The sequence below is a fragment of the Hesperophylax consimilis genome, chromosome 21 (assembly GCF_061612785.1).
Source record: "Hesperophylax consimilis isolate HC1 chromosome 21, BYU_Hcon_1.0, whole genome shotgun sequence".
NCBI lineage: Eukaryota > Metazoa > Arthropoda > Insecta > Trichoptera > Limnephilidae > Hesperophylax > Hesperophylax consimilis.
Window position 1 is genome coordinate 17,094,420 of NC_142856.1, and position 144,179 is coordinate 17,238,598.

Here is a 144,179-nt window from a genome sequence, read left to right on the forward strand (position 1 = left end):
GATTTGGCAGTTTGTTAAGTTTGTGGTCATATTAAATTTGTATTCGGGTATTTTATCATCTGGAGTGTCTTCATCATATACATTTTTGAAGAAGTCCGAAAAAAGGTTTACAATATCCTGTGTATTGTTTGCACTGATTCCATTCATTTACATTATTGGCGGGTAGTCTGTGTTTTCATTGTTCATTTTTTTAAGAAATTTCCAAAGGTTTTTGGATTTAAAGACAGTGTCCTCGACAGAGGTTATGTACATTTTGTAACATTGTTTGGAAAGATCTTTAAATTTTTTCCTAGTTTCGCTAAAGATTATATAATCATTTATGGATTTACTTTGTTTGAATTTTTTGTGTTGACTCTTTTTTTGCTGAAGAGAGGCTGTAAGCTCTGATGAAAACCAAACCGGGTAGGTATAGCTTCTTGGTGTGTAAAAAGGTACATAGGATTCAATAGTATTAGAAAAATATAAATAAAGTTTATCTAACGATTCATCGACGCTTTCATCGGATAAAAAAGACCAGTCTGTATTTGAGAAATGGGAGTTAATTGAGTCGAAGTCGGCTCGTTTAAAGTTTAGGACGCTTTGTGAAGGTTTCCTTTCATTATCACATGTCATATTTAATTTAATGTATAGGGGAGGATGATGATTATCTATAGGTAGAAGTGGATCATTTGAGAGTTCAACAGACATTTTAGGATAGTTTGATAAAGCTAAGTCTAATAAGCGATTGTTACTGTTATATATAAAATTATGTTGATGAAAGTTTAGAAAGTTTACCATGTCCAAAATTTCACGTGCACGATCGTTTTCACTTTCGTTCATGATGAGACCACAGTTATTTGCTTTCCATATTAAGTTTGGTAAGTTATAATCCCCAAGAATAACAATTTTCGAGTGAGGATATTTTGATGAAATTGTTTCGATGTCTTGACAGTGGTTTCTATATGACTGAGGGTCAGAAAGTGGTGGTAGATAGGCCGTTCCAAATATAATTTTCTCGAGAGGAGTCGTTATTTGCACAAAAATATGTTCGATGTTATTGTGTTTCGTGGTTAATTTTCTTGCTGACAACTTCTGTTTTATTGCAATTAAAACTCCTCCACCTCTTGACTTGGAACTTGATCTGACGTTTCTGTCGCAACGAAATACTTTGTAGTTAGTAAGACCGAGTTCAGTCGATTTGATTTCCGAGTTTAGCCAGGTTTCCGTAAGTATAATGATGTCATGATGATGAGAAGTGTGACAATATCATAGTAACATCTCCGGCATCTAGCTCAGAATCATAGTTTAATATATTGCTGTTTTATAATTACCTCTTCAGCCGTATACTCTGCTTTCTCACCAATTCGGGTTGCTTGGGTGTGGACTAGGGAGGTGAATTTAATTAAGAACATGTAATAGTTATAAGTCTCGATTTTAATTAGGTTTTTCAAATCTTAATACTAAATCTAAATTATGCTTATGTCTACTTACATCTAAATCTTAACTAATTGTCATATGGATCGGATATAACTAACTTCGTAGAATCTTCTGCGTTCCGCGGGGGCGTTTCCAGGCGCGGTGTCGTCCGAATGCAACAATGGGGTTGTGGCGGTGGGCAGTGGGTGGCGCGCAGTGTTTATTATTTTGGTTTATCACTATTTAATGTTCACAAGATACATCGGCACTTTGCAGCACTATCCGTTGAACTGTTAGTTTTGCAATGTTTGGTTGACACTTTGAATCGCAACAGCACTTTACAATACGTTCGTTTATTATCCTCTTTTAGTAATGTCTATTTCACTTTTTAGTTTAACCGGCGATATCGATTGTCCACTTTGTACAACTCACTTTCTTTGTTTTCTTAGGGACCTCTTCCTAACTAGCTCGTCTCTCTCCTGTCTCCCTATATACTGTCCTCTTTCCTCTCGTAGGACCTGTCGCCCTACACCGCGTCGCCCTACCCCGCACCACTCACTTCTTTCTTTAAAACCCCCGTCTGTCAACACTTGTCTTTGGGCGCACACTGCGGGACACTCTCAGTTTATAACTCATATTTGTTTTCATATTTGTGACGAAATTTGATTCGTCACAGAAGGTAGAGCTGCTTGTAGGTCATCGAGTTTTGATCGCAGTCCGCGGATGTTTTGATAATAGATTTTTATGGTTCTGGTTCGGTTAGGTGGGATTTCTTGAATATTTTTGTAACTTCCTAGTTTTTTGGTCGATTTGGCACGATTTGGGGGGTGGAGTTAATTTTTTTTATGTTGACATCTTCACCATTTTCTTTCCTTTTTTCCAGCTGAACCCTCAGATCGCTCAGAAATTTTTGTTGCGCCGGTGTTGAGTCGGGGTAAATTCTGACATTGTTCTTGAGAAGACTTCGTTTGCTTAGAATATTTCTGGATTGTGTTGAATTTTGTAGTTCTATTTTTATTGGTCTAGGCTTGTCATTTAATTATTTTCCAACCCTATAAAATTTAGAAATATTTTCATTTGCTGAATTGTCGATTACACCGATTATACTGGTGACAGCTGCCTGGTCATCCGAGATCCTGCCAGCTTCTGTCGCTTTAATGCTTTCGGGCACATTGCAAATAATAATATTTTTAGATCGCACTTGTTGTTCATTCGTTTCCGAAATTGCCTCGCAAATATTAAAGTTGTTTTGCGAAGGATTTGCTCTAATATCCTTGTATGCAGTTCACCTTCTAAATTAGCAGTTTTGGATGCTACAGCTGAAGACATGGTACTTATGGCACTTAAAATTTCACATGCAATTGGGGAAATTTTAGAGATTTGATCCTTGTTAAATTTGTTGGCCGGATCAAAAAGTACTTTATTTAAGGCATTGACAGCTATTTCTGCTTTGGAGATGAAATTTTGCACATCCATTGTGAAACGTTTAAAAATTCACTGTTCACTGCTTATCACTGTTGGGAGTCGATGATTTATTTTTGCTTTTGTTGACACAGTACACAAGTTCTTCCAATGCTAAATACTGCTATGTTAGTAAATAAGTGCTGCTTGTTAATATTCGATAATATTTATGTGTAATAATTCACTGTAATTAGTTTAAATGTTTAATTTTGACAGTAGTAGATCAAAATATGTTTGTACTGTCAAAAGAGTATTGTTGTAGTTACATAAAGATTCTTCGATTCGACATCTTTAGTAAAAATAATATACCACAATTGAATATTAGCAAAAGAATAATATCTGTTGGAGGACTAACCGTGCCACTAGTACGAACCACAACAGCACAGCATCACTATATATTCAAGGGTGTAAAATTATTTAATAAATTACCCCTTGATATACGATCGGAAGAAAACTACGAAAAATATTAAAAAAAAAAATTAAACTACTCTTGTACCACCTCACAACTTTACTTATTGTTTAGAAATATGTTTTTGCCTTTTCAATTCTTTGAATCATTTATTAACTAACCTATATTTTTATTACTTTTATTGTTATTTTTTGTTAAATAACTAATATTTTTTGTTTAATTTTAAAAAATGTAAAAATATTTTGCTGTCCTCTCCTAAACACAAGCAGCTGCTTTATTAGGAGAGTGATTGAAATATTGATGTTTATATTGTAACCTTGTTTATATGTTTCAATAAAAAAAAAATTAAAAAATGTAGTGGTTGTATATAATAAAGTGATGTAAACAAAATTATTTGGGTTTGAAATAAAGTTTAATAAGATTACATTATTTTATCTATTTCCGTTGTATATCAATGCATATGTAAGCAATAAAATGTAAACATTATATTTATTTATTTATTGGACAATTTGTATAGCGCCGCTTTTGTGAGATATCACCTTAAGGGAGCTATATTATAACTTGTCATAACTCGCGGAGCGGGTTTTTAACTGCTTGTAAAATATATTATGATAAATCTACACTATATCTATCAATCTATACTAACAGACCGAACGATTAGTCATAATAGACCGAATATAGTTTTACATACCAAAATTAAAAAAATAACTTATAGCATTGATGTCGCTATTCCAGATTACTGTAATATTCAAAAAGCTGTTTCTGAAAAATAAGAAAATACACAGATTTATAAAATGAGATTTAAAGAATTTGGCTTTCTCAAACTATAAAAATATTACCATTTGTTATTTCGGCTAGTGGCATTATACCTAGCTCTCTCATTCAAAATTTAGGCGTATTAGATCTGTCAAAGAATTTATAAATTATAGTCATCTTAAATACATGTAGGATTACGAAAGATTTTTTAAATATTTATGTTGAGGGATCAGTAGGATTTATAGGTCCAGTTCGGAGTTCTACCGACCCAAACCCTCTGATATGAAAATATCTGGAGTCGTTGAATTATTTTCTCATTTCATCTCTGGTGGGTTGACGTGTTGTGCTTGTATTGTTTTGTATTTTTTATGCTTATATAATGCACTTGCATAATGCGGATTGACTAGATGATAATTTATGAAAAAGTTTGTGGAAGGGTTTTTTTTTCTTGTGGGTAAGATTTAACCCGGACATAAAGTAGGAAAAATAAATAAAATAATATCATTATTTGTATAACAGTCCTGATGATGTTACAGAGGTACGAAACCGGTAAACAGTGAAAAAATATATCAATAAAATGACTTAAAACCAAGTGTTTTTTTTTTCATTTATTTAAAATGTCAAGTCACAACGTGTTTGCTTCTTTTGAGAAAGTATTTTTGTTGACAACACATTTTTTAAATTTTTTTTTATTTAAGGAAAAAGTACATATAAGTAATAAGGTTTACAATTTACAATGACAATATTTAATACTATTCTTCCCGAAAATTATTAGCTTGCGGTTGGAAGAGCAGTGTACATTATATTATTGTAGTGTAGATATTACATTATGTATTTTACGCAGAATCAAGAGAAGTAGGAAAAAATAATATTGCAAGTAAAAAGCTATAATATACATATAAACATAAAGCTATAATATACATATAAACATAAAGCTATAATATACATATAAACATAAAGCTATAATATACATATAAACATAAAGCTATAATATACATATAAACATGATGTAATTAGTTTCTGGAATATATACCAATATTATTATTATTATTTGTATTAATATGTACTATATTTGGAGAAGAAGTTGCTTCTCAAGTAAAATATTTATTATTCTTTTAACTTTATATTTAACTTTAAAATATTTTTGCATAGTGCTCAAAGCTTGGCTTTTGTCGTTTATGAGTCTAATTTCCTCAGGGAGTTGATTGAAAAAGGTTCTTTCTTGGTTTGTATAGTAATTTTGTCCAAAGGAAGTATTTAATTTTGGACATGGAAAAATGTATTTAAGTCGAGTACGGTTTACAGTTAGAAATTGGTACATTTTTTTTTCTTTTATGATTTGAATTAATAAATTTTTAATGTACAAATCATTTTAAGGTAATTTTTTATCCTATTTTACGGGTATATTTTTGATTTGAGGGGGGGCAGTACCCTTAATTCAGTCATACATTATTTCTCTCTTCTACTATTTATAACCATGCTACTGCCAAGAAACCTGGGGAAAGCTTATGGTTTTCCCATTCCTCCATGAAATTTAAACGCTTTAACGATACAGCCTGATGAATATTAACACAACCAAAAGCTGTGTCCAGAAAGCCATTTAAAGCAAGCTTATTCGCCAATATTGAATGTCGATTTACCCGGAAGTGCTCAACTTTTAAGGCTTTGATGTTGAAGTTATTCACTTAACGCCATCTAGGCGTTTGATTAGAAGCTAATGAAATAAAATTTCCATTATTTAAGATCAAATAATGGATTATAAACATTAAACTAATGAATTCTCTCGCCATTTGCTTTGCGAAATCATTATAATACTATAGGCCAAGTTGTGAAATGTTCAACGAGTTTCGAAATTTCATTTCCTCTTGTAGAAGTTAGTTTTGTCTCAGTGGGGAATCAAAAATATTCGCTTCAAAGGGTTTGCTGGAATTATAATACAATATTATATTAAAATCATTTTCATGATATCATCCCTGTCCCGGAGGAAAATAGTTAATTCTAACTTATATTTTCTGAGACACTAAGGACGGGTTGTTTCGGAGAATTTGAACTATTCATCAAATTTCAACGTTCATTTTCAAGTTCTGTGAAAGATTTTTTCAAGTTCTGTTTTATTTCAGTTTTGTCGAGCAACTGGCCTACAATGATATAGTAACAGAACTTGAATAGGACTTTCACAGAACCCGAAAATGAACGTTGAAATTTGATGAATTGTTCAAATTCTCCGAAACAACCCGTCCTAAGGCGATATTTAGAATTACGAGTAGATTTAAATATGGAACAAAAATCACGTGTCATCCACTAATCTATATAAATTAAAATATAAATATTGGTTTGTTCAAAATCTGAAATCTTCGAAAGATATTCAGCGATTGCTTTGAAATTTTGACACAACTTTGCATCCGAAAACGCGTGTGTTTTTATACGTTTATATTATATATATGTCACCTGTGACAGGTCAAATCAAGTTTTTTTTCTTTAATAGCGCCATCTGTTTAACGTAAAAGCAAAACGCACTATTTATTCTCTACTATAATATTAGTAATATTTACTTGATTTTTATAGCGCCGTTTTTATGCAAAATCACCTCAAGAGCGCTCTGCACAGACAGATTGAGCTACAGCAACGCGTGGCGGTGTACAGCTAGTCTTAAATAGACATTTTACTTGTTATTTAATGACACACAATTGCTAGAGTGTCATCACTTGTAACTGTTGATTTTACCTCAATAATTTAAACACAATAATTTAATGTTGATGAATTAAAATCTATGTTTGGAATAAGTTTTGGTCCGTTCTTATGTCGTTGGTTTTCAGCTATTGTTTTTTTATTAAATAACTTCACTTCTTTGTAATCAATAATCAATAAACATATTGTAAAAGCTCGTGTGTTTAAAAAACAACACTCTTTTTTATAATTTTCCATAAAATTTATTTTCCTGACTTTATAATGAAATTCATAACTTTACAACACTTTTTACAGATCTGTTGAATTGTCATCATTTTTATTACTTAAAAACCTTAGGGGGGCTACATGAACTTCACCTAGCCTGCGCAAATAACAGCGAACGGTTTAGCAAGAAATTGGTGTCAAAAAATCTGAATTGAATACAAACATAAACTTTTATAATATATCTTAGAGTACTTTCGTGAAAAAAATAACAATATTGTTGACGTCAGCCCAACGCATTGGAAAAATACTTGTATATACTTTTGTGTCTACATTTGCAAACACATCTGTCATTATTTTAAGTTCTTCAAAACACAACAAATTCAAAGAAAATGTCGTTGAAATGAAGATATTAAAAAATTCTAAATTGTAACAACAACAGTCAGCCTACACTACCGCACATCCGGTCTTAGGTTAACCGGAAGTAAAGGAAGTACACCTCGGCTACATAAACAATGTTAACAACATCGTTAGCGATTAGTGCCGCGCTGCGCCGCTAATGGCGCTAGTTTGCCGAAAGCTAGAACCTCCCGGACTTCCGTTTCCGCCGAACTCACACCTCTCAAATACCACCTCGCCTTCCCGCCACTTCCGACCGCTTCCGGCTCCTGCGCCGTAAGATATTATGGCGGGAAATTGACTTATCTCAAAGCATTGGGTTTGCCAATTAATCGAATATGTTGGGAGAGCGGAAGGTGTAAGGCAGCAGGAAGATGGGGGCGCTGATGAAGTGATGTGGATGGATAAAGGAATCAGGGACGTCCTGGCCCACTTACCAGATACCAATTGGGTCAGCGTTATCTAAATCAATAAAGATTGTAATCAGAGACGTGCATTCCATATAGGCGAACAAGCTTTCCTACACTACTGTAGTATTTGGTTATTAAAAGGTTCGGGTAAGTTCGGGTTTTACCGAACTTAACCGAACGCGACCTTCCGTCACCTGTTATGTTGTCGTGTTCGCGAAGAGAGCGGGATTCTTTCGCTAGACGGCCCTTGGGCAACATCTTACTTGCATTGTTATAGTATTATATTCCGAATAAACCAGCTTCCGTTTACTAAGTACTTACGTGTATTCAGTGTTTATACCAGATCCTTTCCTCATAGAATACTGGAGATAAAGGGCCCATTATTCTACTCATTAGAAGATATCATACAACAACGATACGTTACAACTACCGTAGGTATTCACACAATTGTTTTATTATATTATATTGAAGTGAAACTTCTTTAGGCGCGTAATGAATTTTCTGGGACGGAGTAAAACCGAGTCAGGATCGACACGAAAATGCGGGTACCCCCACCACCGCTCACCGTTCACTGTCCCTCTCTCACCATATGCGCTTGTTGAGGTGGGGGAGCCGCTCACGAACGTTCTCTCCCGACACGGGACAACAATCGATGCAGTTTTTGCACGATTCATTAAGGATTTAAGTGCTCATGTATATATCTCGCACTTTAGTTACCATAACCCAATTATCACGACATTAGGAAATGATATTCATGAAATTGACAATGAAAATGGCACATGATTGGTAAATTGTCATTGTAATTTCTTTGTAATTTTTAATTGTAATATTGTTATTTATGTAATATTGTATACTTGTGAATAAATTGAAAATTTTTGGAACTATACATTAATCGAACGTCATTCATCTATAAGAAAATATTAGAAAAAGCAAATCCATGCTTCGTCGTTGAATTATTTAACCTCTAATTTTCAAACTAACCTAAGAGAGAAAATAGAGATGATGAAATGAAAATAGAGAGAGAGGAATACTAGAAGTTTCACTTCTGTCTTGCGTAGGCTTGACACACCCACTTTTTATATATTTATATTATATTTTTGTTTTATTAATGCTCAAGACTCTGAACTTACACGGAAAAAACTTGCTGATATAAAATATTGTTAATTTATTAAAAATCTGGTCAAATCGTTTATTTTCCTGTAAAAACGGTACTAGGGGCCTATAGGAATGATTTGACAAATTTTATAACAAACTGTCAGTAGAGTACGAACATGATATAAGTCAGAACACGGGTTCTTCAAAATAATAATATTTTCGCATCTCGGCCATTATATTACCTGCGTTGAACATGTGTTCAGCTATACTCTGAATGACTAATATTGTGTTAGGAAATGGCCATGCAGTCACATTTTGATTTTTAAAAAAGCCGTTCTCATTTTCCTCCGTGTATACAGAACAAATGAGAGCAAATACGTAATAATAAGGGGAGACTGGTGGGTGATTTTAATAAGAAAAACGATAAATGCCTTTGAAGGTAGAATGATTTGCTTAATTGAAGAAGACATGGTAAAGAGTCTCCACTTCACCTTACTCGCAGAACGAACTATCTAGTACTCAGATTTTAAACAAATGAGCTGCAATCAGGTCGCAGCTCTGACCAATTCTCATTCTCGAGATACAGGAAATAAATCTTTTAGTTTTTTTTTTGGCCTTGTAGCTTGGTATATGATTTTTTAGAATTTTTCGTATCAGTCCAATTTTCGAACGAGACATTTTGGATTTAAGAACAAAAAAGACGTTGGAGATTATAAAATCTGAATGAATAGAACCAGAAACTGTTCCAATTTTAGTTAGACAATCGGCTTTCTCGTTACCCTCGATTCCTAGATGGCCAGGCACCCAAACCTATATTGTATCAAACTTTGATTAGTTTAGAGAATTGAGGAAGTTTTTAATATTATAAATCACGCAGTCTTCTGGACAACAAACGACATTTGAGGACATTTTTAATACTGCACTTAGAGAGTCAGTGCACAGTAAGGCTTGACAAATATTGAGAAGCAAGATTTGAATTGAACACTGCAGAAAATATGGAAATTTCTTTAGTCATTTAGTCATTTCATATAAATATAAGCTAGCATAAAATAAGAATTAAAATTTATCAAATTGTTGCAAGAAAGCAATCTACACTTTCAAAAATAGGCGCTAAGTCGAATAGCAGCGCCGTGCGCCCCTACCGACTGCCCTTCTACAACGTGTCAAAAGCAGGAACTAAGTGTGCAAAATGACGCACTGTCATATTGAAATGTTGACTGTATTATACACAAAAGCACATTTCTGCGTAATGCCCATAGACTCGTTTGTGTAAGTGTCTTTACATTTCTATACAAACCACAAATGTATCAGTCAATGTCATCTTTGTTTTTTTCGTGAAATTGTGCGGCTAACAAAAATATTAAATATTTATATACCTATCCAGTCTTGTAATATTCATAAATGAAGCGGTTGTTTGAATATAATTAAGGTATAATTAGGTAAGTCATTCTAACCAACATCAGCTAAAGAAAGCAGCAGTCGATATCTAGTTTTTTATATCAATTGATTCGCTGTTTTTCCTACTGTCTAACCTTATTAAAAAGTCTGTGCACGCCACTGATCGTGATCAATGCACGTACCTCAAAACTTCAGATGGAAATTATAGATACATCAATATGGTATTAATTTGTCAAAAAAATGTTGTTACAGACAGACTTTCACTTACTGAGGTTTCGCTCGTAAAATCGCGTTAGCTCTTACACCATAACCTTGGAACTGGGATTCACATACTCTTTGACCAGAACACATCTAGATCTAGACAGTCAGGGTATGCTTTGATGGACTTTTTGTCGACCGAACGCAAGTTTAGAGCTGTGACTATATTCTTTGTTTGTAAATGAAAGTTTTCCTTTGTCCTTCGTGAATTATTATTTTTCCTTATAGTTTCGCATAATTCATGTTTGATATATAATCAACGTCCTCTTTTTTAATGGACCGTGCCGTTATCCCGAAATAAAATAGAGATTAGGAAAGGTCAGAAAGTTTAAGAACGATTCTGTTCATCGTGCGCTATTTTTATGCCATTGCTGTAATATTTGAAAACTAATTTCTTTGGAAGTTTACGAACTAATATTGTTTGTAATCGTGATGGAGAGTGACATCTATGAACATTTTCTTCGTCCTTCTAATGTTTCCTAGCTAGCAGAGAACTTTGGATTGCGTCTTGGCTACAGTAAACTTAAAACACTTAAATTGAGGAATTGAATTATCTTGTTGAAGAAATTAATTGATGGAATAATTATTGTTTGTATTAGAAAAGTAACGTAATAAGTATAATATTATTTAAGCTCAACTGAAATTCATCCAAAGAAAAGATTATCAGTTATTTATAAATTATTATTCGAATGTTTAGCAACATCTACCGTTGAAACAGAACATTAAAATGAAAGGCTTGTGAAAAGTTTACTTTGCGTGGAAAGTTGTACAATATTGCCACATTCATTGATGTTTTTTTCTCCGGTCGTGAATTTATGTTTTCGTCCATACCTCTTATACCGTGGCGTGTATCTTGTAGATAACATCTGTAAAAATATCTCGTCAAATGAAGATCTTTCCTCATCCATGGTTACTATCAAATAAAGCTGAAAATGGAATGAAAGACGACCTACAAAATAAATATATTAAACTCCCTTAAAGAACTGATAAAATAAGTCTGCTATGTTACGTACAATACAACCAAACTAACTCATTATCCAGGTTCAAAGAACAGTAATTTTCCTCTTATTTTGAATGTCAAGTGTCATGCAAGTTTTCATCAGAATTCTGCTTTGGAGTGAGAAAAAGGAATGGGGTGATTTTTCGAATATCGTGTAGATAGTGACCTTCATCCTGTTTTGAAGGTTAAGTGTGCAAAATTTCATCAATCGCGGAATAAAACTGTAGATTTCTACAATAATTAATCTTTCCATATACAAACTTTTGTACATTTATGTACAGATAGACAGATTATATTATTTTATTAATCTGTGAATATTTAATTCAATGAATAAGAAATAAATTAAAAAATTTGTTTTAATTGAACATTTCAACCACTCCATTACACCACTTATTCATTCATTTAAGACGAGAAACGTAAGCTTTCACCTGAGAATACCAACTCACCGTTAGCATTCATTTCTCAATCTGTTCTCTCGAAGACTTTATTTGATTCCTACACCATCTACATAATAGGTACACCATACCTCGAACATCCAACAACTATAACTAGGCGATGCTACTTAACTGTCAGCGGCTGTGCGGGTAAACTGTATACGTGATGGTGGATAGCGGAACGTTGCTTGCCCAGTTGTAGTTTTAAAACCGGTTGTCAGTTATAAACGGGCCTTAGAAAACGACTCACGTGTTGCGTTTTAAAATATTATGCACGAGTTCTGTAAAATAACGTGAAGTTTCAAATAGAATATACGTCAAGTGTACAGTTTGTTATAGATTATAGTTATTTTAATGTGATTTGAAATTATTTGTGATTCGGAGAGGTTATTGTTCCTTTCGATGAAAATTATTTTCACTCCTTCATTCTGTTTTAAAACTTCGCACGTTTATTGAACAAAATTTTAAGTGACCCAAAATAATTATTCGTACAAAAAATTGTGTTATTATCATAAACCAATGGTGTTCAAAGTTCATTTTGTAACAGTTAAGAAAAAAATAACGACAAGGAATGAATGAAAAACCCATTTCACTGATTTTAATAAATAGCTAATACATATAATTTCTGGCGGTATGCATAGAAGGTGTAACATCACACAACTCTGTCTGGGCACTATTCATATCTATAAGTTGTTTCATACAATACAAATCTGTAGTTTCGGCTTTAGACGTCTCATTTTTATTGTTCTTCAAAAGTACTATCCTGTAAAACTGAAATGAAGCAGTTTGTCAACAGGGTGTTCAATTGCAATATAAGTATACATAATACTATTACAAATTATAAATATACAGATTATTATAAATATATATTATTATTGATACACATATTCTAAAACAATTCTAAATTGATTGATAACATGCGTAGCGTAGAGTATCTCTACTAAGAATCCATGTTTTCCGCATACATCTGATTCTATTTGGTAATTCGCAATTTTTTTATATTACTTGGTACCGTTTTGTATATGTCGGGCACATTACATTGTTATATTTTGGTACAAGCATGCCTTCGTTCTCTGTAAACCTAGAATGATGTTCATTTTCCAATATCCTCGTATATTCAGAGTAAGATGCTATGCTGAATCAATATTTTGTACCATAATAAGGCAAGATTTGTTCAGATACAACCATGATTCTCTATGAAAAAATGAACTAGTAATTTAACCATAGAATTTTATACTGATTGTACGTAATTTAATTTAATTTACCCGACACAAGTATTTGACTTTCTCGGTTGTGCCTAATATTTTTGGTTGTGCCTAATATTTTTATCTTCCTGAATTCCCTTGCTGGATAATACTATCCTTTCTCTCAATCTAACTGACTCAAGTAATTGATTAGACTCTGCCACACGTAGATTTGGTTGTCTGTGCGGAGGTCTGGAGCTCCGAAGTGTACGTGTGACAGAGCCTACTGTCACAAAAATTACATAAATATTTGCAAAACGTCAACAACAAAAACAATTTTTTTAGTTTAGTTACTTACTAGCCATGAGTGCGTACAAGTTTTTACTTAATCGTGGGTAAATACGGATGGTGCCAAGGCCATGGGGAACATTTTCGCATGTAGATACATATTTATTAAATGTTTTCGATTCTTGGCCGGAGATTTGCCAACAACATTCTTAAATTTTTCTATGGTGACAGTTTCCTCGTGCATAAACCTGTTATAAGTACGTATTGCCTAATCCTAGTTTTAAAAATCATTTTGGTTACAAGAAATATTGCAAATTTATGTGATGCAACTTAGTATCAAACTTTCCTTTTGCGTTTCAATCTGCAAAATATGCTAAATTCGTAGGAGTTCTACTTTCGCGTAATTTCATGTTGTTATTCTTATGTGTTTAGCAAAATTTTGAGTAATACGTGGTGATGCCTCGTTTGTCCTCAAAATGAAATGAGGAATTTGTATGCGGTGACGTGACAGCGATTGTTAGAAAACAATTAAATTTACGTGAAGCGATTTGCTTTGAAAAGACCTTGGTATTAGCTAAATAGTACGAACTAACTCGTACTAAGAAACATCTAAAACTTTTTCAACATTTCATAACAACTGGAACAGAATTCAAATTGATTACCAAAAGCATCAACCAGATGATTAAAACTATGTAACTATTTACATTTAAATTACCTCCACAGAGGAGGCATTGAGGAAAATATTTTTCCACAGGTCATCTTAGGGATACGATGTGGAGGTATTTTTAAGGAAAAGATGGAGAGGAAGTACTGTGAAAAGGATGTTAGGGGTGGGTAGCAACGAAGGGGTCAGTGTGTCCAGGATTGACGGATGTATGACTCCATCTGCAGTTGGTGGTCAGACGCATCCGCCAACAAGACCTGGAGAAACCTCACCCTATGAACCCGGGCACCCCTTCTATGTCACCAAACGTAGCGAACAGCTTGTGGTTACCTAAGGCAGAGTTGTTGTTTATCCAGTGAATGGTTCCCGGGGCGGGTATCTTTAAATTGGAATGGGAATAGGTACTTTGTTTGTACTACTCGTACTAGCATGTCAATGAAAAAATGCACTTCTACGAACTAGTATTATAAATAATTGAACCGTGATTGATTCGTGAGACCTAAAACGGGTTCTCGGGTATAAAAACGTTTTTTTTCGCAAGAGAACGATTGTATTTACGACACGTTTTTGTGCTAAAAGGCTGTGGGATGATCTGCTGGCTGTCGTGTTTCCTCCCTCCCATAACAAGGGTTTTTCAAGATCCACCCGATCCACCCAGATTTTAAATCATGAGACACGCCTCTTAATATATGCCATATGAGAACAGGTCGGTTTTACGACTCGTTAATAATAATAATAACATACCATTTATGTATATCTCAGTTTTGTGTTAGGTATTGCACATCAAGTAAACGCATTCTCAACGCTTGTCGGCATAAAAACGATTTTTTCCGCAGGAGAATGGTTGTTTTTGCGACACGTTCTTGTGCTAAAAGGCTGTTGGATGATCTGCTGGCTTTTGTGTTTCCTCCCTCCCAAAACAAGGGTTTTTCAAGCTCATCCGCTCCACCCAGATTTTAAATCACGAGACACGCTTCTTAATATCTTCCATTTGGGAATATGTCGGTTTTACGACTCGTTAATAATAATAAAAATAACATCAAATTTTATAGACGCAGTTTTGTGTTATTTCAATAATAAAATAATGAATACTTAAAAGTAATGTTTGTATTCAATTTTCTCAAGATTTCTCTTACAGTGCGCCTAACATGATCAAGTAATATATATAAATATATATTACTTGATTTGTATATTTATGCTTTGTATAAAGCGATGAAAAGAGAACAAAAAATGAAAATGACAGTGCTGTTATACCATAGGACAATATTAACAAACATGACGTAAAAATGTACTGAACGCACAAAGCAATGATAATAGAACACATAATTAAGAAGAACAAAGCTATTATAGCACAGGAGAGTTTTATATAATTTAATTTATAGTCTTTCCTGGACCATTAAAACTGCTACCATCTTGAAAAGGACACGGTACGAACAATAAAAATACAGACAGACGAATGCAAAACGGTCATGTTAAAACAGGACTTCGATACTCCCGGTTAATTATCTAGTTCATACAGTATAAAAATAACAACAAAATATTTCATAATCTTCTCGATAGGTGGTAGAAAAAAAGCCTTCAAAATGTCAGTAATTAAACTAACAAGAACTTTAATCAACACTCTTGTGGCAGACAGTGGTCCCAGTGGAAGAAGTGGAGTATTATTAAATCGTAGATGGAAGTCCAGTGCTCCACCTTCAAGCTCTGTGATCCTGAGCCAGGATTTGGGGGATGAAGACGGACATGATGCTGTGTGGAACAGTGCCATCCCTTACGAGAGAGTGCCTGGACCCAATCCAGCACCCTTGTTGGGGAATACCTGGAGATTTATACCGTTTATTGGTAAGTTTATTAAATGATTTTATTTCCACATACTTTAACCGTAATGTTTTCAATGGAATCTTTTTCAATCCGTGTAAAATGTGTATATTGTATTAACATGTTCACGATTATATGGCTTTAAAAAAATCTTTCAAATGTGGCACAGCGTATCTAAAAAATAAATAAATATAGCTTTCTATAAATAGCAACATGTTTCCGAACGCCTACCCGCATATTTACCTATAATTTTTAGTTGAGTTTGACATCGTCTTGCTTTATTCTTAACAATATGTGAGTAATGATTAGTCTGTTTTACAGTTACGTAAATGTAAATAGCAACGATAGATATTATTTTTACGACTTCATCATAGACATTCAATTCAATGTCTATGGACTACATAGTCAATTTACTGAAGACAAAACAAACTTATTCATTAATTCCCAATAGGCTTAGAAATAATTTTGATAATTAATTCCCTAGTCCAAAGACTACATAGGCTTAGATTTTTTTTCATCAATTCCCCAGTCCAAATACTACATAGGCTTAGAAATAAACTTTTTCATTAATTCCTCAGTCCAAATACTACATAGGCTTAGAAATAAACTTCTTCATTAATTCCTCAGTCCAAAGACTACATAGGCTTAGAAATATTTTTTTTATCATTAATTCCTCAGTCCAAATACTACATAGGCTTAGAAATAAACTGTTTCATTAATTCCCCAGTCCAAAGACTACATAGACTTAGAAAAGAACTTTTTCATTAATTCCACGCGACTCTAAAGACTACATAGGCTTAGAAATAAATTCAGTTTTGTTGATATTTTCAACATTTTGTTACGATAATAGTTTCATATATAATGTGTTTCTTACTTTTCATGTTCATTTTTAGATATACCTTTCTTATTCTCCTCCATTATTTGATTTACATTATTCACGTTGATTTACAATTATTTTATGTTATTTTTAATTATTTTATATTATTTTATGTTATACTAGCTGACCTGTACCCGGCGTTAAATATAATTTTACGACTTGATTATAAAACATCGACTTTTCTCTACTTTCTGTAAATATAATATGCATGTATTATGTATTTAAACCTTCCGGAAGAAATTCTCTAAATAATAGTCATAATTTTATTAAAATCCGTTCCGTAGTTTAGAAGAACTACGCGCACAAACAGACAGACACGGATAGCTACTTTATGTTATACTATTTAGAGATTAGAGATTGTTTGCTGTAGTGCCAATGTGAATAAATTGAATTGCAAATTCCATTATAGAATTAAACTGCTATTCATTCTGGGACTTAAACTATTATTAATTTTTTCATCATAATAATTATAGTAAATTTTAATACACTCTTGTAATTTATTAAGACTTGTTTTATGTAAAAACAAAACGGAAGAAAATATATAAATATCTGGCATTGAAAACTATTCAATAATTTATATTTATACAAATATATAATGATACGGCTATGATCATTTTTAAACATATAGAGCCGGGACTACGTCCGTTCAGGTCTTTTCTGAAAAGAAGGCTTTACGTCATTTTAAATACGAGCACAGGCAAATAATATGTTTGGACCCTTTCCGGAGGTTCTTTGGCTGTTGATTCTAAAAAGGGATTAAAAAGTTTTGAATGAAGACAAAAAGGATATTATCCTGTTTACTGTAGAAGCCTTTTTTAAAAAACCTCACTTCAGAAAGATTTTTCAACAAATATATATAAATAATAATTAACATATTTTCGTGCCGGTCGGTGTCAAAAACTCGAACTAAAACTAGAGAAAATCATTTACCAGTTTGGTGTCAGTTTTCCAAACGTAAATAAACTACGTCAGTAAAAATGCACGATGCCAAAACATATGTTTTACTGCCCGGTTATAATTTTAGTGATGATATTGTATTATAAGTGAGTAAAATATACAATATATATACTCAATAGATAGAGAAAATATAAAGTTCAAGAAGATATGACAATGTATGTAGCTTCGTAAAGGGAATTAGATCAATTTTCAACTTTGAAACGAAATATTCGTTTTTATGAAAAAAAAGGGAAAATTTTTCGTTTATGCACACGTTTAAACTACTGAAATATATTTTCCAAAAATTGAATGTGTTTGGCGAGTATTTTTTTTTAAACATTCCTACTAGTTTCGGATGTTGTGATAAGCTCATTAAAATATTTCTGTTTATGATACTTACAATTCATAGTGGAATTCCATTACAATGATATATGTAAACAATTTTATACTTTTTTTTTGAAAAAACTAAATAAGTGGAAAAACGTTTAAAATTATTTTAATTTATCATTAATTCAAATAGTTATATAACTATAGACACTGATATACTGTACAATACAAATTATATGAAATGTTATAATCGTTGAGGAATTTATATAATTACATTTACTATGTTATAATCTGTCACTAAAAATATATTTTTATAAAACTTCACAATACAACCATTAATATGTTTGAATGTCAATATGTTTAATATGTTACTGGAAAATAACTTTTAATAATAAATTTTAATAATTTATATGTTATTGGAAAACCCTGTATTTCGGTTAAACCAATACGTTTCTTGATTTCATTGTATTCTCGCGACGAGTACCTATCGTGTAACATAACTTCTTATGGAACAATATTCAACAACATTCTTCAACAATCGAAATCACACTTTCAATCGTCGATTAGTATTCTAAACGTTGAACGCTCTTAAATCAATAACACAATATACCACACCACACATTTCAATGTGCTAATTAACATAACGTAGGTCCTTTTATAAAATTAAACTGTCACAAGGACAACTGAATATATGCTACTCATGATTTATTTGAAGTTTTTTTAGGTTAGGTTTAATAATTTTTTGGACATGAAAACCGTTCAGCTCACTAAGTATCTCACCATCGCGTCATTTTTTTGCGTATTTTATTATAACGCTTTTTTGGACTAATTTTCAGCATTTTTTAATTAAATATGTCACTTTTATACGCCACTTTTAAAGAAAATGTTGAAAATCTGATCTGAGTATTATTTTCTCAATTACTGTACAGTTGAGGATTGTTGTAAACGGAAGTGGCGCAATCTGTTATTTTCAAAAAGAACGATTGAAATTTTAAATTTCGACAGCAGGTTTTTACCTGCTAGTGTTAATATAATTGCACTGTGATCATAAGGTATTTAGCGAATATTAAATGGAAATTAACACGTCGAAATAAGTTTTAAAAAAATTGTTGTTTAACTTAAAATAGTACATAATATGAACATTGGTTACATTTTTACTAATTTAAAACATTCATCATATAATAAACCAATAAATTTACAAAGAAAGTACAGTATTTAAGATTGCTAATTATACTTCAAGCATAATTTGTAGGATTCAACCAAGTGCTGGTATAGATTACGCTTAATTTTATTCATGGTGTCAGTCAATATATCAATAGTACTCCCAAACTTGTTGCCTAGATATGTAACCTATTGGTTAGTGAGTGTGTCTGATAGTTGGTTGTGTGTGCATTGCAGAATAATGTTATATTTTGTCTTGTGTTCCTAGTCGATACGTAAAATTTAATAGTGGCGACGAGGTCTGACATACTAATACTAATTTATTAAGAATCACTTCCAACTATTGGTAATCCGATGAGAACGGGATTAGAGGCCGTTTCAGGATAAACTTTTTGTAACTTCCCAAGGTATCGGAACACGTGCACTTGCATTAGACTTGATAATATATATAATGATAAAATGCGAAAATGTTAGGATTTTTATGAACACGTGATCCGACATGGTGATAAAACATTCGTATTTTAATGATAGTTTATCAGGAAACATAGCTCCATGAATACTCGCGAAATCACTGTGTGGCGTCATAATAAAATAATTAACTTTGTTTACACCACTATTTAATAAAAAAATCAACATGTTTAAAAACCAATGGTTTCTTAGTCAGAATACCAAGTACTGTTTTTTTGGAAGCAGTGAAAAAATATAAAGCTCAATACGTAGTTAGTTTAGGTTAGGTTAGGTTGGATTGGATTGAATTGGTTGGGTTTTGGTTGAGTTGAGATTGGTTGGGTTGGGTTAAGCTAGGTTAAATTCGATTTGGTTAGGTTAGGTTAGATTAGATCGGATTTCGTTGGCTTGTGTTGGGTTGGGTTAGTTTGGTTACGTTAGGTTAGGGGTGGACATTATTTGCTAATCTTACTAATCTAATTTTACTTGCTGATATTTCAGAGCTGGCCAAAATCTCAATATTATTCTGACCATTTAATTGATGGCCATTCTTTCAAAATAATAATAATTAATAAAGAAAATGCACTCTACAAAACAAGGTATTTTGAGCGAGTTCAAACAAAGATAATAGTATCGTGATTTCAGGAAAACCTTTGATATATGATACTAAAAAGGAAAAATATGCGAACCCAAAGTTTCCAGAATGAAAATGTTTAAATTTTTTCGTTAATATCTCAACAAAATAATAATTCGTTTACAGGAAGCTACGAGATCCAGCATATAGACAAGATCTGTATGGACCTGTACGGACAGTATGGACCCGTTGTGAAGATGGGAGAACTAATTGGCAGGCCTGACATGCTGTTTATCTTCGATCCTGACGACATCGAGAAGGTCTTTCGGAGTGAGGATCTACTTCCACACAGGTCACAAGATTTTAGCTAAAAGCTAGAAAGGCGTATGCCTTTCTAGCCGAACATCCGTTTCGGTCATAATAATTATTGGCTACATCATCACGACGCGAGAAGGAACGAAGTATATTTGTATCTTTATATTAACTGCATTCATTTGCGGCAAAGGGTCAAAGGAATATATGACTCGATTTGTAACCGATAATAAATTTGTTTTGCTTTTTTTATAAATGAGCAAGTTATTCATTGCATGAATAATATTATGATAACCTTAATTATTATTTAGGTACGTTATTATAGCCTTCTGGTAACTATATTCCGTGCAGTTAATCATATCTACTATTTCTGCGAATATATTGCCATGCAATCTAGGTATAAGCGAATATCTAAATGAGTCAATTCTGACATTGTTGTTGTACTAACTTTTTTATTTCGAGTAGCTCTAGTTGGTATGATGAAGGTGATTAGGCCCAGTAAATCGGGGCTGTCTATAATTCCATTAAGAATTTTAAAAATAAAAGGATTTATTAGGATTTACGATTTATCGTTATTGATTTTTCGGGTATTATACCGTGCTGCGCTTCCTCTTTAGTATCCACCATCAGGGCAAATGTGTAGATTGTAGTGAAACGTATATTTATTTGTGTATAAGTGATACCGTATTGCTTGTTTTAAAATTACTAAATGTGGTTTTAGGCGCTTAGTTTTGAAATAACTATATTTAGGATTGATAATATGGAGGTCAATGGCATGGCGAGCTGTAAAATCCTTGGTTTCGCGGGCCGGCGTGGTTTGCAGGTTACATTTATTATTAATCTGTGGTGCTCAATCAAGGTTTTTTGCATTTTAAATATCAAATAAAAAGATGGATTCTGTTTGCGAACTTTCTTTTTTATGTTAATTGACTAACAAGGAATAACAACATCCGCAGTGTAACCTATAGTAATTATGCTACTATAATATGTATTTATAAATTAATTTAATTATTTATTCATACCCAATTGGAATTTGGCGGTGAGTAAAATATCGGTATGCAAAAAAAAGGAACATTAAAATTTCAAGAGAAAACAAACAAACAGAATAATAATATTGCCATTTTTTTCTTCTTCCCGAATATTCTAAACAAATCTTTTAAAAATAAAAATGTATAATTTATATTCGGTTTATCATAATATTACAAGTAATATTGTTTTTAACGTTTGATGTTCTGATAGCTAAAAATCAGTGGCGGCTCGTGACTTTTGTGCTAATATTATAAAAAATTGCATTTCTGATGTTGTTATAGCTGAAAACGATTTTTTTATTTTTTTTTTTAAATCGATTTTTTGTATGAAGATTTTCAGGAAATTTCAGTATAGCCGTGCGCCGCACGGAATTCCTGAAAATCTTCATACAAAAAATCAATTTTTCGAAAAAAAAATAAAAATATTTTCAGCTACAACAACATCAATTAAGCCATTTTTTAAATATTAGCACTCTAATAACCCAAAAGCCACGAGCCGCCACTGCTAAAAAGTAAATTTATTATTAATTTATGGTAATTAACAATGGAAATGTGTTTTTAGGCCATCCATGCCGTCCTTGAATTACTACAAGCACGTCCTGAGGAAAGATTTCTTCGGCGATAATGGAGGAGTTATTGCAGTGTAAGTACATGAACACAATGAAACAATCACCTCAAAATACAAATGAATTACCTCTTACTGTTTGTAATACCTCAATTGGATAATGATAATAAGCGTGATATGTTTTCCCCGGCTGTATCTGGAGCGACTAGATGGAACTAAGTTTTTCTGTAATTGCTGAAAGATTTTTATGAGGCGTCACTTTTCCTGCACGTTGATCAGGAATTGTGCTCAAGATATGTGGTTTATTAACCATCTAACAGAACTTTGTAAACTGTTTCCAGACACGGAGAGAATTGGAGTACATTTCGTTCAAAGGTACAGCAAGCCATGCTGCAGCCAAGAACAGCCAAACTCTATGTGGGAGCCATTGAAGAAGCTGCAATCGCCTTAGTTGAAAGGTAAATGTTCTAAAACTCCTAAACATTGATCACAAGTGAGGTGAATACAATTTTTAACCGAATCGCAAGAATACATTGCTATGTTTTTTTTTAATAATATCACTTTTACGTGCGTTATATTGTGTTGGTGAACAGAGTACATATGCTCTCATAATACTTACATTTATATTCAATTAGTCAAAGATAAGAAATGAATAAATCGCAACAGGTAATAACAAATATTTATTTTATGTTTCAGAGCCCGCAGCATCAAAGACGCAAACCAAGAGATGCCTGAAGACTTCATAAATGAATTAAATAAATGGTCATTAGAATGTAAGCATTCCTCAGACTTCCGTAAACGAGGTGTATATTGTACGGTTACGAGTCGAATACAATAAATTCCATACTAGCACAACTAGGATACTAGTGAATAATAGATTTCGCGTAATGTTAAAAACTCCGACTTGATAGCAGTGGCTGCAGGCGCTACGCTCGCGCTCATGCGCTCTGGCGGATTAAAAAGGTATTATCAAATACGGCTACCATGTTTGCAGGATTTACTGGACACGGAACACACAAACAAATTTACAGACAGACGAAATGCAAAGTGTTCGTTTAGCGGTCAATAATAATTAAATATATTAAAAAAACTCTTCTTTCAATATAAATTTTAATTACTTCAACATCTACCTCAAACACAAGAATGATTTGCCTAATGTAGCTTGCAAAAGATTAAACTTGGTCCTATTACGTCACAATGGTTGGTCAAGGATCTAACTGACATTTTTTTAAATCACATTTCAATGCAAAACCAATTTCTTTTGCTTATTTCTACAAACAAAGTAATTTTCAGAGCCGTCTGTGTTGTATTTCCATTGATATGACGATGTTCAAACATCAATCATATGGAGTTTGCTTTTTTTTTTAAATGTGTATTACAGATTTGATTTGAGATTTTATCTAAGTCTCTAGGCGTAGATTGGTGACTTTTGTAGTGCGTTTCAGAGAGCAAATACACGTGATGCATAAATCGCGGGTACTAACCATGCAATCTCATAAAAGATACCTATAAGATATAAGGGAAAGTTAGAAGTATCAATACCGAGGTTGATTATATAGCACAACATTTTATAAACAGTAACTGTCTAAGTAACAGTAACAGTTTACGAACAGTAACTGTCGTAATTCGAGTCAGACGTGTCGGACTGTGCTCTGCATCGGAACTATCTGATATGGCGACCAGATCATCCCAAGCTTGGGAAACAATTACCACGGCCCTAAAGGACCTCACGGAACAAATAGGAGGACTTAAAAGTCATATAAAGGAGCTCAACATCAAAATTGGTGAGCAATCCAATATTATTGTCACTCAAAATTCTACCTTCGCCAATCTAACGGCGAAGATAGTAGCACTAGAGGCGGCATACCGTACGGAGGGGCGCGCAACCAGCGATCCGGGTGCCCCACCCGCCCCGCCCGCCCTACCTACGGACAATATCCCGACACCATCGAAAATTCCGGAGGTTGTCGAAATATTTCACAACGGTGAAGATAAACCTGAAGAAACGGAAAAACCGAAGAAAAACAGAAAACCGAGAAAGAGGAAAGTGGTGCCTGCTGCGCAACATCAAGAAGAACCAAACCGTCCTTCTCTCGACCCGGAAGACCAAGGAGACTGGAAAACACAAGCCCGCAAACCTCGGAAACGCACGCGACCAATAACGGGTACTAGGAAAGACACCTCTTTACGCGCCGTCGAACGTAAATTCTACATTCACGCTTGGCGTTTTAGCCCGAACACTGAAATCGCGCATATAAATACCTTTCTTAGGTCTATAGAAGCAAACATAGATTTTGACATTGTCAAATTGAATGCGAAAGGGAACTACAGTTCCTTTAAAATTGGCGTTCCTCAAGACAAAGAAGACACATTCTTAAACGCAGCAAATTGGCCGGCAGGAATTTCAATTTCAAAATATAAATTCCTAGGAAAAAGCGTGCCGACTTAATGGCGATACTAGAATTAAAATATCAAAATGTTCGTGGCCTAAACACGAAAATAGATGAATTTTCAAGAAACGTTATCTCACAAAATTCAGAAGTAATTGCTTTGACAGAAACATGGTTGCAAACCTCTGTTTTTGACAAGGAACTGTTTACCGATCAGTATACAGTACATCGGCGGGATCGAGACGGGCAGCGAGGGGGAGGGGTACTTCTTGCTGTCCGCAAACCACTTGCATCGATGCGCGTAAAGGAACTAGAAACAGACGGCGAGCATCTATGGGTAAAGGTAGTTAAATCTAACTTTACCGTAGTCATATGTGTTACGTATTTTTATTGCTCAGACGATACTGAAATTAGACGCAACTTCTATGAGCATCTAGATACTAAATCCAATTTATTATTGAATAAAAATATTATTATACTGGGTGATTTTAACCTACATAATAAACCTGAGGACGTGTTAAACGACTTTAAATATTTTTGTGGTTCAAATGGATTAACTCAGCACAGTGAAGTATTAAACAGTTATGGCAATATCCTGGACCTCGTCCTAAGTAACTTGTCCCTGTGTGAAGTGACTAGAAGCGAAGAGCCGCTAGTCAAGGAAGACCATCATCATCCAACACTGGCCGTCGCGGCGCGTCTAACGCGAGCCGCACCATCACATAGCAACGGCCACAAACATCACCGCGCCCGCGCCCGCCCCGCCTCGTCTACACACAATATCAACTGCTACTCGCAATATAACTTTAAACGTGCTAATATAGAACTGTGTCAAAACATTCTGTCACATTTTGACTGGAAATTTCTTAAAAGTATACATTCTGTTGATGTTGCGGTAGAGTATTTTTATAATGTTTTAACAAGTGTTTTTGATTTATGTGTTCCAATTAAGAAGTCAATAAATGTGAGTGCAACCTACCCGGTATGGTTCACAAAATCAATTATTGACAAAATAAAAATCAAGGAAGCGCATCGCAGAAAATATAGAGTACACAAAAAGCAATCAGACTACTTATTGTTTTCTGCGATGCGATCCGAGCTCAAAAAAGATATTGTCATAACTAAACGACAATATTTAAACAGAATTCAGGACGGGATTAAAGACAATGTCAAATGCTTCTGGGATTTTATAAAATCACAGAAAGCTAACTCCAGGTCACATAACGGCCTGAATAGTGGAGACAAATTTATAACGGACTCAGAATCTATCTGTCAGAAATTTGCAGACTACTTTCAATCTGTGTATGATAGTGAAACCCCTAATCTTAGTACAGATTTTACGCGAACAGAGGTCCCATGGAACGTAGGTAACATTTCCCTAAGATTAACGAGCCCGACAGAGGTAGAAGCTTATATCCGTAAACTGAAGACTGACAAGGCTACAGGGCCGGATGGAATCCCTTCCAGTACTATCATTAGCATAGCGCCAATGATAAGTGAAGCTCTTTGTCATATATTTAATACCAGTATTTTGACTTCTACTTTCCCCCAGATATGGAAACTGACCCGAGTCAGTCCCATTTTCAAGGCTGGTGACAAGACAGACGTCAAAAACTACAGACCGGTAGCCGTATTATCAGTGCTACCAAAACTATTTGAAAAAATGATTTGTGACAAATTAAGTCTCCAGATTATGCCATTCATTGGAGAAAATCAACACGGTTTCCTTCCAAAGAAATCAACAGTCACAAATCTGCTTACTTTCTCGAGATTGGTAGCCACCGGTTTAGACTCAAGGCACCAAACAGATGTAGTTTACACCGACTTTGCCAAAGCATTTGACCGTGTTAACCATGATATCTTACTGAGGAAAATGTTTAAACTAGGCTTCGACCTACCAACACTAAACTTTTTCTCATCATATTTAAAATCCAGAAAACAATTTGTTTCGGTAAATGGACATAATTCAAAAAAATTCTCAGCGAAATCTGGAATTCCTCAAGGGTCTAACCTCGGACCGCTGTTGTTTCTAATACTAATAAATGACATCCAAAACTATGTTAAGAATAGTAAATGTCTACTGTTTGCAGATGACCTTAAAATTCTAATGGAAATAAGCTCCCAACAAGACTGTCTTAAAATGCAAGCTGATCTGGATGCACTATCTGAATGGTCGTTGATAAACAAATTAGATTTCAATACAAAAAAATGTGTCACTATGTCTTACACTCGCTCTTTAAACACTATACTTTACGATTATAAGATAAAGGGCGAAACACTATCACGTGTAAATTCCGTAAAGGATCTCGGTGTCGTCTTTGATCCCGAACTGAAATTCTCTGGCCATATATCGCAGCTCACTCAGTCTTGCTACAAACTTCTTGGGTTCGTCATTAGGACATGCAAGCAGTTCAATAACCAAGATGCTATGTTAGCATTGTTCGATGGCATACTGAGAAGCAAGCTGGAGTATGCGAGCGATGTTTGGGCACCGTACCACCAGAAGTACATTGAAATGATAGAGCAAATCCAGAAGAAATTCCTCAGGTATGTCTATATGCGGACGCATGGAACCTATCCCAGGTTCATGCACCATATCGACTTACTTGAGGAAACCAATTCTGTGAGTCTGGAAACTAGGCGGAAAGCAAGCCTAGCCACTATATCTTTCAAAATTTGGAACAATTTTATTGATAGCCCATTCCTCTTGGGATGCTATGATTTATATGTACCAGACCACTACAGCCGAAGTCGATACCATGACTTATTTAGAGTACCAAAAGGCAAAACCGACGTCCTGGCAAAGCATAGCATGACGAGGGGAATGGTGCTGTTGAACGAACTAGCAAAGAATTTGGATGTAAATGACTGTTCTTTAAACGACCTAAAACAATTATTGAAGAGTCACTTACCCAAATGCTGATATTTTGTAAAATTATACTGTTTGTAAAATTGTACTGTAACTGGAACGAATGTTCTGTTGTACAATAAAAAAAAAAAAAAAAAAAAAAAAAAAAAAAAAAAAAAAAATGTTCCCCTAACATGAGTTGGAATTTTATCCGGTCACGTGGCAATACATATTTGACTTCCTCGTGTTTAATTGATTCCAGAGAAATTGAATCAACAAATTTGGGCACCTCTTGCCGGAGACTCTCAGCATATAAGTTGGAACATATTTGGTTATAAACCGATTTAAAATAGCGAATTTGTCTGACTCTAGTTTGGGACAATGGACGATTTGAGTCCGATAATTTTACATGATTCTAACTAACATCACTTTGAAACTTGTGCAATCGCCAATTTGTTTGTATCTCACAGTTGATCTTTATTACGAGGTGCAGTGCAGCTTGTTATTTTGGTTGGAGTTTAGAGTTCTAACTTCCTCATAGGTGTCAAAGTTTGCGAAGACTAATTTCTATAATTTATTTAACAATTTACAATGTTGAGGTGTAAATTATTTAAGTTTACCATATTTTAAAGGAAAATATTTAAATAGGACGTGGCCCTATCTTGAAATCGCGATATGGAAAATATTAAGGTAGTTAGACATTACGTAATGAATTATTATGCCATATCTTGTTGCATATTTCTTTATTGTTCTATCTGCACTCTAAAACGGTAAGGATATGTTCAATTTAAATATTTTCCTATTAATATGATTCCCAGTTTACTATACCATATTCCCACAGTTTAAACATAATAATAAATTCCATCCAACTAAATGTAGTCTATCTACTCTTTGGATATTTCCTTTCCATTGTATAAGTTTTGATAATAAAATTATTCTAGCAATAGCCAGTGTAGCCCTAGACACTAGATTGGGATGCCTGGACAAGGACTCTCCGGCGGACACGCAGGAGCTCATAGACGCCGTGGTTACCTTCTTCCAGAACGTGGGAGTCCTGGAGCTGAAGGTGCCTTTTTGGAAGATATTCAGCACACCGACCTGGAGGAAATATGTGAAAGCCCTGGACACTATCAAAAGGTAGTTTAATTAAATTTTTAAACTGCAGAAACTGATATCAAATCGATGACTTATCGTTGTACGTACAGCTACAAATAGACTAAACATGCTATGTAATATTGGCAGAAGAAATTATTAAATAACTACAAAAAGAGTAGTTTAAGTCAAATGTAGGTCATTCACTATCCAAACGTTGAAGAGGACACACGTGAATAATTGGCGCTAGAAAACAACCCTTTAAAATGGACACCATTGCTGACGAAGCCGCTTCAGTGGTGGCACTATAATTGCTCGGCAACTAAACTTAAGCTGTTTTGACGTTCAATGGGTTTTCCAACGGTCTATCCGGAGGTGTGGATCAGGGTTTCGATGCTGCACATCCGAAAGAAACGATTTGTTTATTGTATTATAAGATTTTTCAAGAGCTGTAATCTTTCTGGCGCCGAGTGTATTATCTTATTAATGGTCTCTTTTCTCGATGAAGAGTAGGTACAAGTTCGGTAAAGGTGGCAATTTTAAATTTTATTGAGTATAAAATAAAAGTTTTGTGTAATATTTCAGGGTTACGGTTCACCACATTGAAGCCGCCATGAAGAGGGACGAGGTGTTAGGGAAGGACAGTGCTAGAGAACGCTCGCTGCTACAGAGACTTCTGGCTGCCAATACCAACGACCCGAAGATAGCCATCGTCATGGCGGTGGACATGTTTCTCGTGGGAATCGATACGGTACAACTATCTTAATCCGACTGTGATTATTTTTTGTTATTATGCCGTGTTGCGTTTCCCCCTTCTTTAGCCAACCTTTCGGACAGCGTTAGTGTCCATTAACGGGCAGATGTATAGATTGTAATTAAATTTGTATTTATGTATGTAGACGTGATACTTGGAGCAGATGGATGAGTTTCTGTATTTAGGAAGTATGTTTACAAGAGATGGGAAGGCTGACAGAGATATTGAAAGAAGGGTAAATGCAGGTAACTCCATTAATGGAGAACTGAACGCAGTTGGCGCTAACAAAAAATTGTCCAAAGAAGCGAAGTTAGCAGTCCACAATGGAGTGCTGGTACCTACCCTGATGTATGGAAGTGAGGCATGGATCTGGCAGAGAAAAGATGAAAGTAGATTGAATGCTGTTGAAATGAGATCCCTGAGGCGTATATGTGGTAAAACCATGTATGATCGTGTGAGAAATGTGGAGATCCGCAAAGAGTGAAAGTGTAAGTAAGTGTAATGAGTAAGATTAAGAAAGGGACATTTAGATGGTTGGGGCATGTAGAGCGAGTGAGCGAAAAAAGGAGTGTAAAGAGGATATACGATGCAAATGGGAATGGTTGCAGAAGTCGGGAACACCCGAGGAAGACATACCACGATCAAACGAACAGATACTCGAGTGGGGCCATGTCAAGAGTCAGAATAATAGAAGAGTATTATGAGATGTATGATGTATGAATGTGAATGAGGCAAGGAGTGTGTGCCAAGATTGAGTTGTTTGCGGTCCGTCCTCTCTGCCTACCCCTGCGGGGAAACGGCGTGATGGTTAGTTAGTTAGACGTGATATCGTGTTGGGCGCTGTAATCCACTTAGGGCCGGTATATCAGTATAATATGAATTTAATAATATTTAAAATGGTTTTCGGCGCTTAGTTTTGGTGTAGCAGTCAAGTATCCGATACCAGGAACTATTAAGCTTAACCCCATCGTCCTATTAATATTAATGTGATTTTTATGTTTTTTAATTGCCTATGTAATTAGGCATTCTCGATGCGTTTTGGGTCTTCCCAGGACTTCGGGAGCAAATCCAGAGGAATGGCAAGTTTAAATTAATGCTCAGCAATTGACGTTTTGTACGAATGGCCAAGTTTGCTCGCCCGGAAATTTTTCTGCGGTCCTTCTGTAGATTTTCCTTCTTAATTCTTCTCTTACGATATTTCACCATAGTTTAAATCGTACCCCTTGTTCCACCAATGTTCTTGCTAGTTCCTCCATAATAAAAATATGGTTAATTTTATTTATTTATTTATTCAAACGCCATAAAATGGCTTTTACAATACAGTGATAATCGAATTACAAGCGTACAGTGGTAAACAGGATAATAATAGCAATAAATTAAAGAATAATTAATGTGTACACAAAAACACCATTGCAAGTGATGCAGTTATTAATATAAGTGCAGTAAGACAAATAATTCATAATTCAAAATAAATATATACCAGTGTAACAATAGTTGATCTAATTTATACTAGGTTTGTATAAGACCTGTCATAATTGGAAGTATGAGGTGTCTATGATAATAGTCAGTAGTGAGTTTATTGTTACCCAAAAAATGTATTGTACTTGGAATAGCTGATTAGGCATCGCAACTTGACATTAACAATTCAGGGCTGTCAGCGATTCAATGATACTTATTTTCAAGTCACTATTAAATTTATTCGGGACAATAATAACAGCCTAAAATTTCCGAGGTAGTGTAGGGTAGTAAGTAGTGCGAGGAGTTCACTTATCATTTGTCCAAAATAAGCCAGGGAATGCGTAGAATCTCTGTTATTTTTTTGACATCTATCAACACGTAATATAATCAATGATCACGCAAATATAAGAATGACATTCAAAGGAAATATATAAATTTTCATTGTAACTCATTGTAAACTTGTTTATAAAGTAATTTACCCATGTGATATTATTAGATGATTTCCAATAATAAAATTATACAACAAACGTAATAAATGTTCCTTTAGAGATAAAATTATACAACAAACGTAATAAATGTTCCGTTAGAGATAAAATTATACAACAAACGTAATAAATGTTCCTTTAGAGATAAAATTATACAACAAACGTAATAAATGTTCCTTTAGAGATAAAATTATACAACAAACGTAATAAATGTTCCTTTAGAGATAAAATTATACAACAAACGTAATAAATGTTCCTTTAGAGATAAAATTATACAACAAACGTAATAAATGTTCCTTTAGAGATAAAATTATACAACAAACGTAATAAATGTTCCGTTAGAGATAAAATTATACAATAAACGTAATAAATGTTCCGCTAGAGATAAAATTTTGTTTCGCTTCATTACAGACGTCAACAGCTGTGGCATCAATTCTGTATCAGTTGTCCCAACATCCAGAAATCCAAGAGAAGCTTTACAAAGAGGTATTGTCGGTGTTACCGAATAAAGACACGCCACTCACATCGGCTAAGCTGGACAGCATGCATTACCTCAAAGCTTGCATCAAAGAAACTCTACGGTATTTAAAAATAACTACAGCAATCCTTTTTCCATTTGAACAGCTAAAAGACAGGCATATTAAACTTAATCATCGAAGAAGATAGTATCAACAACTCTCAATGAACATTTAAAAGAGATATATCTCTCTTACGATATACAGAAAATCAGTTCCTTCCATTATCTCATTTTACTTCTTTTTGGAGTGATTTCAAAGTTATATAAGGCCTAGATGGTGTCTTGGATAAATCTATCTTATTTTATTAATATTTGACATCTCAGTTGCGATCGTTTCCTTTTTCATTTCGTGTGTGTTTGTTTATCTCTCATATTTTAAATAAGAGTTGGTGATATTATTTTTTTCAATAAGTTAATCCCAATAAATGAAATTAAACTTAATCCATGTACGAAATATTGACAACTTTTTAAATATTTTCCTTATTTGTAGAAAATATCCCGTGGTCATTGGAAATGGAAGGTGTCTTACCAAGGATACTGTTGTTCATGGCTACCAAATTCCTAAAGGAGTGAGTATAAAATGTTTGCTATTTATATTAGCACAGAAATTTTTCTTCGTAAATGAAGAAAATTAACATTCTCTGTTGCCACTTCAACTTTAAAAATTACGTTCGAAATATTTTTTCCAGACCCAGGTAATATTCCAGCATTACGTGGCGAGCAACCTGGACAAATACTTCCAGAACAGTGCAGAATTCCTTCCAGAAAGATGGTTGAAGGCTGCAAATTGTCCAAATAGTAAAAATTCAACACTAGGAGCGCAGGAAAACGAAGGGACCAAAAGCAAAGATTTCAATCAACACCATGCATTTGCTTCCCTACCTTTTGGATACGGGAAACGCATGTGTTTAGGAAAAAGATTTGCAGATTTAGAAATACAAACTGTTATTTGCAAGGTAAATAATTCCAAATATAAACTACAGCTATTCTCCTTCAACGGAAGCAATCTTCCGAACAGGCCTTCCATTGATATGCTTGGTATAACTATAAGTGACCAGCTCAGGTACGGGGGCTCCATCGAAGCCAGAGTAAAGTTGGCCTCTCAGAAGCTGGGCGTACTGTACAGGGCCCGCAGATACTTTAATAATACACAACTGCTGACCCTGTACAAATCGCAAGTGCGCCCTACTGTCGAATTTGGCAGCCATCTCTGGTCCGGAGCCCCTAAATACCTGAAAAAAACCCTAGACTCTGTGCAAAAACGGGCGGTCCGTTTGATAGATTCCCCAATCTTAACAGACGGACTGCAATCTTTAGAGCACAGGCGTCAGGTAGGTATGCTGTCCTTGTTCTATCGGTATTACAATGGAAGATGCTCTGAGGAACTAGCGTCATTGATCCCTTCGGCACCGGTGCGTAGTCGGGATACACGCCAAACGCGCGCCCAACATTTGCACACAGTTGACACTTGTCACATGAGAACGAGTCGCTTCTACGATTCGTTCTGCCGGCCTCTGTGTTTCCTCCCTCCTACAACATGGGACTCTTCAAGACCCATGTTCACTCCTTCCTCTCCACAAAACGACCCTCCACACAGCATCCCCAAAGATGACATAGGCCCTGAGGGAAATTATTTTCTTCAGGGCCTCCTGTGTGGAGTTAATATTAAAAAAAACATATTACTTATATGGTGTGGTAGCGCTCTATCCCCCATCTATGTAGAAGGTTCCCGTTTTTTACCTGAAGGGCGAGATTTTGAAGATATAATGGCTGGAAGTTTCGCCCTCTTGAATTTCTAGAACAGTTCAGAACATTCAAGAGTATTCGAGAGCATTCCACAATATTCCAGGAATATTCTGAATGCTGTGGAACGTTAGGGAATAGTCTGGAACTTTCAGAAACATCGGAAAATCCCAGATCCTAATGAACTAAAAACGGAATTACAGGCCGTTTCCTGATAAACATTTAGTAAATTCATAAGACAATACAATTTTATAATCTAAACAGTACACAAAGTCACTATCCGCGTCTGTATGTTTGTGCGCTTAGTTCTTCTCTTCGGATTTATATATGTAATACGTGGATATTATATTGATTGAAAGTAGAGAAAAGTCGAGCAACGCCGAGTGTATGTCAGCTAGTTCATTTAATAATTTTACATTTATCCTGATGAAGAAACCTTTGGTTTAGAAGCATGTCGATCCTTTTTGATAAAATAGCGGTGTAAACAAAGTTATTAGTTTTATTTAATTATTGATTGCATGTTTACCTTTTCAGATGATCCAGGCATATAAAATAGAATATCACTATGGGAAACTGGACTACTACATACATCCAATGTATACTCCCAATGGTCCATTAAAATTCAAACTTATAGACCGAGAATAATAGAAATACCAAAACAAGAGTTTTTATAAACCAAGCATCCCTTGTACAATTCTTCTGACCAATAACAGAATGTATCTATTTTTTTCAACTACCTAGGTAGTTGATGTACTTTTGTTTACCTTATTAGATTGGACCATGTACAGTAAATACGACTAACAATAAATGTAGATAAAAATATGAATTTTTGTAAGCTTTCAAGGATTTTTGGACGTAATATGAAATATATAATATAATGGTAAAATGTTTTTTTTTATTTTATTTTATTCCTCGTATTGTCTCTCTCTCTCTGGTTTCAATCCTGGGATTGGTTTGCAGCAATTTCATCTAATCTCCTCTTCCATTCTTCCCTGTCTTGTGCGGCTCTTTTGACTTCTGCATATGATGAGCAGCGCACGTCCACCAGCAGGTCCTCCAGGTACTCTCGTCCCCTAGAGTTGGTCCCCTCGGTCATACCCTCCATTATGACATGCAAGAGGCCTTCTTGTCGTATAACATGGCCAATCCATCTTGCACGCCTTTCGGACAAGGTCCTGAGCAGGTGCCTTCCTCCTTCGATTCTTTGGAGAACCTCCTCATTTGTAATATGGTCTCTCCAGGAAATTCCTAACAGTCTTCTATAGGATCACATCTCAAAAGCCTCTAGTCTGTTGCTTTAAATCTAAGCTTTAATCCTGTAATTTCAATTGAAAAAGTAATACCAAGTTCTCAAAAACTCAAATGACTACACTGCATTTTTTTTAATGTCTAGTATAAAACTTTATAAACATCTAAAAAATTTTCTAATAGCATTTAGGCATAACTCACAAAAAGCTGCAAGGCTTTTAGTTTCTTTAACATCCCTCATATCTTGAATCCTTTGAAATATAGATTTATTTAGGTTCCCGACAAATTGGTATTCGGAAGTCTAAAATCTCCCCAGTCTCTCGTGGGGTAGCCATGTATTTCAAAATTAAAATTTACATTCATAAACGTGTATTTTGGGAGCACCTTATTTTTGAGCTTAAATATAATATTTATAATATCTTTATTTAAGAAAGTTGCAACATAAATAAGAATACATGTTAATAAATAGATAAAGATTGATGTTTCTCATAACCTGCCTCACTAGACTAGCGGCTAGCCTGTGTTAAGGCAGTCATTTTAAAAGTTAATTTAAATACGTATGAGTATACCTACACTTATATTATAATACAATTGCTCAATATTTTTGTTGTATCAATAGTTTCGAATGTAAAGTCCCTATTATTACTTTTTATCCAAATTATAATGTTCTTTTTGAAATTTGTTTGAGTATGATATTTATTTATGTTCTCTGTAAGAGTATTGTACAATCTTGTTGCAATGTACCTAAAATTTGTTTGATCAAAATTAGTATGCGTAGAAATTTGGAGTAAATCTTGGTTATTGTTCCACGTACAACGAGTATTTAAACTTTTTGTATTTATTTTCGTATGTTTGTATATAAGTGCGTGAGGATTGTTTTTGCGGGTATCTGCAAAACGTCAAACATACATTCTAAGGTATTGTAAATAATACGCTGTCTCACACTTAACATACCTAGTTGTTGAATTTGAGAACGGCTACCACTAAAAACCCTGCAGGACCAACGGGTTTGAGGAGGCATATACTTGGGTGGAAGAAACACCACACAACCTTAAGCAGGAGTGAAGGAATTTACTGTAGATGCCTTAAACTATTTGGATGGTATTGTCTGTATCATGTTTCAATGAGAGTTGTTAATATTATCCTCATAGTTAATAATATTACGATAAGGTTTAAAAGTTTCAATAAGATGATAATCTTCTATCTATACATCTGTAGATATAAATAAGAATTTATCTGGGTAGGTCATTACTTCTTTTAATACAAATCTATAGTTTTATGCCGATATTGATGAAATATAGCACGCTTAACCTTAAAAATAAGAGGAAGGCCACTGTCTACACGGAATTACGAAAACTTACAAGACAAGGTTTTATGCAAAGAACAAAGGGTAGTAAATTATTATGAGCGATAATTACTAGCCTGAAACACAATAAAAATTGAAAAAATTTTCGGAGAAAAATAAATGGTAGTTGAATGAAATACTAGTATTAATTGAATTGTTTGGCGGTTTAAAATAAGCCGATGTAGCACAGTGGTTCCGTTCACCTGACCGGCAATCAGAAAGTGCGGGTTCGATTCCCGTCGGCGGCATTTATTTTTTCTCGGAAGATTTTTTCAATTTGTATTTGTGTTTCAGGCTAGTAGTTATTGCTCATAAGAATATTCATTCTCTAAACTTCTAAACTTTGGAAAATTCAACAGGTGTCCCATTTAAAATAATATCTGAGGCACTCTCCAGGTTGCAAATATATTCTGGTATGAACATTCTTACCTTTCCAAAGATGGCATTCAATTAAAAATTTGCGAATTAATTGAGAATAACATTGGTAATTCTTAAATTTACATTAAAAAATATATGTTTATTTTTAAACTAAAAATAAACTAAACTCCTTCTCTTTCTTTAGGCTAAAGAAGGAGTTAGCGCAACACGGCATAATACCCCAAAAACAAATAACAAAAATACTTTTGGCCGTGAAAATCTTAAATCATATTTCACAATTGGGGTGTTTTGCGAGGATGAAGGTAGCGGGAGGGGAAGGAGTTTAAATTGGGGAAGTACCTGGATATTCAGATCTGGTCACCAAACACGGCCAAAGCCATTTCAAGCAACATTTCAATTTTGAATTGTGGTCTGACGCCAGGGCGATACTGATACATTGAGACTATCTTCTACTCTGGAACGTGCCGCAAGTACACTATATATTATTTTTAAATTGTTAAATAACACAAAAAAATCAAATTAAATTTACTTGTCTAATCCAAACAAAAAATAATATAAACGAATAAACAAGCAAATAGAAGAAAATGATGTAAATATTGTATTGATGTAAAAGTGATTATTCAAATTATTCATAAAACTCTGATTTACATAATTTACACCGAACTCTGTCAGTGAGGTCAATAACACTTTATTGTAATAATTATCCGATTTATATAAAATATAGGCATCTACATAATTTTAGCGGAATGTATGACCTTCTAAATATTTTAACGTATTAAAGAACGGAATACTTATTTTTATGGATATTTTCGTTATTTTTAGTGAAATTCGCGATGTTTTAATGGCATCCCCAATCGGGGTATGTTGCGTGAAGGTAGTGGGGAGGGGAAGGAGATGCGAAAGATGAAGGTGGAAAAATACCTGGCTACTCAGATCTGGTCACCTAACACGTCGAAAGCCGTTTCAAGCAATGTTTGAATTGTGAATGGTGATCCTTAAACCGGGGCGATACTGAGAGTATCTTCCACGCTGGAACGTGCCGCAAATATACTGTGTATTTTTTTAATCAGTATTTTTTTGAAATAGTCATTAAAATTTACTTGCGCACGCTGGGATATGAATCTGCGACCTCCAGCTTGCTAGTCGAGAGCCTTACCCCTCTACGAATTTTACGTTGTTCTCATTAAAGTGGTAAAATTCGCGGTTTTGCGCAAAAATTAAAAATTTCACTTTCAAAATTCGCATAATCGCAAATCAAAATTTTTTAAGTCGACATACGAGTATGTTAACTGGTAAAAATATTAAAAAATGAAAATCATTATTATGTTCGGTTGAATAACTGGTTGTTATTTTTTACATAGACAGAAATAAAACATGTACCGTTAAGAAAGGCTTATTTATTCACTAATTTGAATTATTCCAACAATATTTTTTTTAATAATTTGGTTCCGTTACACTATAACATACCGTAAACAATTGTATGTCCACTACTGAGAGTGGCACAATACTATTGAACGCATTTTGACCTATAATTAAAAGTGGAAATACAGGGTTTTCCAATAAGAGGTGTTATTTTGATATTCAATCGTAAAAGATCAATGGTTTCGTTGCTTTTGTGGCACGTAGCGCCGTCTTGTTGAAAACAAACGTTGTCCAGATCAATACCATCCAATTTCGGCCATAAAGCATCATTTATCATCTCTCGATAGCGCAATCCTTTCACCGTAACTGTTGCTCCAGCTTCATTTTCTAAAAAGTAAGGTGCGATGACTCCGCCGGACCATAAACCGCACCAAACAGTAACACGTTGAGGATAGAGAGGCTTTTCAACAATAACTCTTGGGTTTTCCGTGCCCCAGATGCGAAAATTTTGCTTGTTGACGAAGCCACCGAGGTGGAAATGGGCCTCATCACTCAAGATGATTTGCATTTGATTCACTCAAGTGAATTTTAATAATTTCAATGCGTTGTTGAAGCGTGTATCGTTCCATTTTTATTAATAACGTAGTTTCTACTTGTCAAATGTTAAAAAATGACAGCTTCAAAAGTAACATCTACCGAAATAGCCGGCTATTCAAAATAACACCTCTTATTGGAAAACCATGTAGATAGGTAATATTTTTTAAACGGGTTACCAATAACATTATTTATTGTTTTTGTGTTTAATTCGTAGAACTCCATTTAATTTTTTATAAATTTAATTTAGATTAAATTTGATAATATTATTATTAAGTTCTGCAAGTGTTTTAGTTTTTTATTATTGTGACAGCTGTTTCGGCTTACAAGGCCATTTTCAAACTGTGGTTAGTCCACATTGAGACGACGTTTTTATACTATTTCAAATGTAAATTTTGAAGGTGCATACATTGATTTATTACTGGTTACACCGATGACATGATCTATTGTTGGTTAAACCAATCTATGTTTTCCCCTCAGTAAATGGTAATGGGTTCTTAATTATTTACTAATGACTTTATTGCTATGAATTATTTGGGTGCATTATACTGCTTGGGTTTTGTGAAAATACAGAGAAGTGGTGAGTAAATTATTTTCCGTACTTTATTAATTAGTGTTAAATTTGGGTCATTCGTTCGTTTATTGATTTCTAATTGTTCAAGTAAATTTAATCTAATGCCCTTTTTTTCTATATGCAATGGTTTAGGACCCTTGTTGTTAAGTGGGGTATGATTATTCACCAAGAGATGTTCTGCGAATTTTGGGGATGTGTTTTTATTATTATAACATCGTATATGTTCGTTGAATCTAGTTGAATACTAAAACACATCCTCAAAATTCGCAGAACATCTCTTGGTGAATAATCATACCCCACTTAACAACAAGGGTCCTAAACCATTGCATATAGAAAAAAAGGGCATTAGATTAAATTTACTTGAACAATTAGAAATCAATAAACGAACGAATGACCCAAATTTAACACTAATTAATAAAGTACGGAAAATAATTTACTCACCACTTCTCAGTATTTTCACAAAACCCAAGCAGTATAATGCACCCAAATAATTCATAGCAATAAAGTCATTAGTAAATAATTAAGAACCCATTACCATTTACTGAGGGGAAAACATAGATTGGTTTAACCAACAATAGATCATGTCATCGGTGTAACCAGTAATAAATCAATGTATGCACCTTCAAAATTTACATTTGAAATAGTATAAAAACGTCGTCTCAATGTGGACTAACCACAGTTTGAAAATGGCCTTGTAAGCCGAAACAGCTTTTTTTTTTTTTTTTTATTATTTATTGAGTTAGTTTATACATTTGAATATAAACTAATATAAACAAGATCATATTTCATTTTGTAATTTTACATATTTTTACAATAAATATAACATTTCTTTTTAAATACATTCATTCTTCCTTCATTCTTCAGACTTTCAGGCATTTCATCATACATTTTTAGTCCTTTGTACATTAGGCAGTTCTGTGATTTTGTTTTTTTCATATGTGGCAATCTAATCCTATTTACATTTCTGGTTTCGTAATTATGAACATCTCTATTAAAAACAATTTCATCCTTAAAATATTTTGGCATTTGGTTGTTCATGATTTTATGTACAAAAATTAACACATTAAATAATAGTCTCTTTTTTATAGAAATCCAATTTAGCTGTTCTCTCATTTGATCTATGCTTGCGTATTTTCCTTTTCCTAGTATACATCTCATAGCTCTATTCTGTATAACATCTAGCTTGTTCAAGTTTCCTTCATTGGCCAAATACAACATAGTAGAGCAATAATCTAAATGTGGAGCAACTATAGTTTTATAAATCAGCTCTGTAGTGTTTCCATTTAGTTTATTTCTTAATCTTCTAAGAAAATTGACTTTTTTAGATACCTTCTTTAGCACATATTCAAAATTTGCTGCGAAAGTTAGTTTTGAATCTAGTATCACACCCAGGTACTTAATTTCATTTACTTTTTCAATTTTTTCGCCATTAATTGTCAATTTTAACTCTGTGTTATGCGTTTTGTTGCCTATTTCCATATATTTTGTTTTGTTGACATTCAGTTTTAATTTGTTTAATTTCAGCCATTTCGCTATATTTTGTAGGTCTTCATTTAATTTATTGATTGCATCTATGTATTCTTCACATGAAATATAGATTAATGTATCGTCTGCAAATAATCTAATTTTGCAATGTTTTATGGTTTTAATTATATCATTAATGTAAATAATGAATAGAATTGGACCTAATACCGACCCTTGTGGAACACCGAGGTTGTTTTCTATCGGTTCTGATTCTGAGCTTTCCACTTTTGTTACCTGTTTTCTTTCATGGAGATATTCTTTGAAAAGATTTAGAGCTACTTCAGAAAGACCTATATCTTCTAATTTTTCCAAAAGTTTTTTCCTTTCTATCGTTTCAAATGCTCTTTTAAAATCTAAAAATGTTGCAATGGTGATTTTTTTATTATCTGTTTCTTTCTTCCATGTATTAATCACAATGTTTATTGCAGCTTCACAAGAGTTATTATTACGGAATCCTGATTGTTCGTCACATAATATATGATGTTTTTCCAAATACTCAACGAGTTGTTTCTTTATTACAATTTCTAGTACCTGTTCGTATTTTGGTAACATATTTATAGGTCTAAATTCTTCACATTTTCTGGTATTAACAACTTTCGGAATCGGGATCACAATAGATGTTTTCCATGTGTTTGGAAATTTTCCACTTCTTAACGATTCATTTATTATGTTCAGTAGATGAGGTCCTATCACTGGCATTGCATCCCTTAAAACTGTAAAGCTTATTCCATCTGGACTCTCTTTTGATTTGGTGCTGTTTAGAATCTGTAAAAGATATGTTTCATCAATCTCTTTAAACACAAGTTTTTCTCGGTTTAGGGGAACATTTCTCACGCGGTTGTCTTCCTTCAGTATTGGTATACTCTGATGTAATTCCGTTATGCTGTTTACAAAATATTTGTTGAAGCAGTTTTGTATGCTACCCTGTATCTGATGTGGAAATTCAATGTCATGTTTCATCCCTTTATCTTCAGTTTGCATTAATCCTTTTATGGTTTTCCACATTTTTTTAGTGTCTCCTTTTTCACAGATAATTTTATTTTTGAAGTAATCGTTCTTACAAACTTTCAGTTGTTTTGAGTATTTATTTCTTGCATTTTTGAATGCTTTCCAGTCTTGTGAGTTTCTTGAGATTTTTGCAATTTTGTACAGTCTATCTCTTTCATATTGTATTGATTGTAGTTCTATGTTATACCATTTATTTGTTCCTCTTATTTTAGTAGTTTGGATTGGTATTAACTGATCGATTACTTCTTGAAGGTTATTTATTAATGATTTAGCCTTTTCATTAAATTCCATTTGATGAAGTTCATTCATATCACCCAGAAGTTCAATTAACCTTTCACTGTTATATTTTTTATAATTTCTGTATTTTATTACTTTGCTGGTTTTCGTATTAGTTCTTTTTGTGTTATCTGTAATGTGGATAAGGTTATGGTCGGTTATTTTTGGCTCATCTAGAACTTTTACATTCAAATCTAATCTGTTGGATATGACAAGGTCAATTAACGTCCTGGATTTATCCGTTATTCGTGTCTCACTTTTAACAAGTTGTTTCATTCCCGATGCTTGGATAATTTTTTTAAGTCTTTTAGTATATGTATCATTCAAATTTTTGAAATTTATATTAAAGTCACCAGTTAGGATATTATCTTCTTCCTCTTCTAGGTTTTGGGTGCACCAGTTCTCTATAAATGATAAAAAGTCTTTTGTACTTGCATTTGGAGAATGGTAAATTACTCCGTATACTCCTTTCTTATATCCAGAAGTTATCCTGATCGCTAGTATCCAGCAGTTCTTTTCGTATTTTGTGTTAGAAATAACTTCAAATATTATGTCTTTTTTGATAATTATTATTGCTCCCCCTGTGTGTCTACTGTAGGAATCACAGCGTATTGTTGAATATCCTTGAAAAGTAACTTCGCTGTCTTCAATATCGCATGTTATGTGAGTCTCGCTTAACATTACAAGTGCAGGATCATTTCGTTCAATCAGTATCTGGATTTCTTCATTATGTGCTATCAGACTCTGAATATTTAAGTATATAATTCCTTGCAGTTGGTTGCTTTTTATAAAAAATTTACCTGTCGCTGTCACAATAATAAAAAACTAAAACACTTGCAGAACTTAATAATAATATTATCAAATTTAATCTAAATTAAATTTATAAAAAAACCAATAACATTGACTAAATATATTCTATAAAGTTAAAAATAATCATAAATATTATTTACCTAAACTGATTCTATGGTTTCTTTGAACCGCAAACATGGTCGTAACCATATTGTTTTATTTTTATTAAAAATTAATTATATTTACTAAATGTATTGGAACCTTTGAGGTTATTCAGATAAATGTAATATTTAATCCATGCAGAAGAAGATAGTATCAATAAATGTAAACCAAAGTGAAATGAAACAAAAATACATAAATAATAAAAAGGTAACGGTCACATCGCAAAACTCACCACTATGACTCATATAAAAATGACGTAAAATAATCAGGTCACATGTCACAGGCCGAGCGACAACCATTTATTTATGCATGTCTGCCTGACAGATCCGACCACACTTACAGAAATTCCGTGTTGTCGTGCTCGCGCCGGACAGCGTATTTCCTTTTCCGTGTTCCATAGGAGACAGTAGTAAAGTTTATAAAGAGAATTAACGTAACAAACCCGTGCGTGTTTCAAGTCAGTACTACCGTACTGCCTCCTGTCGAACAGGAAGGAACGGAAAGGAAATACGCGGCTGGACATGGCCGCACGTGAATAAATACCAGTATTTTCTCCAATTATAATTATTAATAAAAAAATTGAATAGCGACAAAATCACTATCGTGAGTGGTTTATTTATGTCACCATCACTTTAGTCAATTTCAATAAACATAATTGGAGAAAAGACTGGTATTCACGGGCGGACATGTCCGGCCGAGCATGACAACACCGGTAGCGTACCCGGTGGCGTGTCTGTACGTGTGGTCGGATTTGCCGGCAGACTTGCAACAGAAATGCTTGTCGTCCGGCCTGTAAGTTACACAGGCTGTAACGTCATGCTCGGCAGGACATGTCCGTCCGTGAATACTAGGCTATAGAGTGGAGTTTAATTTGAGTACAATGTCACCTACGTTAATTAAGTTATTTACGAGTATGTATTTCACATCACATAGCAATCATTTCTGAACCAGTTGGTTCATGCGACTACAGAAACAGTGGTGTTATTTTGGTATCTAGAATCTTCAGTATATTTAAATTACACATTATATTAGTATTTTCATAGTTAATTTATATCATCGTTTTTCCATTTTGAACTTCAGTTCTCCGTCTGGGGCATACATGAAGGTAACTGCGTAGTCTAAGGGCTTGTGGTTGTACTCAAGTCTGTATGAGCGGACCAACTGAAAACAAGAAAAAAAAACTCAATTTAAAATAAAGAAAAACATGAATCGAATCAGTAAGGGTCTGGGTGTGGGTTTAGGCGGTTACTCAGTTTAAACGTCCCAATGACGGGTGAGCATGGCCTCGGCGAGCATGATGCTCGTCATGCTCGGACTACTCGCAACGGACACGCTCGCCCATCAGTGGGTCGCTTCAGTGACCAATTATTTTTATTTATTTGAAATATATATATATATATTTTTAATAAAAACAACCAAAAAGGCACCGCAGATCAAATTTTTTTACATAGTTTTTAATCCAAATAAAGTCGGTAAAAACCTCTTCCATAACCTGCCTCACAACGCTGCCTAATCGGGTGGCGAAATGGTTCCCCTGACTTCACTCTGCACAGACAGGGGCGCTCTTGTGAGGTGTCACAAAAAATAATTGAAAATATATCTGTCGCATATCTGTTAGTTCACATTTAAATTTAATAACCTGCGTTTTTTATAATTTCACGAGCAAAACATTCACATTTTATAAATTAGTTGCAAGCATCAGGATTAGCTAAAATTGGAGGTTATTGGCGCGTTAGGTTAGGTTAGGTTAGGTTAGGTTAGGTTAGGTTAGGCACTAAAGATATAAACTGATAAAAGTACGGCGAAGGCGCGTTCGTGTGCCCCAAATAAGTTCAATGTGTCATAACCTTACCATTTAATCAATTTCTTCTAGTTTAAATTCCTCGTGTAAATTAGTATCAGCAGTTTTATTCAATCGGTATTAATCACTATTCTAGGAATTATATGTTCAATAACTTACGAAGATATTAAGTTAGGTAACTTCGAGTGCCATCTTAGGTACGGGAAGGATAATCTCACCTTAGCCAGAAGAATCTGTATTTCCAGGTCCGCGAATCTCCTCCCCAGGCACATTCTGGCCCCGTGTCCGTAGGGCAGGGAGGCGTAAGGGTGGATACTACCCTCGGCTCCTCGCAGCCAGCGCTCTGGTTTGAAGGTCTGGCTATCAGTCACCCAGTCCTCCATGTTGCCTGTTATTAAAGTGGGGAATACCACTTGTGTCTGTAATGGATGCAACGATATTCTGGTCAGAATGGTTACATAGTGTAGTAATATATAAAGATAGGACACGACCACCTTTCAAGGGCCTGATAAAGAATTCTGGATTTTTACTTGTTGGGGGGGATTTGAAAGGGGGAATTATACAGGAATCAGACTATGGACGTGGCTCCATACTTTGCTGAAGTATTCTGCTGACGTCAGAAGCCTGCTGGCTACCGCGTCATCCCTTCCGAGGCGTAGAGAAATGACACATGGCAATTACCTAGAGTGTATTTTATTACTAAAGTCATCTATCTATTTATCTACCGAATTACATGAGTTAAAATTATGCCTTCCATAGTAAAAATCCCCATCCCACCTCTACAGGAGATTACTTTTTCTTCCGTTGAAATCTTCTATTGTGTCATGGAAATTAGTACAAACTCCATAGCCCTTTGTTGAAGTCGGCCTCATATGACAAACAGCCGGTCTTCACCCAGTGAATAATTCTGTAAATCATCATTTAGTAGAAATTGACTTCTTGAGGTCAATGAATTGTTACGCGTAAATGTAGCAATAGTGCATATGTACCGACACTCGGTTACTGACCTCCTCACTTACATAATAAAATAGAATGATGTGTTTCGATAGAAGTTGAAAGGCATCGTGGAAACTTCTGATATTTTGGAGAGAGTTGAAATGCTCTTTTTGGTTTAAATTGTTATCGTCAGCCATACCACAGGCATGGCAGGCAAAAAAACAAAGACACTTATAGTTTTAGGGTTTACTTACTCCCTTTGGTATATGATATCCGCAGATGATCATGTCTTCTTGGAGGGTCCTTCCATTTCCAATAACCGTTGAGTAAACCCTGAAAAATATAAAAATTAAACTTTCCATATTCCTTTCCAAAGAGCCAACCTAACTTTCTCTCAACCTCTTGTGCTAATGTGTTGACTATATGATATCCACTGTAGTGGCAAGATTCCGGACGTATTTAGCGGTAGCCCCCAAAGCTTTACAAATTTTCTCAAACCTTTCGTTTTTACTTAATTCCATTGGACCCAAACTATTTATTGTCTCTAGTTTTGTTGTTTAGAAAGGGGGCCAGTTATTTCGGAAAAAATCACACATGACAAAGTCAAAGATGGTGTAATAATATAGTGAAAAAGGCTCACCTGAAAACCTCCTTGACAAAAGCCTTCAAGTAGTTGAGTTGGTCCAAGTGCGCGGGGGTGATCGGTGTGTTGGGATCTGGAAGAACCGTCAAAAGTTCTTTGTAGATCTTCTCCTGCTCCTCGGACCTCGTAGCCAGTTGGTAAAGGATGGAGCATACTGCCATTGAGATCTATATTAAAAAAAGTATAAAGTCACAGCTTCTCGAATGAAGGAATGTAAAAGCAAACCTGTATAGATGACCCAGATGATAACCACATTTGGTAGGAGAGGGTAACAGAAGAAAAAAAGATAGCCATTTTTGGCTTAACACAGAAACACTTGAGCAACCAGTGGGTGCAAAAATTATAACTAGAAATCTTTTGCTTATTAGCCAGTTTTTACATAGAATTTTAACATTTCATCAATTTTTTTTTATATTTAATCAAATTTTAAAGTTAATTCAAGTTCTGTAAGAGTTTTTTTACTATTCCGTTACGAGGTTATTGTTACACATTACTTGGATAATATCAGAACATGAATAGATCTTGAAGATTTATTTATTTATTTATTGTATCTCAGTATACATAAATCAAGTTTTTCTCATAAAATCAACCTCACTATGGCTAAGCTTGTATCGAGGTTAACAATTTACATTCGAGTGAAGCAAACATTGAGTAATCACAAATATAAAGTAATACTGCATACAAACAAAAAATATTTTAAAAGAAAGAAAAAATGTGTATTAAATGAGTTATCAGATAAGTAATTTGTCATTATATTGTAACAATATTTGAACCATAACTACTTATTAATCATTATTCACAAGAAGAAACAAAGTAGATATTAAAGAAAACAGGGTGACATTTTTATAATTTTTAGAATTTGACCTAAAAATAAAGTAAAAAGCTGACCACAAGAAGCAAAAGTTTATATCTAAACTTATAACCATATTTAACGCACCGTTTAAACACCAGATTATAGGTAAAACAGCTCTCATCGCTAATACAGACCGAAACTCAATTCAGATTTTGTGGGTCTGAATTTGGTCCAGATTTGTTTTTTTGGGCTGTTAAATAATACTTTGTTTAAGATTTTTGCGAGCTTATCTCTTGAAAAATGTCTTACCGTATCGATGCCAACCAATATGAGATCCAACGCCATGATAGTTGCAACTTTTGGATCCTTCTCACTCTTCAAAACCCTCTCCAAGAGCGACAGGTCCAAATCTGAAGAAGACTCTTTGTTTTTCAGATTCTCCAAAGCCATGTCAATATATTTGGAGCAAATTCTGGAAAAGAAAAAAATATTTTAACAATAATTAATATTATTAACAACACTCAGTCAAATCTAATTCATATAGGGGGTATCTTCGCGTGCCCAAAGGATTTTATCCAACGATTCCTTAACCGATATTTGGAGTAAAAAAATGATGTTGTTTTGCTATCCGATGATAATTTCATCGAAAAACAAAAAAAAATTTTTCTACTTATGTAGCCACTGATCATCAGGCTACATATCGCAACGTATCACGTGATACGCGCTCTCTCGTCTGTAAGATGCTGCTGGAACGGGACGGAGTGCATATCACGTGACCCGCTAGCCTACCTACTCAACTACCTAGTGGCGACGTGTGATACATTTATTCTTCATTTTTACTCTAAAAAAATATCATCGAACAGCAAAATGACATCTTTTTTACTCTGACATCTGACCACCAGAAATCGCTGGCTAAAATCCTTCGGGTACGTGCTGATACACCCTGCATATCAGAAATCTGTTTGTAGGAAGTAACAAATCTCTTACGGTGAGCTCAGGCATCCCATTTGTATAGCATTCAACGTATTTATTTATTTATTTATTTATTTATTTGGAAAAGTTGACAGCAAATCTTTAATTATATAATGATACAATAATAATATTATTAATTATGCCAATTATGAACTTTCCACTGATGAATAGTTAATGGTGTTACAATGGTGTACAATGGCATAGAGATGTTCTCTTAAATTAATTTCTTGTTTAGTTAGAAAATATTAAAAATATTAAAATAAAGGAGGGTGGGGGGGAGGAGGGGGAAATATAGGATAAGGATTAAGAGGCAAAGGACGGGAATATATAGGGATTGAACTTCTAGTTTGAGTTTTGTTGATTATTGAGTTTTTGTTTTATGTCGCGTAAAGTCGAGTTAAATATGTCAATATGGTAATAATTTAAGTTAAAAGAGTGTGTGGATCTGTAGATAAATGAGTTTTGTTTGGAATTCGTCTTACAATGAGGGAGATTAAAAGTAAGCGACTGTCTGCTGTTGCGATTGGGAACATGGAATAATAGGCGTTGAAGAAGATCAGGACTATCGATTAAATTGTGTGTAATTTTGAATAACATTACCGAATCTGCTATATTTCTTCGAAAAGTTAACGTCTGTATATTGAAGAACTTTGCAGAGTCTTCATTACTGATATGAGATCGAAAAGAGCGGAAATTAAGGTACCTTAAAAATCTATTTTGAACACTTTCAATTCTATTTTTATGTATTGCATAGCCTGGGTTCCACACTTGTGATGCGTATTCAAGGATACTACGAACGTATGAGAAATACAGTGTTTTGAAAGTAGCAATATCTTTGAATTGTTTACAGGAACGGATTATGAAACCCAGCATAGAAGATGCGTTAGTGACTACGTGGTCAATATGTTTATTGAAATTCAGTTTACTATCAAGTATAACCCCAAGGTCCTTAATTTCTGATTTGGTAGATAAAGGTTGATGATTAATTGAGTATTCGTGTATAAATATGTTTTTGTTTCTAGTAAAGCGTACGATGAAGCATTTGGATATATTTAATTCAAGACAATGGGCATTAACATACGCGTTTAAACGTTGTAAATCCTTTTGCAGCTTGTGACAGTCTTCGATTGATTTTATAGGTGAGAAGATTTTCATGTCATCTGCATATAGGATGGTCTGCGAGTGTAAAAAGCAGTGACCAATATCATTGATATAGATATTAAATAGTAACGGTCCTAACAGGCTGCCTTGAGGAACTCCCGATGTTACAGCAACAGAGTCGGATTTAAATCCAGCAACCACTACTATTTGACTACGGTTGGAGATATAAGAAGAGAGCCAACGATAAAGATTGCCGTGAATACCAATCTTTAAAAGCTTGTTCAACAAGGTTGAGTGATCGACCTTGTCAAACGCCTTACTATAGTCGGTATAGACAGTGTCCACTTGTATTCTGTTATCCAAATTATCCTGCAGGTACTCTGTGAAGGTTAAAAGATTTGTGATTATAAGCTATTAGCTTTGAAATATCCACTAAGAGCGGAATACTTAAGACAAGGTGTCATTATATTATTGTTCTGCATTTATCAATTTATTACTCAATTAGAAAAAAGAACTTTGAACGCATTGAAATCAGCTCATCATTTACAAAACGAATTGTAATGAATGAAAGGGAATACGAAAATAACAAATCGATATTTTAGGTACGGACGAATAAAAGACAAAATGATAATAATTACAAGGTTTAAATAAATAATTTTATTAATATTAACTGAATATCCTTTTTTGGTGAATTGAAAATTGCTGGGTTTTAAAAAACTCATTTGATTTATGCCAATGAAGAAATTCATGTTGTGGACGTTTCGAGTCGGTTTTGTCCATGTGACAGGGTTGAAAAAAACTCACTCCGTAAAGAAGTTCTTGTTTTTGACATAGGTACCTCCAGTAACGTGATAGTTAAATAAAGCAGAACTGCAAAAAACCCACTCGATGAAGAAATTGATGTGTCTCCGGTAATGCAAATGCTTATATTAACAGGGTTGCCAAAACTCACTTCGTGAAGAAGTGTCTCCGTTTATACTAATGCTTATATTAACAGGGTTGCCAAAACTCACTCGATGAAGAAGTTCATGTTGTTGACGTATCGGGTCCACAAGGGCGTGGTGACGTACCGCCAGAAGGGCGCCTTCAGCTCGAGCGTGGCCACATTGCGCAGGGCGTACTTGGCCGCGTCGATGATTTTCTGCGGCTCCGAGTCCGCGGGCAACTCCGGGTCCAGACAGCCGAGCCTTACGTCCAAGGCGACTCGGCCGATACCTGCAAGCAAAGAAAAAAATTACATTAAGACTCAGTAGTAAGCATTAAAAAAGAAGAAGAAGATGGTTTGAAAATGCGATATGTAAATAGGAATATTAAAGGAAGTGCGCCTATATTGAAATTATTTAATGATGCGTGACTTATTCAAAATACAGCAAAAAATCTATCGACAAAGGTCGTAAGCAATATTTAAAGAAACACTGATTTTTTCACACATAATAAACCATATATTTATGTTTTCATAATTTTCCGAGCATACTTCGAGATTTTTTTCTGCCTAAAGAATTTCATATCATGACTTTTCAGATCGGCAAACACATAGAGATAAATAATATAAATTAAGAGTTTAAAAACAAAGTATTTATTCGAAGTAAAGTGGGTTGCCAAATTAATAAGGACACCTATAAAAAATGTGTTTTTCTCACGTTGTGTTCATAAAACAAAGAAGTTTATGATTTTAGATGCAGTTATCATTATTTATTAAAAACGACATTGAATTTGGAAAAATTGAAACCGTATTTTTATTTATTATAGCATTTAGCCGCAATAACCGCTGCAATAATGGACAGTTTTGCATTAATCTGTAGATAAGGAGAGTGATGTCACACGCGGATGAGGGTTTCGATGAGCTGCAGCTTCGTTATGTTTACCTCCTTGGCAATCTCCCTCTTGGTGAGCTCCCACAGGTTTTCAATGGGGTTCATGTCAGGGGAATTCTATGGCTAAGGTAAAACCTGCACAAACCTGAAGAGACAATGTAAACATAAAAATCACGAAATATTGGTTCTTTCCCTTTTAATTTGGCAACCCTCTGTATGTTATATATGGTGACTGGATAAATCATCGCAATGATAATTCATCACAACTTTCAAAAGTTATATAAATTCATGGAAAGTGATGAAACAAAAACTTTATTAACTGGGTTAAGTAGGTTAGGTTAGGTTAGGTAAAACAATTTCATCGTTTCTAATGACTTTATATCACTTTTTAAAAGTGTGTTGAATTGTCACTGTGTTTAATTATCATGGAACCGTTGTATGCATGTATATATGAAATTGGGAACGCTGGGTCTTAAATTCTATTGCTTTTTTCACCAATGTTTTAATATTTATTACTTCTCATTTGGTACGTGAATTTTATCATGAAAATCATGAAAAATCAGTATTTTTGGAGGTTCAAATTTTATCTTAAAAATTTATATTTTAAAAACTCTTACAGCTTATTACTAGATTTACTTCTATGCCTCACTTATTGGTTCTGTCCACGTGACGCCCGCACAAAGTTCTGAGCCAGGAGAACTAGCAAGTAACTTAATAAATATTTAAACATTGAAGGGAAGTCCCGTACACTCTGTTTTTGATAGTTGGGGGCAGCTCAGTTAGTTGTGCGGGCTTCGTGTGGACGGAACCATTGATTAAAAAGGGGTAATTCAGTCAAGTTAGGTATTTTAACTTTAAATTCAAAATACATTTTTTCATTCAACAGTCACAGCTTGCGTTTCTCTTAATCATATTTAGTAACTAGGTTTGAAGATCAAGTTATCTACTTCGCAACCATTATCTTTACATTACCCTTCCGGTGCCTGTAGCAATCCCAATGATGTAGTTAAATACATTTAAAAAGTCCACTGTCTGAGAAATTTTCATCTCATTTCAACGGATTGTGAATTATCGCCAATTTAAATGGATTGTTGGCTGGATGATTCTGTTGTTCTCCAATCCGCAGAACCCAAGGTTGCGTGGTTACTCTCGGTGTGTAAAATCAGAAATCGAATATTTTAAATTTTTATTTTAACAAACTCACGTTACAATAATTTTATGAACAAAAGTAGATCGCGTACGTGAGAGGGGATTCAGGGCTAAACTGGCGGCTGAGACCACTGGAGAGAGAATGAAATATTTGACACGCGAGGTATCGCACGCTAGTTTACAATGTTACAAGTCACGCATAAATGTAGGGAAAAGTAGACGTTGTTATTATTTTCGAGAGATGTAAACTTATAACCGCTTAATAAAGAGGCCCCACGTGATGTAGGTATCCCCAGTTTACTAATGGAAACAATGTTTTATTGAAAATATATGATTAGATTATATATTAAATTAGGATAAAAAGCAACGTTCACATGATTTATTCAAGGATGCCCTTGTTAATCATTGTAGGTGTTATTTATAAATTATTCAAAAACCATTTAATTTAACGATAATTATTATTGTTGTATAATAAATGGCTATGTTGTTTAGGCGTCATGATGCTAATGTTTTGTTTTCATTCGAGGTTGATGTAAAACTTGTAGAATTAATAGTAAATTAGCGCCAACATTTTTCTTTCAAATCTTTGCATATCATACTCCTAAATATTTTATGTTCAATTTTATATTTTCACTTTTCGTTAGAAATTACTGAAAATACTTATTATGACGTAGGTACCTACTTACTAACGTAAATACGATATAATGATGTGCCTTCATGCACGTCCATAGCCAATGGTATTTGGTAAATATATTAAATTTAATTAACTTGCTAATAAATTTGTAATGACACTATCCTTGGACCTTGGAATCTTTGTGCTTTTTTCTTACATTAGCTACACACAGGAGGCCCTGAGGAAAAAAATACTTCAGGGCCTACGTCATCTTTGGGGAGCTGTGTAGAGGGTTTTTTTTAGTAGAAAAATTTCTGGGATGGCAAATGGTATGAACGGTCAGTGGCTGAGTTGGCATCGCATTTGGGTCCCACCTAGGCGTCGTACGTTCTCCGCTTACTGTGGTGGTAGTAGAAAATTTTCAAATATCGTCAGTGTATTTGTAACCCGGAAATTTTTGTATGAAGTATGAATTCATCCCTTCCGCTTCGGAGAGAGTCCGGCTGGAGAGGTCAAATGGAATCTCTTAACCAGTCTCTCCCGATTCTACCCGCCAATCATTAGGTGGGCAAATGCATCCGCCGCCAAGACCTACCCAACGAACTCGGCCACCCCTGCTAAGTCACCAAAAGTGGCGAACCAATCGGGGTGTTGGTTATTCAATAAATGATTACTGGGGTACCGGTGTCCATACCTGACTCCCAAATTCAAAATAGCAATATAACAGAAAATCACGACCTATCTTAGCTGAAGTGGGTACAAGTAAGTATAAGTATAAGTACACGCCTATTTTGTAAACTCCACTAAGTGGGTGTAGGCATAGGGGCAATAATGAATTACCTTTACATCGAAGAAGAAGAAAATACAAATAAAACTAAATGAAACATGAAACAGAACAAGACACAGAAAATAAATAAAAAAAACGGTCACAACTAGGAATCGAACACAGTATATATTGTCTTACCGGGACAAAGTTTAACCACCTGACCATTGGGACCTAGTTATTAAATGTCATATTTGTCGATCTCATATTTCAAATTAAGAATTAGCAATATCACTTTGCAAAAAAAATCCCTAATTATATTCTATTAATAATATATAAAATAACCTAACCCAACCACATATTGAGTCTGATATTTTTCACTGCTGACGGATGTTTTTTCTTGCTAACGCAATGGAAAACATTTAATTTCTTCTCGTTTAAAAACTGTTTGTAAAAAAAACTTCGATTGCACTCATTTTTAATAAAGACTGGATTTGGTCGGGTTAAAATCGTTTTCAAGGCAATACTATGTCAGTCATTTCTTTTCCGATCAACTCCTGTCGTTAATGAAGGTTGTTGGAGAAGATTCCTCCATCTGTACAAAATATAAGTAATTACTGAAATATGGTTCTGGTGATTTAAAACGTCAGGTTTTCACCCAGGCAGTTCGATCGTCTGCAAGCCAAGTCATTCATCATTGTACAAGCAATAAAATTTGATTAATTTTATCTTTTACAATATTTGAACAAATTTCGAGTGTAACATATTACTGATTTAATACTTACACTCCAAAGACCATTTGTGAATCTCGTTGTCGAAATCTGCCGGCATCTCGTTCTTGTCGTCCTTCATCTCTTGCATCCTTTGAATGAAGTCCAGGGTCACCTGCTCTATGGGCTCGATGTACTTCCTCACCGTCTGGATCTGCAGGCAAGGCTTCTGCACCTTGGTCCTGAAGGCTCTCCATGGCTCTCCGTGACTGGAAACAATAGAAGATAATTGTTATTAGTTAATGGTTATCATTTTTATTGCGTGATACCAAAAATTCAATCTAACGAAGAATCCTCCTACTGATATGGTCGGTGTAATATGAAGGCTTCATCGAAGCCAGAATTGAATTAGCCTCTCAGAAACTGGGCGTATTGTTCAGAATCATCAGATGTCATAACAGCACACAACTGCTGACCCCATATGGATCTCAAACTCTGATATGGAGCCCCAAAACACCTGAAACACCACTTGACTGCAGGGGGGTCCATTTGAAAGCTTCCCTTTCGTTTATTTGGTGCCCTGGCACGACGTCAATTAGGAACACTCTCCTCGTTCTGCGATACAGAACTAGTTGGAACTTAGGTTAGAATTTGGCAAACGAGAGCGGATCTTTTCTGCGATGTGTTTTCAACAGCTTTACTGTGGAATTATTTGCTGACTTATTTTTTCTCTTTCCTATCATCGGCCTCTGTACCATAATCTCTGGTTTAAAATTAAGCCGATTAACACATCTCCTCCACAACCTGTCCAAAGTGTTCAATGACGTGTGTTCCTCACCACAAAAATCTTCTACGCCCTACTCCCCTTTGGCCTTCCACTCCTATATTATTGGCTAATATCTGTACGTACTTTTTGCTTCTTAGCATGTGTTCAAGAAATGCCGTTCATCTTCTCTTTACAATTTCCTGCTCCGTGACCCGTACGGTCTATGCTAATTTTAATGTAAAATATAATCGTATGCATTATTATTTTACAGATTTAAATAAAATTTATTACAAATGACTACATAATTCGCACATGTTCAGGAAACTAGTTATGGGTAGATTCATCGATCTCATGGGTATCAAATATTAATTTGGTATTTGTTTCGTGGAAGAAGCATTATTTCACTTTGAATATATTTTTAAGAATAATTAAAATAAAATTACGTTGTTTATTTACACTACTTTATTAAATTCAATATCTACAAGTTTCTAGAACAATGTTATCTTCATTAAGTAAACTAAAGTTAAATATAGATAAACCTAGATGAAAATTCGGAGAGGTTGTAGAGGGCGGGAGAGGTTATAAAACCCAATTCGACAGAAGAATTGATGAAGGATGGAGGGGGTAGGAGCTAGGGGAGTTAAAATAAGAATTATTTTGGCCTTGGAAACATAGTTAAGAGGAAGCTACAAGCCGAAAATGTATATATTTTGGTATACTTTATATTGTAGTTAATAAGCATTAAAATCGCTTGACAAACGGAGTCTAGAAACGTTCGATTTTAAGCACAAAACTGGTTTTTATTTATTTTGTAAATAATTTTATAAGAAAGCAAAAAAGTTAATAAAGTGAAACTGTCACTGATAATCTTAGCTATAATACTCTATTTTTTAAAAGTTATTTCATTTACGCCTTCATACATTTATAAAGAAAAAAAATTTAGTAGCTTACATTTATATTTTTTAATTAAGTAATTATTTTTATTTGTATTCTATTCTAGCGAAACGATAGCAAAACCTTCAATTTATCTAAAGCATATTTTTTTGTATTCATAATGTACCCCAATTCGTGATAAAGATAAAACAAAATAGTGATTTAGCATTAAGCTTCGCCTTGTGGTAAATATTCAAAATAGGATAGTATACATTTTTTTTCTGATAATTGTACCGTGTTATTGTGAATTTTAAAAAATCAAGCTTATATCCATATAGAATGGGAAAAAGTTATTTTTTCACAGTTTCACAGTTTCAGTGCCGGCAACCCGGGCGTTTATTTAATTTCATGGTTGTTTACATTGTTTTCTTTTCTTTTAATTTTAATTTACTTATTAACCTTTTTGGAATATGTCTCTTCTGATTGTGACATTTTAAATTGATTTACTCTAGGATGCCAAATGAAATTAACGTCATTTTTGTTTTATTGAGTTTTAGTTTCCAATGTACATTTGTTACTTAAAATTTGTTTACTTATGTATTTAAGTCAGTTTTATGATTGCTAGTTAATGACACGGTTGTGTCAAATTTGTGTGTAGAAATTAGTTAATGCCCAAGAAATACAAAAAATTGACTAAGCTATAAAAATAGAAATTTTACTCTCAGATGCGTTTTGTACCGTGGTTAAAATTGATGGACACAAGTTTCGCGACAAGATTAACAGGTATAAACATCTTGGATCCTGTTATTAACGAATCGGTAAGTGGACCTGTCTGAACTACATAATTAGGGAATACGAGTGACGATTTAATGGACGTATTATACCAGCATGAAACCAATACGCAGAATCCATTCCTCTTTTAAAACTAAAATAATTAAATCAGAAGGTTTAAATAAATAACTCCTTGAATACACACCGAAATCAAACTCGTGACCTCAAAATCATCTACCTTCTCTTCACCTCTCGACTTGGAGGTCACCTTACATCATCCTTATCCACCAAAATAAACGAATTAGATACAATGGACGCATCAAGTAAACATTCTAAATACGACATAATAACATTTCAATACAAACTAAAAAACACTCATTGATAAAGAAGACACAAGGCGGGCCCATCCTCCTTTATTAACATTGTTATATCTCTAAATAGTATAAAATAAAGTCGCTATCCGTGTCTGTCTATTTGTGCGCTTAGTTCTTCTAAACTACGCAATGGATTTTGATAAGGTTTTCATTATCATTTAGAGATTTTTTTCTTGAAGGTTTGTATGTTTAATATATGTAATTATTTAATTTAGTAGAGAAAAGTCGATGTTTTGTAATCAAGTCGTAAAAAAAATATTTTCGGGCGCTTACATTGCAAACGCTGGCTAAACCTTATGAGATACATCAAAATAATGTACTACCGAATTGTATATCTTGAACAGGCCTACAGAAAAGTTCACGACGGTATATGTCTTTCTCCTAAAGATAACCCCCAGCAAAGCCGGGTCATCTAGTTATATATAAACTAGCTGAACACCCCGGTGCCTCCCGGACTAAACGCAAAGTTTTTTGAAATCAGATGTAGATATTGAACGTCAAGCCCGCAAAATTTAATCCCAAAATATAAAAATTCCGCTTTAAGAGAATTCGGGTGTTATTTTAAAATCTCATATAAACAGTAACCTTTCTCTTATTTTGAAGGTAAAGTGTGCAAAATTTCATCAATCTCGGTATAAAACTGTAGATTTGCATAAAAAACAAAGCCGCATCGCCACAGTCAGCGGGACCCTATTTTATATATATAGGAAGACAGATAATATGTAGCTGAAAACACCAGCGTTGCCCGGACTTAATGCAGAGTTTTTGTAAATCCGACGGAGAAAATAATTTTCCTCTTATTTTGAATTGTTTGTGAAAAATTCTGTCAAAAGTATAAAAATACTGCTTTAAGTGGTGAGAAAAGGAGATGAGGTTAGTTTTTTCCAAATATCACGTAGACAGTGACCATTCTCTTGTTTTGAAGGTAAAGTGTGCAAAATTTCATCAACTTCGGATATAAACTACAGATTTGTATAAAAATCAAATTAACACCCAACGCCACATATCCATTTCTTTAGAGATGTAAAAGATTATAGAAAGATGTTTATAATGTTATTTGAAATAAATAATGAAGATAACATTTTAGTCGCCGGTGACTGTGTTGCAACTAAAAACATTAAAAATCGTTAAATATTCGATGGTCAGGCTTGTGGTGTCAAATGTGAAATGTGTTTTTTGCGTTGGAATAAAAAAGAATAAGATAATATCACCAGAGGCAAAAAATTCGTTCATGTTTTACAGCAAATAGTCTCAGGAATCAATAAACTGTATGTATAAGCAACAAGAATAATGTGACTGACATTTTCATCGCAACCTCTAGCGGCTTCTCGTGCCTCAATCCCCGGAAAGAAAAGTTAAATTTTTCACATCTTATATAACTACATCTACTCCGTTTTGTATCCAACAACTTTGTGATGATAATTTCCAGCGCCGGCATCTGCACAAAATAATAGGTAGAAAGTGATTTATAATACTTACGCAATATTATTGTAAACTAGCTCAAACCCGCGAAAACAACCCAATTCCAATTTTGTAAAATATAATAATTTTCTATATTATATATAATTTTCTATATTGTATATAATTTTCTGATAATGATTATGTTATGGTTAGGTACCTACTTTACTTTCCTTGAATTGTTCACACAATCAGTTCCATTTTTGAAAATGACATTTGAATTCAATGCAAATCCGAGTTGTAGAGTTCATTGGATCGGAATTACAGACACACAAATACACAACCGACTTTTTACACAACCGAAATATTTATATTGAGGGATCAGTAGGATATTATACATAATTAATACAAAAACGACAAGTCCATGTGGCCCATGGACTTGTCGTTTTTGTATTAATTATGCTTATATAATGCACTTGCATAATGTGGATTGACTAGATGATCATTTGTTGAAAAGTGTGTGGAAGGGTTTATTTTTTCGAGTGGGGAAGATTTAACCCGGACATAAAGTCGGAAAAAAAATTGTATTACGTATTGTACTAACTAGAGTATAAAAATTTACAGAGAACATGTATTGTGTACAACTGCCTGATTGACATAATTTTAATTTCACTAAACGCCAACATGACGCCAACGGGACCGTTGTTGGCGTCATGTATCTTTTATCAGGAGATTTTTCAATGTGGATGAGTGTTTCAGGCTAATAATTATTGCTTATAAAATAATTGTTACCCTTTGTGCTATGCATAAAAAATCTTGTCTTAAAAATTAGTTTACCAAAAAAATAATAATTAATATTTGTATTACGTATTGTACTAACCAGAGTATCGCATTCGTGGTAGCCTGGGTGTCACTGACATAAACAGTAAGCTAGAGGAACGACAGTTAAGATGGTATGGGCACATAAGACGGAGACCACCAGACCACACAGTGAAGCAGGCAATGTCTATAGAGCTTCAAAGACAGTCATCCAGAGGTAGACCAAAGAACTCCTGGATGACCCAATGCTCCAAAATCCTACAAAGAAACGGCCTAGATGAAAGCGACACTCAGAACCGAAGAAGCTATAACCTGAGAACGAGAAGAGCCGACCCCAACAGCCTACCTAGGCAATGAGTTGGGATAGTGCTAGGAAGAAGAAGAAGAATTGTACTAACCAGAGTATAAAAAATCTTTATTCGATTCATGAAAACCAACCTGTTGTATTCTGTCTCATTGATCGTCAAACGATGGATTCTTTTTAGATCCTAAATAAATCAGGGTCAATGCATACAACAGGAAAATATTGAATTAACTCTTTGTGTTTTCATTTCCGATTGTAAAAATCATGGGATCTATGCGTCATTCTCTTGTTTTATTTTCCTCAAAAATTAGCTTTACTTCAAATTGGTATTGTTTATCCTCACCCTTATATTTATTAACAATTCCACAGCCCGACAGAAGATAATATGTCACATGAATAATGAAAAAGTCAATAAATAAAATTGCAAGCAAAATAAATATCAATAAAATGAAAGATTGCGGCGACTGCTGTAAACACCGAGGTATCGAAGCTGCAAACATACTCGCATTTAAAAGCCAATTCCCGCACCAATACCAAAGAGTTCAAATTGTTTCAATACGAAATTTATATATTTATTTATTTATTTATTGATGCTCTATTGGGCTTTAAATACATAACAATTACAAATTTCATTTTTAACAACAGTATAAAACAAACAATGGAAAATCAAATAAAATATAATGATTTCTCATACATTATTTACATTTAAAAAGTGGTGGACTAATTTGGCTTTACATGTATTGAAGTTTAAATTAAATATGTCAGCGACATCACTTAGTTCATTGCCCAACCTATGTATTCTTTCTAAGACAGAATTCGGAGCGAAGTTATTGTTGTAGAATAAAATATTCCGTCTAGTATATTTTGGAGGTATATGTAAAGATAGCAAATTTATAGTAATAATAATAAAATGTTGATAAAAAATTCTTTTAAATATAATTTTGATCTCTGGTGAGTTGACGTGTTGTTCTTGTATTGTTTTGTATTTATTTTACTTATATAATGCACTTGCATAATGTTGATGGACTAGATGATCATTAGTGGAAAAGTGTGTGGAAGAGTTTAGTTTTTCCTATGGAAAAGATTTAACACGGACATAAAATCAGATGGTATATTCGTATGATTTGTTGCATTGACAGATGTACAAACACTAAAAAAGCGCAGACCCTTGAAAAATCACGGGATATTATAAATTGCAGGACTTGTGAAGTTGAAAGTATTTTTTTAAATATTTACCTCAGTATGCTGTAAGACCTCTATAAGGTATATCAATTTTATTTATGACAACTTATAAAATGATAATTAATTTACCTTTGAAATGAACACCTTTAGCTAATCTAGTTAATTAGTACAAACAATGCTGTGTTTATAAAGGAAAAAGAGATGGTCTTTGAAAAATCATGAAATCTGACTGTAGGTACTTGCTAAGATTAACCTTAAGAAATGTAAAGAAAATAGATAGACATTTCAAACATAGAATTAAAATAATTTTCTGATAAAAAAAATCATATACCCATGGAAAAAGCGATAAAGTACCTACTTTACCGTTAGTAAGAATTTTTCACACTATCAGTTTAAATTTTGAAATTGACACGTAAATTCAAAGCACATCCGAGTTTGTTGAACCTGAGTTACAAAGACGGACAGATAAATAACCAAAAATGACACTCAGACAATGATTTCAAAGCTCGGTAAGCTTAGTTCTCCATCATTGAACATCATGTTTACTTAAAATAATAGAGGGAACCGGAATAATCAGGTTGTGCGTAAGAAAATAAGAAATATATTTGCGAAATAACAACTATATTATTTGCAATATTTCAAAGTATTTAAAAAACGGCTTTATTTTTTAATTAAATTTTCGCTCCCATTTTAGTTTCAAATCATGCTACAAGTAACTTTTACCTGTAAACGGATATCGCCATGGCCAACTGACCAACTCGAATAACTGCACGAAAAAAACAGTAGGTATCTTTATAAATAAGGTCACTTTCCCGCCACTGCACGAATGTTTCAACTTTACAAACCAAAACACATTCATTACCAATCGCCGTTGTCGAAATACTGTAGATAAAATTGGAAAACGAGCAATATTTTTCACATTCATCGCTATTATTTTGTACAAGTAGTTTATTTAGAATGCAATGGTAAAAAACAATCCATTCTTTTTTTGGAAAAGTCAGTTTTTTAATAATTACTTTCTTACTTGAAAAATATACGCACAGAAGTGACAAATCTAAACATATTTAACTTTATATATTATCATGACTCACAATTATGTTGAACTACAACTACAATAAATTATATGAATATGCTCAAATTGTTCGACAGAAGAATTTTCACTAACTTGGTATTTCTATATAAAATTCTAAATGATTTAGTTGATAGTCCGGTATTGCTAGAATTGATAAGCTTTCGGATTCCACAACGTAATACTAGAAGTCAGGATTTATTTCAGTGCAGAAATTCTGGGACTCACTACCATATGTATTCCTCTTTTCCCAGAATGCTAATGGAGGGAACAATTATACCAAGTCAGTGGACATCTTCAATTTATGTTTAAACAAATATAAAATGTTGTTAATGAAGCATTTCAGTTATGTACAATAAATAATGTATATTTCTTAATATTCTCGCGTTAATAAATAAATAAATAAATTATCAAAAAATCATATATTTTCTGCATGACCTGTCTATCCTATTATTATTCTAATTACAAAGCTTACAAATGCGGGTTAAAAAATGTTTTAAAGAAAATAGTATTATATTACAATGCTATTTTTTTAGCAAAGATGAACTATTTTGTCAATCAATATAATATAGGTTTGCTTAGGTTTTTTTAAGTTTGGCTAAGTCACTAAATGTAGCCTTGACACGTATCCTTAAAATACTATGCATAGATTAGGTAACTAACGAAGAGGTTCTTCAGCGAATACATTAATAAATGCCATGGAAAGATAGGGTAACTAACGAAGAAGTTCTTCAGCAAATAGATTAAAAAAATACCATGGACAGATGGGTTAACTAACGAAGAGGTTCTTTAGTGAATATATTAAAAAAATACCATGGACAGATAGGGTAACTAACGAAGAGGTTCTTCAGTGAATAGATTAAAAAAATACCATGTACAGATAGGGTAACTAACGAAGAGGTTCTTCAGTCAATAGATTAAAAAAATACCATGGACAGATAGGGTACCTAACGAAGAGGTTCTTCAGTGAATAGATTAAAAAAATACCATGGACAGATAGGGTAACTAACGAAGAGGTTCTTCAGTGAATAGATTAAAAAATACCATGGATAGATAGGGTAATTAACGAAGAGAAGATTGATGAAAAACTTATTTATGCACGGAGAAAACTTGCGGGTATAAAAGATTGCAAATTTATTAAGAATATCTTCAAATTATTTGTAATCCGGTTAAAATCTGGCTTACAAGCCTTTAACGAATGAATTGATAGGTTTCCTAATAAACTTTCAGTAAAACACAAATGTGCTATCGCGATGTCTAAACTTGTGTTCATAAAAACTCTAATATTTTCGCATTTCGTCAATGTATATTATCAGTACAAATGTAGGTGCATGTACACATGTTCAAATATATTAGGAACGTACTAAAAGTTAGGAAACGACCTGCTATCACGTTTTTAACCGGATTTAAATGGAACATGATCTTGAAAGTCTTGTGACTGGTAAGATTTGCAGTCGATATGGTGATTGATGTGATGATTTTCAACCTCTGATAGGAGAGGCGCCGGAGGAAGAAGAATAAAACTGATTCTTTATTATGTATCAGTAAAAAAAAAATCGTGGACCCATAAAAAAACATTATTTTTTGGATTCTATTGGGATAGTACCAATTGAAAGAGTGATTGATGTAGGTTGTTATTATTTACAGTTAGTGATAAGAAAAGAGACAATAAAGAGGTGAATGAATTAAAATTATTTCCCAATACTTTCACTAACGCGATTGTGCTACAAGAATGTACCAGCTCACTCACTACCTGTTACTCTTAGTGTCTGTTCAACCAACCAGTAGCCGGTTTGTAAAACGTTACGGTGGGATTCATTAGCCAGTCAGTGCTTAAAATAACTGGCTTACCGAACTCTATATAGTTCGTTGTTTCCAGAATTGACCACAAGTAGGTATTTTAAACGGTTATATTTAGATACATGGACTCCCAGATTCCTACCCACCCCTCGTACTTTTTTCCTTCCCAAAACTTCTTTTCCATAAAAAGACTTTTCACACAGTATCCCCAACGATGAAATTGGCTCTGAGTGGAGCTAAAAAAAATAAGGAAGAGATTAATCAATTTAAATACATGGATTAATCTATCGAAATAGATGGCTTATCTTTTAATGATCAGCTATATGTGTAAGTTTGTTGATGGAGCTTTCAGAACATCTGAGTCGAAGGCTTGGAATAGTCCAACAGAATTCAAGTCTTAACTAAAAACTTACATAAAAAATATACCATTCCTGAGAGTAGCACTCTTGTATTGCCTATAATACATCCTAATCACACTTTTCTTATTGGATTTACATTATTAGAAATCTGTCTTATACCGAGGGTCGCATCATATTTCGAAAAGTGAATTCTGATCAAAACCTTGTACTGTAGTACCACCCAGCACAAAATTTGCTTTTCCTTTCATAAATACTCTCATTAAAGAACATAAATATATATTATTAAAATAAATACCGGAAAGTCCAATTATGTCGAATTTTCCAATTATGTCTTGTGCGTGTGAACCGTATCTAAATTTCTTTAATAAACAATAAATAGTGTTAATCTCAAGTGATCTACCAGGTAAGTATGGTACTGTATATATATTAGAATAATAACATATGTACATTCTAGCATCACGTTCATCAATCAAATGCATTGTACATATGGCTTTATATTAGTGATCGACGAAACTATGGAAGCAATCTGTTAGACATAAATTGATAATAGTTTGACTAGTCTATAGCTAGTTATAACATAGATCATTGTAGAAATGTATTATATATTTTTACAGCGCCCTTGGGGTAATTTTGCACAAAAACGGAGCTATACAAATCATCCAAATATTATTTGTTACAATGATTTTAACTAAACAGTCGTAAAATTTCGGAGCGAACGAAATCTTGGATTTGCTGTGATTTATTTGCTGTTTTTTTTAGCGTAGCCGGAAGAAGAATCACCAGTCGTTTAAAAATTGGCAATATTGTTTTTCGGCCATTGCCCGTTGCATTTCTCTGCCCACTTGCATCAGTATGAGAGAGTGGTCATTTTTCATATGAATGTAACATGACTCGCACGCTTGGCAGCATCGTTACAGAATTTCTTGCGACTTTCCGATAAAAGAGAAATGGATTACTTAATCTCTTAAAAAATCTTGAAAATTTTTGTCTACAATACTATTAATATAGACACCTATAAAAACGTCGTCGAAGTTAGAGATTTTCAATTATTGTGATTTGTGATCCAAAAAATAGATTCAAAACATTACAACCCTCAGTGAACTCCATAATAACGTACCTTATTGTGGAAAATACACTACTGTATTTTTAACTGTTAATTTGGAGTGTGTATCTCGCGATGCGCTTTCTTGAACCCATGTGTGATGAAACCCACGTGCGTGTGAAACACATGCGATAAAAAAAACAATATATATATATTTTTTTTTTTTTATTGAAAAAAAATGTCATCGGATAACAAAATGACGCCCACATTTTTACTCCAAATATATTTAATACTCAGGAATCGCTTGTAAAAGTCCTTTAAATACGCGCTTACACCCTGGATAAACACCTATGAAACAAACCGTGGAATAAAAAATGTTTTCACTATAATTCCTTTGCAAATTACAAAGAGCAAGTAAAGCCATGGAGCTACAATTAGATGCGCTACTGCGTCGAAAACTTGTTCCACTATTAGAACGCGATAAGCGGTGCCCGTAGACCGGATTCATTCGTTTTAGTTAGAGCGTTGGCAGATTTGGAGGTCAGTTGGAGTTAAAAATGCGGAACCTATTTTTTTGCTTCGTGTCTCATCTAAATATAATACATCAATGGGTAAAACGCAAAATAAATTCTGAAAACCACTTTTAGTTTAGTGTTAAAATAGTTAGCAACAATTATTGACTTTGCACACTGCTGTGCCCAAATAGATAAAATCAGTAGTTTTATACGATATAATTTCGTCAAACGGCAACACAAAGAAGGAAAAAAACAGGTATGTTCTGAACGGAACGGAAGAATTCTGTAACAATCCATTTTTTCGGCATGCACTTGTTCTCGATTACAGACCTCCATCGTATACAAACTCCAACGAAGCAGATATTCTCGTCAGCATTGTAGGAATATATTATTTCAGTGTGATTCACCATCACCTACCAAAACCTCAATAAATGGCCATCAAATTTAATTCTTGACCTACAAAATAATTTTATTATCACATAACTCCAACCGGTCAAGAGAAGATAGTGAAATCCGGAGGTATGCAAATTATTACTTATTTTATGACTTTTTATAATTTATACGTACTATTTCATAATATTTTAGGTAAATATCTGGGGCACGCCTCGTCAAACGAAAGAAAAGACACACAAATTAGTTAATAGAATAATTCGTTTCAATTTAATTACACTAAATCGCTATTTTAGTCTGCGGAGAAGCACTTTAAGAATCTTAACGACGTAAGTGATCCAATTGTGTAAAAACAATATACGGCGCGCGGCCCAGCGTATTGGATGTACCCATGGTTGAATTTGCCCTGGCAGGCCTAGAAAATTGATCTTTCCGTGGGGTTTATTTTATTTATTTCTGATGAACGTATTACTAAAATCTCAAATTTTTCTAGAGGGATTCCTCGGGAAGTATCTAATTCATGGTTTAAAAAAATAAAATCTGGTGCTTACTGCTAATTTTATAGTTGAAAAACGTTTTATAAAATTTTAAAACCGTTTTATAAAATATTTGAATGGTAAAGTCTCGTTTTTATTAATCTCAAATATACATATCATGTTGAAGGAGTTAAATATCTTGTCATTTAAACAAATTATTTACTTTAATACCATATTTTTAATCTACAAGATAATCAATGGTCATACGTCTAGTGAATTCCTGAGAAAAATTGATAAATTGCAGAACAAACACACACATGAGACAAGGAAAAGAAATGAATTGAGACTCCCCTTCAGGAAAAAAACACAGAGTCAAAAGTCATTGATGTACGGAGCGTTGAAGGTATTTGGAGAGCTACCAGAAGAAATAAAATCAGAAGAAAACATAAAAACATTTAAAATTAAATTAAGAAAATATGTGATTGATTCATTTTAAATGTGTAACCATAATTATATGTATATAAGGATTGTATTAGGACATAGATAACTATGTACCTACTTAAAATACCACAATAAACAATAAACAATATCTTACATTTTTAGTGATTCCTCGAGAAACATTTTTGGATTTCAGTAATACGTTCATCGGAATTAATTAAAACGTGAGCATCGACCAAACCCCCGTCGTTAGAGTGTTATATCGCCTTAAATAATATTTGACAAATTTATTGTGTTCACTACTCTTCCATTTTGATATCGACGTGACACGACAGTAGGTTTTTAGGAAACATATATTTTAATATAACGCAAATTAAGAACCTAAGCTCATTTTGTAAAATAGGTTCGTATTTTGGGTTTAGTAAAAAAAATATATAAAACTAGCCTAAAACCTATTATTTCTTTACTACTTTTTTGTATAAGTTTTTTTTTTAATACGCGTGTTTTGGATCAGGTAAGCATATGGATATTTACTATATTTGTATAATAATTAAAATAAAATAACTTTGTTTGAATACCACTGTATTGTATATATTTGTAACCAACCGGTTTCAGTTCCAAATATGTTTTATTAACCCTGATGAAGGTTCGGGTTGAACTGGTTTTAATTATTATAATTATGTATACCAACAAAGTGTTTGGTACAAGTGAAAAATTACTATATATTTGTATTAATATTTTTTTAATTCTATTAAAATGTCAAAAGAGATAAATATTCCTTGTAGATTCCATCAAAAAGGACGGACTGTGCGAAAATATTAAATAATTAGCAGGTTTAGATAATTTCGGAAAAACATCATACGTTTCTGTAAAACTTTCTCAAATAATAACTTGATTAGCAAGATAGAAGTTGGTCAAGCATGAATTTTTTTCAAGTGCAAAACACACAGCAACTATATTTCTTGAAATTTCAATGATCACTTAGCACCTCTTGATTTTTTGTCTAAAATTTACACAATTATTTTACAGCAATAGAACTGATATTCTCTTTTCTATTCAAACAAACACACCTAAAATTAGTATTTTACTTTGTTTAATTTTGGTAAATCAAAGGAATTTAGATCTTAAATCCCACAAAACTAAGAAGTAAGCATAATTTTTCGTGAACGGAATGATTTTTTTTTGATGCCTGAATTTTAGCTGTTCAAATAATCTCTATTTTTATACGTAATTATTTCAAAACTGGTTATAATAATAACGTAAAGTATAGTCATTTTAAATACATGTAGGATAACGAAAGATTTTTTAAATATTTATGTTGAGGGATCAGTAGGATTTATAGGCCCTGTTAGAAGTTCTACGGAGCCGAACCCTCTGATATGAAAATATCTGGAGTCGGTGAATTATTTTCCCATTTGATCTCTGGTGAGTTGACGTGTTGTTCTTGTATTGTTTTGTATGTATTTAGCTTATATAATGCACTTGCATAATGTTGATTGACTAGATGATCATTTGTGGAAAAGTGTGTGGAAGGGTTTAGTTTTTCCTATAGGGAAGATTTAATACGGACATAAAACCGGAAGTATTTGTAATATACGTGTTTGTAAATTTTACTTTAGCATTGCATTTTCACGTATTAAATGTAAATGTTGCCATCATAAATAACTACCCAAACTATACTTCAGAGTGGAAGATACTCTCAGTATCGCTCTGGTGTAAGACCACCATTAAGAATTGAAACATTTTACTTGAAAAGGCTTTGGTCGTGTTTGGTGACCAGGTCTAAATAACCAGGTACTTCCCCACCTTTCTCTTTCCCATCTCCTTCCCGTCCCCACAACCGTCAGCCTCACAACATACCCTTATTGGGGATGCCATAGTCTCACTGGATGGCTGGGAGCAATTGGGAGTGTTGTGTGGTTTCACATAAAACAAAAACAAATGAAAAAAATCTTTTAAAAATATATAAATTCTACGTTTATTCAATCGTCAAAGAGATAATTTAATTTGGTCATTCAACGCATTAATCGGGTGAGAACAAAAATTATGAATATTTTAAAGGTTCTTTTCTCAGCACTGAAATGTACTTCTACTTTTTATAAAAGAATAAAAAATAATTACATAATATTTCTTCAATAATCGCAAATTCTTGGCCACATTTTAATTTAATGAAAGTAAATTACTTTGCTTAGACAAACATTAAATCAAAATAATCGACTGTTTCAAATCCAGTGGTTTCTTCGTTGGGATAAACATATAAACGAAAATTAATAAGTATGAGAAGGCAAAAGCACATATAGACCAAATATTAGTTATTATTATACAAAACAAATATCATATTATAAAATGGGTAATTATTGTATTAACTCATATATCAAAAACATTTATAAATTAACACAACAGAATGAAAACTTTGTATAAATAAAATGTTTAATATCGTTGAAGAAGAAGTTAATACTAATAATTATCGTACCGGGACAGGTATCTTAACCAACGTGACCATTGGGACCTATTTATTAAACGTCATATTTGTCGATCTCATACTTCAAATTCCAGAATAAACAATATCATCTTGCAACTGATTTTTCCCATATTTTTGGCATCTACCTTTTTAATGGAAACAATGTTTCTAAAGGAATTGGTTTGTAACACAGACATATGAATATATAGACTAGAAATTAAAGGTGAGGGGTAAAATCAACTGTTGAAGAACGAAGGGGGTAAAGCTGACTATGATTCGTCAATAAATCAATCTGACAGTATATAGGCATATCGCATTATAATATCACCATTTAGTTCTTAAAAGTAAAATCTGCTTTTGAATGAATAGACATTTTTAAATGGGAGCGCAAATTACTCGCCACGTTATGAACAAATTTGCGAAGTCCAAATTCGGCAAAAAAAAAATTCTTCTATTTTCAGAGTCGAATATTTTGTTTACGTATTTAGTTAAGACATTTTTATAAGTGTTCATAATTTACTTCCCAGTAACAACGATGCGCACACTAGAGAATCGCTACATTCGACCAATGTTGGCTCGATGTGATAGTATATGTTTCTACAACTGATTCATATTATACGACGTGAATAAGCTTAAAATGATGCTTACATATGGAATGTAATACCACAATTGGGTTTATTCTCTTTTTCACATATATTTTTACAAGTTTTCATATCACAAGCCACTATTTTGCCGTGTTATTTCATAAAATGCCTCGACCATAGCTCGACGCTAGTTCGAACAAGAATGATGACGTCACATTCTCATGATTCACGGGAAGCCATACGCGAGCCCAGTCGGCTCCAATGGAACCGGTATGGGGAGTGGGGAATAATACGCTTTTAATCACTTAGGGCAGGTCTACTAATATTCATATGTCCATGGTTTGTAACCTAGATAGTGTCTTGGATAAACATATCCGATTTTATTATTATTGTACAAAACACAGAAAAATTAAAAGATGATAGTACAACCGGGTTCGATTCCTAGTTGTGACCGTTAACTTTTTATTTTTTCTTTATTTTATACTGTTTCATGTTTCCTTTAGATTTATTAGTATTATCTTCTTCTTCAATGATATATTAAGTTGATGCGTATAACCTTCAAAATAAGTTAAAAAGAAAGGTTGTTCCTAAAAATGTCTGTCAGACAAACATGCTTTTTTGAAAAAAAAACAGCGCCTTCTGTTGGACGTAAACGCAACAAGCTCTATTCTTTTTTCTAACTCTGCACAGACAGAGTGGGCCAAGGCATCAAGTGGCGGGGTACAGATAGTAATATAATATTTAATAATTTATTTAAGAATAGACTCTTCTACCTAGGCGCATGAACATTTTATGATGATAACATAATAGAAAATGGAATAAAATAATATAATAACAATAACTAGCAAATAAAAACCCGCTGCCGCGGCTTGAAAACAACGACGGTTCTTTTAAAAAATAATAGAGGGCGCCACTTCCGCTTACAAAAATCTTTAACTATACAGCCATTAGCAGAATAATACTATCAGATAGTAAAACTAAAAATAATAATAGCAACAACAAAATTACATAATTATAATGATAAAAATGAATTCTTATAAGTATGCTGAATTATGTTTATTAACTCAACGCGGGAGGTGTGAGGGAAATAATTTATTTCAAGGTCTATGACATCTTTGGGAATGCTATGTGGAGGGTCTTTTTGAGAAAAATATAGGTCTTGAAGAGACTAGGAGGGGGGGGGGGAACAAAATGTGAATTGGACGATAGTGTAAAAATAAAATAATATTGTTTACTAAATGCTGCCCGTTTGAGAAACATTCAAAGTATTAGTTCTTCTAATATCTTTGGAAACATTGAATTATCATCTCCGCGTAAATAACTCAAAGTGATATCCAATTACGAATCAGCGACCTTCACAACTAACAGACGAATGTAATGAGTTCATATGCAAAAAAAAAAAACAAATGCAAATTTTTAGTTTGTCACTAATAAATTTATCATTGTGTGAACACAACCTTTTCGGTATGATGTCATCCTGCCAGAATCTAAAAATGCCGACATTTCAGTGGGAAGTCAATAGCTCTTTACAATTTCATAATAAAATGTACCTACGTGTGTAACAATATCTACGCCATATGAACAGAAAGGTCAACATCTATCTGTATCTCTTGAAGGTCGCTGATTCGATCTCAGCGATAAATTTGTATGGATTTTTTGTACAGTTTTTGGGCTGTTGTTTCTTGTTATTTTTCCCCCTAGTTAAATTTATGATGCCAAGTGATTTTATAAAACATGAAAAAAACGTATTTACAATGCAAACTGCGCGTTAGAACCGCTCTTTTTAATGTGAATACAACACAAGATTCCCAAGTGCTCCCAACTGTTCGAATCCACTGGGACTATGGCGTCCCCAATTAGGGTATGTTGTGATGCGGAAGAGAATAAGAAAGTGAGGGGAAAAGGGAATAAAATGAGGTAGGGGAAGGTTAGGAAGTACCTAGCTTTTAAGAGCTGCTCTTTCGCCAGAGTTATTTTAAGGTAGTTGATTTGTTGTACAACTTTTTGACCAAGTTTGGAATATTTTTAATGTTAATTTTTTTTTTAAATCACTGGTGAATGTCTTCATAATGTGTCGAAACTTATACCCGACTAAAAAAATTAACCGTTTGGTTGCCGATATATACGATATGCTCAGATCGAGTTAAATTGGTTTTATGGGTTATATATGTGATGTTTATTCACCAATTGCTGGCTTATACTACGAGTTTCCGGACACCGTGCATATTAATTATTTATAAAATAACAGAATTAATAAGCAAATAAAAATAAATAAAATTTACCAAACGGCACTCCGCGGAGGTCGTCACAGACTACAAGGTTTATAGATATTTACATGCAATGGTGTTAACCTCCAGAGTTCAGGTTTAAATAACTGATTAACAAGAAGCAAAGATTATAAAATGTTACATAACCGTCGTTGAGAAATCAGTAAATTTATTGCATCGTAAACCACGTTACCTACAGAAATCAATATGCCGTTGATAGATTGTCAACCACCTCTGGCACTGTCATACTGACAGTACCTACAGTGAAACGTTAAACTGCTGCAACTACGTGCTACCAGAAATTATATGAATAACAATGACCCATTGTTATGAACAGTAGACGATGGTGGTACAGATCACAACCGGAACGTTTTTAGACAGAACTACATTCCTGCCATTAATGTCATCACGGGTTCCCAACCAGACTACCGCGATGTAAATTTTTGTCGGTCCCAAAAACAACTGTTGCGAAATTTTAAAATAATGATCATTTTCATGTTTTACATGATGAAATCCTGGTGGTAGGACAAATTGGTTTTGCAAGATTCGTACTTGTCTGTTAATGAAGCGGTTTGATAGTCAAAGTAGGTCACACTCTTACGTGAAAACATCTTTAAAATCGATGCCAAGTGTAGGGATGTAACCGTCCCCAAAAAAACGACGTTTTCTCTTATGATAATTTTAAACTTCAATAACTCGAGTAAATACAAACGTAAGAAGGGTGAAAGTTTGGTCTCATTTTATGCTCTCATTTTTGTGGCAGTCGAACATCGTGAATTGCACATGCGCAAAGTTTTTCGACTTTTTGGATTCGACACGTGTCCATAAACGGGATCATATCCCAGAAACGGATTATTCGATCAAAGTTGATCAAGTGATATTTGAAAGAAAATGGTGTAATACAATATATGAGATGAGTTATAAAATTATTATAACTCATATTGTATCTTGGCTCAAAGTATGCATGTATATAAATTTGAAAAAGTTTTCGCTACAATTTTTTAAAATGTCAAAATATGTAAGGGCTATGTACGACTAGATTTACAAAATTGTGCAGCAAACCATAGAGCACAAAATTCAGAAGAGAATGATACCAAAAACGCCGTGCCCGGACCCAAATCTATTCAATTCAATTCAATTAGTTTATTCCTTTAAAAACATTACAAAATTACATTTTAATTCGTTTATAAGTACATTTGTAAAATGGTATTACATAATAAGTAAGCGGTGTATCAACTATACCAGCATCAATAGAGCTTGCCTTTTAAAGGCAGCTTCACCAATGCTAAATATGTCGATATCCGAATTAATTCTGTTCAACAGCAAGACTGCTCCCCCCACCGGCATGACCATTGGCAAGTTAGTCCTGCAGGTCGGGAGATAAAACAGTCTATGTTGTCGATAACGGAGATAAACATCAGGAACATAGAGACTAATACTCTCCATGATAGTCGGATTACCTTCGCATACCTTCGGAAATTCTTTGAACCAATAAATGATTTGGAAAAACCAACCACGCAAGGAAAAACTTGTATATATTCGATATTTGCAAGAGGTATCAAGCAGGCTGTAAAATAGCAAACTTTGAACGTGTGTAAAAATACGCTAGCTCTTTTCGAGCTTTCTGAATGCGGCTTTCATCAAGTCAATATTGCTAAATTGGCTAAATCTCAGGTAGGTAGTAGATATGTGCATTTAGAGTCTCGTCGGTACAGATTTGCCAAACCGAGTGCGGTGTACCGAGAGCCCACCGATCCACATGTTTGTATTGAGGTTTGCAAAGAGTGCAATCGGGTCGGGGAGCGAGAGGGAGCATTGCGGTGTACTTCCCGTATACAGCTAGCGGTACTCGATTTCAGTGGGCGCTCGATATTTATCTCGACACCGCCGGCACCACATAACGAAATTCTAAATAACATTTTTACCAATGAAATTAATTTTAATTCAAAATAATTTGTTATTTAGACACATTATTTAATTAAAAATTTCTACTTTTTATAAATTTTAAATTAAATATCCCTGTCGAAGACTTAAAATACAATTTCTTATTAAATACTCAAAAAATACATACATTAGAAGATAGACGTAAAATAAACGATTTGACTTTCTTATTCAAAATACTTAACTCTAAATTCGACTGTTGTGAACTCCTGCAACTTATAAACGTACATACACCCACAGTAATAACACGACAGAATACAATATTCTACAGCAACACACATAAGCGTAACTACACTGCCCACTCTCCGATACAACGACTTCACACCATGGGAAATCATTACTTGGGCGATTTTGACATATTCAATACCAACTTGGCAAGTTTTGTGGATCATTTAAAACATTTATTTCAACAATACTCCTAAACACATCATGTAAACCTACAAATAGCTGTAATTTTCTGTTTTTGTTTCTTGTGTTTGTATGACTTGTTGCATAGCTTTTATCAAATGTAATTTTATTCTTATTTTTTGTGTTTCAAAGTATCTGTCAAATTAAAATTATACTACCAACCATGTAAAAGCCCTCTGGGCGTTAAATAAATAAAAATAAAAAATAAATAAATAAAATAACAATAATTCTATAATCTCGTCGTCACTTGGTGACTGACTTGATTCACAATCGTTTGTTATTGTTTACATGCTTACGCGCCATTTGAAGCAAATTTGTTCGGTTATGGAACAAAATTTTCTAAAATTATATAATAACAGCTACTATACGTATAGTCGATTTGTTCGCTTTTCGGAACAGCTCATATGGCCACATAGATATCTTTATGTCTCCCTTACTGTCATAGTTATAAATATGAACTAAATGGTGTTAGAACTAAAAAATACCAAGCTTTACATTCAAATATGGTAGATATCCACAGAATAATTAAAATTATCACTACTATGAAACCAAAGGTTCCGACCGCAATTTGAGAAAAGTTTATGAAACTTTGTGAATTTTTAATGAATTATTTTTTTATATGAAATGACAATGACATTCAGCGTAACGGCGGTAAATGTGAAAACAGAAATCTGCAATACCGACAGTTTTCTAAAGCTACAAGCTACATAGAGCTTATCTACCGTATGCAGAAATCATGCAAGATACATCGCGCAACATTTCTCGCTTCTTTACAATATTAGGTTTTTGTCGATTCCTACCAACCTGTGTAAATTTTCGTGTAAGGTTTTAAGTCATTGTGGCGATAGACATTATCAAGTAATTTGTCGTTATTGGTGGCCACATTGTACATATAACGTGAGAGTCTCTTGTGTCATTTGGGTATACGTGATTTTTACAATGCCGCTAAATATTGATATAAATATATTTGAACAAATAGATAATTTTTTAAATAGACACCCAGGAAAATCCTCCATTGTTTTTAATAATGTAACTTACCTAAGCGTTTTTTAAAATAAATCTACGCCTCATGCAAGCCACAACATAATAGGTTCTTGTCAATATACGTTTTGACAAAGTTGACAAATTAATTAATTAATTAATTAATTGGTCAACTCATTAATTTTGAGGCATGAAGGTTCTTTTATTTTGACGACTAATACACATAGCAGTACAGCATTGCATGTCCCCGTATAAAAATCCGATTGCGTGAACAAATGTCGATAAAAAGGGAACTTTCAATTTCCGGACCTTCCTTAACTGGTTTGACGTGTTGATGATACTATTCGACTCATATTTACACTCGACAGACGTAGTGTTACTGACCTATTTTTTAATATCTTGAGAAAGTCATTTTGATGAACCAAGAACCTTCTGGTAGCATGTTTGCAGTCAGAGTTGATTATCAAGATCGTGGTAAGAAGTAAGAGTGTTTGTAAATTGTAAGTACGAGTACTAGAGACTTGTCACGAGTGGTCAGAGGCTCTTGATTCAACGGCCATTATTTCTGCAGTCAAGACTGGAACTAAGTACGAGAACTGGTATTGATAAGTACACCTTCGATATTCACCTTACTCAATACATTTCAACATCAGAGTCAAGTATTCTGAAAGTGGTATTAGGTAGTCACATAAGTGACGAAACGACGTAATTGAACATTTGGATTTATCTACCCAATATTTGACTACAAGAGTTCTGGAAATAAGTTGTAATGTGTAATCCCATTTAGTTGTAGATTTTCTCACGAAAAATTAAACACTATACTTATTACGATGTAAAATTACGTCCACAGATAATTCGATTTCAATCATCACATTTTCACGCAGAGTGTCAAATTTCCGGCACCTTTTGGTCTTAAAATAAAAAAAGAGCATCAACCTTGTAAATCTTCTTAGGATGCGTAGAAAGAGGCTGTAACTGTCTTTTACTAGTGGAAAGAGGATGTCAACACCCTCGTCAAATGAAATAATGACTTTAAAGACCAATATTTGACAGGGCATATCAACGCCAACCAAAAAACAAGAAATAAAATAATGAAAATAAGTATATGAACACCTCGTAAAGTATCACAAATCATAATTTTGGAAGCGAGAGAGAGAGAGAGAGAGAATTTCACAATCTTTTATTTGTAAATGACTGATCGGCTTCCAAGTAACATCGACGGGGTACTTTAGTAGCCATCAATTACGAGAGACTTCAATATATCCCAGGTTCCGACTGGAAGCTCCATACAACATCCTCAGACTGATGACGACAGAATTCTCCGTCCAGCAACGAATTCTGTCACTCTGAGCCCTTCCTCAGGACCTCCGGGGCAACACACCAAACACGCGTTCTAAATGAACCGGCGCAACAATTCCAGCACCTTTTGGGGCCTTCGCCAGGACCTCCGGGGAAACACACCAAATACGCTTTCTGAATGAACCGGTACAACAATTCCACTCCGCTCCTCAAGAGCAGAAAATGCGAATTCTAGCGACCATTGACATGTGGTGGACCAGCTAGCAAAACTCGACACGAAAAACACAAAAATGTGTTAGAAATGCAAGTATTGATTATTTAGTACCTACCCATAATAAATAATCAATAAATCAATATTTATACGTTACAATAAGACAAACGCATACTTATTGGAATTAAAGAGAAAGAAACAAGTATTTCCCTCAGAAGACCTAGTTTTGTGTTAGAATAAAGTCTTTTACTGATATTTCAAGTGTACCTACCTACAATTATAATCTTAATTGGACTAACTAAAAAAAATGTTATGGTGCCATAGAAATGACCAAAATTCGTCTACATTTAGTATGCTGTTTCCAAAAATGTATCCATTTGCCCATATTTTTAACCTAGAAATCAGCACCCAGCATAGACATGTGAATCACATGTCTATGGCACCCAGCCATAGAAGAATGTTGGCACCATTTAGGTATAAGTCAATGTTCTAACTTTATACATTATTTCTTGTTCTAAAATAATAAAATCAGTTATGGTCAATGTGCCTTGAACAGTGAACACATTAACAATATCTCTAAATAGTATGAAATAAAGTCTCTCTCTGCGTCTGTCTGTTTGTGTGCTTAGTCCTTCTAAACTACCAAACGGATTTTAATAGGGTTTTCTCTATCATTTAGAGAATTTCTTTCTTAAGGTTTATACATATAAAACATGCATTTTATATGTATAAAAAGTCAATGTTCATCCTAGAATTCGCAACCTAACTCCAAATCATTCACAACCCCGAGCAACCCCGGACACACGTCAACTAGTTGTTAATAAAATAATACTGCAGCACTAAAATGACGACGTGAAACTAATGAAGATTTATATACGAGATTATATGAACATAAAATTCAATCACGCTTTGTTTGAAATTCATGCGAGGTATATTACCTACAATTAGCTTCGATGTTTAAACTGAAGAACATTATTTTCGTAGATAGATCTATAATTACATGAATGACGTTCAACCTACGTATTTGACCTTTATTTCAAAGGTAGAAACTTGGCGTGTGAATTGGAAATAGTGGAACAGGGAGTGGAACAATCAAACTGAATACCTGTTGAAGTAATTTGAATTTAACAGAAATTTCAGATCTCGTAGTTTTTGCTGCTGTCAATACAGATTCAGTGTTACAGTTCAGACAGCATAGCCTGATGGAGCAACACTTGGCATTTATCGTTTTCCTGCATAATATATTATCCTCTTTATAAATTATAGAGATTTACTACATTGACCCAAAAATATGTTAAAATGTTCAAATTGTCAAAACTGTGAAGAAAAATGTCGTAAAAACCGATAAAAATATGCATAAAATGTAGAATTACTTCAGAATATTATTATTTCCATTCACACATAATAAATATTGTAATTATCTGCCATGAAACTGTAAATGAATTTATAACGAATAGAAAAAATAAAATTATTTGTTGTAATCAATTAAGTCATTTTCTCATGCCAATGGTCATTAAAAAAACGATGCAAGACTTTAATAATTACATCAATAAATCACAATATTAAAATGGAAAACATTTACATTTACCACATTTTTTTGAAAATAATTCAGTTATGTTCAAATGAGCGAAACTTTCAGAGCAAAAAAACTTTGCAAGAAATCATTTTGGAAAACTGTTGAAGTAATTTATAGAATGAAAACAGGGGATATTTTGGATACATATTAATTTAGTGATAATCCTTGATAAAATTGTTTACTTAATGTTCAAGAAATTAAATACGTAGGTAAAACTAATACGGTAGGTTCATCATTATGTGCAAAAATCGTTGCGTTTTCAGTGTTTTTTCTATGAAATATTTTAAATAGAATTCAATTAAACCTGAAAACTTTACCGCGGTGTATCAAAGAGGGGCGCATGTCCCACCGGGGCACAATTTGGGGCTGAAAATGGTCGCATACGTCGGTCGCTTACGGTAATATTAATGAAGAGCTGTAGTGCCGCGAAGCTACGCGCTGCGTACGAGGGCCATCGATCCAGCTCGTCGGCGCTACGTCGTCGGTCGGCCGACAGTATGCGTGGCACTATTTCCAGCCTGAATCTTTCGGGGGACAATGTGCAAATCAATTTTTTACAACTTTGTTTTAAATGGCATTTGACGATTTTTTTACATTTAAACTTTGCAAACTGTAAATGTCAACAGAATGCGTTTTGGTGTAACCGATGGATGAATTTATAATACAAAAATGAAACCGATGGATGAATTTATACTAAAGCACATTTCCCACGCTCAGTCACCCCCACCAAACTCTGTTACTTTCGATGTGACACCAAAGGCTATCTACCACCATAACCACCGATGGGTGTCAGTGGCTGTGAAGAAAATTAGGCGGGTTGGAAAACACGGGTTTGTTTTTATAACTTATTTCTTTTTTTTTTTAAAAAAGAAAGACAAACATTCCTATGTTACGAATAACCTGACAATATTTGAAAATATCCTACTTCCACAGAAGTAAGCAGAAAATGTTACTTTTGTTGTGATGGAGGACTTAGCCAGCCGATGAATTGAACACACTACGTCTGGGTGGGACCCAAATGCGATATCAACACAGCCACCGACCGGTCTAATAATATATATTAGATTAGATTCTCCACTTGCTCCACATACAGCTACAAATAGAGGTGCTGCCATCTGCCAGCTGATGAAAGAACATAATGTCTTATAACTTATAATACCTACTTACCGATGCGTACAACACAACTGTATCACCATTACAATAGATGTACACAAATAAAATAAATATTAAATAAAGAAATTTCGAAATGCAAATTCAAGTTCGTTAAATATTATTAAAATGACCTTCTTTCACAAAGATCAGACAAACAAACAATAATGACTAAGGTGTTCTACATCATAAAAATACAATAACCTCGGTATTTATCAAATAAAAATATTATAAATAGACTCAATATTGGCAAAACACCAAAAATGACAAATATTTCTTCTTCCGAAATACAAAAATGATTTTTAATAAATACTAGCCAGAAGTCGAGTGGAATATAATTCACTTATTTGGTCCCCTTTTGTATAAAGTTCACTCTAATATTATAGAAAGAGTTTTAGCATAAATTTCTTAGGTACGTAAATTTTAAGCTCAGAATTCCAATTGAATACATTAATTATGTTAGTTTGTTGAATCAATTGCATCTATAACACTGTCTGACAGGATAATTATGTCAGACCTGGTTTTGTCACACAGAGTCATTAACAACTTAATTGACAGTCCTGCAATCGTTGCCACTATTAAATAGCATGTTGATGTGGTGTTAAAAAAATCAAATAATTATGTAATTTAATCATTTCCTATTTTCGAGACGGTTATTTCGTTGCGGAATTCCATTTGAATACGGGTTTAAAACATATATATCATTCTGTTCCACTTATTTATTTGGAACCGGACGTGTAACAGTTTAAAACCAGTTCAAAAAAGTGGAACAAATCTATTAAGTTTTTGTTCCTTTTTCAAAAAAATAATTAATGTGAAACCCCAGAAACGTCCCAACTGTTCCCAACCGTCTGGAGCCAGTGAGACTATGTCATCACCTATTGGGGTGTATTGTCAGGCTCGAGGTTGTGGGTTGGGGGAGGAGATGGGGAAGAGGATGGTGGGGAAGTACCTTGCTATTTAGATCTGGTCGTTGATCTGTGCCGCAAATATGCCATGTTGGTACCAAGCATCGTTATGCCTTGCGACGGTACGACATACCATATATTATTTTAAATAAGTAAATTGTGAAATTATGAGAAATAATTTGTAAAAATTTACTCGCGCATGCCGGGATTTGAATCCGCAACCTCTGACTTGCTAGTTGAGAGCATTACCCCTCAACCACGGAGGCCGTCAAATTGTATTGTTAGGATTTATATATCACCTTCATTTAAATTCCATGGGAACTAGTTATGTTCGATGAAATTAGACCTTGGCGTATTTTATTGCCGCTCGAACTCAGCACATTCTTCTTCTTTCGTATGGTGGGGGGGTCAGAGGGGGACATCTAGGTCTGCGAGCCAGTCTAGGGCATCAGGCGTCGCCATGTGGACCTCATCAATCCCGCAGGGGAATGAATGGAGCGGGCTATCCATTCCCCTTGGCCGGGAGACCTATCGGTCTTCGCCCCCTTAAATAAGCCCCTCAGCACAAATTTAAGTTTACTGGAAATAAATCAATTTGTGTATGCCACAATTCATGTAGAAGTGATACCGTGTTGCGGGCTTTAATCCTCTTAGCGTCAATATTTCGTCAAATTATTGTGCTTTTCGGCGTTTAGTTTTGGTGTAACCGTCACCAAAGAATTATTAAGCTTTGCCCGTCGTCTCTATTATATTAAATTTGTTTTTGTGGATTTCAATTCCCTTCGCAATTAAGCCTGCTCGATGCGTGTTGGGTCTTTCCAGCACTTCAGGAACAATTCAAAGTAACACTCGATTTCAATGAAGTGCTCGGCTATTGCCGATTTATCAGGATGGCCGAGTTTACTCGCTTGAAAGTGTTCCGAGATCCTTTCGGAGATGGTCCATTCTGGGATGTGGAAAAGAATATATAGGAGAGATAGGACATATCTAGGTAGGTGTTATCTTTTTTCATACATCAGATAAAAACAATACCCCAGATATTCGCCACGCAATCACAACGTGTACCAATTAAATTACAAAAAAAATGTTATTTTCCATGACCTCTTCACCATTAGCATGATATAAAATTATACCGTATTTATGCCTTCTGCACTACCTTGGAATAAATTTTTTTCAAATATAATTTTAATTAGTATCTACTACTCAGAACAGAAATCTTCTAGTGAGGCGGGTTACTTTCATGTTTGTAATTTTGATCATGTTATTGCAATAAACGCCCGGGTTGCCGGCAATTCAAAAAAAAAAAAAAACAAATTTCATTTCGTTTTTAAAATTACATATTATTTTTGTATGTGTATAAATAAAAATTTCAACGTAATTGGAAGAAAACTCATAAACATTGGAATTAGGTGACTTGGATACGTAATAAGAATGCTAGAAAACTGATTAAACTTCCGCATTGAATACTAAGTACCTAATCCATGGGTAAGACTCAGTAAATTTGCGAGGAGAGGCTGTGCTGCAGTAGGTAGAGGCTGCCAAACTAGCTTTGTACAGGAAAGTCTTTAGTCAAAACTCGTAATAAAAAATAAACAACATTATCCCCCAGAAATAAACATTAAAACCTGCAAAACGTCCTCTAAGACCCCTCATTCTGAATTTCTACCGATATGTAACTTACTTCTCTTGAACACTTGTTTTTGAGGTCTTAAATTATAAGTGAATTTTTTTTAAATTTTAATTTAATTTAATATTTTTTTAAGGTTACCTTTCAATTTAATATTAATGAAGAAGAAGATACAAATATGAGACAGTGTGTAACCTTCTCAAACCGTCATAAAAATCCGCCCGTTCAAATTTTGTTTAAAAACTCTCCAATCCCAAACGTCCCAATTATTGGGAGTAACATTTGATGGGAAACTTAAATTGTTACTAAATGCGAACAAAATTTAAGTATCATCAGATCATTAACTGGCATTTGGTGGGGTGCTTACCCAACTTGCATTAAGTTGCTTTACAATCCACGTATTCGAAGCCATCTGGAATATGCCTTCCCAATGTTTAGTACTACATCAAAAAATGTTATCAGTAAGTTAGACAAAATTCAATATTAATCTTTGCGAATAATAATCGGAGCAATGGAATCGTCACCCAACAATTCCCTTCACGTAGAATGTTCTTATCCCCATCTTTGTTTAAAATATTTGCTGAAAAATGTGTTATTAAATTCTAAATATCATCAGATTATCCCTAGATTGTCATTATTCAACGACTCAATGCAATCATGTACTTCAAAAGAGCTCGATCTGAACCTCTTCCTGCCATTTATAAAAAAAATTCTTTCTCTCTCAGATCTTCAAACTATCCAATACAATCTTCTTCCCTTATACAATTTAAAATATAGTCACGTCACCATTGATAATTTAGTCTATGCATGTCAGCCGTAACAATTTTAGAAGGGATTGGCATCCTTAAAATCCATTTCGATCTCTCGGCCCGTACTGACAATAATATGTTCAATAAAATTATTTCATCTAAATGGCCCAACTCTTTTCTTTTATTTACTGATGGATCCAAATCTCCAGACTCTCCTAACTGTGGTAAAGGTTTTAACGTTTACCACAATAACTCTAATGACAGAATATTTCATTCAATTTCAAACCAATTTTCAATATTTCAGCCGAGTGCATTGCAATAATTGAAGCTCTCAAATATATAATCAAAAATAATTTTTAACATTCTCTTCTTTTCTCTGATTCTCTCAGTACCCTCCAAAAACTTAAATCCTGCCCTATTCTTCATCCTGATGATCACTTTGGTTATTTTTTGGTCGTCCCTCTCTAAACAAATATCCTCTCATCTATCAAGCCTTATCTAAAATTGCCTCCCCTCCATTCAACATATCATCTCTTCTTATTCTGAATTCGATCACAACCATCTTATTATGTGTAGATTTGCCAATTTAAACTAAATTAATATTAAATTCACCTTCCCTATCTCAATTTCAAAATGATGGCCTAGAATACCCTTAAAGAGAGAAAGTCAGAAATATTTGAAATAATATATCTACTAATAAATCTAAATAAAACATAAACGAAAACGAGATACAGAAAATAAAAAAAAGGTTTTTTACATTATACCTATAAAAAAAATAAAACAAATCTAAAAACTCCCTCTAAACTTCCAAATTACATAAATATCTCAGATTCAAACCATCTTCTTATATTTGAAAACTTTCTATGGAACCTTGATAACTTGCGTAACCTTACTAATAAACATGTCTAAAATTTTAAACAACATGTATGGTAAATGATTGTGTAAAATTAATAAAAACTAAATTATTAGTAAGAGCGTTGGTAAATAGATAATTTCAAGAAAAATAATAATATATAATAATTTATAAATAACGCATAACTGAAGTATTCGGTTCCTTAGCTTAGTTCCTGAGCCTAGCTATGAATATGCTTTATATCGACCTGAAAAGACATAATAGCTATGCACATTTTATATTAACATAAAATAAAACGCACTTTCCACTATATTAAAAATGAATTACTTTGGATTGAAACATTAAGAAGATTAATATACTAGTTAATATAATAGTTTTTGTGTCATTTTTCTTATCATTTTTTGATTGCTATATTCAGGTGTTTATTTTTTATTGTAATATAAGGAATATAGATAGTAAATATTTTACAATGTTACATTTTAGATCATCATTGGTTATGTATACCTTGGTGACCGGATAAATCATCACATCTTTAAATAGTTATATAAAGTCATGGAAAGTGATGAAACAAAAACTTTATTAACTGGTTTAAGTAGGTTAGGTTAGGTTAAAAAAAATTCCTCGTTTCTAATGACTTTATATCACTTTTTAAAAATGTGTTGAATTGTCACTGTGTTGAGTTATCATGGAACCGTATACCTTATCATGAAAGTGGAGTTCTTGTGTCTGATATAGTTTGTAGGTACCTCCTAAAATCTTATTTAATTTATGTTGTTTAATTTTTTTGTAGTCTGTAAAGAAGTATTATAACAATAATAATAAACATGTAACTGCTTTCAAATAAATAGTAGGGCACTATGAATTTAGTATCTAGTATTCGAAGCGGTACATTAAGGACGAGTTGTTTCACAGAATTTTAACAATTCTTCTAATTTCAAAGTAAAAGTTCTGTGAAGGTTCTATCCAAGTTCTGTTATTATTTCAGTTTTGTGAAGTAACTGGCCAATAATGATATATTAATAGAACATGAATAAAACCTTCTCAGAACTTGAAAATCAACTTTAAATTTGATGAAATGTTTAAATGCTGTGAAACAACCCGTCCTAAGTCGAAGCACTAAGAAGTAATTCAAAATTACGTGTTTCGCTTTGAAAATTTGATGATTCAAATATTTGAGACGCTTTATTTAAATACTGCGAGTAGAATACAACTTGGCCTTTGAAACCATAGAGCATTTCAAATCTCCTACTTGCGAACCAATTTTCGATTATGATTTTATTGTATAATGTGGAAAAAAAATCTTTTGACAGTGATCGCTACATATTTAAATATTTGTGCCTGAACTTTGCAAAATAAATTAAAACAATTTTTGAAAATGGTTTTTTCTTGCCTAAATTAAAATAGAAGGCTGGTAAGCGGGAATTGAAAACTTATCGCCATCTAGATAATGAGTGTTATTATTAGCTGTCCGATTCCAAATGTTACACGACGTGGTGCATCGCCTTATGGCATTCAATTTTTTGTGAAAGTTTGCCAGTTGTTACTTTAAAAATTTTGCAGAATTTTAATTTATGATCAACGTACATGAAATAATTGGTTTTCTTTTATACGACAATGATTTGTAACGTAATGACTCTTTACTTTCGAAAAGATAATGTATTCGTTTGACCCAGAAACGCGATAACTTCACTATAATTACACTTAATAATATGTTTTTATTACAGTAGGCTCGTATACGATCTATAATACTGTGGTCACTGAAAAAAATATTATTATTATCATTTTGGTAGAATATTTTTTACATTTCAGAGTTATCCAGTAATGTTGGCCTCACTGGGTGACTTACCGTGCTGAGTCCTTCATTTTATAATATAATAATATAATATACATAATACATTTAAATAGAAAATAATACATTTAAAATATAATCTTGTGTGTTTGTGAGTGATGTGTGTTTTATATTGGTTTTGTGTGTTACGTGTAGGTTTTTTTTATTTTATGTTATGAGATTTTGGTAATATTGTATTTTTTGTTCTTTGATCCATTTTGTAATTTTGTGTCTGAATTTATTTTTGTATTCCTCAATTTTATTTTCAAGTGTTAGACTGTTGAATGCTTTTATAGCATGGTATTGATAGTGTATTTGTCCAAAGCTTGTATTTAGTGTCGGAGTTTTTTGTTTTCTTTGTACGCTTGTCTAACTGGTCTCTAAGCGATATTTTGTGTATGTTGAAATTTGTTTTTTTTTTGTCAAAAATGTAGTTTAGTAGTGTTTGAACGTATAATTGGCGTATATCTAGTACTTCAGAGCTGTTGAATATTTGGTCTGTATCAGTCGTTCTATGTTTTTTTAGTATTACCTTTAAGATCGTTTTCTGTTCGATTTCTACGTAATTGATAGTCGAGTTTGTTGCTCCTCCCCAAGCAAAAATTCCATATTCTATTATTGATTGGAAAAGTGCAAAATATATTGTTTTCAATTATTTTATTTCATATGTGTTTTATTTGTTCTGTTTTTTTCTAGAGGAAGGCAATCGCAGATGTTGGTGTTTAAACATTCGTGTATTTTTATATATTTATGTGTTTGGACCTATTGCAATGTGTGAATATTTTTTACAAGATTTTTCATTTGAAACTGTTGAAGACGAAGCAATACTTCGATTGTGAATAGAAATATCTCAACATGACAATATGAAGAGATTCTTCCACTGTGTAACAAGGCGACAATATATAAATAAATTAACAATAGCTTAAATACATCTTTATTGTTGGTTAGTTTTTTCCATCGCTTTTAATAACTTCATTTCTCTTTTCAAGGTGTGTTGAATAGCCATTGTGTGAAGTTATCATAGTAGCAATAATACCCTTCCCAAACCTTGAAGTTGAACTATAGAAGTCGATAAAAACCATATCATTATTTACATCCATCCAAAACCTGTTTACCTCCGCATAAGATCTCCTAGTGACAATGACGAGGACAAAAAAAATATTTCTTACAACATATCTTCTTAAATGTCAAAATTATATTACAGTAATTAATGGAAATAAAATTTACAAATCAATGTAAAAAAGTTTGTACTAAACCAATAAAAGTTTTTCTAGATTTATGTTTTTTTACTTCGGTATAGCATTTCGTAATAATTGTGAAACACGATACATTATAAAGGATACAAGAACTAGAACGTCCATTTCCATTATGTTGTACTAAATCTACACATCCACATTCAGAAGTAATTTGTCACACAATTAAATACTCGGGTGTTTGGGTATATGAATTTCTTATTCAAAGTCACGGCACATTCGTTTTCTTCGTCTTCAATGGCAGACTTTAAAGATTACTTAAAACAACGTGCCATTAACATTGGCTGCTTCTACTGTTGGGTTGTCGTCAACTACTGACACAGTTACAAAGTTTTTAATAATTAGTAGTTGGTTGTAATCAAGGTTAAAGTTACTTAAAACAATGTACCATTAACATTGGCTGTTCTACGGTTGTGTTGTCGTCAAGTACTGACACAGATGCAAAAGTTTGTAGTAATAAGTAGTTGGTTGTCATCAAGGTAAAAGTTACTTAAAACAATGTGCCATTAACATTGGCTGCTTCTACTGTTGGGTTGTCGTCAACTACTGACACATATGCAAAGTTTTTTGTAATTAGTTGTTGGTTGTAATGAAGGTAAAAATTACTTAAAACAATGTGCTATTAACATTGGCTGTTCTACAGTTGGGTTGTCGTCAACTACTGACACAGACGCAAAGTTTTTAGTAATTAGTAGTTAATATTAATCAAGGTAAAAGTTAATGTGCCATTAACATTGGCTGCTTCTAATGTTGGATTGTCGTCAACTACTAACTGACACAGTTTCAAAGTTGTTGTTTTTTCCGTTCCAACAAGCAACAGAGCGGCTTATCAAGAACTATTCTCATATCTCGGTCCTAAAATATATTACAAAATCCCTTCACAGATGAAACTGTGGGAATTGTCATCTTTCGGTCCAAAAATAACAAAATTGTTATTAGATCTAGGTAGGACTGATCCGACATATTACTAAAACATGTAATCTGATAATTATTTATCACGAACATCTAGTTGTATCTTCACTTTTACATACTTATTTTCTCTCAAATTTTAAATTTTATCCAACTTTTTATTTTTTTTATATTCGCCATTAGTGTATTACCTACTAAATTTGTTTGTCATATTATTATTCAACAAAAGAGTGTTACTATTGTATAATTGTGTTACTATTAGGTATTTTGTAATGTTACTGTTTTATAATTGTAATTGTGTCCACGTATGATAATTTGAAACCTGTTAATTTGACTGTCCTAAAACGGGAAACCTTCCTAGTTGAAGAGTCAAAAGCTTCCTTAAATAAAAATTAATAAATAAAAAAACAAAATAGTAGTTGGTTGTAATGAAGGTAAAAAATACTTAAAACAATCTGCCATTAGCATTGGCTGCTTCTACAGTTGGGTTGTCGTCAACTACTGACATAGTTGCAATGTTGTTAGTGATTAGTATCTGGTTGTAACGAAGGTAAAACTTAAACAATCTTGCTAAATTGGTTTTAGAAAATACGTGAGTGGTTTAAATTTTTAAAAAATGTTATAGAAAACAGTGTTTAAATTCTGACAGTTGGTATTCAAACATACTTATTTCGGTTGTCTGTGCGTGATTATTTGTCACGGTGAATTCTGTTACAATTTTTTTTTAATTAAAGTGAAATTTTCAAAATTTGAACTGTTTAAAGTAGGTTCGCAACTACAATAAATATTCCAACAAAAATCTATTTTAACTGTCTTTTTCATCATTGGAATTATACTGTAATAAAAATGGGAAAATTTGTATAACGCTGTTTTTGTGAAAAAATCACCTCAAAGGCGCGGTAAACAGATCTAATATATGCCTATGAAATACTTTTTTACGTGTTTTTTGGTTTCACTGACTAGTAAAAGTTGTTCAAAATGTAAATTGGTTGACCTATTGATAAAGTAGTGGTCATAAAATATTTGAAAAAAAAACTTATGCCACCTCAGTTGACATAAAAACTTTCGACTCCCATGACCCAGAAAGACCAATTAAACTATTTATTTCTTTAAGAAATGTTTTTTTCTTTTTAAATTTAACAAGTTCAACCAAATTAAGATAAAATAATTTATTGTCTTACGGAGAGGTAAACCTAATCTCCATTGCGAAAATTTCACCTCCTCTCGGAAATGTTTCAAGATTAACATCGTCTTAAACTTAAACAATATTGTAATTCAAGCAGATTAAAAGAAGTATGAATTAATCTCTTTGCTCGTAAAGTTTTACGGTTGTCTCATAAATCTCATAACTTGATTTTTCTAAATTGTAAAATATGGGCGTATTATAATTATTTTTGTTCGATGCATAAGTAAATCCTTGTTCCAAAAACCTGTACGCATAAGTTACAAGAGTAAAAAAGCAGTTAGCCATCAAAAGTATGTGAAAGTTGGTATTCATTTTCAGATTAAAATTTTGTAACTCTTTAAAAAAAACTTTATGCCATTTACTGGTTTACACGACCCGAGGTAAGGTTTGTTTCTTATCCTCTCGATGATGTTTTTTTAAATTTTGCGTGACCTGTTTTGCTATCCGGTTGCGCCGTCACGGGGAATACTGTAATAGAATAGCTTTTGTGTGTGCAAAATCATATCCATGGCCTATATATAGTCACGGTAATGACTGCAAGAGAATAGCTTTTGTTTGTGCAAAATCATATACATTGCCTATACCCTTTCAGTCATGGTGACGACTGCAATAGAATAGCTTTTTTGGTAAATTCATATACATGGCCTATACCATTTCAGTCACGGTGACGACTGCAATAGAATAGCTTTTTGGGGAAAAAATATATACAAAACCTATACCATTTAAGTCGCGGTGTCGACAGCAACAGAATAGCTTTTTGGGCAAAATCACATAAGAACCTATACCATTTTCAGGCACGGTGACAATACACGGTGTAATTGAATGGCTTTTGTTTGTGCAAAATCATATACAAAGCATGTACCATTTCAGTCACGGTGATGACTGTAATACATCAAGTTTTTTTTGCGTAAAATCATTTACATAGCCTGTATACCATTTCAGGCATAGTGACCGCTACCATAATAATAAGCTTTTGTGTGATGCAAACCTAACCAAACCAAACCTAACCTGACTGTAATTTACCTAACCTAACCTACAGGCTGCATTAGATTAGACTTTGCTATCATTGTGTATCTTCCGTTATCATCAATCAAATAAATTCTGTGAACTGAAATGGTCTAGGCTTTGTGAATGATATTGCACAAACAAAGGCTGCTCTATTACAGTGGTCAGTCGTCACCTTCACTGAAATGGTATAGGCTTTATACAAACGCTACCCAGTTTCACACATTATTTGATTTCTAGATAATTTCTAGGTAATTTTGGTATTTCCTTACATTTTATAGGAATTAAACAATTTATTTCGTCTTTTTATTGATTTTAACACTAGCTTATCTAAAAAAAAAGTTTTTTTGATCAAATGAAACATACCTATTGATTCTTGTATATTTTGGAACGGCTTTCGCTGTGTTTGGTGACAAGGTTTGAATATCCAGGTACTTCATCATCTTCTCGTATATACCTCAATAGGGGATACCAGTCTCACTGGATCAAGAGCGGTTGAAACTTTAGTGTTACTCACATTAAAAATCAAAGTAACGGAAATTAATTTAAAATACTTCCTATGATCTAGAAATTACAGGTACATATACAATTTGTGCAAAACTTTATAGTGCTGTAATATTTTTACAGATATTCTGTCGTGAAATTAAAATTCACGTATTCAATTTTCGGACAGTAATACTCGTAGTGTTCATTAGTTGTTATCACGTAATAAAACAGGCAAAATAAAATATAATTTGCCATAAAAATACCACCTTTCTAAGCATAAGTAATATTACGTAGCTACTTCTATTGGTATAACGAATTGATTTTATTTTATACATTCATTCTTTGTATTCATTACTTTCACAATCTTAAGTGTTCGTTGCACCCAGACTGCAATGCAAGTATCATTCAATGCACTAAGCATGTAACAACTTGTGACCTCATTTCGATGTATCAAAATTTGATTAGCCCAATAATATTTTACTACAAACCGTCCATTAAAAGTGTTGCTTAAAACCGTGCAAAAAAAATGACCTGATAAATTGTTTTTTTAATTATATTGCTTCATGACATTAGAGATGAAATGTGTGAAACATATTAACTGTGAGAAAAAACCTGTGGGTATTTGGCTCAATACGTTTATTACAGTTGACAATATTTATAAAGTATGACGATTGTATACAAAAACTGAAGTTTTAAAAATAGGTATTCAGTGGTGGGATGAAGAAATGATTTTTTTGTTTTTTTTTAATGCCAGCTCACAGTTCGAAAATTTCTAGATTTGTTTTCAATTTAATTTACAATCGTTATGTAAAAGCCCAAAAGTGTTAATAAATAAATGTATGTTTCTTTTAAATACTCGTAGAATCGCAATACACGTAAAAATATAGTTTTGTCATCCTGAGGTGATTTTCTAACGAAAACGGCGCTATACAAATAATCCAATCATTTTAAAGTGTGGTTTGGTAGGTAGGTACTTTTCCGTTATCGCCAGCGGACAAGATTTTAGGGTTAGGTTTTAAAATGAGCTAAATTAAATTGCTTTCTTAATTTGATGATATGTATTAAGAGGAAGCTACAGGCCAAAAATGTGTATATTCTTGATATTCCTTATATTTTAGGTAATAGGCATTGACAGAGTCTAGAAACGTTCAATTTCACACACAAAATTGGTTTTAATTTAAAGCAAAAAAGTTAATAAAGTGAAACTGTCACAGATAATATTAGCTATAATGCTTTATTTTTTTAAAGTTTTTTCCTTTACGCGTTCATACATTTCTATTTAAAAGGAATATTTTTTAGTAGTTTACATTTATCTTTTTTATTGATTAATTTATTATTTTATTTGTATTCTACTCAAGTGAAACTATAGGAAAACCTTCAATTTATCTAAAGCATATTTTTGGTATTTATAATGTACACCAACTCGTTATAAAGATTAATTAAAATAGTGATTTTGCATTAAGCTTCGCCTTAATAGATTGTTCTTAGTGTAATCCTAACCTAAGCTAAAAAATATGTGTTGGGCGATAGCCCGCAAGTACCGTTTTTTATTCATGACCTACATTTACGCCATTAAAATGTTGCCTTTGTGAAATTTGAGCATCATAAAATTTTATTCTATTTTTGTGTTAGCACATAATTTTTTTAATATTTTGATATCTCATTGAGACCCATTACGATAAAAATAACCGATAAAAATGAAATATGATTTATTTATTATATACGTAGGGTTTATACCTATTTTTACTACGCTTCTTTCACTAGGGAAAGTGTCGAGACAGTCGAGTTTGCAAATATTTTATTTTAACAATAAGTGACTCCATTAATGGATGACTAAACGCAGTTGGCGCTAACAAAAACTGTCCAAAGAAGTGAATCTAGCAGTCCACAATGGAGTACTGGCACCTACCCTGATGTATGGAAGTGAGGCATGGAACTGGCAGAAAAAGGATGAAAGCAGACTGAATGCTGTAGAAATGAGATCCCTGAGGCGTAGGTTTGGTAAAACAATGTATTATCGTGTGAGAAATGTGGAGATCCGCAACGAGTGCCAGGCTGATGTGAGCATAATGAAAGGGACGCTTAGATGGTTTGGACATGTGGAGCAAATGATCGAAGAGTGTAAGTAGAATATATGACGCAAATGTGAATGGTAGCATAAGTCGGGGACGCCCGAGGAAGACATGGCACGATCAAGTGAATCAGATACTAGTGTCAATAATGTTAAGAGTCAGAATAATAGAAGAGTATTTATGAGAAGATGTATGAATGATAATGAAGCAAGGAGTGTGTGCCAAGACAAGTTATTTGGCAGTCCGTCCTCCCTGCCTACCCCTGCGGGGAAACGGCGTGATGGTTAGGTAGACAGTAAGTTAGTTAGTTAACAACAAGTGCCTACATTTAAGGTTAATTTCGATAAGTACATTTTTTTGATGCAAAAATATTTGATAGATTTATCTAATACAGTTTGGTATTGGCATTGGTATTTTGTGACAATAATAGAAAACTAATTAGAGTATTTCATATCATTGCAGAAGAAGATAATATTAATAAATCTAAATGAAACAGACAATACACAGAAATATAAAGATAACGGACCCAACTAGGAATCGAACCCAGGATCTCTTGTTTTACTGGGACAGGCATCTTAAACCACGCGACCACAGGGACCTATTTATTAAACGTCATATTTTTCGATATCATATTTCAAAACAGAATTAACAATATCGTCTTGCAACTAATTTTGGCATGTAACTTTTTTTAATGATTACAAAATTTCTAATGTAATTGTTTTGTAACCTATATAGTGTCTCGGATAAACAAATCTGATTTTTATTAATATGTGGATACCTATTGATTTTGTTTAAGGCGATGCCATACGTAGTAATGCAAAATCATGTGTTTTTGGTTTGAAAATTTAGTCGCCTAGAAATGTTTCAGATGCTTTAATTAAATACTGCGAGTAGAATACATCTTGGCCTTTGAAATAATCGAGTATTTTTTAGATAAGTCTTTTTATAAGCCTAGAAAAAAATAATGTAAAGGCCTATGAAAACTGCTTTAAAGTTCAAAATCTCCTACTTACGAACCCATTTTCGGTTATGATTTTATTGTATAATGTGGCAAATTAAGTTATTTATAAAATATTCGAAAAATTTTTAAATATTTATGCCTGAACATCCACAAAATAAAATAAAAGGCATTTTGGCCATGTTTTTTTCTTACATAAATCAAAACGGGCGGATGGTGTTAAGCGGGAACTTAAACCTTATCACCATCTACGTAAAGGTTGTTATTGATAGCGGCTCAACTTTTTAACTTTTTCGCCTAACAACTTTTTCTTTTAACTTATTTTGAAGGTTATAACCCATCAATGTAATATATCATATATAAAATCATGTGATAAACTACTATTAGAAATAAATGATAATAAGACAAAAAATATCAGTGTGTTTTAAAATTAGGTAAACATAAATCTAATTGATGCCCTAATCTAGTGTAATAACGTTTTATAAACAAAATACTGTAATATTTTCATATTTGATTAGCCACAATCATGTTTTCTTTTCCAATGAAAACACTCGTGACCGTGGAAAATATCGCGTGACTGAATTCATAAAATTGCGCATCTCCTCTTGAAGGTGCCAATCTAATCATGATTATAAAACATGCAGAACGCAGCACAAATTAGAAAGAATCAGAAGAAACTATTTCGACCACCAGACTTTTTTTACGTTGGCAAATCGTAGAAGACAGGGTAAATCGTACCGAATATTGGTACTGGACGAATGAACTGTATTTTTAACTAGAAAGAATTAATTGATCGTGTTTATTTATCACAAGGAAAATTAAGAATAGGGAAAAGGAGGCCTTGTGAATCGTGTTTGTTTCATTTATAAGTTCTGGTGCTTTCTGGAAGGTTCCGTGAGCACCATTAATAGTTCGTAGTTGTACATATAATAAGCACAGTTGTTTACACAACACGAACTGTTTTGCAATCACCAAACGACACTGTTTAATATATTTAACTTGGGGATGGTAATTTACACTATTTTTACACGAGGGCAAAATATTATGCAACTTTCAATAATGGCGATTATTCGAACAAAAATCAAAATAACACTTGTTTTGGGCTTCTCTTTTCAAATCTTTGTTCTTCTAAGACAAGACTTTTACGAAAGGAACAAAACAAGGGAAAAGGCATTTAACACGAATATGGAATAAACACAAAACAGTTTCAATATTAAACACATTGTTAAAATTGTCTGGGCATACATTTATAAAAATATTATTAATGCTTTTTTTAGGGATAAAGGATTTTTGTATATTTGACTACCACACAAGAATCTGAATTGGCTGGATTATGACGTCCCGAAACGGCGTAATGTTGTGAAGCTAAAATAAGTGGGAAAAGCAGAGAGACGTGAAAGAGGAAAACTAGAAAGAAATTACTATTCATATCTGATCTCTAAAAGCGGGACTGTTTATTTTTTAATGCCTACTTTTTCTACATTATATTTATCTACTTTTAAGCCAACAACGTCGCAAACATTATGTCCATGTACTATTTAAATATATGCCAAATAGTAAATCATTTCAATCGTTCACATTTCCTAATGGCCTAAGCATTAGATTGTGAACCGGGAGATTGTAGTTTAGATTCCCACAATTATTGTTCTGATGTAAAATATTATTGTTAATTTTACATCAGTCAAGTACCACAATTTATGTTAAAATTAATAAAGTGAATATTTTTTCACCACTGACTGGTACCTCCGTGTTTAGTAGTTCTTAGCACCGACGTATTCACTTCAAAGCATAAAAATTCAACATGCATACCTCCGTCTCGCAAGACTGCACGATGAGTCTATGAAGGTATGTGAGGTACTTACTTACTGGTAAGAAATATGATAATAGAATGCTAATCAATCGGTTGACAATTACCACAGAGTTAGCGAGGATCAGTGTGGAGGTCGCTCAATGCTCGAAGTATTAATTAATTTACTCGTATTTGAGATTTTTAACTCCATACTTCAGGGCCTGTGTCTTGTGTTGGGAAAGCAGTATGGAGCATCTTTCTGTCGAATTCAAGGATTGTACGTGGGCCTTAGAACCTACGGTAACAAAGTGTCGAATACAAGAACTAGGTTTTCGTAACATTATTATATGGTAAAACGTGTTCATGCGTGCTATCCATATTCATGCTATCCAAACTGTTGAACACAAAAAAAAAACTTGCTAGTGGTAGAAACGTTCTGATGTGGTAACTGTGGTAAAACGATATCATGCGTGCCCTTTATTATAGCCAAACTGTAGAACACAAAAACTTGCTAGTGGTAGAAACGTTCTCATGCGGTCAATGTGGTAAAACGATATCATGCGTGCCCTTTATTATAGCCAAACTGTTGAACACAGAATAACTTGGTAGTGGTAGAAACGTTTTCATGCGGTAAATGTGGTAAAACGTTATCATGCGTGCCCTTTATGCTAGCCAAACTCTTGAACTCAAAAACATGGTCGTGGTAGAAATGTTCTCATTATGTAAATGTGGTAAAACGTTATCAGGCGTTCCCTTTATACTAGCAAAACTGTTGAACACAAAAAATGGTAATGGTAGAAACGTTCTCATTAGATAAATGTGTTAAAACGTTCTTAGGCGTGCCGTGTATGCTATCCAAACTGTTGAACGCAAAAAACTAGGTAGTTGTAGAAACGTTTTCTTGAAGTAAATGTTGTTAAACGTTCTCATGTGTGTCGAATATAATGCACTGGCTGTGCACCAGTGACAATAGGCATAAGATGATGGCAATAAATAAAATATTTCAAAAAGTTTGCACTATATTATTTTTTTTTTTAACCAAAAAAAAAGTCTTTTCCTGTTAAATCTTAAAAACCGTTTTTAAATTTCACCATAATTTTCGTTTCTGATGTCGAGTAACATGTTGTATACTGAGTAAGTAGGTACTGTGTTGGATTACATATTCTCTGCTATTATATACGTATAATAGGGTTTGCATAGTTTTAATGCACTCACACTTCAGTGATTTCATTTGTACTGCATTTTGAATTTGTTTTATTTGTTTATAAATAAACTCATAAATAAAATTAATATACTCACACTCCAACAACTCCAGCCAATTCTCCGAAGAAATCCTTCCGGACGATGCTCTTGTATTCGACGAGACACGGCATGGAAGGCCTGAAAGGGGTGGGACCCTCCCTCCTGTAAATTTTTTCAATCTCATCTGCATCGTACAAGAATAGCAAATCTGGCCGTCCAACCAAACCCCCCATCTTTACTATCTCTCCGTATTCATCATACAGAATTTGTGATACTTTTCCCAAGTCTGAGATCTGGTACTGTCCAATATAAGGAATCAATCTCCAAGTATTGCCGAGGATTGGTAAAGGTTTCGGACCGGGCACTTCAGAATATGGCTTCGAAGTTTGAAATTCCTCAGCCGTATAAGGGCAAGTAGAAGCACTTTCCACTTCATCTATGGTTGTCGTGGAACGTTTTCTCACTTGCAAGTTATCACTTTTCACCGCACTCACTTTATCTATTGAATACGCGCGCTTTTGCAAAAGAAAATTAGAATTTTTCAAATTATTATTCGCACGTTCGAAATTGTTTCCCGCGCGCCGTTCTTTTGTGTGAGAAATTTGTTGACAGTTGTTGTTGAATTGGCTGTCGATTAGGGTTGTTTTTTGTTCGTTTTTAACCGTTTTTTGTTGGTGATTTGTGTGAATGTGTTTTATTGTAGATATTGTGGCGACATTGTTGTGTTTGAATGCATCCGTTTGGACGGCTTTGAGGGCCGAACGCAGTGCAGACATGTTTGCTGCTAGCTCTATAGAAATAGACTGATCGTACGGCGGTAAAAGAAGGTGCTCACTTTGCACGATTATTATCACTGATTAAAAGCAGAGGCGTATTCAATAAAACATTGGCCTTTTTTATACTGGTGACCAATACCCATTAGAGTAAATTAAATGTTAAATAATTTGTAATGTTGGTAACATTATCTTACTGTTAATACTCGTAAGAATGTTACTAATCGGGCTGGAAAAAACATTTGCTGCTACCAAATCACGATTCGATCCTAAGATGTTACGCCAGCGTTACCGAAATATTTAGTGAGTTATAATTGATAAATTTCAAGCTTAGAAAAATAAAAAATAAAAATTATAATTAGCGACCGGTTTCGACACGTTCGTGTCATTAACTAGCTATTTTAAAACTAAATTTTTGAGTGCAGAAATATGGGGTTTTATTTAGTTTGATTCTTTGGTGGGAGGGGATTTGAGGGAGGGGGATTCGCTCAACATGCCCAAACCAAGCGTCCCTTTCTTAGTCTTACTCATTAGTTCGTTACGCTGAAGTACATGAAAAATTTGAATTTTTGAATTTCTACATGATGGTAGAAGTAAGAAAATATAAATAACTTTTTTCGAAATTCCAATGTTTATTTTTCCACTCAAGAATATTTATTTTTCCTTACAAACAATTCAACTTTTACTTAAAAAATAAAAAGTCGTTGGAACTATGAAAAAAGTTATTTCTAATTTTAACTTGTAGATTATAATTTTATCATGTAGAATCATAATAATCGGTAAAGAGGGTGTTAAGGGACGTACTTTAACCACTGATTCCTTACATTATTTGCGTAAAAAATTTTAATGATATTTTGGTGTCTGATGACTTTTTATGTTTTTTTTTTTCAAAAAAAATTCAAAAACATTATAAAAAAAAATTCCCACATGTCATCACTGATCACTCTGTTTATATGTTTCTGTTGAAATAAAAAACAGTAAAAATTTCACCGGAGACCAAACTATCATTTACATTTTTTACTCCAAATAATGTCAGGAATCACTGGTTTGAGTGAGTAAAGTACGTCTCTTAACACCCTGTATTATAAAATAATTTTAAACAAAACGTGTTCATTATAAGCATTTATTATTTTTGCGTGAAAAATGTTTCACGGTATTTCAAAATATTTTGCCATTATTTTACATTTTTTATATATTAACAATATTTTACCACATTCGACACGTTATCAAAGATTTTACTGTGTTTTCATCATTTTATTTTGTCAATTTGGACAATACTTTGCCCATTTGGACATTACTGTCCAGTTTATTTATTGGACAATTTGTATAGCGCCGCTTTTGTGAGATATCACCTCAGGGGCGCTTTACATTTGATGCAGGTATTACAAAAAATATAAATATTACAAAAATTGAAGATGAAAATTGAAAATGCATGTATCCATAACATAACATATATATGTTTCTCCGCCTTTTTAACACGAGCATTTGCTCTAAAAAAAGGTGTATCACGATGTACTGTAATGTATTAAGAAGAAAACAAACTTAATGTAATGTAATAACATGTAATTGTAAATTTAATATTAAATAGAGAAAAAAAAATCAAATACCTCATTTTACCATATTTAACCAAATCTTACTCTCCCTGAGAACCGTATTTTATTATATTTTAACAACTCTTATCATACTTTCCAACATTTTGCCATTTATTAGCATATTTTCCTATTTTAAAATTTTCTTAACCAAATTTTTATCATTTCCTACTATGTTGTATCATAATATTTTCCCACATTTTACTTTATTTTACCACAATGTCATCACATTTTTTCGAATTCACCATATCTTACAAAGACACGATCCGGTTCTGGTTTTGTAAAATTGTGAATCGAGTATCGTAACCCCATTCGCTGAGTTAATTGAGACCGTACGCACGCCACAACCGCATTCGCATCCACGGCACAAGTATTAGAGAAATCAGCAGGTAAATTAATGGAACTCCTCGAAAAACTTATCTCAACATTATATGTGAGGTTTTAAACTGAACCATCGTGTAATTTCCTTTTACTGTGTTAGTCAATCACGATTATTTTTTCAATGAAATCCGACACCGCCATAACTACAATTACCTGAGATTAGTTTATAAAGTTTGGCTAAATTAAAGTTTTCATGTTGTAAATAATTTTAACTTAACAACGACAATTGCGATGGAGTTTAAAAGATTGTAATAAATAGTATATGTTTTATGGGATGTGTCGGATTGCACAAACTTCCCCGCATTCCGGAATAAATTCTTTATTATTATTGTGGTGGATTAGTTCGTGTGTTTCTGTAGACGGGAAGGCTGATAAGGAAATTAGGGGTATTTTTTATGTGAACATCGCAGTTCAAGAGTTCCAACTGGCCGAAGCCAGTGGGACTAAGGCAACCCTCATTGGGCTATTTTGTGAGGCTGAAAGGTGTGGGTAGGGGAAGAGATTGGGAAAAGGTTGGTTGAAAAGCGCCTTTCTCTTCAAATCTGTTCACCAAAAACAGCTAGTGCCATCTGAAGAAACGTTTTGATCTTTTCACCAGGACGAAACTGACAATTTCTACTCAAGGAATGCGAGTGCAGGAGTGCAAGGAGTGCAGAAAAATTAATGATTTACTGATAATGATACAATCATTATACAGCGGGTATTATAAGTACGTTTATGAATGAATAAGGCAGAAACAACAAAAAAGAAGAAGGTAATGTAATTCACAAACATTTGTAAACCAAATTACACGTAAACCGTAACAACAATTCACAAAAAAAAAAATATATATATTCAATAATTTTATAATAGCCCCTTTGTAAGTAATCTTTAAGTACCTGAATACGTCTGTCTCGACACAGGTGTACCCTAGTGAGACAGATGTAGAAAAATTTATGTAATACAAATTTATATTGATGAATAAATAAAAAAATAATAAAATACCCGCTTCTGTGGGTTTTTTCGCTGCTAGGCCCTGCAGACGGTTTGTTTGAAGGGCTTCGCCCAATTTATTAAAGTTCTCTAATAGTACCTATAGTTTTGCCCCTTTACATATACAACAACAATTAATAGAATGTGTGCAAAAATTTACTTAACGCCTATTAATTTTTCCTATTCAAATAAAAATCATTTGGGAATGCTAAAGTTCTAACTGCCAAACTTACATTAACTAAATAGAAATCTACTGCCAGTCAGATCTCTAGAAATTAAGGAGCGCCACCGAAAATATGTATCTTCTAATATATAAAATAAAGTCGCTATCTGCGTCTGTCTGTTTGTGCGCTTAGTTCTTCTAAGCTACGTAACAGCTTTTGATAGCGTGTTCTCTATCATTTAGAGAATATCATCTAAAAGGTTTTATATACAGGGTGTATCGGCACGTACCCGACAAACTTTAACCAGCTATTCCTTAGCACATTTGGAGTAAAAAATGTTATAGGCACTTTGCTGTCCGGTAACATTTTTTTCTAATAAAAATTTTACTATTCATATTTTCTCCACATGTCACCAATGTTTTATCCTTCGTCAAAGTTTGAAAACCCGTCTGGCAATATTTTGTTCGAGTTTCGTTGAATAATGTACGTACGTACCTACGTTGGCGCGCTTTTACAATCACAACGAAATGGCACGGCACCATTCGTCTCATTTTTAACTATTATTATTTAGTGAGTACGAAAGAGCGAGGACACTTTTTGACACACTTGCTAATAACAGCTGTTGAACACGAGAAGCAATGCAAATGACAGTGACGGAGTGTGGATTTTTTATTTATTTTTTGTTTTTAATGGAAAAAAAATGTTACCGGACAGCAAAGCGCCTATAACATTTTTTACTCCAAATGTGCTGAGGAATATATAATACTTGCCGATACACCCTGTATATACAGGGTGTCCGGAAACTCGTAGTACAAGCGGGAAACTGGTGAATCTACATCACATTTGGAGTCGATTTTGTAGTATATTTTTTTTTTTTGAGCTTTCGTTATCGAGTAAATCGAGTTTGAAGTTGATTTTTTTTTTAATATTTTTTTTTTTTTTAATCAAATTCTTATAAATTATTACTGAAGATCAAAGTACCCAACTAATTAAAACTATTTGAAAGTAAAACAAATGAAGAAACTCGGATTTGAAGCATTATTTTGAAATCACCCTTCATTTAACCCGGTGTAATCATAAAATATTTCTGCTCTGCAGGGTTAAAACATCTGTTATTCAACCCTTAACACCAGAAAAAACTTTAACCCTAAAATAGCCGAAAAATATTTTTTTTTGGTTTTTTTTTTTTTTTTTTGAAAATGCTCAAATCAAAAAACTTTATGTTTTTTTGGGTTCCCCATGTGGTGTAGATTCTCCAGTTTCCCGCTTGTACTACGAGTTTCCGGACACCGTGTATATACATATATATATATATTTATCCCCTCTCGTACTATGTTGATCTCGCGCGACGGTACGCCAGGTATATGTTGATCCGTTTGCATTTGTTGATCCAGCCCGGATATGTTGATCCATTACCCAAGCTGGCATACATATGTAAATCCCTACAGATCAACTTGTGTCATCGAGATTTAGCTGTAAGCCACGCCCATTTTTCAGTCGCATATACATTTTACACGATTTATTTTGTTGATCTATATATTTCTGACAAACTTGACGGCTTGCATGCGTTGTAACTTAACCGCCAATTTCGCGCGCGTTGTCGTACTTTTTAGATCCTGTTAGTACATCCATATTCTATGAAAATGACTTTATACTTACAGAGGATAGACTGCCTCACGAGTACTTACATTGAAATGGAACTTTCGCAAACGTCAAATCCATGCTAAAAAAATCTTTTGAACTTGATTAAACAAAAATTGTAAATTTAATACATCATTTACTACGTTTCGTGACTTAGCAGGGGTGCCCGGGTTCATGGGGTGAGGTTTGTCTGGGTCATTTTATAAAAAAAATTTTGAACTTTGATTGAATAAAATTTTATTTTAATGTATCTTTTACCATCTCTCCCGACGTAAGTTTCTTGTAATGATTAAGTTGAAACAAAGCGTAATATCCATAATATGTGCCTATTAAAATTGCGGCGATTAGATTGGTGAGAATTAAATTTTACAAATTTTAAATTATGATTGCTAAAAAATCTATTCTAATTTGTTTATTACTAAACATGGCTAAAGTCATTTCAAGCTACGATTCCAACCAACGATGTTTTAGTATATGTTCGTCAATCAACAGGAGCCATAATGTCTGTACATCAGAGCCCTCGAGAACTATTACAATTATGTGTACCGCCGCCCCGGGAACCATTTATTAGATAACCAACACCCCTACCATAGGTCACCGCCAACGTTTAGCGAGATTGTTGTTTATTTCTTATATTTTTTACACATATCAGATCCACACAGGAGGCCCTGAGGAAAATCGTAACCCTCAGGGCCTATGTCATCTTTGTGAATGCTGTGTTGGGGGAATTTTGAAGGAAAGGAAGGAGAGTGAGTTCTGGGAAGTAAATAGGTTTGATGGGTGGGTAGTAATCTGGGGTTCAGTGTGTTTGAGTGATATACATAAGAATCCAACTCTCCTACTGCGTTGCAAGGCTATGCGTTGAAAGAGGACTAATCGATCCGGCCCACCACGCAGTTATTAGGCAGGCGCATCCGCCGCCAAGCCCCTCACATACCTCACCCCATAAACTCGGGCACACCTGATAAGTCACCAAACATATCAAACAACTTGGGGAGACCTATGGCAGAAGTGTAGGTTATCCAATAAATGGTTCCCGGGGCGGCGGTACACATACCCTCCTCCCAAATTGTAATAAACGTCTACTTTCAAATGTAAAACATAATTTAAAACGTACCTAAATGACGGCCTCCGTTATCGAGGGGTAAGGCTATCGACTAGCAATCCGAAGGTCGCGGGCTCAAATAAATTTTACTAAAATTAATATGTACTATTTTACAATTAGTGTTTGGCAACCAGATCTCGAAAAGCCAGGTACTCTCCCAACTTCCTCCTCGTCATCTCCTTCGAGGTTCACAATATCTTCAGTCTCACAACAACCCCAATTGAGGATGCCATAGTCTCACTGGCTCCAGACGGGAGCAGTTGGGACTCTGGTGTAGTATTCAAAACTACAAATCTACAGCTAATTTCGAGAAGTTAATTAAAGTGTTTTTAGCACGGCAAAATGGCAAAATTGCAATATTATTGTAACAATAGCAATATTATTATTGTAGACTAATATTAGACATTAATACATCAATGAATAACATTCATTTTACATGACCACCCAATGAGAAGCTGATTTTTTTCACAGTTTGTGTAGAACCGAACACGCGAGTTATACTAATACCAGCTAGAGGAGAGCGTAAAACACTTCAATATTTTTTTATTTAAATATTGATAATTCCTCGATGCTTCATATTAATGTTTCATAAAAAAATACAAATCAAATCACACCACATCCAGACAAAGAAGCCGATATGTTTTTATACACTAAAAACGTTTATTTGGATATTCTAACTAATTTCGTTAAAAAAATAATACTGTATTGTGAATTCGATCAGACCTAAACTTCGTTGTTAAGATAATGCACCTGCGTGGCCGCCTTAGAGTAATAATATTACTCTATATTATTATTACTCTAAGGTGGCCGCCGGCCGGGATATAACAACACCCTGATTAGAATACATTTAATTGTTTTGTCTTTGATTTAATAAATATTTTTAACCGCTTCTGTGCCAAGAGCGAGTTAACTCGCATTCTTGGCCTGCTGTGCACAGCTACACTTCTACCTACTGGCATTTAAAAGGTTAATAAATTAAAAACGGCTATGGAATTACACGTTATGCCACCGCGATACTATTGATTACTTAACACGACTAAATATTTCAAAACGACTTATTAACGATTCCAGAATGTATTTTATTTATTACTGTTTTAAAAATTTATATGTTTCTTTAGACAATTAAACTACGTTTTATTACTTATCCACTGGAGCGATTTCTGCCATATTTTAGACCGGTCGGTGGCCGAGTTGACATCAGTTTTTTATAGCCCAGCTACACTACTCGCGAAGTTGATCGAAGTTGACCGAATACGATAGTGTGGGCACGAACTTCGCTTCGCTTCGGGCAACTTCGCTTCGCTTCGCCCGACTTCCGATTGTTGTACGAATTTTAATACGATACGAATTTTAATACGATTCTTTAAAAAAAACAGAGGGCGCCACTTCCGTCTACAACAATCAAAAGTCTTGTTCAGGCATTGAGATACTAATAACCATTTATTCTAATAATACAAAGTAGTGGAGTTAATGCTTAATTGTAATGAGGTTATTTTTAACAATTAATTGATTGATTTATTGGAAAAATTTTATAGCGCCGCTTTTATGAGATATCACCTCAGAGGCGAGTTACAGTTGATGCAGGACAAAAAATATAAATATTACAAAAATAAAGTGAAGTTAAGTTAAGTAAAATGAAGAACAGGAACAGGTGACACGAAGATAGAAAATGGAGACTCTGCAGCAAGAATCCTAGGTGGTGAAGAAACTGGACCAGCTGCTGCAGCGAGAGAGTACAACAGTCCACAACAGTCTACAAGCGTCCACCAACAGTGCTAGCACGAGGTTCGTCATCCGTCCAGGTATGTGTCTGCTGCTAATAAAGAGCTGACACAGTATCCTCACATAGATAACAGACCTTGGCAGCACCACTGTGACGTTTGTCAAGTCCATCATATCTAGTCTCTATTAATAAGAATAATTTGGATGATTTATATAGTGCCGTTTATGTGCAAAATCTTCTAGTCACTTCTTAGCTATTCATACCACTTACTGCATCTTCTCGACCCTTTAGGTTCGTCTTGTCTCTTCTTGTTTCTTTTGGTCTTTAACTAACCTTTAAACTAGATAATCTCTGTGCTTAATTCTAATAAATTATCCTTTTCTAATAAACTGTCCTTAATTCTAATAAATTGTCCTTAATCTGTGAAAAAGCTTTGCTTCCCTAACGACGGTGTCCATCACCACAAATTGCGTAACCTTCCTGCATCCTGATCGGAAGGGGTTACTTTAGTTTGGTTTCAACGTTCCCAGTATTTTCCGTTTATTAGAGAGCCTTGGGTTGCGTTGTTGCGTTGCTTTGTTTAGCTGCTGACTGACATGTACATTGTACATATCCTAGCTCTCCAATTTTATTAGAGTTTCCGCTTCGTCAGTAAAATCAATTCTGTGCCTGTTGTATAGCCGCCGAAGGAAATAAGCTAGAAAATGTAAAAGTTGTGTTGTTCTGTGAATTACAGCCATTGTAAATACATAAGAGTTATATCATTGTGACGTTTTCGAATCGGAAACTCAGATAATCAAAATGTTTCCATCAGGTCCATCACTAGACGTGCCTTGTGTCCATGTGAGTGATGGTATGTCTATGTCTGGGTATGATGGTCGAAGTCGAAATGATTTTTGAATTTCAAAGGGAGAAAAGGAGTTCTTCGGAAAAGGTAAGAAATGTGGGGGTTTTGAGGATGATTTTATGAGATCATGCAATTTGTTCAGTGGCCATCTATGAGCGATGTATTTAATATGGTTGATGTGAAGAAACTTAGATTGTCTGGAATGGTTTGTGTTTATGAATTATTATACGATGATTAGTGGATTTCCAATGTTTTCATAAAGTATTAAGCTGCATTATCAGTATTTTTAAGTAATGGTTTTACTTGGCTTGCCTGGGCTCCTACCAGATAGCAACTTGACGGACGTAAATCTCTCACTTTGCGAACATGAAATATCCGGTAAATCAATTACATTTTAAGCTTCGCTTAAGATACGTATGTCAAGTTGTTTTTTGATAGGAGCCATGGCAAGGAAAATAAGCCGAGCGAAACCATTACTAAAAATACTGATGAATGGACTCTATCTATACTGAGTGTGGTTATTTTTATTTGCTCCTTTTTCATTTCAACAGTTTTTATAACTATCATTGTTTAACCAAAATATTTGGAAATTTAACATTATTTATATATTAAAAAAAAATTTATAAAATGAAGTACGGAATTTTTCGAATCTGGAAAGTTTTTATGAAATCTGGGGAGTTTTGTTGAAAAAACTGGGGAGATTTATTTTTTGGCATACCATCACTGGTCCATGTGTCTATGATTTCAGATTTCATCTATGGACTTGTCCATGTTGTTTTGACGTTTCTCGATCAATCTTCGTAAATAAACCACTCGCTCGATCTTACTGAAACGTCTTTTCTGTCATCTGCTCTCTGTTATTTTCCTTATTATTATCAGCTCCTTTGCTGTCAAAATGGTCAAAATAGCTCTTCAAGTCAAAGCCGACATGGAGTTTGTTGAGAAGTTTTATACGTGTCATCCAGACTTCCAATGGTTTTTGAAGATAAAATGTAGCAATTGCGGAGAGGTTTCCGAGAAGTGGCAGGTTCTGACAGAATCTGAAAAGGTGGCAGCTAAGAATAACAGATCAGAAACCAATTTTCAGGTCAAATGCAAACTGTGTTCTAGAGAAAATACGATGGATATTATTGAAGGATCCAATGGTATGTATCATACAAAAAAACTTATTATCATGGATGAATGGTGAATGTTTTTCCATATCATATATAATAGTTTGTAAATTACGTTTTTCTCACGTCACACGGTTTGGTTGTTTTTTTACATAGTTATTTATTTTAGAATATTCTTAAGTTATATATTTTTAACATGCCAATTTATTAGTTTACTTTATTTAGTTCATTAAATACAACCATCAAACCCGTGTATATTTTTAATTAATTATTTAGATCAAAGGGAAGTGTGTTTTATCATGTCGTATTTCTACATTCAATTACAGTAAAACTCGCTTAAGAAGTTCCCACTTAAGAAGTTTTCACGCTTAAGATGTTTTGATTTTTGGTCCCTTGAAAATTCCATACAAAAAACACTATTTTTTCCCACATAAGAAGTTTTAGAGCTAAAACTGCTTCCCGCTTAAGAGGTTTTAGAAACCCGGCGGTAAAATCAACACAAACGAAATATTGTGTCGCAAAATATCTAAAATGAACCTTTTTCCAAGTCATAAATTGAAAGACGTTAACTGAAACCCATACCTAGTACCTGAGACCATAAAACCCTTTGTCGGCCGCCGGGCCGTAAGCCGTAACCTACCGTAACCAATAAATAAACCAATTACCCCGTCTGCTAATCCCCTAACTAGGTAAAATAGCAATGGAACGAATAAACAATGCGGAATTATGTAACAAATATGCAAGCGTCTTTAAGGCCGAAATAACATGAAAGATTATATTAAACTCAACCTTAATGACAACGTGGGCTAGATCTACATTTGCATACATTTGACGCCTCCTTCAATAATCTTCCCTTTGATAATGAACATAGAGATGTTTCGTAATATTATTGTATAAAATTTTTATTCCATCGAATCTATTGGATCACGGTTAATACGGAATATTTCACCTTTAAATACATAACAACATGATTATATGGCGGGGGAGATGGTAAAATATGCATTATAATTACGTTTTTTTCATTCAAACATCAAAAATTGCCGTGCATCATGTTTCATCTGACATTTGTCGTAAATTAAGTTTGAAGGTTAGGAAATACATATGTATGCATAAATTTAAAATGTAGATTGAAACGCATGATAACTAGAAGATGTATATATATATATATATTTTTTTTGACCGCTAGGATCATATGAGCTTGTTTTCACGACAATTTAACGTAGGTAGACATAGGAATGACGTATGCCCCGGACTCGAGTTATTAAATGGCTAAAATTGAATCCCACTTAAGAAGTTTTCCCACTTAAGAAGTTTTTTTTCCCCGGTCCCTTGGAAAACTTCTTAAGAGAGTTTCACTGTATACAAAGACTGATTTCCGAAGAATTAATACATAACTGCAGTGCCCCAGCAACAATCATTTGCATTTATTGAAGGATAAATTGAAGAGGTCCACTGAAGAATCCACATTATTACCCTCCAATTGTATTCTATGCAACGAGGATTAGTCTGTAGGTATAAGTCACAAAATTTCTGCATTGAAAATAGCCCGACTTCTACTAATCTGGTGGCATCTTATAAATAATACTTTAAAATAACCAAATTGAAAGTATAAAATTGATAAAAACGTGTACCCATTTTGGCGAAAATACCCATAGTTGTTTATTGAATTGATTTGAAACAAAGTGTTATTTTAAAAATTTGGGCATTTTTAGAAGTATGGAATTCTTAACTGAATAATTTAGCTAACTGAATTACGTAAATATTTAGATGCTCTTTATAAGGTGTGTATTAAACATAAAATTTTTAAATTAAACAGAGAAATCAAGAGTACTATGTACAGATTTACAAATTTTATTGTGCAGTTTGTGACATTATTTATGACTGGGTATAGAATTACCTCATAAACACATGTGACAGAATGAGCGGGTACAGTGTATCTCTCAGTTTATATTTTAAATGTAGCTCTCAGTCGATTTTGTCGTTATCTTTGCAATAAGATAGTGCATTTGTTAATATCTCCTTGGTATCCTGCACAGTGCACCTTTAATATTGTAAAAGAGTTTGAATCATTATTTTTTAGCTGAGTGACATCTGTTAATATTTGCGCAAACTTTTAACTGTGCACTGCCATCTGTTGATCAAAAGTGTTAACTAAAATTGCTTTTATCTTTTAGCTGTCTATGAAGAAAAAGATGTGCAGAATTTCCAAACAATCGTTATATTTGAATGTCGTGGAGTAGAACCAACGGAATTCTCACCAAGATCGGGTTGGATTGTACAGGCCAGAGATAATGGTGAATGTTATTAATTACTAATTTATTATGATTTAATATTATGTATTTTGTAATAATGTATATTACTCATATTTTGTCCTGGAGTTCTGATTTTTCAAATGTATGACGGTGGAACTGCCAGAAGAAAAACGAAAATAGCCTGGATGCAATAAAAATTAGATTTTTCACTTAGGTGTGTGTAACATCGTGTATTTTTTTGGGAGCACCACACAAGATTCTGAACTTCTCATGGCATCCCCCGTTTGTGAGGCTGAAGTTAGTGTGGAGGGAAAGGATATGGGGAGAAGGAAGGTGAGGGGGAAGTAGCGGGCTTTCAAATCAGGTCACCAAACACGGCTAAAGTCATTTCAAGCAATTTTTCGATTCTGGATGGTGGTCTTTCACAAGGGCGAAACTGAAAGTATCTGCCACTCTGGAATATCCTTAAAATATAATATATATTATTTCAAATGAATAAATTATGAAATAACAAAAATTAATCAAATAAAATTTACACAAACACACCGGGATATGAACCCCTTATCTCTGGATTTGTAGCCGAGAATCATATCCATACAACCTCGGAGGCCATTGAAATATGAGTCCAATTACAAATGATTAGATCTGGAATGAATGCAAATGCTCTGTAATCGTAAATTAAGTTGAAACATATGAGTCCAATTACAAATGAGTATATCTGGAATGAATGCAAATGCTATGTAATCGTAAATGAAGTTGAAATATATGAGTCCAATCACAAATGAAGAGATCCGGAATGAATGCAAATGCTATGAATCATAATGTAGATTGAGAAAGGGACACTAAGGGGGCATTTCACTATCTCTGATTATGTTCTGACTAAGCACTAATCCGCGGATTAGTCATTTTTTCGTTTTCACTATATCTGAATAACGCTAACGCTCGGGTTAAAGTTCGATTTGACTAATCAGTGCTCGAACCTCACGTTAGGCGCTATTCCTCGAATCAAAGATGGCGTCAAAACATTCCGAGTTTGACAGCGAAGAAGTGAGTCGAATTTTGTTGCGAATTATTATGGATACCGAGGTTTTTGATTTACAGAAGCAGGTGAAAGGGCGGCGATGCGAAGGCCGCGAGTTTTAAGAGCTCGAATGAATTTGAATGATTGTATGATCCATCCTGAATTATTTGATTGTGTTCAAAATAAGAAACAATGTATTAATTCGACACAAATCTATCTAAAATGACCTGATAATCAACATAACATAACCAAAAAAATGTACACTTTGCGGTGTGCAGACTATGGCGGGAAACTGGATGACGGCGTTGACCACAGATCAATTGGCGTTGACGCTAGCATTCCATAGACATTGCGGCAAAACATGACAGGCGTGGCAGTAGATGGGGTAACTGCAAACATTTTGCGATGTTGCCAAACTATTTCGAGTGTTATCTATCCGGAAGCTCGGCAACAATGGTGAAACGGTCGCCGTTGAATAACGAAGTTATTCTGATCTTTAAAGCCAGCCAACGGCTAGCTAGTCAGATATTTAGCCCGACATAGTGAAATACCCCCTAAGATGGTTTTGAATTGTATGGATAGTGTTAACAGGTGTATAGTGGGATAATATTTTGTGAGGGCTACAGTTTTATGTATCAAACTCACTGTATATTTAATATTTTTGTTGTTAAATTGTGCATTTCCCAAAATTGGCTTTAATTGTTAATTATTTTGATTACAGGCATGAAATTTGAAAATGTCGACCTGACTGAAAATGAGTGGGCAGACTATGATGAGAAAAATGACGTTTCCGTTGGAATTTATGAATTTCAATCTCAATTTATAAAATTGAAATAAGACCATTGTTTTCCAATCAGTCTCTTCAATATATAAGCTCATATTTATACATTTTTTAAATGTATATACTTACAATAAGAAAAAAATTGTTATTGATACAGAAGCATTTAAATATGTATGTTCATAAATGGGGTTTTAACAGTGGATTAGATATTTCCGCCAATTTTGGTTTTTGTGTTACTAATATGATACACTTTATTTCGTATTGAGTTTCTTTTTGGTTTTTATTTTCATGCTTACTTTTTGTTATCATTTTATATTATATATATGTATAAAGCTTCAAACTTGCAATCTGGTTTTATTATTATTGTACCTTCAGGAATATACTTGGGTGGGTAGTTTCGCAGAAATTTAATAAGTCATCAAATTAAAATTTCAAGAAAGCTCCGATCACATTCTGTTATTATTTCATCATGGGCCAGTTGTTTCATAGTACATGGAAAATAACAGAACTTGAATAGGACTTTCACAAAACTTGAATGTGAATAACAGCGCCCTTGTTGAGGTGATTTTGCACAAAAACATTGCTATGCAAATCATCATATTATTATTTGAAATTTGATGAATTGTTCAAATTCTGTGAAGCATCAAGTCAACCTCCATTACTTATAGTGTTGTGTTTCATTTACAAATAATGTGTCAATAAAGTTAAGGTTAAACGCAACGCTCGTTGTATTCTACGTGTTCACAGATGGCGTTAATTAATTAATTTTGTTTAAATACGCTTTTGCAAGGTATTGCTTTACAATATTAAGACAAATCATTTGTTTGCGCCCGTATATACGCAATATGAATATGAATCAATAGTTTTGTTCGTTTAAAGACTAAATTCTTTCGAGAAAGGCACACAAATACAATATTTTACCGATGATTCAATCCAATATTGTATTTGTATGCCTTTCTCGATAGAATTGAGTTTTTATATGGACAAAACTATTTATTCATATTCATATTGCGGATATGAGGGCGCAAACAAATAATTTGTCTTAATACTGTAAAGCAATACCTTGCAAAAGCGTATTTTAACCAAATTAATTAATTAACGCCATCTGTGAACACATAGAATACAACGAGCGTTGCGTTTAACCTTAAAGGTAAACATAAGGTATGTTTTAATCTATGCATTCATAGATGGCGTAAATTTAATTATTTTATGTAAAACCCTTTTTGCAAGTTATGCTTTAAAAGATTAAGACGAATATTTGTTTGTAATACATACTAATTTTACATACACAATATGTATTTATATTTCTTTCTTTAAAGAATTGAATTTTTTATGCAGACAACTATTTATTTATATTTATACTGCGTGTGTACGGGTGCAAACAAATAATTCATCATGATATGTTAATGCAGAGCTTGCAAAAGTGTATTTTCATAAAAATAACTAGCTGTTCCCCGCAACGAGTTGCTGTGGCCAGTCTGTCTGTGCAGATAGAGAAACAATCTATGGCGCTGTTTTTAAAAAAAAAAAACATGTTTATCCAACAGATGGCGATGTTTTCCAAAAAAAAATGTGTCTTTCCTGTCACAGGTAACATCTACATAATATAGGCATATAAAAACAAACGAGTATTCAAATGCAACATTGTGTCAAAATTTCAAAGCAATCGGTGCAGAACTTCAGAAATTTAAGATTTTGATCAAAGAATATTTATATAGATTAAATTAACAGCATCTATTAACGCGTAGATTATAACGTAGGTACATTACTTTTACACTTGCAATAAAGTGAAGCTCTCATAAGGCTTTCGGGGCTAGAAAACATAAAAATACATAGGCGCTTTTAAATTCCTACGGCAACGGTGTTTTATTTCTTTAATACGAATGAGATTTATATAGTGATTGCATTTTTCCTTTATTTGTGTCATTATTATTAAGTGCGTACGAAAGAGCTGCAGCTTTATTGTGATAAAGAATGTACTTTTATACTTTTTTTGCCGTTGCTTTGCTATTACTGAAGGAATTTTTAAAAACCCATTGTATGTCGGTCCAAAGTAGACAATTTTTTAATTTCATTTTATATGCGGAAAACTGAAGGGCAGGTTTAATCAATTCTGAATATTAAATTTAACATGATGTGTTAACAAAAAGTACATCTTATAAATCTTATTAAAAATTATGCTGTACGTACATTCAATGAATCAAGTTTGAAAAATACAGTTGCATCGAGATAATTACTAAATCAATTTGTAAGAAGTGTTTTTTATGATTTTTTTCTGAATCGATTCAAGGTTATTTATATGTAATGCATAAAATGGAGACTACCCAGTCGACTCAAACTCTAGATGGCTCCTATTTGTCTGATAATATAGGTAATGCAAAGTATAGTTGTTTGATAAATAAATAAATTGAATATAACATTATCCCATGGATAGTGCTTTTGACAGTTTATCTAGAGCAGAGGTTCCCAAAGTGGTCTATATGTACCCCCAGGGGTCGATATCGGCTTACTGGGGGTCTATGTCAGCAAGAAAAAAATTTGGGGTCCACGAGATTCAAATGGGGGTACATATGAGCGGACCCCCATTTACCTCAAGTCAACATTTAGGAGTTCCGTAAATAACACAATAGACCTAACACAAATATAATAGACTGAGAAATTACTTATTTGTATTGTTATATTTCGTAAAGTTGTTGATTGAGGTACATATATAAATAGAGTCTACGTTCCTTTTTTCGTCAGAATTAATATATTCAAGCAAAACATTGCACATTGGAAGCCGCGAATTTACCTAGTTCCCCAACTTGTTTTTGAAAAACGTCCAGGGTAATAATGACATTCAACATTTAAATGCACTTCATATAGACTTCAAAACTAAGTTTGACGACATTTTTACTATGGAACTGGAACGTTGAAGAACCAGAACTGACCGGAATAAGCACTTACAAAGAAGTTAAGGGGCAGTTCTGTAGGGCCAGCTACGGAAAGAAATTCCCGTAGTTTATCCTGCTTCATTTTCATTTGGTGTAATACCTCACAAGGGCGCCCCTGTCTGCACAGTGTAAAGACAGGGGAACTATACCGCCACCAGGTTGTTGGACAGGCAAGGTGAGGGAATCTTTTTACGAAAAAAAAATAAATGATTATCAAAAATTTAATATTCGGCAGGCATTAAAAAGAAAAATTTTGGCAAGTGGTCTATGGGGCAAAAATGTTTGGGAACCTCTGATCTAGAGGATGGTAGTCATATAATAAAAACACAAGAAGTGTGCCTGATAAGCCCAATTTGGGCTGTGTTTAACCATAATTACGATTAATTCAAATGAATGGCGATATACAACTTCAGGCAAGTGTAAGAGAGACAGACCGCATACTAAATCGTCTAGAACCAAAAGGTACTAAGTCAATGACACAACTGTTTCCATTCAAATTTGTATAGAAGGTTCTTCTAGTTTTCTTCTTTATTGTATTATGGTAGTTGTGTTCGCCATAGTACTTTTAGTACCCGCCGGTAATCATTACTTTTGCATAAAATAGTTGTTACTATGAATTCGTTACTGAATGCTTCGATTACTCTTTCTTTACTTTGCAATCGGTTAGGGGGAACCTAGAACCCACTACTAGCATACAACTCGTTACTGAATACTTTAGATACCTACTTTAATTACACTTGACTACTTTCGTTACTTCGTCATCGGGTACCGACGGATACTTTTATATTTACATGGCTGAAATCATGAATACATAAAAGAAAATATTTAAATGGAGTTCTACAAATTAGACTTGATAAACAATAAATAACTACACTGTATTATTATACATATATTATTTTTATGCCATCTGCAATTTTAAAACTCGTTAATGTATTTTTGTTTATCTTTTTTCTATTTTAGTATATTATAATATTATTTTTATATCTGGCTTACTTAGCATATTTAAGGGTTGGGAACTCTTTGATAAAAAGTAAAAGGTTCTGCTTATAATTGTGTTTATTTACGTTACAATAAATTGGTCTGGATTTAGCTACACTGTTCATTACCCGAGGGTTGGTAATTCTCTGGTTCGAGAAGCTTGTTCCCTGTCACTATAACCCCACAAGCATCTTTTACACTCTAGCGACATCTGACGGACTCTGGAGTAAGCTTTATGACTAGCGCCATCTATCGCTTAAATACTCAACTTATTACCATACATCACATTCACTTAAGGTTAAACGCAACGCTCGTTGTATTCTACGTGTTCACAGATGGCGTTAATTAATTAATTTGGTTTAAATACGCTTTTGCAAGGTATTGCTTTACAATATTAAGACAAATCATTTGTTTGCGCCCGTATATTCGCAATATGAATATGAATCAATAGTGTTGTTCGTTTAAAGACTTAATTCTTTCGAGAAAGGCACACAAATACAATATTTTACCGATGATTCAATCCAATATTGTATTTGTATGCCTTTCTCGATAGAATTGAGTTTTTATATGGACAAAACTATTTATTCATATTCATATTGCGTATATGAGGGCGCAAACAAATAATTTGTCTTAATACTGTAAAGCAATACCTTGCAAAAGCGTATTTAAACAAAATTAATTAATTAACGCCATCTGTGAACACGTAGAATACAACGAGCGTTGCGTTTAACCTTAATGCACCTTTATACCTTGCATGAATAATTTTTTTTTTTTAATTAATTTCAATGTCGAAGTTTGTACATGATACATACAAAAATAGGTATAAATGTATATGTAAAAACCCAATTTTTTCCACAATCCTCACTTTTAAACTTTTATATTTTTTAGTTTCGAGTTGTCTTCATAAGATTTGTAAGTAGATTATTACTTTGTTCTCTCAGCTATGTTTTTAATTTTGTTTTAAAAATATTCATATTCGTTATTTTTTTTTGTTTGATCTGGTAGAGCAGTGATGCGTGTAATTTAATATTTATGTATCCAAAAGATGTATTCAAACTGGGAGCAACCAGAATATTTTGGTTTATTGCTCTGGTTGAATATTTATATTGGGCAGTAAAGATTTCAGAAAGTTGTTTCTTTATATATTTTTTTAAAGTTTTTGTACGTTGTAGACTTGAAAGTTTTTAAATATGTATTCTGTCGGAGTTCTAACCGAAACTTTTAGAATTGTCTTTAGTACTCCTTTTTGGGCTATGTTGGGCCGCTCTATGTGAGTGCTCAAAGCAGACCAGTTTTCCCGTACTCTATTAGTGATTGACACAAAGCGTGGTACAATTTTTATGTCGATTATGTTGAGGATATTACGGATGTTTCTAAAGAAATATATGTACCTTGTGAGTTTTTTTTGTAGCTACGTCAATGTGTGAGTTCCATCGGAGATTATCACAGATTTAAAGTGTTCCACTATCTGTTCCACTATAGTGCCCTATAGTAGAACAGAAGCATGATGAACCTTAAGCATGTTAATATATTCTTGGCATGTGTGTAATTTGAGAATAAAGACATCCGAGGGCTGACCTCTGTCTGTTATGTAAAATGTCAATATTTTGTTTTATTGACATTAAGTGTGAGGGAATTTCTTTTAAGAGAGCTTTACCGGAGACCAAGTTCATGTTCCGCTTCTTTGTAGGTACTTATCGAATCTCTTTCTTTAAATAAAATTACTTTATCGTTAGTAAAACGAATGATTTTTACCCTCGTTCCTAGGTTACGGATATCATTGATATATATTAGAAATAGTATCAGTCTGTGATGAAATAGGTTTCTTCCAAAAGAAAATGTATTTAATGAAAGCTAAACCTCAATTACGAAGAAATCATCACACTAGAGACACCTAGCGAACTTTATTGAAATAAATGCAGGAGACTGTAATTGGAAAAAAGAGGCGTTTTAGTGGGATGTGCCTACTCAAATTTATTACTAAAATTAGCCAATCACAGTGGGTTTTTGACAGGACAAAGGAGAAATCTACATTATTTATTAACATGGGAACGAAGACATTGAGTCGGAGGGTAATGTACTATAAAGTAAACATGTTCTCACGGGGGAAACATCGGTTATAAACTTTCGGTATAAGAAACGAAGAGAGATTGATACAAATGAAAAAAAAGGATTGATTGTCATTCGAAATCAAGTAAAGTATGATAGACTGCTATCTGGAAAGGACAAGAAACTTCTAATAAGTAAAATTAACGCGTGAGGGTAGAGTAGACTCAGGAGAACCTGAAGAAAACTGTGTAGAGAGGTGAAAACAAAACAAAACTAAGTGATTTAATTATAGTTTGGAATGATGGAGGGAAACTACATCTACAGATCAACAAGAAAAACGCGTAATCGATATGCAAATTTGAGAGGATCGTACTAGGAAAATACCGGCCGAGGAACCAATGGTTTTGGATCGGTGAGATTAAATACAATGGCCTGATTCATAAATTTATGTGTTTATATTGAGATAAACAATACAAGATCCACGATCATTAGAAGGACAATTAAGATGGAATTGGTCATAAAATTTAACATGGGACATATGGGACTATTTATTTAAAACCAAATGCATTAGATTGACAGGCAGACACATTAGCTACAATTGATGGCTGAGGTACAAAGATTTTATAATAATTACTCCATATAAATCAAAAATTAATGACTATTTTTGAGGGAACAAGATGCAATACGGGTAACGCCTTAATATTTAATTACTTTACAGTGGCGAAACGGTGAAAAGGGGCGAAAATAATGTTCATTTCTGGTCAAATGACATTAAGGTGAATAAGAAATTGAGATGGTTAGAAGTACTACCCTGTACGTTTAAACTGAGATAATGCATAAAGACATAAACAAAGGCGGATTTGCCCTTAGGCCTATGTAGGCCCGGGCCTAGGGCGGCCAGATATTAGGGGCGGCCAATCGTGACAAAAAAGTCACAGATGATAACAAGAAATTTCTTCCTAAGTACCTAAATATTCTACGTACGAAATAGCGATACGCAAGAGCGTGTTCACACACAGCACACAGCGCGCCACCACGCCCCGCAGCCGCCCTCGCCAAACCTATCATGCTCCGTCGCTCGCCCGCTCACGTATTTCCAATCCCTACCGTGATTCAGTTGCGCTAGTGACTGAACCGCGTTAGGTATTGTTATGCATAGTAGCGTGTTCACACACAGAGCTATTATATGCGTGGGATGACGTATTTCAGCATGTGCGATATGCCGAAATACGCCATCCCACGCATATTATAGCTCTGTGTGAACACGCTCTTAATCACCTTACAAAGGCTATAATAAATAAATAAATCAGAGATTATAAAATAATACAATAATAAGATGTTATTTATGCCAATTATGAACTTTCCACTGATGATAGTGAATAATAAAGGGTGACATTATAAAGGTATTTTCTTTAAAAATAAAAATATATATATTTTTAGTTAAAATCTATGAAAAAGGGGGGGGGGGTGGAGGAACGTAGGAATAGGATTAAGAGGCAAAGGATTTTTATTTCTTTTTAGCATTGTTCTAAAGTAGCCTACGGAGTTCGGATTTGTGACATCTATGGTCAAAATAGATAAAGCATTGCAATTTGCAATAGCTCCGTGTTAAAATAAACGGCTGGCCAAGAAAATGTTTTAAATAATTACAATAAATGTTTTACGAATGGTAGGAAATATGGTCCAAACACTTATATATTATTGTATGAGAATAAACCTGAAACTAGTTAAATAAATTAAACCTAAAACTGTTTTAAGTGTTTTATTCAAATCCTTGAAACCTTAGAAAGTATTACAAACTAGCAGCTATTATAGTTAACTAAATTTCTGAATCGATTTCGATAAAAGTTGTCAATAAAGTAAATTCATTATGTAGTATATAGTCTATATCAGGAGTCTCCAAACAACAGCCCGCCAATGTCATCAATCCGGCCTGCGACAATTGACAATTATACAGTAATTGAACTAGCGAATTTAGCAAGCGTATTTTTTTACATTAATTCCCCACAGGAGGCTTTGAGGAAAATATTTTCCCTCACGACCTATGTCATCTTAGGTAATGCTGTGTGGAGGGTCTTTTTAAGGAAGGGAAGGATAGGAAGTTCTGAAAAGGAAAATGTATGAGGGGTGGGTAGGAATCTGGGGATTAGTGTGTCCAGGAGTGACGGGACGTATGAATACATCCCTCCAACTGCGGTGCAAGGCGATGGGTCAAGATAGTCCGGCTGGAAAGGTCAAAAGGCCTCCCTCACCCAGTCTCTCTCGATCCGGCCCGCCACGCAGCAGGTGGGCAGACGTATCCGCCGCCAAGACCTGGACAAATCTCACCCCATGAACCATGAATGATAATGGCAGGAAAATTAAAACGGTTTTGACCCTGGGAACTTACTGAAAAGTTTGGATACTCCTGGTCAATATGATGGGTACTGAGAAAGAGGCGGCTACATGGGCTGGGGCCTAGGGCGGCCAAGACTGCAAATCCGCCTCTGGATATAAATGAAAGCATTTGAACTCTGTTTTCCGAGCGAAATTTGAACAGGACGCGTACAGACCGACAGATTGGCAAGAACTAGAATATACACGAAAATAGCAGCATTATGAAGTTGATTTCGGCATCATAGGAGCGTGGAGACGAATTTAAAGTGCCATAATAACCAGAGGAAGGATGAAATAAACGTAAGCACTAATAAACATGATTGGATTGAGGGAATCCAATGCGAACATGAACTTGCCTGCTAAGACAGGAACAATAGTGACTGAATTATGAAGCGCAATCCCGAAAAGAACAAAAATTAGAGGGAAAATTATTTATAAGATAAAGAATTAGATAAGGAACGTTGAATGTGAAGTGTGCGTAGGGAGTACGGTAATGGACTGATTATATTCCCAGAAAAATAAACGAAATTAAGCACAGCTAGAAAAACACATCTAACCTTACGACGAACTCTATGAAAACAATTAAAGGATGCTGATCCAGCCCTGCAACTGCAGAGGACAAAGACGGTAAATTTGAAGGCGTAGCCGAGAGATGACTATGTCGTATGAATAAGTGACCAGATTTAAATAACCAAAATTAGTGAAACATATGTTCCAATTTACGAGTTGATTGATGATCTAATTGCCTGAAGGGTGAAATCGACTTAAGTCATTTTGGTATTGAAGACAGTATAAAAACGAGCGCATGAGAGGATTCGAGACAGTTCTCGGGGAATTTTGTGAGGCTTGAAAGTACGGGAGGTGCGAATTACGCGTGTGTGTACGTCGAGAAAGGTAACTAATAAGTCCCTGGACTTAGGAGATTTTCAATAAAAGTATTAAATTCAGTTTTAAGTCTCTTTGAAAAAAAATCCAATCAGTGAAATTTGAACAAGTCAGTTTTAATTAATTAAACAGTGTTAATAAAATAGGGTTATATTCAGTGACTTTCAATAAAAGTTAAATTCAGTTTTCTAAATCCTCTTTGGAAATCCCATCAGTGGAATCTCATAATAAAATAGAGTCTAAGCTCAGTGTTTAGGAGTGTTAATGTGAAAGGTGCAAAAGGGTGTTTAGTGAATATTTGAATTCTAAACTAATTATTTCATTCAAAGTGAAAATTATTTAAATTCAATTTAAGTGTCTTATCGGATATCTAAAGTGAACGTGATCGCGTATTGATATTTAAAAATAGATTATAATTTAGTATCAATTTTGGAAAAAAAAAATATTAATAGTAGATACGTACATCTTAGCTTAAAAGGAAACGCAATTAGACAGTTCGAAAAGTAATATCAATGATCAGATTTGATTAAATTTAATCCCTTTGTGATTTTATTGTTCAGTTAAAATAAGCACGAAGAGAATTCGGAAGGATTAAAAAAAAAGTGAAAATTATAAAAATAAATATTGTCTCTTTGTTTAAAAAGTAATAATGAAATAAATTTGAAAATAAAGGATTCATCGGATACTTTAAAGTTAAGTTTAAAATTAAAATAAACGTTACCTCTTTGTCTTAAAATAGTGGTTCGGGAAAAATAACAATAATCACTCTCCTTTGTTTCAAGATAAAAGTAATAATAATAATATGACTAATTTTAGATTTTGTATAAATAATAATATTAAATATCTTATCATTGTTTGCGATATATTTTGGAAAATATTAACCTCAGTCCTTACATCAATCAACACTTACGAAAGCTAAATCAATACCTTAAAGCCGCGGTCAATTGGAAAAAAAATGGTAGTCACGAATCAATTTAATTAAGACTACATTCTAAACAGCAAGTAGGTAATATTTTGGAACCTTGATCGCAAATTTCGTGTAAACCCGAATGGATATATTTGCATGATCGATCAAGGTGGGTGAGTCAAAAGAAATCAAAATATAAAATAAAAAGTTCAGAAATCAAAAGACAACGTTCCTGAGAGCCGAGAGGGGAGAGAAAATCATTGGCGGCAACGTTCCTGAAAGCCGAGAAATCAAAAAAATGAAATCTTATAATATTTTATATTTTATATATACAGGTTATAATTCGGTCCAGCCTCTGGTTGCGATATTTCAGCAACTAGATCTATCCCAAGAATTAGGTACATATGATACCTATAATATGGTATAACTTTGCACCATTTCACATATAAAGATGTATATATCACGAATACCTATTATCACACTTGTGTCATGCACAAATGTCTACTTCAAATACCTATTACCACATTCGTGTCAAAAACAAATACCTACTTCTAAATATCCTTTCATAATTAGGTACACCTTATTTACCAACATGTACTATGAAAATCCAAAAACGATAATGTACGATTGGCCTTCTAAACTATCAGCTGATGTAGATATTACGTAACTGATATCAGATACAAATATAACCCACAAAGAATTCATAAGACCTTAAAATAGGTCAAAGTCCTCTTAATTACACGAACTGCATTCCAGTCGAACTCTAAAATAAATAAAACATCGTGTCTGGTAAGGGCAGGTTTCTCAAAGCTAGTCCTTCATACCAAATCACAGCAAGCATATTCATGTGTGTTTTATACACTGGCTAGAAGTCAAAATAATATCAATAAGAAAACATCCTAAATACCTAACTACGTACGTCAGAGATGAATAGCTCACTCAAGATACCTATTCGGTTAATTATGGTTCAATTAAGTCGCACATACTAGTTATGTGATCATATCCTAAGTGACCAAATCTAAGCGTCATAATAATTTTGTACGTATGAGTACAACCTATTTCCACCCAATGTTAAATAACTCAGTCAAATTCAATCAAAAGAGGGGGTGGTCACTCCTTATAAAATCCATCAACGAAAACAAAAAAAAAATGTGGTTGTCAGACCGCGATACCAAAACTGTCAAACAAACAAACAAGTATATTACTTAGTATATCGTATTTATTCGTATTTCCTATTAGTATTTATGTATCGAGATATCGGACTCAGGACTCACAACCCTGGGATTTGAGATTCTTGGTTCCCAATGTTTCATGTGAGAAAATGTTACATTGTGAATTATAAAAAAAACGTATGTATACATATATGTATTTGAATGTATAATCCACTGGGTGATGTGAACCCGCCTACAGCTGGCGTTTTAGGCCTAAGAATGGTCATGTCACATCGCTTCTTGGAGTGGTGGCAAGCCTAGGAAACTTGTCATTACAACAACCGTGAGTATATGATTGTTCAGAAGACGAAACCGGTTCGCTTCAGTAGTCGTAAATCCGGAGGTGATGGAATTTGGAGTGTACTGGACCCAGGGGAGGTTCGATCGTAGCGCTAGAGGGTTGTGGATCTGGAGGTGTGGGAAAGCCTCGCAAGTACCTACCACTAGAGGCACCTGACGACGGTGTGAAAGTCTTATTCGACCTTGGTTCACCCGGTTACATTGCAGGAGGAGGCGCCAAATTATTAACAGCAATATTGCTTTCCGAGTTCGTCTTCGTACAAAATCATAAACACTAACCATACTTACAAAGATTAAATCAACATGTATGTACCCCACAGGTCGTCGCAGAATTGGAGAGAATTTTGGAGAACATATGTTTCATAACTAATATTGTACTAACCTATATTCGATTGTTTTAACTATATATGTATGCTATGACACTAAATTAAATGTTATGTATTTTCCACAGGTTTTACGGTTTCTAAAGGAATTAGAACTAGGAGATAGGGATTATCAGGAAAAATTTAGTTAGGTTAAATGATACCAGCGTTCGCAATATCTCGACGTAATCCAATCTCCTTACCCAATCACTAACCTGAAAAGAACCAAAGTTACCACAAAATGAAAGTAATTAAAATCCTATATCATAAATCAAAAAAATTACACAACGTTTGATGGAATTTAATTACAATATAAATACGAAAATATTTGCGTTCAAGGTCGTAAATAACGTATTAATTAGTTAAGTACATATGTCTATAAAGATATATAGTACAAGAGAGCTTTAAGTGGCTTTCTGTAGTTATCAAAGAAATTAAGGGTCCAATTTCATGGAGGCTTATGTGTTGTAGGGGAAGAATGTTCCAACCCTACGAACACATATGTAAAGCCTTAGAAAAGAAAAACAAATATCGATCATAGCCAAGAGAGAAGAAAATTCTATTTGTTTTAAACAAAAAAAAGAAATATATAAAATTACTATAAACACCACAAAAGGTGAAACATCACAACTGGTGCCGTGACCAGGAGGTTAGTTTTACATCGATTGGGGAAAGGAGGTATTATTACCAGAGAATTGCGAAATAGCGTAATGAAAAAATAAAAATTAATAAATGAAATGAAATTTAAAAAAATAAAAAAATAAAAAATAAAAAAAATAAATAAATAAAAAGCGAAAAACGTGACCGCATGCGACAGAATGCGTTACGTAAACAAACGAAAGCAATTAAACACGATTCATTATGACGGGTCGGTGAACCCACAAAGTAGGGCACATATTGCTTATAAAAAACATCCCTAACGTCCTTGAAATATAAACAAAGTAAGAGATTTACGACCTGAGTTCAGCGCAAAGGAATTTTAAACGTAAACAAACTTGGTTCCTCATGAACAAACGGACGACGCATTAAGATAAACACAAAAAAGGATAACGTAAATAATCCTTATAGATAATGATAAACATAGGATAAAGATAAAAGATAAATTTTGATTTATCTAACGGGATAAAAGTGTAAGGGTTTGTGAACGCTCATGAAATACAAACATCGGAGTTTAGATCAAGTACAAATCATACAAATAAACGTTGTTTTGAAAAAACAAAGTGTTCAGAAAGTCAGGGAAACATATTATTGCAAACATCATGATAGGTATTGCAAAAAAATCTGCAATAGGTATTGCAAATTCATGTTAGGTATTGCGAAAAATCTGCAATAGGTATCGCAAATTCATGATAGGTATTGCGATAATCATAAAAGATTTTTGCAAAATCATGATAGGTATTGCAAAAAAATTTTGCAATAGATTATTGCAAACATCATGATAGGTATTGAAAAAAAAAATCTGCAATATTGCAAATTCATTTTAGGTATTGTTAAGTTTACCACAAAAACGGTTAAGTTGAAATAACATAAGATCTACTTATGAAAATTTTGTTGACATTTAGGTTTATTTAGGTTTGGTTTGTTGACTATTGAAACATATTTCAAGGCATAGGGAACCCAGTTAATGAATTCAATGAGGTTTACTTGGAAAAGAAAAAAACGGGAACGTTATTTCGAGTTTAGTCACGATAATGGGACTACAGTTTGAGGAGGGAAACGCGACTTGTTAGAATTTATGATTTGTACCTACCGGTTTTGCAGAAAAAAAAAGACAATACGGAAATATTAATTATTATTACTCGGTGTAGGAAATAGATTGTTCGCGTAGTAATGGACCAAGAGAGTGAACCGCGAAACGAGGAAGAAAAATGTGAAAAAAAAATGATTTTTACATCGGGGTGTTCCGACAATACAGCCCCAGAACTAGATCTTAGAGAAATCTTTCGAAGATCTCACAAGTCAGGGCGTTTTAGGCTATCAATAAAAGCGAAAAATGAAAAGGAAAAGGAAAAGGCGGAAGCTACATGTGAGGTCAAAGATGAAATAATCGCACACGAAGAAGGTGACCCTAATAATTCTACTGATCTTGTTACAGACGAAAACACCAGAAAACGGAAGGGCGAGGATAACAAGTAAATATAAAAATAAAATAAAAAATAAATAAAAAAATAATAAAAAATAAAAAAAATCTGAATTAAGTAGAATAAGCAAAGGAAACATAGAAATAAAAATTTACTCCTAAGGAAATAATATAGTGTGAGAGAAGGAGTAATATACATAGTGAAGTGCGGGCTTCGAAATAATTAATTGAGATCTCTGTGAAGACAAGACATCTATACACCGGAAAAATGGTTGGAACACGGCAGCGAGAGAGGGAGCAAGAGGAAATTCAGGTGGCGGCAGTAGTGGAGAATGACACCACCGAGGTTCCGTCGGCTAATATCGGACAGATAACGGCGATCATTCAGGCAGCCTTGGCACCACTTGTCAGTAAGGTGCAAGAATTAGAAAAACAGCTAGGAAAACCGGCAGCAACAACAGTGGCCGAAGCCGATATTGTACAAGGAAATGTACTACAAGTAGTGGAAATGTTGCCTCAACGGGAACGACCCTCATTTTCCGGAGGAAGCCAGGATCCAATTAGCTTCTTAGAAGAATTAAAGGAATATATCAGAAAGGTAAAACGCGCAGATCCACTCAATGTAGTTAGAGAGAATTTAAAAGGAGAAGCGAAAAACTGGATGAAACTATATTGTAAGCGTTGGCAAACTATGCAAGACTTCGAAAAGGACTTCCTAGCTAATTACTGGAGTGATGTGAAGAAGAACGCGGTGCGTCGCCGACTCGCAGAGGGCTATTATGATGCTACAAACGGAACTACAATGCTCGCACATTTTTCTACTTACTGGGACCTAGCTAAGGCGCTAAATATCACGGAAACATCGATGGGAGTAGTGAACGAGATAATGAGACATTTCCCCAAGGAAACTCAATCACTTTGGTTTTCGGGCGAACCCGGAGATGAGATAGCAGCCGCAGAATTACTAAGAAAATTGGATGGCATGGTATTTTCACCTGAGGAACGCAAATCAAGGAAACGAGATGCAGAAGGGCAAAAGAAAGGTGACAAATATCGCGAACGGTATCGGGAGATGAAACAACGAATTCATGCTATTGAGAGAGTAAGCAAAAATACAAACTGCAGCAAGTGCGAGGGAACAGCGACAGTAACAAGGGGAGATCCAGCACCAACTACAAACAGGAAGGAGATTTGTTTCATAGGGAGCTCGGGAAACTACAGCGGGTCGGTTCAGAGGTCCTAATGGATTCGGCTCAGATAGACAGCGGAAGGACGTCAATGCCCAAACACAACACCGCGCTGAAAATTATGCTGAAATGGAATTGGGATGCAACAAAAGGATTGGGAAAACACCAACAAGGGATAAGAAAACCAATAAGAGCGTACGGGAGTGAATGGAGACGCCAGGATGGGACGGAAGAAAGTTGGTCGAGTGGATATATGAATATGGAAACGTGTGTCAATTTATTACAACAGGCAAGTGCTGGATGGAATCAGATTGGATTTAATGAGTTGGAGGTAGACAGCAGATTTAAAAGTTTTAACAATATTTTTGAAGATGGAGATTACGGGGAACTAGAACAGGGTAGCGCTTTACCGGGGTTGCCAGAGGCCAGAGCATATATAGCCGACACGGAGGTACACTGTTTAATCGATACGGGCAGCCAAATAACATGTGTATCACAAGAATTTTACGAACAATATCTTAAGGACACAGATAGTTATCCTGTTATGCCGGTTGCGGCGATTCAGATTAAAGGCGCAGTAGGGCATAAAAGCCAAAAGATTTCTAGGCTCGTTTTAATACCGTTGCGTTTTAAAGAAGTAGTTATAAACACACCATGCCTAATTATACCAAAACTTATCAGGACAATCATTTTGGGGATAAATTGGTTAGATGAATATGCAGCCGAATTCAAATGCGGGGAGAGTAGAAAGCTGAAGATAATAACGGAGAGCGGGAAAAAGGACATTGAACTAACGGATTCAACAGTTACACGGGTGAGACCGAAAGAGGGAACTAGTGTCGAAACGTCAAATTACACGAGCCGGATTGTCAATACGATCGAAGGTGAGATGAGGGTAGATGAGACACTGCGCTTGCAGAATAGGATAGGTGCCTTCGTGTCTGCACTAAGCTTAGATGATGATGGGAAAGGACGATTATCGACAGTTTTAGATAAACATCGAAAAGTATTTATTGACAGGCCCGGCCTAACTAGAGTGTATACCCACGAGATACGAATGATGGACGAGTCGCCCTTCGTGAAGCGATCATATCCGGTTCCTTTCGCGTATAGAGTGAAGGTAGATGAAAAGATCGCCGAGTTAGAGTCTTTAGGAATTATCAGTCGTGAGGCGACACAGTTTTCTAGCCCTCTGACATTTACACTGAAAAAGGACGGGAGCGTTAGAATCTTATTAGATGCCAGAGAACTAAATAGTAGAATGCAAGCGGAGGTCGAAAAGCCACCACTAACGTCAGAGATAATTCAACAATTTCATGGGGTCAAGTTCATAACTACACTAGACCTTTCAAACGCCTATTTCCAGATACCTTTAAGCATAGAGAGCCGAAAGTACACAGGTTTTGTTTATAATGGAAAATCATTTGTGTATAAAGTATTACCACAGGGGTTGAAAACATCAGTTGGAAGTTTCTCGAGGGCAATGGATAAGATCTTGGGACCCGGGCTGCGAGAGTTTTGTTCGAATTATTTAGATGACTTGGTAATATACACAAACGGGAGTCAGGAGGACCACTTTGAACATTTAGACGCGGTGCTTGAGCGATTAGAGGCGGCAAACATGACCTGTAAACTAGAGAAGTGTCAATTTTTATTTACAGAAGTGCGCATGTTAGGTCATATTATAACACCGTATGGCGTACAAATGGACCCAGAAAAAATAGCGGCAATAAAAAACTTCCCAGTGCCAAAGAAAGTAAAACAAGTCAGAGCTTTTCTCGGCCTTTGTAACTATTATCGTAGATTTGCTAGTAAGTACGGAGAGACAACAATGATATTGTGCGATTTGCTACAGAAGAACCGAGTGTGGAGGTGGGGTGAGCTCGAACAGCGCGCGTTTGAACAAGTAAAATCTTCATTTTTAGAGTCTGTCATATTACATCACCATGACCCCAACAGCACATATATTATCTACAAACAGACAGTTCAGGTTTTGCAATCGGAGGCGAACTATACCAACTAGACGGAGATGGGAATCATCATGTTATAGGTTTCATAAGCAGAGCATTGCGGGGACCGGAGCTTAAATGGACTACATCAGAACAAGAATTATGGGCCGTGATCTATGGATTACATAAATTTGAAACCTACTTAAGGGGGGTACAGTTAGTGATTAGAACAGATCATCAGGCGTTAACGTTCCTTAGGAATTGGAAAATGTATAGTGGACGAATAACAAGATGGATCCTCTTTTTAAATCAGTTCAATTATAGGGTAGAGTACGTCGCAGGGAGAGAAAATATTGGCCCAGACATCCTATCACGTTATTCGTATGACGCAACCAACGTGCAGGAGGAGAAAGTCGCCTGTCCCGAAATAGCAGCATTTGCGGTGAGGGGAAAGCAGCAAATTCGTAAATATTTGGAAAAGATTGATGAACTACAAGGTCAAGATGAGTTTTTGGGGGAAATATTAGGGTACTTAAATCAGAGCAATTTTGGGCCACCAACAAAGAGGGCTAGCAGATATCTAAAGAATTATAAGAAAATAGGCAAAAATTTATATTATACGACAGGACAAAATAGAACAGTGTTAGCCGTGCCTCGCGAATTAACTGAAGAACTAATTAAGCTGGTACATTTAGAGATTGGACATGGAGGGGTTTTCAAAACAGGTGCAGCTATGGGAGATAGGTATTTCTGGCCAGGGATGAACAAGGAGATAAAACAAATAATACGGGGTTGTCATTTATGTCAGTTAGCAAAACGGGAGATTCGACCGACTGTAGGGCCAAGCAAATCCATAATGACTCGTGAAGTGGGGCAGATAGTTATGGCAGACTTATACGGGCCGTTACCCAGAGGAACGGGAGGGGTAAGGTTCATATTCGTAATTCAAGATTCCTTTAGTAGATATATTAGACTATACAAATTAAAGATAGCTAACACCAAGACCGTTTTAAACTGCGTGGTAGACTTTAACAAAATAATTAAAATAACTGCCTTACTGACGGACAATGGATCACAATTTACGTCAAAGAGCTATGAGAACAGGTTGACCGGATTAGGGATACGTATTTTACATACTTCAGTGCGGAATCCTGGACCAAATATCACAGAAAGAGTTAATAAAGAATTAGGGAGAATTTTCCGTATATATTGTCATGAAAAACATACTAGATGGGTGGCCTACCTTAGAGATATTGAACAAACATACATTGCTCGACAGGACTTTCACCAAATGAGATAGCTTTCGGAAAATCACCAATTTACAGTCTAGACAGATATACACAGGGATGTAGACAACCAGCGAAGACGATAGATGAAGTCAGATTGATAGCTCAGAAAAATTTAGAGAAAAGTGCCGCCAACCGACAGAAGTACTATAATCTTAACAAGAGGTTAGTAACTTATGAAGTAGGAACCATGGTGAAACTAAAACGGGTTACGCAATCAAGCTTGTTGAAAAAACAGATCAAGAAATTCGCGCTATTGTACGAGGGTCCGTATGTCATCGCCGCCGTTCCATTTAGCAACACTTATACCCTGATCGATCCAGTGACGCGTGAGGTAAGAGGGGACTATAGCGCCATCCACCTGGCGAAATATTACACTAGTACAAGGGGACAGCGACCAAGTTTAGCTTTGATGGAAGTTGGATAGTTGGCCATGAAATGAATGAATATTCGCGAGCCTAGTCGATGATTTAATTGCTGAGGTAAATCACGAATAAGTACATGTTTTAAATTTACGATAAGAAAAAAAATGTTTAAATGATAATAATATTGAGATAGCGTAGCGACGGGCGAATCGTCTATCATTACCGTTAGGTGCGTTAAATAGTTATTTTAGTTAGAAAGCTTAGCAGCGAATATGTTCAGGATAGCATAGGTAAGTTTGGATTGATTAATTTACAGTTGTTTAGGATATAAAGAGACTCCAATGTGTGATTGAGAATAAATAGACATTTTACAGCTTATATAATACGTTTATTTAGGGAAGATTTTATCTGACAACATTAGGTGATACATGTTATCTAAGCAGAAGTTTGTTTGGAAATTTCATATGATTCATTTTAATGGTAATAGAAATTAATTGATAAAAATTACATGACACTTGTAAGTGATAAGGATATTTGAAAAAAAAAGAGTTGGGTTTACCAAACAAAATTATGTTACAATTTAAAATGAATTACTACGATTATGTACCAGGGTTAGCTAGTTCGAGATTATAAAATAAGGAATGAAACTCTATGAAAACAATGTATAGATTAAGAAAACTAGAAAGGAAACATATAGAGTAAGAAAGTTTCGTTATAATAAGTTTAAGAAAAAAAAAAAAAAGGAAAATGTATGATCACATGTACACCAACTGAATGACGGCTTGGTTGAGGGCTGTGCAAATAAACAAAACAAAGAAAAACAACAAAAAAAAACCACAAAAGGGGTATACATTAATACGTATATATACGTATTTGTACATCAAAATTGCACACCAATGGACCACCCGCCTTTCATATGGTCAAATTAGAACCGCGAGATTGCAAGCAATCTTTGATTTGAACCATTGTAAGGGAGATCTCGGTTCAACCAGGTTGGAGATCACCAACACACGCGAGTCGAGGGGCGTGTTTTTCTTTAAGGAATAACTAGTAGTCTTATCAAGATAAGATCAATTTAAATGCATACGCGAAAAAAAAAAAAATCTTTATAACAAACAAGGTTCAAGTTAGAGAATGTACACGATCTGTGGAGGGCAAAAGGAAGAGAAGTTTTGAGGTAATAAGATAGGGTAAAACCAAGAAAAGTGAACAGAGGCCAGCGGTAGACGGTAGCGCGTAGAACAATTGGATTGGGATTCGCAGCAACAGATAACACGGAGCAGGGGTACTCAACAGTTTTGAATTGAAAAAAAATGGATAGATAGAAGAATAAAACGTCAAGGGACGCATACTTTGAGGAGGGAGAGATATGGCGAACTCTAAATTGGTTATATTGTGTTAACTTTATAGCTATAGCTTCCGAACGACTAGAACATCAAAAGGCGTATATTGTGAGGAGGGAGGTCTTAGTCCAACCAGGTTGAGGGCCACCTAAACACGCGAGTCGAGGGGCGTGTTCCAGCAAAAAGAGATTAATTTTCGAGTTTATCAAAATTAGAGAAAATTCCATAAAATAAAATCTACGCGAAAAGAAAATAGAAAATACAATGAAATTCAAAGTCAAGGTTGTTAACAATCCAAACGGGATGAGGAGGAAAATGAAGAATAACAGAACGAAGTGGGAGGATAAATTGTATTGTCACATCTCCGGTGTCTAACGAAAAAAAAGGTTTGAAGGAGAAAAATGGAAAATGGAAAAGCGTTATCCACAGTTAGTTGCGACAAGAGGAGGGAACTGTGATGAAATAGGTTTCTTCCAAAAGAAAATGTATTTAATGAAAGCTAAACCTCAATTACGAAGAAATCATCACACTAGAGACACCTAGCGAACTTTATTGAAATAAATGCAGGAGACTGTAATTGGAAAAAAGAGGCGTTTTAGTGGGATGTGCCTACTCAAATTTATTACTAAAATTAGCCAATCACAGTGGGTTTTTGACAGGACAAAGGAGAAATCTACATTATTTATTAACATGGGAACGAAGACATTGAGTCGGAGGGTAATGTACTATAAAGTAAACATGTTCTCACGGGGGAAACATCGGTTATAAACTTTCGGTGTAAGAAACGAAGAGAGATTGATACAAATGAAAAAAAAGGATTGATTGTCATTCGAAATCAAGTAAAGTATGATAGACTGCTATCTGGAAAGGACAAGAAACTTCTAATAAGTAAAATTAACGCGTGAGGGTAGAGTAGACTCAGGAGAACCTGAAGAAAACTGTGTAGAGAGGTGAAAACAAAACAAAACTAAGTGATTTAATTATAGTTTGGAATGATGGAGGGAAACTACATCTACAGATCAACAAGAAAAACGCGTAATCGATATGCAAATTTGAGAGGATCGTACTAGGAAAATACCGGCCGAGGAACCAATGGTTTTGGATCGGTGAGATTAAATACAATGGCCTGATTCATAAATTTATGTGTTTATATTGAGATAAACAATACAAGATCCACGATCATTAGAAGGACAATTAAGATGGAATTGGTCATAAAATTTAACATGGGACATATGGGACTATTTATTTAAAACCAAATGCATTAGATTGACAGGCAGACACATTAGCTACAATTGATGGCTGAGGTACAAAGATTTTATAATAATTACTCCATATAAATCAAAAATTAATGACTATTTTTGAGGGAACAAGATGCAATACGGGTAACGCCTTAATATTTAATTACTTTACAGTGGCAAAACGGTGAAAAGGGGCGAAAATAATGTTCATTTCTGGTCAAATGACATTAAGGTGAATAAGAAATTGAGATGGTTAGAAGTACTACCCTGTACGTTTAAACTGAGATAATGCATAAAGATATAAATGAAAGCATTTGAACTCTGTTTTCCGAGCGAAATTTGAACAGGACGCGTACAGACCGACAGATTGGCAAGAACTAGAATATACACGAAAATAGCAGCATTATGAAGTTGATTTCGGCATCATAGGAGCGTGGAGACGAATTTAAAGTGCCATAATAACCAGAGGAAGGATGAAATAAACGTAAGCACTAATAAACATGATTGGATTGAGGGAATCCAATGCGAACATGAACTTGCCTGCTAAGACAGGAACAATAGTGACTGAATTATGAAGCGCAATCCCGAAAAGAACAAAAATTAGAGGGAAAATTATTTATAAGATAAAGAATTAGATAAGGAACGTTGAATGTGAAGTGTGCGTAGGGAGTACGGTAATGGACTGATTATATTCCCAGAAAAATAAACGAAATTAAGCACAGCTAGAAAAACACATCTAACCTTACGACGAACTCTATGAAAACAATTAAAGGATGCTGATCCAGCCCTGCAACTGCAGAGGACAAAGACGGTAAATTTGAAGGCGTAGCCGAGAGATGACTATGTCGTATGAATAAGTGACCAGATTTAAATAACCAAAATTAGTGACACATATGTTCCAATTTACGAGTTGATTGATGATCTAATTGCCTGAAGGGTGAAATCGACTTAAGTCATTTTGGTATTGAAGACAGTATAAAAACGAGCGCATGAGAGGATTCGAGACAGTTCTCGGGGAATTTTGTGAGGCTTGAAAGTACGGGAGGTGCGAATTACGCGTGTGTGTACGTCGAGAAAGGTAACTAATAAGTCCCTGGACTTAGGAGATTTTCAATAAAAGTATTAAATTCAGTTTTAAGTCTCTTTGAAAAAAAATCCAATCAGTGAAATTTGAACAAGTCAGTTTTAATTAATTAAACAGTGTTAATAAAATAGGGTTATATTCAGTGACTTTCAATAAAAGTTAAATTCAGTTTTCTAAATCCTCTTTGGAAATCCCATCAGTGGAATCTCATAATAAAATAGAGTCTAAACTCAGTGTTTAGGAGTGTTAATGTGAAAGGTGCAAAAGGGTGTTTAGTGAATATTTGAATTCTAAACTAATTATTTCATTCAAAGTGAAAATTATTTAAATTCAATTTAAGTGTCTTATCGGATATCTAAAGTGAACGTGATCGCGTATTGATATTTAAAAATAGATTATAATTTAGTATCAATTTTGGAAAAAAAAAATATTAATAGTAGATACGTACATCTTAGCTTAAAAGGAAACGCAATTAGACAGTTCGAAAAGTAATATCAATGATCAGATTTGATTAAATTTAATCCCTTTGTGATTTTATTGTTCAGTTAAAATAAGCACGAAGAGAATTCGGAAGGATTAAAAAAAAAGTGAAAATTATAAAAATAAATATTGTCTCTTTGTTTAAAAAGTAATAATGAAATAAATTTGAAAATAAAGGATTCATCGGATACTTTAAAGTTAAGTTTAAAATTAAAATAAACGTTACCTCTTTGTCTTAAATTAGTGGTTCGGGAAAAATAACAATAATCACTCTCCTTTGTTTCAAGATAAAAGTAATAATAATAATATGACTAATTTTAGATTTTGTATAAATAATAATATTAAATATCTTATCATTGTTTGCGATATATTTTGGAAAATATTAACCTCAGTCCTTACATCAATCAACACTTACGAAAGCTAAATCAATACCTTAAAGCCGCGGTCAATTGGAAAAAAATGGTAGTCACGAATCAATTTAATTAAGACTACATTCTAAACAGCAAGTAGGTAATATTTTGGAACCTTGATCGCAAATTTCGTGTAAACCCGAATGGATATATTTGCATGATCGATCAAGGTGGGTGAGTCAAAAGAAATCAAAATATAAAATAAAAAGTTCAGAAATCAAAAGACAACGTTCCTGAGAGCCGAGAGGGGAGAGAAAATCATTGGCGGCAACGTTCCTGAAAGCCGAGAAATCAAAAAAATGAAATCTTATAATATTTTATATTTTATATATACAGGTTATAATTCGGTCCAGCCTCTGGTTGCGATATTTCAGCAACTAGATCTATCCCAAGAATTAGGTACATATGATACCTATAATATGGTATAACTTTGCACCATTTCACATATAAAGATGTATATATCACGAATACCTATTATCACACTTGTGTCATGCACAAATGTCTACTTCAAATACCTATTACCACATTCGTGTCAAAAACAAATACCTACTTCTAAATATCCTTTCATAATTAGGTACACCTTATTTACCAACATGTACTATGAAAATCCAAAAACGATAATGTACGATTGGCCTTCTAAACTATCAGCTGATGTAGATATTACGTAACTGATATCAGATACAAATATAACCCACAAAGAATTCATAAGACCTTAAAATAGGTCAAAGTCCTCTTAATTACACGAACTGCATTCCAGTCGAACTCTAAAATAAATAAAACATCGTGTCTGGTAAGGGCAGGTTTCTCAAAGCTAGTCCTTCATACCAAATCACAGCAAGCATATTCATGTGTGTTTTATACACTGGCTAGAAGTCAAAATAATATCAATAAGAAAACATCCTAAATACCTAACTACGTACGTCAGAGATGAATAGCTCACTCAAGATACCTATTCGGTTAATTATGGTTCAATTAAGTCGCACATACTAGTTATGTGATCATATCCTAAGTGACCAAATCTAAGCGTCATAATAATTTTGTACGTATGAGTACAACCTATTTCCACCCAATGTTAAATAACTCAGTCAAATTCAATCAAAAGAGGGGGTGGTCACTCCTTATAAAATCCATCAACGAAAACAAAAAAAAAAATGTGGTTGTCAGACCGCGATACCAAAACTGTCAAACAAACAAACAAGTATATTACTTAGTATATCGTATTTATTCGTATTTCCTATTAGTATTTATGTATCGAGATATCGGACTCAGGACTCACAACCCTGGGATTTGAGATTCTTGGTTCCCAATGTTTCATGTGAGAAAATGTTACATTGTGAATTATAAAAAAAACGTATGTATACATATATGTATTTGAATGTATAATCCACTGGGTGATGTGAACCCGCCTACAGCTGGCGTTTTAGGCCTAAGAATGGTCATGTCACATCGCTTCTTGGAGTGGTGGCAAGCCTAGGAAACTTGTCATTACAACAACCGTGAGTATATGATTGTTCAGAAGACGAAACCGGTTTGCTTCAGTAGTCGTAAATCCGGAGGTGATGGAATTTGGAGTGTACTGGACCCAGGGGAGGTTCGATCGTAGCGCTAGAGGGTTGTGGATCTGGAGGTGTGGGAAAGCCTCGCAAGTACCTACCACTAGAGGCACCTGACGACGGTGTGAAAGTCTTATTCGACCTTGGTTCACCCGGTTACATTGCAGGAGGAGGCGCCAAATTATTAACAGCAATATTGCTTTCCGAGTTCGTCTTCGTACAAAATCATAAACACTAACCATACTTACAAAGATTAAATCAACATGTATGTACCCCACAGGTCGTCGCAGAATTGGAGAGAATTTTGGAGAACATATGTTTCATAACTAATATTGTACTAACCTATATTCGATTGTTTTAACTATATATGTATGCTATGACACTAAATTAAATGTTATGTATTTTCCACAGGTTTTACGGTTTCTAAAGGAATTAGAACTAGGAGATAGGGATTATCAGGAAAAATTTAGTTAGGTTAAATGATACCAGCGTTCGCAATATCTCGACGTAATCCAATCTCCTTACCCAATCACTAACCTGAAAAGAACCAAAGTTACCACAAAATGAAAGTAATTAAAATCCTATATCATAAATCAAAAAAATTACACAACGTTTGATGGAATTTAATTACAATATAAATACGAAAATATTTGCGTTCAAGGCCGTAAATAACGTATTAATTAGTTAAGTACATATGTCTATAAAGATATATAGTACAAGAGAGCTTTAAGTGGCTTTCTGTAGTTATCAAAGAAATTAAGGGTCCAATTTCATGGAGGCTTATGTGTTGTAGGGGAAGAATGTTCCAACCCTACGAACACATATGTAAAGCCTTAGAAAAGAAAAACAAATATCGATCATAGCCAAGAGAGAAGCAAATTCTATTTGTTTTAAACAAAAAAAAGAAATATATAAAATTACTATAAACACCACAAAAGGTGAAACATCACAAGTCTTAGTACCTACGCTTCCTTGCGGTACTCCATGGTTGATTAGGAGAGGTTTGCTTTTTTCTCTTGTTAATTTGAACGCTCTGTCATATAACTTTTTTGTATGTTTAGATTTTATTTAACATTTCAATTTTTGAAAGTTTTGCATAAAGGATTTTGTGATATATTGTATCAAAAGCCTTTTGTAAGTCTCTGTATACTCGCCAACTCATGAAAATTGTAATAATCGTATAAAAGCCCATCAAGGCGTTGATAATAAATATAAAACGTTTATTTATTTGTAGTATTATAGTGATTACATCGCATATTTTATCACTGTGTTTCATCACGGAATCCGTCAAAGGTTTCATCGCTGATTTTATTGCTGGTTTCATCAGTGATTTCTCACTGATTTTATCGCTGGTTTAATCAGTGATTTAATCACTGTTTTCATAAAATGTTTCATCAGTGATTTCATTGTATGTTTCATCACTAGGTTCGGCACTGATTTGATATCATGTTTAATCACTAATTTCATAAGTTGTTAATGAATAAAAAACATAAAAAATTAAAATATTTATTCTTAATATTATGTTGCATGTTTCATCACTGTTTTCATCACGGATTCCATCAAAGGTTTCATTGCTGATTTCATTACTGGTTTTATCAGTGATTTCATCGTATGTTTCATCGGTGATTTAATCGCATGTTTCATCGCTGGTTGCATCAGTGATTTCATCGCGTGTCTCATCCCTGTGTTCATCAGTGCTTACATCGCATTTTTCTCGCTGGGTCTATCAGTGATTACATCGCTTGGTTTATCACTGGGTTAATCAGTGAATACATCGCACGTTTCACCACTAATTTCATCGCACATTCCATCACTATTTTCATTACACGCTTCATCACTGATTTTGTCACAAGTTCCATTGTTGATTTCATTGCTGATTTCATCGGTGATTTCAACGCAAGCCTCATCACTAGTTTCATCAGTAATTTCATCACATGTTTCATCACTGTTTGCATCAGTGATTTCATCGCATGTCACAGCGCAGTGTTCATCTGTGCGTTTTTTTTTTATTTGGGTTTTCACTGGGTGGCTTACCCGTGCTGAGGCCTAAATTGAGGCTTACATTGCGTGTTTCATCACTGGGTTCATCAGTGATTACATCGCATTTTTCATCACCAGGTTCATCAGTGGTTTCATCGCATGTCACATCGCAGTGTTCATCTGTGTTTTTTTTTTTTTTTAATTAATATAGATCATAGTTACATTAATACATACATTTTTTTGCAAAATATAATATTTAGGTACATAATTGGTCATGTATACCTTATCAGAAAAGAGGAGCTCTTGTGCCTGATAAGGGAGCCACGATTCTTACTTCAGTGATTCAATGTTATGTGTAAAATATAAATATAATATATCCATATATTTTTTTAATATAAGTTTTTTTTGAAAAAAAGTTTGATTTTATTGATTTGTTCTTGTTGGTTCGTAATACAGCGCAATTCGGAAGGGAGATTATTGTAGTTTTTTATGGCTTGGTAAATATAATGGTTTTGCATTTGAGTTGTTTTAAAGATTGGCGTAATAAATTGATTTCCATTTCTCATCAGTTTGTAAAATTCTTGATATTCTGTGTTATTTTTTTCTTTACACATTTTTATAATTGAAGTTTGCTTAAATATATCATCAATATTTGGTACTGGAAACATTTTAAAAAGCAATTTTGTTGGGAAAGTAGAGTTTTTTTTAATTATTACCTTTATAATAATTTTTTGCGAGACTTTTACTGAGTTTAGGTTGTTTTTATAAGATCCTCCCCAACCTATGATTCCGTAAATAAGCAGGGAGTGGACAAGAGCATAATATACATTTTTTAGTATTTTCACATTTAAAATATTTCTTAACCTAACAAATATATATCCCTTTAAGGACGCTCCAACACGAGCGTGCACATTCAATGAAAAAATTCCTGCGCTTCGCCTAATCAACTTTTCGGAACGAAGACGGCGGCAAACGATAGTGAACAAAATTAGCTACCCACTAATTTAGATTGTTCCCGTCATCGGCCGGCCAGTTGATATTAGTGAGGCGACCAGGATGGCAGTCTTTTTCTCCGATGAGAGCGGTAGACGTAAGTGATGTTATTTTGTACATTTTTTAATTGATACATCATGCAATTGTTATTAGTTTGTTGTTTTAATGCCGGTGGTTGTATTTTACAAGTATTTACATTGAAAACTTGAGATTTGTAAATAGAATCACACTTTTTGGATCAGGAGTCACGATCGTGACGGTTAGGCCTAACGTGACTTTAGGCAGTTTTTGTTATTGACTAATACTTCGTTGATTTGATCACTATTATTCACATTTTTTGCAGAGATGGAGCTGAATAGTGATTTAGTACTGCAACTGATAGGAGATGGCAACAATTCAGAAGTGGATGGCATGGATGACGATGAAGAATTGCCTCCCCAAATGTCATATGACCATGTTGATGAAGAAGCTCCACCAATACCGACCCCGTCTCAACTCCCACGCAGGATTGTAGGCCAAAGAAGCGCCGGCCCGGTTAGAAGAAGACTTTGGAGACAGGTGCCATTTAACCAAAAAGGACACAGCTACCCGCAGCGTGACGACCCAGGAGTAATTCGAGAACCAAATAAATATTTTGAAGACTACTTCGACGACAAGTTTTTCGAACACTCTGCAATATGTACCAATAACTATTACATGCGCCACACTGGCCGTATTTTAAATACGAACGTCGTGGAGTTAAAGAAGCTCATAGGCATTCATTTTATCATGGGATACATCCCATACCCGCGGATGTACATGTACTGGTGAGAAGGAATGCGATTGGGCTTAGTTGCGGACGTAATGGCCAGAGAGCGATTCAAGACTCTGCGTACAGCGTTACACGTTGTTGACAGTGATACACCTCCACCATGGAATAACAACACACTTTGAATGGTACAGCCTGTACTAAACCAGGTTAAAAAAGCATGTGATAGACTGAAAAGGCAGCCGGGATTTTATTCTATAGATGAGCAAATGATCCCTTTTAGTGGTGTATGCCCACGTGGGCTGCGACAGGTCATCAAAACTAAGCCACGACCCCAAGGTCTAAAAGCTTTCGTGGCTACAACTCACGATGGGCTCATGATTGATTTTGAAGTCTATCGAGGTGCTACCACTCCGATTGGGGACAGATCGTTAGGAGTCGGGGCGTCGATAATATTGCATCTTTCGAAAAGCATTCCAAGAGGAAGTTGCATTTATTTTGACCGCTACTTCTCGTCCATACCATTACTTGAAAAAATGAACGCTATGGGACTGCACGGCACAGGTACGCTAATGATGAATCGAATACCTGAGCGGAAGAGCATAGATTTTAAACAAGATCGTCATATGCAGCGGGGTGAATCTCAGCAGTTCGTGAGCGACGATGTGGTAGTTGTCAAATGAATGGACAACAAATCTGTACTAGTTTCCTCAAATTGTACATCTGCAGACGAAACAGTAACTGTGAAACGCTGGAATAAAAATTTTTCAGCTTTCATTGATGTCATCACTCCTAAAGTAATCGCTAATTACAATCAACACATGGGCGGCGTTGACATTCTCGATCAGTCTATTGAATACTACCGCACTTTTATAAAGACAAGGAAATGGACCCTAAAAGTCGTACTCCATTTCTTTGATTTGGCCATTTCCAACGCATGGCGCTTGTATAAATTAGATTGTGCGGCAGCTGCGGTTCCAGGCAACAAAGTTATGGACTTGTTGGAGTTTCGCATGCAAGTTGCAGATGGACTTACCAACGCACCTATTCGCCAAAGGAGGATTAGCGAGAGTGATGGTGAGGCTGTTGAAAATTTAGAGCCAAATGTGAAGTATAGGCGATCGAACCAACCCTCTCAAGCTAAAAGGTACGACGGCTATGACCATCTTCCATGTTTTGACGAGATTGAAAATTCTCGTGCCTGCAGAATGGAAAATTGTAAAAGCAGGTCAAAGCTTAGGTGTGAAAAGTGAGATGCGTATCTCGGCCTTTCAAGGAAACAAAAATGCTTTGCAATTTATCACAAAAAATAAGATTGAATATCGCTATTTTCAAGTCTGATTGAAAAATTAGCAGTCTTTTTATTATTAACTAAGCGTGGAGAATATTTTTTTGTCTGATCTCAATTCTAGCTACACAAACACATTGAAGACTTATTCTTACATCTTGTTACTATGATTATAAAATGAATTATGTGATTACTTAAATAATAAATGTTATTTTTGATAAACCGAATTTTATTTCTGTTAAACAAGCACAAAAAAGCCGAAAGTCTAACAGCGTCACGACCGTGCATTAGTAGAGTTCTAGCCCAAACGTCACGATCGTGCAGGGGTAGAGTAATACCTGAGTCACGAGTTAAGACGCACACAGTTTCGTCGCGCGTATTTTGTTAACGAATAATAATAATAAATATGTCTAATAAGCAAAGCATCGCAGTACTGGATGATTGCTACACGCAACTATCGTCAATGAAAACTAAAAATCTCGAACAGGAGCGAATAATTCGGCAATTATCGAATGAAATAATCACTCAAAATAATATCATTTCGCGGCTCGTTACGAGTATTGAAGTCTTTCGGAGTACCTACAGTGCGAATGACAAGGTGATTACAACGCGATCGAAAACAAAAATCAACCAAAATTCAAACTCAGGTGAGAATATTGATACCATCTCTCTCACACCTGCAGTCAGCCAGCCTCGTTTGGCAAACAGCAGTGAACCAGTTACCGTTTCCCCTGCGCCCGCCCCCGCCTCCGAGTCGGTTACACCGGCTGAGAGCAGCGGCGTTAACGTCAAGCAAACCCCCCGCACCGAGCCGCCCTCCTGCCCATTGTTATCATACAGTGCCGCCTTACGCAATAAAAACAAAATTTTAGTCGTAGGAACCAATGACTCGAGTAAGATTAAAGTAATACCCAAACAAAAATTTATTATCGTTTCACGCTTAGATCCCGACACGACGACGGAGGAAGTCATTTCCCATGTCAAAACGAATACAGCTCTCAGCTGTAATGCTGAAAAGTTTATGGCGTTTTCTAAAGAATACTCATCCTTTAAAATAGGAGTCGACGAGCAGAACATAGATTTACTACTAAAAGAAGAACTATGGCCCCGAGGAGTGGTTGTCCGTCATTTTAGATATTATAATAAACGCATTTCGGGTCAAGAAAACGCGAAAAAGCCGACCGAATCAAAATGACTGCTACTATACCAGAACGTGCGAGGACTCAGGTCTAAGATGAATCAATTTCTAGAAAATGTTCTTAACCAAGAACATAAATTCATCGTGATTACGGAGTCTTGGCTAAACGATTCGATATTTAACGCGCAAATTTTCGACAGCAGATACACAGTTTTCCGAAAAGACAGAAGCACTCAACAAACACGAGGTGGTGGACTACTGCTCGCTTTACTAAACGAAGAAAACATGCGAGCCGAACGACTTTCCCATCTGGAAACGGGAGACGAAAATTTATGGGTCAAAGTCACAATTCAAGGCTTATGTTTATTTATTTGTTCTGTTTATATCCCACCCAGTTCAAAAACGCATATTTACACGACTTTTTTCGAAACTTTAATTAGTAACTTAACTTACCTTGTTGATAAAAAAATCTTAGTGATTGGTGATTTTAACATTAATTCTTCACAAAATCCACGTGCAGTGAACACTGAGCTTTTATATGTTATGGAACTTTTTCAATTGAAGCAGTTTAATACAGTACTTAACTCATGTAATCGTACTTTGGATCTAGTATTAAGTAACTTTAGTATGTTTACAAAAAAATCCGATTTCTGTCTTGTTCAAGAAGATAATTATCACCCGACACTTGTGTCAGAAATTAGTCTTGATCATGACAGACCGTTGAAAAGTCGTTGTTTACATTCAGAAAATAACTTTCGTGGTTGGAATTTCCGCAAAGGAGACTTTGAGAAGCTGTACAGCCAATTGCGTGACCACAATTGGCTGGCTATCTTGGAGATCTCCGATGTTGACGAAGCAGTTAAGTACTTCTATGATACCCTATACGCGTATTTTGACAAATGTTTTCTAAGAAAAAAAGCGCCGCGAAATGAAAACTATCCTAGATGGTTTTCGCGTGAGATTATCGGGGACATAAAGACGAAGCTTGTATACCATCGACGGTGGAAACGATCAGGTTTGGATAGTGAACACGAGTTATTCAAATCCTATCGTACAAAAATTAAACATAGCATTTCAATAGCACACAAAAAATATATTGTGGAGGTAGAGAATAATGTTAAACACGATCCAAAGTCATTTTGGAAATATGTTTCTGACAAAAAAAATGACAGAGGCCTCTTAAATCATATTATTCTGAATGATTGTACTTACAAAGGAACTGACGTACCGGAAGCTTTCGCAAAATATTTCCAATCTGTCTATAATCCAGAAAAAGCTGATTTTGATTCTTACGTACCAGGACAGATTGGATTGACAAAAGCTCAAAACATATCTATAGAAAACGTTAATAACATGGATTTCAGTTTAGCAATAAGAAAATTGAAACCAAAAACATCATTTGGCCCTGATTTCATTCCACCCTTCGTCATTAAGGGTTGTTCTGAACCACTGTCTAATCCACTTCTACATATATTTAATCTTACGATTAAAAACGGAATTTTTCCTAAACTGTGGAAGCTGTCAAAAGTTACCCCTCTACATAAAGATGGTGACAAGTGTCAGGCAACCAATTACCGTCCTATAGCAATTCTTTCCGCACCTGCCAAGTTATTCGAAATAATTATTCATAAATATGTATATGCCAAGGTTGAACCATTCTTGATCGAACAACAACACGGATTTCGACGTGGCCGATCAACCACTACAAACTTGATGGCATATACTGATTACGTGGCGAGAGCGCTCGATAATAATGAGCAAGTTGACACGTCATACCATGACTTTGCGAAAGCTTTCGATAAGGTTGATCACTTAGTGCTCTTAAGTAGGCTTGAAGAAATTGGTTTTTCCGAAAACTTAATTAAACTCTTTGCTAACTATTTAAAAGAAAGGGAACAATTCGTTTCCTATGGTGGTTTTAACTCTAACGCGTATCCTACAAACTCTGGTGTGCCGCAGGGTTCCAATTTAGGACCCTTATTGTTTCTAATTTTTATAAATAATATTCGGGGAAAAATCAAATTCGTCCGTTTTTTACTTTTTGCAGATGATATTAAACTGTTCTTAAGAATAAGATCATTAGAAGACTGTAAAAAGCTCCAGGAAGATATAAATGCAATTATTGACTGGAGTATTGACAGCAAACTCGGTTTCAACTTCCAAAAATGCTCAGTTATGTGTTTTACGAGGTCACAAAAGATCGTATATTTTAATTACAAAATGAAAGATACATCACTAAAGCATACGGTGACTTATAAGGACTTAGGAATTGTGTATGACGCTCGCTTAACATTTCACGCTCACATTGAAAAGATCTGTAAATCAGCTACAAGAATGTTAGGTTTTGTCATACACAATTCAAAGGAACTGACAAACCTTGCAGTCATTAGGCTGCTTTACTTTAGCTTAGTGCGTAGCATTCTCGAGAGTGGATCTCAGGTATGGGGGCC

At 34.2% G+C, this 144,179-nt stretch overlaps 3 protein-coding genes across 5 annotated transcripts; 2 read left to right on the forward strand and 1 right to left on the reverse strand.

Annotated features, from left to right (window-relative positions):
- Positions 1-12,118: 12,118 nt before the first annotated feature.
- On the forward strand, positions 12,119-34,247 carry LOC149413673 (putative cytochrome P450 301a1, mitochondrial). Of its 3 annotated transcripts, none has more exons than XM_089644689.1 (12): positions 12,119-12,227; positions 15,601-15,882; positions 20,367-20,532; positions 22,083-22,163; positions 22,427-22,543; positions 22,782-22,858; positions 28,265-28,460; positions 29,001-29,166; positions 31,524-31,693; positions 32,120-32,198; positions 32,319-32,585; positions 33,907-34,247. In XM_089644689.1, exons 2-12 carry the CDS (start codon positions 15,624-15,626, stop codon positions 34,015-34,017), a joined length of 1,689 nt encoding a protein of 562 aa, XP_089500815.1. In that variant the 5' UTR covers positions 12,119-12,227; positions 15,601-15,623; the 3' UTR covers positions 34,018-34,247. The 3 variants fall into 3 exon arrangements, with proteins under 3 accessions (XP_089500815.1, XP_089500817.1, XP_089500816.1); XM_089644691.1 differs by having other exon boundaries at positions 12,146-12,232; XM_089644690.1 differs by lacking the exon at positions 12,119-12,227 and having other exon boundaries at positions 15,246-15,882.
- An 8,276-nt stretch (positions 34,248-42,523) lies between these two features.
- Cyp301a1 (Probable cytochrome P450 301a1, mitochondrial) lies at positions 42,524-97,031 on the reverse strand. Its single transcript, XM_089644740.1, has 8 exons — positions 96,303-97,031; positions 54,003-54,196; positions 49,892-50,093; positions 47,115-47,277; positions 46,010-46,179; positions 45,624-45,702; positions 44,652-44,852; positions 42,524-43,793 (listed from the first exon to the last, which is right to left on the reverse strand). The coding sequence occupies exons 1-8, from the start codon at positions 97,019-97,021 to the stop codon at positions 43,686-43,688; spliced, it is 1,836 nt and encodes a 611-aa protein (XP_089500866.1). The 5' UTR covers positions 97,022-97,031; the 3' UTR covers positions 42,524-43,685.
- A 9,173-nt stretch (positions 97,032-106,204) lies between these two features.
- LOC149413675 (UPF0587 protein CG4646) lies at positions 106,205-110,913 on the forward strand. The gene is made up of 3 exons (XM_089644580.1): positions 106,205-106,585; positions 108,727-108,846; positions 110,547-110,913. Exons 1-3 carry the CDS (start codon positions 106,336-106,338, stop codon positions 110,660-110,662), a joined length of 486 nt encoding a protein of 161 aa, XP_089500706.1. The 5' UTR covers positions 106,205-106,335; the 3' UTR covers positions 110,663-110,913.
- Positions 110,914-144,179: the final 33,266 nt, after the last annotated feature.

Excerpts from the sequence above, each read along its gene's own strand:
- LOC149413673 (XM_089644689.1), top strand. The coding sequence starts at position 15,624 with ATGTCAGTAATTAAACTAACAAGAACTTTAATCAACACTCTTGTGGCA. Across the intron at positions 20,533-22,082 it reads GAGGATCTACTTCCACACAG|GCCATCCATGCCGTCCTTGA; the intron begins GTCACAAGATTT and ends ATGTGTTTTTAG. Across the intron at positions 29,167-31,523 it reads TTCTCGTGGGAATCGATACG|ACGTCAACAGCTGTGGCATC; the intron begins GTACAACTATCT and ends GCTTCATTACAG.
- Cyp301a1 (XM_089644740.1), bottom strand. The coding sequence starts at position 97,021 with ATGTCTGCACTGCGTTCGGCCCTCAAAGCCGTCCAAACGGATGCATTC. Across the intron at positions 47,278-49,891 it reads AACATGAACTTCTTCATCGA|AATTTGCTCCAAATATATTG; the intron begins GTGAGTTTTGGC and ends TTTCTTTTCCAG. Across the intron at positions 44,853-45,623 it reads GATATCATATACCAAAGGGA|ACACAAGTGGTATTCCCCAC; the intron begins GTAAGTAAACCC and ends CATCCATTACAG.
- LOC149413675 (XM_089644580.1), top strand. The coding sequence starts at position 106,336 with ATGGTCAAAATAGCTCTTCAAGTCAAAGCCGACATGGAGTTTGTTGAG. Across the intron at positions 106,586-108,726 it reads TATTATTGAAGGATCCAATG|CTGTCTATGAAGAAAAAGAT; the intron begins GTATGTATCATA and ends TTTATCTTTTAG. Across the intron at positions 108,847-110,546 it reads TGTACAGGCCAGAGATAATG|GCATGAAATTTGAAAATGTC; the intron begins GTGAATGTTATT and ends TTTTGATTACAG.